The sequence below is a fragment of the Falco cherrug genome, chromosome 7, assembly GCF_023634085.1.
Source record: "Falco cherrug isolate bFalChe1 chromosome 7, bFalChe1.pri, whole genome shotgun sequence".
Taxonomy (NCBI): Eukaryota; Metazoa; Chordata; class Aves; order Falconiformes; family Falconidae; genus Falco; species Falco cherrug.
Window position 1 is genome coordinate 72990535 of NC_073703.1, and position 142450 is coordinate 73132984.

At 50.4% G+C, this 142450-nt stretch overlaps 2 long non-coding RNA genes and 1 pseudogene across 2 annotated transcripts; all 3 read left to right on the forward strand.

Moving 5' to 3' along the window:
* The first annotated feature begins 256 nt into the window (after positions 1 to 256).
* Positions 257 to 49502, forward strand: LOC129736542 (hydrocephalus-inducing protein homolog; annotated as a pseudogene).
* A 16913-nt stretch (positions 49503 to 66415) lies between these two features.
* On the forward strand, positions 66416 to 70313 carry LOC129736582 (uncharacterized). The gene is made up of 4 exons (XR_008733381.1): positions 66416 to 66547; positions 67805 to 67849; positions 70019 to 70107; positions 70216 to 70313. It is a non-coding gene; the product is annotated as an uncharacterized LOC129736582 (long non-coding RNA).
* Positions 70314 to 78060: 7747 nt separating this feature from the next.
* Positions 78061 to 82365, forward strand: LOC129736507 (uncharacterized). Its single transcript, XR_008733218.1, has 3 exons — positions 78061 to 78287; positions 80771 to 80872; positions 82206 to 82365. It is a non-coding gene; the product is annotated as an uncharacterized LOC129736507 (long non-coding RNA).
* Positions 82366 to 142450: the final 60085 nt, after the last annotated feature.

Genomic DNA, 142450 nt, shown 5'->3' on the forward strand with positions numbered 1-142450 from the left:
TTTGATGTGTGTTTGTGGCTTGTGGGACTGAGCCCACAGCAAAAGGCTGTTTTGGAGTGTTTGTTCTGGGCTTTTACTTCTATCAGTCTTAACTCTGCCACTGAAATATGGTCTAATTATGAAACAGGGTGGGGATGCCGGCTGCTCCCCAGTTATGAAGGATGCCACAGCCCGGAGACACAGCTGTCTCCTTTGGGTCTGCCATGGAAGGGGATGCTGGATTTTCCAAGTCCCGTTGCTGTTCCTTGCAGGTCAACTGAGGCATGGCCACTGGAAAGCCCCGCTGGTTCACGGGGTCCTCCAGGATGGCTGGTAGATTCCCGAGCCAAGTGGTAGTGCCTCGTAATCTGAAGCTAGCCAGAGGGACAGAGAAGCCTGCAACTGTAAGTACCTGCTGCGGCCAGGTAGGAGCTGTGTAAGGCTGGAAACTGCCCCCGCGTCCTTCCTCTACCTGCCCCTCCTGTTGTCTGGCAGCACTGTGAAGCTGGACACCACCTCCCCGTCTCTCTGCTGCCATGCTTCTGTCGGAGGTGGTGACCATGGTGCAGTAGGGGATGGACTGTGTGCTGCTTCAGGGAAAGTCCAGCGTTGTGTCTGGATGTGCCACTGGAGCCAGTTTAAATGAACGTACCGGGCATTGCACCGGAATAGCTGAAGCGTGAGCGTGTGCTTCTTTCCGTCCCCTTTGTGTGGGCAGTAACGTTTTGTCACGTCGGGATGCTTGCCAGCGCTGCTCTGACCATACCTGCCCTCCAGGCAGCTGCGCATGTGGTGGGCTGCTCAAACTCTGCCTGAAGGTTTCGAGAGGTATGGCTGGTCCTAGATGGAACAGGTTCCAAAACAGTTGTTCTGTCCCGTATCCCATGTGGAGCACAGATCCAGCGCTGCAGACAGCAGCGGAGTCAGGGCAATTCCTCCTCCCCATCCTCAGATGGCCCTTTTGCTGACCAGAGCTCACTTGGCTGAAGATGACCTGGTGCTGAACCTCTGTTGAGGAGATACCTTTGCATACTGCTGTGGAGGAGTCTCGGAGGCCCAAACAGAGAAAACAAGTGCTAATTCAAAAGAGATAACTAAAACTTGGAGCCATTCCTCTCCACCTCAGTCTTGGCACAACACTTATTTTCTGCTTTCCTGACTCACCCAGCAGACATCTCCACATGTGTGGTGGTTGTGAGCGTTGTACAAGGATGGAGTTAAGGGATTTCTGGTAACTCCTCCCAACCTTTTCCAAAGGTCACTGGCTCACTCCGGCCAAACTGGAAAGGAAACAAATGCCCGAAGAGCAAAATCCCCCAACATGTCACATCAAATCACGAAGGAGAAGCTAACGGGACAAAGCTACTTGTTTGGAGCATGTGTATTGCGCTCTCTATCATTAATTTACTAATGGTAAATATTTCAACAGGTAATTATGGAACTTCCAGGACTATCCTAGCGGCTATGATCACAAATTATTCATCGGTGGCTCTTGAAGAAGAAAAGCCTTTCTGAATAAAGGCAGTTCTGTAGCTCTTGCTGGTGTTTTGCATTTCAGCTGACTCCCTCTGCCTTCCTGAAGGAGATGTCTCTTACCACCAAGCAGAGGCTGGCCAGCACTCAGGAGATGCGGCGACCCCAGATTATCCAGATTCTAGACATGAGCGAAGCCTCCCATCATAAGGTAGCCTTTTCTTGCCCTTTTCCTTGCTGTTTGATGTGACATTTGAAGAGAGCGCGTGCTTGTGACAGGCTTGCCTCCAGCTTATCTAAATGCCTTGGTGACTAAGTCCTGTTGTTGTTTCAAACTGCTGCCGGTGTGGAGTTCCTTCTGCTGGGGGAAAGGTGAAACATTTTTCCCCAGTGAGATGTTGAAGTCCTGACCTGCGCTAAGCCCATATAAACAACCTCTGTTGAAGTTGGTGGCTTTTGCTGGAGATGAGCTACTGTGGCTAAAGCACGATACTGGGGGAAGGCTGGGGCGGGCCACAAGGATGCAAGCTTGCAATTTCCCACCTTCCTGCTGAAATAGCCAGCGTTTGGTTTGGTGTAGTCTCTATCAAACGCTTGGGGTCATAGGATGCCCTCAGTGGTGGCTGCGTTGGTCTTTGAGGGCTGAGGGCCTACGGTAACTACTCAAGGTGTAGCTAAAGCAATTGCATGAATGCTTTGGGTTGGAACATCGAGTGGGACCCGTACAGGGTGTTAGATTTTTCAGGCTGCCAGGTACACAGGGGAATGGCCCTGGGCAGAGGGGAGTGGGTGTGCTTTATCTGGATCAATGTTTATTTACACGTGTGTTTAAAGCTGCTTTTCTTACAGATCTGCTTAGTATAACACACGTTCCAAAGGGGTAGATGACTGAGGTAGGCTGTTGAGTGGAAAACTGCCAGCAAGAGACCTGTAGCAAATTGGTTAAGGATTGCCCTAGACAGCGTGTGAGGTTGGGAACGCCTCGGATGAGCACACACAGAACTGGCCGTGTGCTGTGGCTGCTGGCTTCAGCACGACCCTGACTCCTGTGGAGAAGCAGGAGACGTGCCTGTGTCTTGTGAGTGTGAAGAGTTCAGCTGGAAGGGGGGAGGCAGAGCAGGGAGGAGTTTTCTCAAAGTAACGCCTCGGCGCTGTAAGCATTTGCTGTTTCTGTATGTTTTCACACCTGCTTCTGTAGTGGTATTAAATAAAATGGCAATAATAGAATATAACGAAGCATCCATTTAAAGCTTGTGGGAAAAGGAGATGCCAAGTCCAGCCTTACTCAAATTGCCCAGTGATGCTGGGAAAGTACCTGGAACTTACCACCTCATCTGTCGCTTTCTTAACAGCGGTGTTCCTTTTTGGCCTGTCTTCTCTTCTTCCTGGTTTCTGGGCTGTGTGTCAAAAAAGAGATTTGAGGATGTGTAGGGCTCCGTCTCTGTGTCTCAAAGTAAAGATGATCCCCAAATTGTTTCCCATGGGGTCTCCTGTAAATTCTTGGCTTTCCCTTGCTCCACGAGTGCTTACAGATCTTGCAGTGAGTGCTCTGGAGCTGTGTGACTGTGTTAGCCCAGGGCTCTGCCGGAGGTAAGTGCTGCCTTGCCTGTTGGAGAAGGAGACCTGGAGAAACACCTGCTAAAAGAGCTGCTCGCTTGAGCCTGCTCAGTGTGGCCCAGAAACTTTTGATCTGCTCAGAACACAGGTGGGTGAGCTTCTGTTCCCCTAGCGTGAGCTGGGCAGGCGTACTCACCAAGGGACTGTCCTTCACTGGAGGCCAGTGTTGTATTCTCTCACTGATGAGTCTTTCTCCCCGCGGCTGAAACTCTCTGCTCTCTTTTGCATCTCCAGTTCTCGGCAGTTGCCCCGGAACAGAGCTTGTTCCAGCCTTTCCCATCAGAGGTGGTATTTCAGAACTACGTCCCCGATGAGGTCTATGAAGTGCCACTGATTCTGAGGAACGTGGACAAGGTAAGTGCTGGGATGTGGAAGTTTAACTCTGTGCTGGAACTGGAGAGCAGTGTCATCCGCGCGGTGCACAGCATAGCCAGTCACCTGCTGCAGCACAGCGCATCCAGAATAAAAGGTCTCACTGCCTTTATTTTGCAAGACGGTGGAAATCTTCCCATGCTGAGGTTTCTCCCCCTGGTTTTGGCTGTGTGTTGGTAGTACCTCACTGAAAGGAGCTTTTCTAGTCAGCACCTTTCCCCGTGGAAGCCCTGCACGGATGGGAATGTTGAGGGCTGTACAGTTCTTCCCTGCCCTCGTGCTTTCCCTCGAGTGTGCACCGCGTCCTGGTGGCTCCATGGTTAATCTCAGTTTCCACAGGGCACCTCTGCCTCTGGGTGAGCTGCACAGAGAGCTGAACGGGCTGTCAGAGCTCGGGGTGGGGTCTTCTCCACTTTATGCTGGAGTAAGTTATTATTAGTGGTAACAGCGCTTCAGGAAAGGTGTTTTGAAACAGCAGTGGAAGCAGGCTGATTTAGCAGCAGCACCGGGAGGCCTTTAGGTGCCCCTTCAGGCTCCTGCTAAGCTTAGTTGGGTTCTGCTCAGGTTTTCCTGAGACAACGTGATGCTCTGCTTCCCCTTTGGAGAGCCACAGCATGTTCAGAGTAAAGTGCCCTTCCTTCATTGCCCTGCTACCTCTGGCCTCGAGCTGTTTAGCCCAGGCAGAAGGGATTAATGTTCACTCTTATGTGTTATGTGCATGTACCTCCAGAGCTAAAAGTGCTTTGTGAAGGTGGTATCACCAGGTCTCTTCTCCTCCTGTTTCCACAAGCGGCAAGATCATACTTTCCTCTCTTTTCTGCAGGTTCCTTGGCTGGTGAAGGTCATCTTGGAGAGCTCACCTTATTTCAAGCTGATCAGCCACCATGCTGTGTGCCGCAAGGTACTGCCTGGCATGCTTGCGACTTTCCGCATCGTTTTCTCCCCTGATGAGAACAAGGTGAGACTGGAGGTCCCGAGAGATGTGTGCCTTCAGTGGGAGGTGATCCTGCGGGGCTGGGTTCAGAACAGGGCATCTGCTGTGGGTTTTGAGGCACTGTCCTGGTTTCAGTGGCATTGCACTGGATCTACAGCTGGGGGAAACTTTTCCTGTGGTGAAGATGATGCTGTCATAGGCTGGAGGCTCTTCTATGCTTCAGACTGTGATTATCCTTCAGTGCTGGAACATTTAATGCCATGTCTGTTGGCTTCAGGGATAAGAGTGCACTGTGTGGTGGGGTGGCCTCTCATGGTGTTGGTTTCTAGTATCTGACCATTGCTGCATAATTACGGGTTTGCTCTGATAATTATAAATACAAAAGCCTGTTTGCATAAATACAAACCTGTTGTTTGGAGGACCCAAAGCTGAGCCTGATCAGAGTGAGGACCACCACCTTTGAAAACTGGAGTCGCTTCTTGAATGCGTATCGTGTTGGACGCAGTAGTGAGACAGCGGAACGCTCTGTCTGAAGCCGGCACTTTTCTTGCACACCGGTTATAGCCCGTGCCGTGCTGCGAGGTTTGCTCTAGGCTGTGGTCAGGCAGCCTGCAGCTGGTCACATCCTGGCTGGCAGCACCATGCAATGCCACCGCAGCAGGGACTGACGAGCTGTGCGTTCCCTCCCTGTGCTTTCCTGAGCGTTTTCAGGGGAAGGTGCACGTGGGACAGTAGGAAAATGGCAGGGAGGGGTGCTGATAAGGTGTTTAGCCATCGCACCTCTCTACTCAATGTTAGGGGCTTAATTATGATGGAAAACGCTAGGGGAATGGCTAGATCCAGAGAGCTTTCCCCTTTTCCATCTGGCAACCAGTTCCCTGCCTCAGCCTGGGCTGGAGCGAAGGTGATGCTTTTTCATACCCTCTGTGTTCCAGCCTTGCCGCTGTGCTGCCCCTGAGGATACTTGCCCACCTGTGCTCCAGCTGTGATTCTAGGGGAGAAGATGCGCTGTGCTCGTGGCAGGGAGCCAGCCTGGCACAGACACGCTGAGCTCCAGATGTCTTTAACCAGCAGGAGGCTGGTGTGCTGCAGAGGACTGAGGCATCTGGAGCGCACACAGGAATGAAGGGGCAGGTAGAATCTGCAGGCAGAGTGTTAGCCTGGAGCCTTTGGGCAGTCACGCTGGTGTGGCTGTGCCTGCGTGCATGGGGCTGTGGTTGCTGTGTCAGCTGGCACCTATTCCCTGCCCCGTGTGCCATGCTTTTGCTTGGAGGTTGGAACATCGGTGCTGTGGCCCTGGCAAGTCTGGCACTGTGCTGTGATGTGAAGGGGCGACGGTGTTATCTGGAGGCTTGTTAACGCAAAAGGGTTTAGTACCTGGCATGGAAGGGAGGAAGCCCTGCAGGGGAACACAGACAGACAGGCTGACTCTTTGCATCAGCACTCTGCTGCCTCTTGGCACAGTTCTTTGCGTGACTTTGTGGGTGATGCAAGGTGAGGGGGTTGCTCTGAGCCAGCTGGTGTTTCTGCACCAGGCCAGAGGTGCAGGCTCCCTTTGGGCACAGCTAGTCTCTCATCTTCTGTTTGCTGCTTAGATGTAGTTTAACACCCTGTCCTATCCTCAAACAGCATGGCTGTAGCAAACTAGAGAGGAAATGCCCTGTGGTGCCTGGCTCCCCATGCTTGTGAAATGATCTGTTGCTTTGGGGAGGGACTGAGAAATTATTTTACGTCATTCGTATGGAAGGTTAAAATGATGTTGGCCTAGGGCAGTTCTCCATACTGCCCAAGTGACATAAGAGCTTAATCTCACCAAGGTAGGCTTTGCAGAGGACACTGCTTCCTTTAAAATGTGATTTATTAGTATTCATGAGCATTCATTTTTGGGATGGAAGTAAATTGGTTCCCATGAGGGGCAAAGAGCTGCTCTTCAACTACAGAGAAGCAGCAGAGCAACACATGAACATCACCCCAAACAGAAGTAGGGTGAGATAACTCCTAGGAGCACTCATGTCCAGTACTTTGTCCCTTGTCTTGCCCTTGAACTGGTGAGTGTGTGGCATTAGGGAGCTGTGCCAGCGAGGTCCTCCGCACAGCTTGAGCGACACCCTGGCGGTTTCTGCCGACCTGGGTTTTGTGCTCCTTGCAGGGCATTGGGAGAGGGATGTGGGCTGCTTGGTGAGGAGCACATGGGGACTCTACAGCAGAACCAGAATGTTGTACAAATCGGACTTTTTGTCTCATACTTGATGGAGTGTGAGTCAGCAAAGTGCTGGAGTGCTGTCACTCAGCTAGAAATGCATCAGTAGCATGGTCAGGATGTGCAGAGCACCTTGAAAAGCCCTTAGCCAAGAGGCAGGCTTTGGGAAATGGTTCTGTAAAGCCACCTGTGTTGGGCTTGCAGTTGCTTGCCTGCAGAATATCTATGTGTTAGTTGTGGAAGGCTCAGGAGTGCTACCTTTGAATAACCCCTACATCTCTGATACTGCATGATCCACAGGGACTGTGGATAACCCAGTGAACTGGGGTCTGGGTCTTCCTGATGAGGAGTTGGTTTATGTCATTCTCTTGCTTTGAATCTGTTCTTCCCTGGAGTAAGTCTGACTTCAGTGAAGTCAGTCCTGATTGAAAGGAGTAAAATTGTGCCTCAGCCCTAAGTAATAGGGCCATGTGAGTTGTTAGTGGCTGAAATGCCACATAGCCCTTTCTTGGAAAATGAGCAGTTTCCTACTGTCTCGCAGTCATTTGGGAATGTGCCACGTGCTTGGACTGTCAGAAAAGAAATAGCTGGTGTGCCTTTTGGTTTATTGGCACTTGTGTTATAAATGAACTGCTAATTTTTCTGCTGGGCAACATTTCCAGTTTGTTACTCTTGCTGCTTCTGATTTGCACGTTTCTGTTTTATGGCTCCAGTTGTACAGTGCGGATGTTCTCGTGCCAGCCCCTGTTCCCGTGCGTTCTTGCATTATGGTCTGACGGCCTCTGCTGAATTGGAAACCATTGTGGCACTGACTGGCAGATAAACAACAGACAGAAATACTTCCATTTGTGCGTCCTTCAGGCTTATTAATAGTTTATTGTAAAGGAAGAAGGAAGTAAGAAGCACATAAAAACATAGCACAGCTTATTCTGTGTTGTCCTCTTGCTCTTTTCACTGTAGCAGTGCACTGTTTTCAGGCAATGCAAGTTCAGTCTGTGAGGTTTGTGAAATTCATTGCTGATGCTCAGTGGAGACTGAATTAATGCACATTGATTACTCTGAAATAGGACAGTGAGTTATTGCGTTACTGAAATGAAGTCCTTTAAAATTCAGCCCAGCCCTGTTAGATGTTTTGCTGTGCACAGAAGCTATTCCAAGAATACTTTTAAGATGACTCTTGTGAGGAGGAAAGGGGCAGAGGACCAAGGCAAATGGCACGGCGCCACAGGAACCTGAAGCCAAGTGACTCATTTCAAAGACTCCTGCGAACCGGCGGCCGAGGGGGGCAGGCGCAGGGGCACCCCCTCTGCTGCGAACGGACCTTCATCCTCAGGTCTCTCCTCTGTTGTCACGGCCCTTATTTTCCAGCCTTTCTGATATCAGGGTTTCAGCGGGAGCTTTCCCTGCTTGGCTTGCCGTGTTACCTCATGCTACAAGGATCTTTTCTTTGCAAGTTGGCTGCTGCAAGGACTTCAGTGAAGCATTTGGGATAGGTTATGCAGGGAAACTGACATCTGAGTTTGGGGTTCTGGGCAGTTAGGGTTGATATTGCTGTGACAGTAATTACTGTTAGCCTGAGTTTACAAAGAGCCTGAAACAACACCCAAGACGAGCAGCTGCTTCAGTCTCAGTGGGTGCCAGTTCAGGTGCCAGTGGTGATACCTGGAAGGCCAGAGCTTGTAATTTACTGCTTGTCACAGGGGAGCACGAGAAGGGGAACCATCGTACAACTGTCTGTATCTTCCTTGAAATTGAGAGGGGAGTTGTATGCAGGATGAAGTCGTATTTTCATGAAAACCTATAGCCTGAAGCTGTGTCTAAACACAGCAAACTTTAATGCATAGATGGGATGCAACCCCTCTGTCATCCAGGCACGTTTATTTAGAAACCTCGTCTTAAACAGTCTGCTAAGGGTTTGCAGTTGCAAAGTAGAACAACATTTTGAACTGGTCTCAACTGTGCCCCTAGGCTGCAAGCAAGTGCGTAGCAGAGTTAGCGCCCTGGTAACACGAGGCAGTGCTGCAGTAGAGACTTTGCAACCTGTGGCCCCCAAGGGAGGGCAATTCAGCTTTCAAAAGCTTAAGGGACCATAGGTTCACAGTGGCACAAACAGCCAGCTTCTGCCTAGCACCCCTCTTGCCTTGGGTTTCCCCCTGTTTGGGCTGATGCTGCATTCAGCTTGGTGCAAGGTCCCACTTTGGTGGGGTGGTAGAGCGTGGCTGAAGGGTCAGCCCACTCTGAAGTGCTGAGTCAAGCCTTGCACGGGATGCCATGTCCCATGGTGTCCCTGGAGAGGGGGCTTGGAGCATAATGTGCATCTGCGTGAATGACGAGAGGCATCTGGAGTATAATGTGCATCTGCGTGAATGACGAGAGGCATCTTTCTCTCTCAAGGTCGTGGTTGTCTCTGTGAAACCAAATCCTTGTTGCTTTAGCCTTGCCCTCAGGTCCCTGGAGAAATCCCTTGTGCATTGCTGTGCAGGTGGTCCCAGCGCCCCTCACCAGCAACGGAGCTGGGAAGGCTGCCTGTGCTTGCTTTTGGGGGGGATTTATTTCTTGGGCTCTTAATTGCATTGCTGTTGATCCATTTGCTCCTTAGCAATGACAATTACTTCCTTTTACTTGCTCCAAGTAGCTCCAGTTGTTGAAGTTCCTTTTTTCTTTATCCTCCTGCTGATCTGAACTTGCATCCTCCTCTGCCTACCTGGCACCTGAAAGAGGGAGCTAAGTAAATATGGCATGACAAGACTTAATAAGGCAGGTAGCTTTCAACTGGCTTTGCAATGCCTTTGTTACAGTAGTGTGGCCAAAAGAACAACAACAAAAGCAAATAACATTCTTCATTTGCTAATGAGTTTCTGAGGATCGAAACAGTGCAGGACGTGAAGTACCCAGATAACAGGTGCTTTAAATTCATATGGGCTGCCCATAGCTTTTATTTTAGAGGGCTTAGGCTGCAAGATTGAGTACAAAATTGCCAATTCAGAACGACTTGCTGAAGATGTAACGCTTTCCTGAAATGCGGTATTAAATCATGCAGGTTGCTTGCTGCAGTTCCCTTCCTAGTATTTTACCTTCCAAATAGGAAAAGCAAAAGCCCTTCTGCAGTTTCTAGGGTGAATATTTGAGATGTCTAGAAAAAGAGATTATTCCTTTTTTTCTTGGATGGGGCAGCATCTGTATTGACAAGCTTAAACCCCAGCTGAGCAGGTGGTAGGCGAGGTGCTGGGTGAGGCGCTGGCTGTCAGCGCTTGTGTTAGAGCAATAGGTACGTGTCTGTGCCTGGGCTGGCTGCCTTAGGGCCCTTCCAGGAGGGGATGGGGACAGGAGCAGGAAATCCCAGCTGTGGGGGAGTCTGGATCGGTTCTGCTGAAGGGAGTTTGCTGCTGTATGCAATTCCTAAATCATTAAAATCCTAAAGCGCTTGCTGCTTCAACAATGATAAAAATATCAAATTAATTAAAAGCACTGAGGAAAAAATCAGGGCAGCCAGTGAGTGACGAGAAGCAGAGCTTTTATCAGCTCATCAATAAGAGCGCTGCTGGGGGTAATGGCTCCTGGCCCTATGGCAGCAGTTTTACCGCTGGTTTCAGTGGGGGCAAGGTGATAGTTCCAGCGCAGCGATGCCACGCCATACATCTGGAGACTGCTCTGCTCATCTCTACAGTAACATGATTTTGGTAATTTGATTTGCCTTCCTGCTGCTAAACGCCAGACAGCCGGGGCGCGGGGGGGATTGCCTGGCTCTGTTCTGCAGAAGGCAGTGGCTGGGACTGCACAGCCGGCTTTGCTCTGGTGGGGTGTCTGAGTGTCCCCCGTGTGCAGCTCCCAATGCTGCCTGCCTGGGGTGGGTGTGCTAACCAGGCACGCCGTCACTTACTCCTCTAGAACAGACCTTACAAAGGGGTGTGATTAAGGCATCAGCCAGAGCTGTCTCCTGTGTCCCCTGAGGCTGGGGTGAGATGTAAAGGGAAACGGAGTTCAGACACAGGAAGAACTAACACCCTTTAATTCTAGCGCAGAGGTGGCATAGGCTGCTGAGGGCAGCGCTTTTAGGTACTTGTGAAACCTCTCGCAAAAACAGTTTGGGTCTGGAGCTGAGCCAGCTCTGGTGTGGGGAGATGGATCAGGTGGCTTTTGAAGGGTGCGTGTCCCCAGCCTTGGCCCTGTAACGCTGTGAGAAGGGGCAGGAAATACAGCCGTACCCTACACTGCCCTGACACTGCCGCAATTACCGTGTCCAGCTTGTGAAGTATTTCACCAAAGACTGACCGTTGACTATGCATGTGGTGAAGTCCTTTTGAAAGTGTACCTGAGCATCCCCTGCCAAGCTTCAACAAGGTCGCCGCGTTGCTGGCACTGGAGTTAGTGCTGTGGCACAGCTGGGTTCTCAGTGGTGCTTCCAATAGTCTGCAGTGGTGATCGAAGCAGGTTGCGTTAGTGCTGTGATCCCTTGCATGAAGAGACTGTTCTGGTGTCTCAGAATCAAAGCATCAGATAATTGTGGTGCTGCCAGCTTGCTGCAAAAGCAGGTGAATCAATGGGGTTGTTTCTTCTTTGCAAGTTAACAACCCTGTGCAAGTCATGCTACTGGAATGAAAGCTCATGAAGGTAAAAAGTACTGTTGTGTTACTGAATGATACTGCTACAGTCATAGAAAACAGCAGTTTTCCTTCTGCCACGGGGAAAGTACTAAAAGCATTGTGCTGAGATTGTTTCTTTCCCTGCAGGATTATTTCCACGAGCTCATCTGCATCACAGAAAGGGAGAAGTTTGTTGTGCCTCTCCGAGCTACAGGTGCCCGAGCTATCCTGGACTTCCCCGACCAGGTGAATTTCTCAGCCTGTCCAGTCAAGTACAGCACCCAGAAAACACTGCTGGTTCGCAACATCGGTAACGGGGCGGCCCGCTACTGCATCAGCACTCAGAGGTAGGGAGCTCATCTCTTTTTGCGCAAAACACTGTTGTGTAATAATACAGTTGGTAAACAGCGACAAAAAGGAGCCAGAGCATGTGAGCTGCTGTACTGCTGCCGTGGCTGGAAATGGGCAAGGCACGTGGGTTTTGCTGTTGATTATAGTGTTTGAAGCATGGCACAACCTCTGCTAAAACTCTGCAAGCTGCAGAGTGGAGTTTTGTAGTGCAACAGTGTCTTCAGTGCACAGTCATGCATGACTGATTCTATTAGATTGAACGAGCAAATGTAGGAAGGCAGCTGGACTGCCCTTGGGCTGTATAAGATCCTGCGTGGCAGACAACAGCTCTAGGAGCTCAGCTCCTGAAGACCAAAGGCAGTGTTAAGAAATGGGCAAGCTCTGAGCTGGTGGAAGGGACATTTAAGAATTTATCGTCAGCTTTATCAGCAGTTTGTCTATAGTAGCAAGTGCAATCAGAGATGATAGATCAAAGCAATTGGTATTGAGACCCTGACAAAAACCCTGTGGGGTCCAGAACCTGGTTTTCCAGTAGGTTTGATCTGGTCCCTGGGATCCAATATTCTTCATTAGAATGAGCTCTTAAGTGGAGATGAGCTGGCAGTGGCTTCAAACCTGCACTTTAGCCCCAAAGCAGAATGCCAATGGGCGCACAGGCAAAAGGTGCAGCAAATACCTGGTGCGTGGGTTGGGAGCCTTTTCTAGAGCTTTGTCTCTCTCAGATCTCCTGGAAAGTGCTCAGCATGCTGTAGTAGCTACCAGCAACCTCCTTGATCTTCAGTACCTTCTGAAATGGTTATGTGGCCCTATTGGCCAAATATACCCATTCCCTGGGAGGCCACAAGCACGTGGCATTTCAGCAGTCTCCTGGTCAAGCGCCTGATGTGTGCTGTGTCGTGGACAGCCTGTACTGTTCCTCTTGGTCTGAGAAGACAGTCACTGGTTTTCCAGTTTGCTGAACTGGAGAGGGTAATGCGTTTTGGAAACTGCACTTGCAAGGAAACCAGTTCAGCTGGCTGGTAGTTAGCTCCGTGTTACTTGGTCCCAGAGGTTTTGGTGTAGGAGCTGAGGTCCAGAATGCAGCAAAGACCTGCTGCCTGCCTTAGTGCACCTGAGTTGCTTCGGTTTCTTCCCCAGGAAGACAGGGGTCAAGAGAAGGCTCTTTGCTCTTTCTCCTGGGAAATGCAAAGGTCCAAAAGGCTTCTACCAAAGCCTGGCAAGGCTGTTGAAGCAGGCTTCCAGGATGCTATTCAAGCAGGCTGCTTCTTTTCACTGTGGAAATACATAGGCAGGAACTTGTAAATCCCTGTACAGCTTCCCTCTGGGATTTCCAGATCTAGTCGTCACCACCAAAACAAGTACCCAGTCGTGTGTAGCATCTCTTGACAATGTCCTTGCCAACTGTTCTATTGAGTGATCCAGCGTATGTTGAATCCTGCTTGATACGGATTTTATGCTGAACTTCATCAATTGAATGTTTCAGTCCTGATTTGCAACAAAGGGATGGGAAGCGTTACGAAAGCTTTATTTCAAACTACACAAGAAAGTACAATTCTGAATAACTGGATTGCGTGTGCGCAGAGATCAAAAGCTGGTAAGATTTCCCATGTCAGCCAAAGGCATCAGTCATCTCTTCCATTTCGTTATGAACTTTTGAAAGCCAGTTTGAAATTTCAGGCTGATGATCTTTGAATATAAGCAGTGTTTTATTCTAATTAGGTCGCCCCCACTTTCATTCAGATTTCTTTTTAAATACTCTGAGGTTCCTGTCTTTTTGCTCTTTTATTTTTTTTTTTGCTTTAAGTGTTCAGCAATATGTCATAATGAATTCCTCATTGGGAACGTTCTTAAAGGTTGAGTTCCTCTAATGCCTGTCTTTCTACCATCTGCCTATATATATGCACAGATGTATAGGAAATAATATGAGAAATTTGGGGAACATGTGAAATGGAATTGGGCTGCTGGAGAAGATAAAATCCTAGAATAACTTTGGAAGAGACCTCTGGAGATCATCTGAGCAAACACAGTGCTCAAAGCAAGACCAGTGTCAAAGTTTGATCAGGTGTGCACTCAACACGAAAAGTAAGACCAAGTGATACCAGCCTTCGTCTTTCCTTCTCAAGGCTGTGCAAAGCCATTTATCCCAGCATCTCCCTGTATGTACTGTGCTCCAGCCCCTAAGCTCCTCTTCTGTAGAAAGGCTTTCGTGCCCACCAGCCTGCACTGCCAGGGATTCTTTCATCCCAAATACAGGTTTTTGCATTTTCCATCCCTCGGCTGCATGCAGTTCTGCTGTGTCCCCTGAATAGCAGCCCAGCCCTCCAGCATCTCGACTGTACTCCCCCAAGCTTGTATCCTCCACTCAAAATCCGAGTGCTCCCCACTCCTGACCAGGTCACCACGTCCCCTTGCAGCCTGGGAGCAGAACAACCACGTTCTCCCTGTGCGATGAGGCCATAGTGTGCCAGGAGTGGTTTTTCCAGCCAGTGCTGGGGACTGCACCAGGTGACAGTGGGTTCCCTGCTGCTTGTGCTGTGAGAAGTTGCTCAGGTGCCTGCCCCGAGGTCCCAGGTGAGCTCAGTGGCTCCAGCAACCCCAGCAGAAAAGAACTGGCCTCCCGGCTGGCGTGACAAGTTGGCTGGAGAGTCACACCAATACACTGCTCCACAGGCGATTAGGTCATTAGCTGTTAATTGTCTTTGAACAACTCTACTTACAGAGGCTTTTGCGGGAGAGACCGCTTTCCTCCTCATGTCAGGGGATTAATTTCCCTGCGTTAGAGGCTGTAACCAAGGCTGCATCATTATTAACGACAGGGGAAGTTTTTAGTTTAATGTCATGCATTCTTTTGAATGACTCCCATAATGATTGTTCAGCATCACAAACACTTAAACCTGTGCTTTGGACACTAACGAGTGATGTTTCCTGTCCTGGAGAGCTTAATGTGTAGATACGAGACGCAGTATTTAAGAGTTATGGCATAGGTGGTAGGAGTGCCAGCCTTACAGACTTAAATTCAGGACTGTTTTAGCTTCTTCCTATTTAGTGGAGAACTGAAGCAGCTTTAGTGTGTGCTTAACTTCTGCTGAGTACAGATGTAGTGTTGTGTTAAAGCCAATATTAATATCACATAATAGTTTTGTGTGCCGCTATGTGTAAGCATGTGTGCACGTGAGAGGGGGAGGAGGCTTAGTGGAGTAGAAGGGAATGAGAGATCAAAGTCTGTAGACCATCAGCTGGCCTCAGTGTCCTTTATTCTCTCTCTGCACAACTGAGACTTCTTAGTTGCTGCAACTTCTGTCGTCTGGCCTGGGCGAATTCAGGCTCTTGCCCCTTTGCAAGGCAGCTGCAGGTGCCACAGTTTCCTAGTCCAATGCGCTGCTCCTGTCACTTCTCTCTGCCTCCTTTCTCAAGATTCCCTTCTCTATGGCATCAAGTGTAACCTACCAGCTTTCACCTTCAGTGCATTTTTCAGCCCATCTCCAATGCTAACCTTTCCTCTCGGTCAGTACTGCGAGCTCTGCTCTTGCAGCGGGTCACTTCATAAGGACATTCCTTGCCTCTTACAACTTTATCTAAGGACTTGTGTAGTGTATTTCACTCCACGGCAGAGCTCTCAAATGAATCCATGGGGCCAATTCAGCATCCTTCTGCTGTTGCTTGTTCAGAACTCTGCCTTGCCATGGTATCTACCAGAAAACATGGCCACATTTTGACTCCTCTTTAATAAGGGTGGGGGGGCACAGGGACCCTAACACCGAAGCACTCCCCATTACGCAGCTTGGCTTTGTGCCTGTCCTCCCCCTGCATGTCCATACCCAGCTCTTCACTGCATAGCGTAGTAATAACAAAATAATAATAGTATAAATATAAAAAAATCTCTTCCTGCTGTTCTCATTGTTAAGGCTGGATAGTGAGTTTCTTCTCCACGGCATTCATGGAGATAAATGTCATTCCAGTACATTTCAGTTGAAAATGGTGCCTGGAAGCAGATCTCAGTGCAGCACTGCCTTTTGCTGACATTACATTGTGCTATGCTGTGCTATGGGTTAGAGAGGATCTGTCTGAGAAGGTCCATTTAGGAATGTCCCATCAAGCTCTGGAAGCTCAGGAAATGATCCTACATGGCACAGTGCTAGGAGCCGCCTTGCATCCCTCCCTGCAGTACCCATTATACTACATGGAGGTGTGGGACTGGAGAGTTACCATGGGATGTACAGGGATGTGACAACAGAGCCTATGTGCAGGGAAAGAGGGAAAGAGAGAGCTTGTGAGATGCTGGCTCTGTGCAGGATTTTTTCAGTATGGAGATGGAGTCTTGGATGCTTTGACCTAACAGACTGTCTTTACCGGAGTGGTTACAGTGCTTGACTTTGGCTTTTATACCATTACCAAAACATTATATATGCCAAGATTAGATGATCTTTGGGTTTTTCTCCTGCAATAGGTCTTAGTTGACAGATGAGGCAATTCAATCACCAGTAATTTTACTGTCGGTCTTGCGGTTGGAGGCAGCTTTTAATGAAATCAATTCTCACAAACTCAGATGATTTTATAATGCAAATTAAGGCACCAGTGGAGTAAAGGGGTTTTGGTTGTAGAAGAGAAACATACCATGGGACGAAGTATGTTGCAGCCTCGTTGCACACTGCACTGACTAAACGTACGGTTGCAGGAGAAAAGGCAGCGCGGTAGTCGGGAAAGCCTGAGCCACAGAATTGTCAGCGTTGTTCACTTGTCAGTTGGTTGCTAAATTGCCAGGAGTATTTTGCCCGTGGTATCCTCATGGGATTTAACTTTTGCCCAGCTTTGTCAAGATGGGGAGCTGATGCCTGGTGAAAGCAAGCAAGATGTAAACACCAAGACAGATCACAATGAAATTGCTTACTAATCTGGTGTTGTTCCCTTTCTGAAGGGCAATTACGGGCAAGATCTCAGCAGGTTCTGCTGGGAAGGTCTCCCTCAGATTGGTGCGGCTAGATGAGTTTATACAAGCTGGGGACTGCAAGGCACCGCTGGGAGATCTGGACCTGTGAAAGTTCAGATGTACAGCAAAGCAAACGTACAAATGGACATAGTTAAAAAGCATGTCAGAAGAAGAGCTATTAATAAACCTCCAAACCTTATCTTTCCTGTTTTGTCAGGAGCAGTAGTTACTCATTACAAGGGTAGATCTAACAGGACAAGAATTATCTTAAAGAACAGCTCACAATTAATGGCTAAAAGGCCAAAGTTTAGCCTGCCAGCTTTGTCTGTTGGCAGTGGTTTTCATGTGGCTATTAGTGTGTCAGGGACGTTTCCTTAGCATCTCTTATCTGTAGGCTGCAGGGAACAGCTTAGTGATGTGGACTGAAGTTCAGAGTTCAGGTTAAGCATGGACCTTACATCCCTCTGGGTCTTGGAGAACCAGGTCTACGTGAGGGATACCAAGCTCCTGCTACAGCAGGAACCAAGTTGTCCTGTGGGTACAGCGTGGGGTGGGAGGCAGGAGGTGCAGTGTCTGACTTGTGCTCTGTTTCTCAGTCCTGAGAATGAGTCCTGACCTCGGTGGGATCCTCTTCTCTGGTAATTTGAAGATATGAAGGTTTCTACTTTCTCAGGCATCCCCTGAAGTCATCCTCAGGAGTGTCATTCCCATCCCAGCTATCTGAGGGCAGGGGTATGCAGACATGGGGACGGAGTAGGAAGGGGATGGGATGGGAGGTAGGGCTGAAGTGTGGCCTTTAACCAGCAGCTTTTCGGTTCCGGCAATGTTTCTGGTAAAAATAATAAAATAAAAGGGGGGGGGGGGGGGGGGGGGGGGGATTTCTCTGTGCCTTTCCCACAGCAGGCAGTGATCCCAGCCAAGCACCAGTAGAGCCCTGCCCAGTATAACCAGGCACAACCCCCAGTGCAGGTGCAGGGCCATGTAGAGCAGTCCGGTTCTGAGGCTGGCGGCGCCTTGGCTTTCCTCCTCCCTCCCAAAAGTCTCAGGTCCAGCACGTGAACATTGCAGGCCCAATGCTTCCCCATTAGTCACTGGCGATGTTCTTGCTAGTCGTGATGGGAGCAGGTCAGGCCCCCAATTGCATCAGTGTCTCCTTAATGAGCAGGAAGTCCAGCAATTTCATCAGCTGTCACTGCTTACATGAACGAAGCTCAGCTTGCGCATGGCTCCGATTTTTCTCATTATTTTTGTGGGCTGCATTCCCCAATCCCTGTAAAACTCTGCAGAACATATTTTTAAGGTGACAAATTGACCAGCAGCAAAGCACTAAATCAAATAACTTTTGCTTTCTAAGTGAGGCTGTACAAGAGCCGCAAAGCCCAGCTGCTGTTGTGCAGAAACATGTTGCATCTGACTTTTCCCTGAGCATTAAAGGACTGAATTATGTTTGTCAGCTGAGAGCTGTTTATCTGGTGAGAAATCATAATTGCTCTTGTTAAATCTAAAGTACACTGACACTTTTTCATAATATTTCCCACACATTGCAAAGAATTTCTCTAGTAGGCCAAGCAAACAGTTACCAAGCCTGGATTACAACCCAGAGCCCCAGACTGCATTGCTTGTGAATATGCAGAAAACCTCCTGTTAAAGGTGCCTTGAAATGCTCCTGGTAATGGTGCTTCATTTAGCTAGAGATTTAATTGTTCAGGCTGTAAATGGGATACTCCTTTTGTGTCTTGTTTTCTTGTTTCTGTATCACTCTAATCTGCCTTTGCACTCATACAGATTTTTCTTTGCTTAGAACAGCTTTCATTGAAATGCTGATAAAATGTGCCCTTTCTGAGGCAAAACCAGGATGCTTTCAAGGTAAAAAAAAATAAATAAAAAAATAGATAGATTAATTCTGCCAATTAAACTCTTAATTATTCTCTGGTCATTCAAGAATAAACTTCTGTTCTCCCTGTCTGATTTCCAGGGTGTAATCTCACTGGGACAGGTATCGCCTTGACATTTGCATCTCTTGAGGTTTATAGGTGGCAGGAAAAGACGAATTCAACTCAGTGTCAAGTTGTGCATGCAAATAACTCTTGCCATCTCCGTGCCCTTCAAAAACCCTCCTCCGATCGTATCGCTAGCAGTCAGACTCTTGAGCCTTGCTGCAGAAAACTGGATGCAGGGTATGGGGGAGACGAGGTCATTTTATAGCTTAGGATCTTCTGAGGGCTGGAGCTCTTCAGGAGTTGGGTCGGTGGCTCAGTTCCTGGCCCTGTATGTTCTCTTTTTCTGCTGCTGACTGTGGTTTCTTGGCCCCTTGCTAATACAGGTGAGCTGGAGTGAGCTAGACGGCAGAAGGAACGTAGTCCCCAAATGTCCCACAATAATCCTGATGTGCCTCTCTGTGTTGCAGCCCTTTCTCTGTTGATCCCTCTGTTGGGACTCTTGGGATTGGCAATGCCATGCAAGTAACGTGGACTTCCACCCAGAGAAGACTGGTGATTATTCTAGACCCCTGACAGTTCACTATGACACAGGTAAGGTCTGGGCACTGCATGGTGCCCAGTCTCTGTGTCCTTCAAAACAGAGACCTTTCAAAGCAGAAAAATGTTAAGCTTGCTTTGCAGACTACTTCTAAAACCTTTTATTTCAAAACCTCTGTATGTTTCGGTGCTTAAGTGAGCAGGTAAGGGGCAAAGACTGCCTGTGCCCTTGTTCTGTGTGGCTGTGTGCCGGTCTCTCCCTGGGGGATGCTGGTGTCGGCTGGGTGCTCTCCACCCAGCACCGCCCATGACTGTCATCTGCCATCATTCCCTGTTGTCCCAGTCACCTTAATTCCCTCTCCAGGTGTATCTCCCCTGTCCCGGCTTTGCCTCAAAGAAAAGTGACAAATAGTTGGTGTTTAGGGGGCTTTTAAAGTGCATCCCCTCAAGCAGGAATGAGGTTTTTTGGAATCGGGTTTTGCTGGGAGTTGCTGATTCAGATGCGGGAGGAACCTTGATTCTCCGTTACGGTGTGCATATGCACGTGTGAAGCTTCATTCCTTGACGGTGCTATGTTTGAAGCACAACGTGGGAATGCGTGCCTCTGTCAGACTCGCTCCAATGCCGCTGTCTCTTACACATCTGTCCCCTGCACTGCTTCTACGTTGTTTTGCCGCAGACCCTTGTTCTTTCTTTTTGCCCTCTACCCACCTGCGTCCCACAGCTCACGACATCAGGACTAATGCAGCCAGGACTTGAGGGCTCTTGGGATTTGGCAGGAAGAGCTCGCTGCCTCCCGAGATAGGTGTAAAATTTATGTTAGGCTAGGAGAAGCTGAGATCAGGCCACAGAAACACCATCAGCTTTAAGCTTCACTTAAGAGTAAGTGGGGAATATCTTTAGGAAAAGGCGTCATGTTAAAATGCTTCTGTCGGCCTTGGCTCAGCAGGGGTATGTTGTGGTGCCGAACGAGACGCTTCCTCAGTTGCATGAAGGCACTTGGCGTGTGTTTCCTCTCGCCTGAGAGGGAGGTTTGGTTTGTCCCTGTTCCTCAGCGTTGGTCCTTGGAAGTGTGGTGTCCTAACCGAGGTGATGCTGTGTGCTGCTTTAGCCCGGCAAAGAGCATTTTAGTTGTCTTGGGTTTGTGGAAGTTACAAATGCTCCTGTATCTTCCAAATGCTTATGTAGCCTTACGACTTATTTCAGCTTTGTCTAACGTTTTTCAGTTATTGACATATTCACGGAGAATGGTTTATGCTCACTCAGAGGAGCTTATTGTTTTGGGTAACAGTTTCTAGGAAGAGTGACTGAAATATCAGCTAGGGAAGCACAAAAAAGTGCCTTATTTGTATGCCTATACAGAATCTATAGGATAAAATTCAGAGGGCTAGAATTTCTCTGGGGCAGATGAGCAGTGACAGTGGAGATTAGGGCCGTAGGGTTTATACTTTGTGACGGAACAGAATGAGTGAATAATTAGGGCCAGGATCTTTGTGGCTTGCTTTGAAAAACCTGAGAGTCTTGTTCTTACTGAAACAGCTGGTTCCTCCATAGTCGATCTTTGCAAAAGTGATTTGTGTGGGTAGGCCATGGAGATAAACCCTCTGCTGGCTCTGAGATGGGTGTTTTCCCAGGAACACGTGCAGCTCCCTGGGAGATGAACCCAGGATTTCATTCCTGCCTGCCAGTACAATGTTGCAGTTATTTTGAAATAAACTACGAATTGCAAAGGAGAGCAAGGGGATAATGAAGGGATTATCTCTCTAGCTTTGAAGCATACAGGTAAGTGAAAGGCTGCTGAGATTAATTGCTAATGTGAAGCAGAAACGTTTAATCCATCAGTCTTAAAAGGTGTGGTGCAGAGCTTATTGCAGGAGTAGCACAGAGCACCAGACAGTGTTACCTGACCTCGCGCGGCGAGCCCTGGCTAATGTGTCCAGCACCACGGCAGGCTCCCTGTGACACGCGTACAGAAAGCAGCTGGGTTGCTCTTTCAGAGCCACCAACAGAGTGTTTATTAAGAAGCAGAAGTGCTAAGAGCAAAACAGCAGTTTAAGGTGTTGGGAGGCGTTTCCCTCGCTTGGCTGTGTATCAGTACTGACTTGCTCGCAGGCAGCAGTAGTTCTCAATGGATCACACCCTTCTTAGGGTGACTTACGCAGGATCAGGTGAACATTGCTTAAATTTCTGCTGAAGCAGGGTCAGATCTGTCCCTAGCATTGCTTAAGCAAGCATGGAGCTCTTCCATGTGAACAAGTCACAGTTTTTCCCTTAGCGTATGATTTGGTTGATTTAAATTGTGTGTCCTTTGGGCTGGTTAGGAGCACAGGTACTGTCCCCTGGATAGACTGTGTGTGTGGTGGCAGTTCTGTTGCTACACATTTATGGATGAGCGTGGAGAAAATGTTTGCTGCTATGAGCGTAATGATTTACAATGAAAACTTGTCCTTCAGTGCTTTACATGCCTAAACTCCTCCTTTTCACCTGTGTACATGTGTCTGGGTGTGAAAAATCCCAGCTCGTACTGAAATGAGGGTGACTTGGGATGTTCTGGGCTCCAGCATATCCCTGTCCAGCACCTTAACATCAGGTTATGGTACTTGAAAGGGTTTCTGAAACCTGTATGCGAAGCACTCGTACAGCTTTGGAAAAGGTTTCAATACCACTGAAAGTCCTGTCGGTCAGTTGGCCTTTCCCAGATGACGTTCAGCCCACCCTGCGTGGACCGTGTGGATGTGGGAAAATAAGTTTATGGAGGTAAGTCCTAGTCTCAGCCAAGCCAGTATTCATAAAGTTTAGATATTCTTTCAGCTGTCAAGTCCTGCTCAAGTGAGATGATGCCCAAGCTGCTTGCCCTGAGTGCTGCTGATTGTACACCAAACACAGTTTGCTGCAGTAACAACATTTATTGCAACCTGGCAGCATAGCACCAGCTTGGTGTGGGAAGGTGAGCTTTGCTCAGGGACACGTGGCTGAGGAGATGCATGACAGGTTCCCAGAGGTGTGCCAGAGGTGCAAAGCAAAACCACCAGTCCAATGCCATCCAGAAACAATAACGTCTACGGCAGGTGCTCCATGCAGGTGAAGAAGGCTGCCAGAGACAGGAGGTGCCGGAGAGATGCTTGGAGTTGTGGAAGGAGAATTGCTTCTCTACTCAGAGCTCCCTAAATGCTGACTCACATCAGGCTCCTGTCTCCAACGAGTACTAGTATAGTATGATGGGTGGTCTTCAAGGTGTAGGACCAGATCCTGTGCCTGTATGTGGGTGCCTCCAGTGCCCACTGGCCCTTGTGGCAAGGCGCTACAACACGCTTCTAGCCCAGGGGATCTGTGGTGCGGTATTGAAATTCCTCTGTGCAGTTTTTCCCCATCGGTTGCTGCATCCCTTGGCATCTCTTTGTCAGCACAGAAAACTTCAGTAATTAGCAAAGCACCACTGAGCTTGTGCATGGCTGACAGGCGCTATATATTGAGATGCTTTTATTGCTGTCAGTAATAAAAGTAACGATGCAGATGGCTCTCTTTCAGTAGCTCTGTGAGTCTAATGCAGAAACAAAAGCCTGGGGGCAGGATCTCACCCTCTTTGAGGGGGGGATCAGAACCCATACCCATAGGAGTATTTTAGGAGACAGCATACCCAAGAGGAGGCAGCCCTCAAGCAGAACTGCCTATTCCATTACTCTTCTGTCTCCCCTTGGTTCGGAGCCCCAAAAAGCAGTTTCCCCAGAAGAGAGGTAACGTGTGTGGCTCAGGAGTAGTTCTCGGTGGTTTTAGTCCTGCTGGAAGCCTCCAGCCTTGTGCTAGAAGCCTGCTGAGGAACCATCTAGGTGTTTGGCAGATGAATACCCTGTTTTCCCTCAGCTTCCCACACAGCTTGCAGGAGGGCTGACAGCTGCTGAGCAAGAGCTGTGCTAAAGCAAATCTTGGCTTTTCTGCTGTGGATGGCAGACCCAGGCTCAGAGCATCCTTTGTGGTTCTGCACGCCCAGGGCACAGTTGGGGGAGTTCAGCCTCGGCTCCTCAATTGCTTACTTCAAGGGCAGGTAGAAAGTGTGAGCAGGGTCTGATTCTGGCTCTGTGGTTGTTAATCAGAGTGAGTTTTCCTGCGCTGGCTCAGTTCCTGTCCCCATAGGAAGTGGGTGAAGTCATGTCTCCCCTCCTGAGCCCTGGGCAGCAAAACTTGCTCTGTGCCAGATTCAGGTTATTCCTGTATGGCAGGAGAGAGCAGCTAAACAGGCTTCTTGAGTGCAGCACGCTGGGAGCTGGAGATGATGTGGAGCAGAGCTTGCCTTGCCCTGGGTCAGGGAGGGGTCTGGCTGCCTTGTTCCCCAGCCGCTGAGCTTTGCTGCCTGGCCCTGAAAGCAGGGGGTCCCCAGCACCGTTTCCTCCCCATTGCTGCTTGCTAGGTGTGGGGCAAATGCCATCAGCCTCGTAGGATCATAGAATGATGGAGGTTGGAAAAGACCTTGAAGATGACCAAGTCCAACTTAACCCCGGATTGCCAAGCCCACCACTAAACCGTGTCCCGAAGCACCACATCTGTGTGTTTGTCAAACACATCAGGGGTGGTGATTCCAGCCTGCAGCGTGGAGAAGCAAGCCCTGCCGGAGCCGTCTCCTCCCTGGCAGGGTCCCGCCAGCCCCCCAGTCCCAAAGGCTGGCCAGCAGCTGCTGCTTAGGCTGCCCGCACTCGGCGGGCTGCTGCAGGGGGGTTTGGTACTGAGCACCGGAGAGCTACTGGGATGTGTGGTTTGGGTTGGTCAGTAAGCGTGATGAGCTGGCCTCAGATCTTCCCCTTCCTCTAAGCCAGCACCAACACTTGCACGATAGACAAGATCTCCTTAGGGCAACGTAAGCATAAAAAATAATAACAAAAGAATTTCTTGGGTAGATCTGGAAGAACTGGCTGGGGATCACTGTATTTAGTGCGGCAGCAATGCTCAGGGTGGCAGGGGATGTCAGAAGAAGATCTGGGTCTTTTGCCCTATGCAGGATGGCCTGAGCCACTGCCCTGAGGTGCCTCTGCCCTTCTCGGTCTAACCACAGGCAGCTTCTCTGTGCTGCAGCAGCCTCTGGAGCTGTAAGTGATAACCGCCAGCTTGAGAAAACACCGAGGTTTCATCACAAATGGGGGAAAATGAGGCATGAGATCACAGGAAAAATCAAGGCATATGAAACACGATTAATTAGGGAGCTGATGTGGAGCTCTTCAGCCACCTGTGGCACGACAGAGAGTTTGATGTGGTGTGTTAGAACCATTTGGGTTTGGTGAAGATGACGGTAACTACAGAACCAGGTGTGCTCGGCTGGCAGCAGGGCAAGCACAGCCTGTGCATCTCGGCCGCGGTGGGAAACTGTGGTAGGGGCTGCATCGCGTTGCATATGGGCCGAGGGGAATTGTCAGGGGCGTTACTGACTGCTCAGCTCCTGCACAGATCAGCATGGGGTTCCCAGCCGGGAATGTCGATGTGTTGGGATGCTGAATCCCTTTCTTCAGCTGAAATTGATGCTGGGCTTAGCTGAATCAGCTTACTTTGGTAAATGAGGCCACCTCTGCAAGGGCTTGGCGGTGTGTTAGTGGCCACTGTACACACGCAGGAAGCTCATTAAATCCCAGCCCTACGTGTTTATTGATGTTTGAGGCTGAACAAGTAACGGCAGCACGGATGTGCCATCACCTCTGGGCATCTCAGCTACTCGCAAGAGTAAAACATTACCTCGCTGTGATATTAGTCTGTGGTTTTGTGCAGACTTTGGAGAAGACAACCACCTCTGCATGCCTCTCTTCTCTGTCCTTTAAGAACCCCCTTTCTACCGAAGGTCCTGTCATCTTGCCAGGCTGGCACTGCCATCGGTAGCTTCCAGGAACTTGTTTGAAAACAAAATTAAAATCCTATTGACTTAGCCTCTAGATCAAGCCTTTTTCTTTGTCTTTTTTCTCTGCAAACCCACTGATGAATGTGGATAGGCAGCAGGGTTTAGCTGAGGTTCAGCCCTCGCTCTGTTGTGTTTCACATTCCTGAGATCACTCAGGTTGCTGAGCCCTCGCAGTTTGTACTGACTCTAGCCGGAGCGGAGGAGGCTCAGGACTTGCCTGAGCAAACCCTCTGCCTCACTGCATCTTGACCTGAGCTGTGCCTGTGTCGTGCAGGATACCAGGGTGGGAATGCCAAAACCATTTCTGGTTTTAACCATAGTCTGGTGTGAGCGTTCACGGGGGCTCTGATGTCGCAGTGTGTTCGGTTCCTATTGAGCTAAATTCACAGCAACAGCCCCATAGCTTCTGGTGGCCACCGCTGTGTGCCACTGCTGGTCAGGTCTGTAGCTCTTCATCGTCGCACAATTCTCCGATCCTTCAACAGCAGGCAGGCTTGTAGTGGCTTCTTACCAGTGCTGAGAGGTGAGGAAACCTTCTGCTTCCCTAAGCAGCAGCCTCTCTTGGCTCCAGAGCTTTACTGTAGTGTGTGAACTGATGTAATTATTTCTGTTTGTGTTTAGTGCTAGCAGATGCAGACAAACTTGTTTTGTTTGGTGAGTTTTTAAAGATCTTGTTTCCCATGTTATCCAAAGGTGTAAGCCAGGCTCTGATGCCGTGGTTATTACAAGAGGCTGCTCTAGCTTTTCCTTGGACTGCCAGGCATTTAAGAATTTTGCAAAGGGATTTTCCTTTCTGCTTGCCTCAGGTCGTGAGTGCATGTTGTGCTTTTCTTCCTTCACTTGTGAGAATTCCCAGCAGGATTGGCTAGTTTCTGTTGGACTTTTATGTTCTTGTACATCTGCTTCAAAGTGAGTGCAGGGTGGCATATACTGTAGGCAAAAAAGGTGTAAATAGGAGTTTGTGCGATTATATGACTTTGCATCTTAATTGTAGCAGCGCTGCAATGGACTGAGGATTGGTAACTAATACTTTATACAAATAATTGGTTATATAGGCTTTTATAGTTCGAATCAATTAGATTGATGGGTGAGTATAATTGGTCTCCAAAGTGTTCCTTTATGTCAGATCAGCTAACAGTTAACAACCGTTTCCTGTCTTTGTTCCCCTTTTCCACAACTGCTTGTAACAATGATTTTTCTTTATATATACTGTTTTAGATAAGGTTGTTAAATTTCTTGCAAACAGAGTATGGCCTTCGCCCCACTCTAGGGCCTTCTGTTTCAAAGCCAATGGTCTGTCGCTTTGAGGGTAGAAGAGAAATTAGGTTTTTGCTTCATTTGCTCGATCTTTTTTTGTTTGTTTGTTTTTCATGGCTTTATATCTCCCAAACTATGTAACACCCCTTCTGACAAAAATGCTGCTAAAGCAACCCGTGGAGTTGACTGCATGAGCACGGCTGTGGGGTGGGTGCTAGGAGGGTTATTTGGAGTTAAAAGTCTCCTTTTGGATGTTTTGTTCATCCCCAGAAGCAGACTTCCATGTGACGCTGCCTATCCTGTTCTTAGCCTGTGAAGGATTTCTGGAAGAATGTAGTTTTCAGCTCTTTGCGGGGCATCCTGGACTGCAGCTTGTCTCTTCTATCATCAGTGGAAATCACTAGTATGTTCTTAGGTGCCATGAACCCTGGATGCATTTCGGGGCAGAACTGACCATTCATTAGTCTCCTTTCCTCATGGATCAATCAATGTCTGCTGAGAAGCAGAAGAGTAGCTTGAAGGGTGATTGATTTATGAAGTGGCGTATTAAGCATGCCTTTGCCAGGCAATCAGAATGAAGGTTCCTGCCCTGTTTTTCCCCGTGGGCCAAAAGCAGTGTTTCAGCTGCTCAGGGACCGCAGCGTTGTGCAATCAAAACCTCATGTCCTTCAATGAAACAGAGCCCTGACTCTGAGTATTTGCATGGTCTGAGATGAAGAATGCCTGCTGCCTGAGCAATGCAAAATCCCTTCTCATCTTGTTGCAAACCCTAGAATAATCTGAGCCTCTTCTTTCTTTTATAGTAGGTGAAACTATTTATTTTTTTTTTAAGGAAGGGGATCTTGTTCTCTTCTTTGTTACTCCTATAGCCCGAATGAGGCTGAGAGCCCCCCATGTCAGCACAGCTGCAGTTTCACACCACTGCAGCTGAGAGCAGCATGATGGGACCAAGAGCCTGTGTCAGAGCAGCAGGGGTATTGCAGAGAGCGGGAGCCGATCGCCTGAGCTGTGCCAGCTGGTTTTGGAGCATGTCGCAGGGCTCCTGCTTCATTACAACTGGGCTAGGTCTCCATAACGAGCTTAACCTGCTCTTGGGCTCCTGAAGTGCATTAGGGTGAGGTCCAGCAGCCTGGCTGCCCGCCGAGTCCTGGTGCTCCGTGTAGCACTGTACGGACCCAGAGTGTAGCCTGGCCTCAAGTCTTGAGTGGAAACCTTTCCTAAAGGGCTGTGTTGATGTTACAGTTTGCTTAGGACTGGGTGTAAGTGCGGTACTACAGGAGTCGTTCCCCTCCTGTCCTGTTCAGCATTATCAGTCTTTAGATTTCCATTAAATCCATGATTTATGGAACAATGGGTTTCAAATTCATAGTTTTGCTGATGTTTGTCTTCCTCCCTGGCGTACGGGTGTTTTCACATCAAATGTTAGGGTTTTTTCCTATCAAATGTAAAATCTAAAAATCCACTGCTGCTGACTTCCACAACCTTCTCCCCGTGAGAGTCCCGTAACTTCTAGGCGTGGACAGAGACCCTTCTTGCAGCGCCGTGTAAATCTGCTGGAGGGGCCCCACCAGAGCTGAGACCTTGCTGCCTCAGACCTCCTGGCCAAAAGTGGTGGCTGCTCTTCCCACCTATCACCTGTGGTGCCTGGGAGCACCCTATAGAAAGAATCAAACCCTTGGAACAAGTGGCTGGAGGTTTCCAGAGGTTAGGAGGCCGCTGGAGGGATGATAGCCTTGGAAAGGCTCTCTGGGCAGGGTGGCTTTGCAGGGTTTGTGCAGCAGCTTTGCTGTGTAAGCGGGCTGTTAGCTGCCAGGTGTTGCTCTCAGTGGAAGCTGCAGCAGGCTATTTCAGCCTGTATAAGGTTAACTTGCTGATGAAAATAATAAGAAAAAAGAGGAGGAGCGGTTTTGCAGTCAGCCTGTGACCATGAACATTTTGAGCAGTCGTCCAAGCCTGTGGGAAACAAGCTGTTCTGTAACTCTGACTTTCTGAGTGCGTCTCAGATTTGATTTATTTTTGCAAAGACACATGGTATGTCAGCAGAAGCATCTGTGGTAGAAGCCCAGGTGGCTCTCAAAGGACAAAGTCCTTTGCTGCCCCTTCCCCACCACAGCTTAGCTGTAAGTCACAGTACAGACACATGGGAGCTGACTCCTTGGAAATGGAAACCAGAGGAAAGGGAGGAAAAGGATTTGTAATCATTGCTCTTACCTTGACAAGTCATCACTGTCTTGTCATTGCCTGGTAGCGACTCCTCAGTGCCACGTGTCAGCTCTGAGCCAATGGAGGTGGTCTTCAAGATGTGCAGGTTACGAAAGTGCTGCTGCTGTTGGTGCAGAGGTTGGGCCAGGAGATAACAGCGATATTTGTTCCTGCAAACCTCCACCTCAGCTGAGGTGCCCAGCTGGTCCCCATCCAAATGAGAGGGGACTGCGGAGCACTTTGGTTTCTGGCAGAGGGCGCCATCTCCAGTGGGAGCTATGGTCCATCCCCCCACTCGCTGCGGGTTCGGTTATTTATGGGAAGGGGCAGATATTGGTTTTGGCGTTGCCTTTTCCCTGAGTGCCCTGAACTAACAGGATGCACTTTGGGGAGTCACTTCAGTACTTGTGTTGCCAGCTCTGTCTTTGGGGGTTTTGTTGTGCTTTGAGCAGTGATTTCCTTTCCATGGATCACCTTCTCCCTCCACCAAACAAAGCAGGCCGACAGTTGGTGGTGCCCCGCTTTCCAAGACCAGCTTTTTCCTTTTCAGGCTGGTGGAGATGGAGGAGATTCTCATTATTTAGGGGCTGAGGGAGGGGAAATAGGATCTGCATCTATTTATGGTTGGTCTCCTTATTGAGATCACTTCTGTAGTGGTGAGTCATGGTGTGCCGTCCCCTCCTGTATCACGTTGCCGTATGCTGTAGCAAAGCCAAGCCGCAACAGCAGGAGTTTTTGTGCTGGATCATCATACATCCACAGGTATTTTATGCCACCTGCCAGCTGCAGCCTGCCTGAGGCTGACATTAAGCCAGAAGTGTTGCAATATCGTGTTCACAGCACTGCATAGTTGCATTTCTGTCCTGGCAAGCATCCATGGTAGTTTTCCATGATCTGACTCAACTGCCATCTTATGGAGAATATGCTAGCCGTGGCAGACCGCTGGCTCCTGCCGTGTTCTAGGGCTGGTACACGTATGTAGCAGTAGCCCGCAAGGGTGAGTAGTGAAGTGTATCCTTTTAACCAGCAATTCTTTCTTCCCCGTGGGGTAGCAGGAATGTGAGGAACCTTTCCAACAGCCTATTTTCATTTCCCAGGAGAAATAACTCACAATATTTTCCAGTTTTATGGTCTGACATACAGCAGTAATGAAGGGAGAAATGACAAAGGTTTCCCAAAACAGTCATGTCCTTAACAATTATTTTTTAGCCACAGAATAGTATAATAATGTGTAACTGATGATTTCTTCTTGCCCTCTCCCTTTGAGTCAGTCTGGTGTGTAGCTTCACTGACAATACAGGGAAGCTGATTGTGGATGTACTGACCGAAGTTTCTGTCCAAATACATTGAATCCTGGAGAACGGTGATTTCATGTCAGAGATTTGAGTCTATTAACTGCTGGTGCAGGTTTTCTTGGGAGTGAGGATATGAGTGCAAGGCTCCATCAATAATGCTGCATCAGGATTGTTGCAGAGAGCTGTGCGGATGCATGTGAATGGATGGGTTGTGTTGCTCGTCTGTAGGCTTGTTTCCTCTGATGCCTTAGAGCAGTCTCATCTGACTGTGCCTTGGGATCCAGCAGCACCCTGGATGTAGGGAGATATGTCCCTTACCAGGATCTTATTGCATCACTGACTGGCTTCCTGGAGCATGGCAGGACATCTGGTGAATTATACAGCGTACAGAGAGATCCCAGCAACAGTGCAGCAATCACCGTGGTCTTGGTGGTGTTGGGCAAATCATCCCGCTGGGGCCTTGGCTGCTGGGAATAACACCTGCAGGGACCCATCGCCACTCCCTCGCTGTTTGAAGATTTACACTTGCAGGGTTCTCCCAGGTTCTTGCTGAAGCTGGATTTTTTTTGTGCGGTGGAAGTTCACCATTTTGGTGTTCGGTTTGGGTTATTTTGAGCCAGGATCACATTCTAGTGTCAGAGAAATGCCACGTGGGCACTGACCCAGCTCCGGTTCTGCTTCCGACAGCAGCGGTGATGCAGGAACGGGAGGAGGCCAGGACAACTAGGGCTTTGTGTCATGGGCGATGTCTCATACCCCCTGTGGAGACCCGCAGGCAGCCGGAGCAGATTGCAAAGCCCTGATATTCCTCTTCTGCCAGTTGTTGCCTGCAAGCAGAGGGAGGCTTGGACAGTGGGCCCTGGCCGGGGTAGCCAGCTCTGATGGGACCTTGCCTTTGTTTGTGAGCTGGTTTACAGATCTCTTCTGCAATGATGAAGGCAGGCATGGTTTTCTTTCTTTCTTTCTTTGTAACTAAGAATGGAAAAATCCATTTGACTTGCTAAATCTCTTTTGGTCTGAGTAAACGTGTTCACATGGCTGTAGTGACACAGGGATATAAGGGAAGGTTTGGAGGGAAACCGTATCTTTTCTTTAGGTCAGCTGGCACTTCTGAAGAGATCCTTGATATGCTGAAGCCAGCCAGTTTAGGTCCTTTATTATAGCCCTAATTAAAAAAAAAACCAAAAACCAAGCCTTTACCAGGTGCTAGTAAAGGTAAGGGACTTACATTTTTTCACAGCTGCCTCCAAAGTCTTACAAATTTTGTAAGTGTTGTTTGCTCCTTGCTTGTCATTGATGCTCTAAATAAAGGCTTACAGGGCTGTGGTTGAAAACAAGAAATGTAATGTTTGAAGATAAATGGTTTGTTGTCTCCTGTCAGGAGAGAGATGTCTGGCCAGATTCTTCAGTTGAAATTTACGTGATCTTCAAACCCCGAGAAGCCAGAGTGTATCAACAAACAATCTACTGCGACATTTCAGGTACAGCTCCTTTTTCCTCCTTCTGCTACCCACAGCAAAGGTGAGGCACAAATACTCTTCCAGCCCAGTTGGTTCCCGTGGAATTTCTAGTCAGGGCCGGTGGTCAGCAGGGCAGTGCCAGCACCTTCCTGCTGTCCCTGTGGCTTCCAGCTGGTCTGTGCAGAGCCAGGGCTCCGACCGCTGATCCCAGAGCAGCCAAAGCAACGAGCTTTCATACCATGCATTTCGTTGTGCTGCAAGGTGTTTGTAAAGGCAGAGAGGTACACAGCAGAAGAGCTTTGGTGGACGAGCACTAAGCCCCTATAGACCTCCAGGATGAGCCTTTATTACGTGGATGCACCATCGGGCTCCTGAGGTGGTAGGAGCTGAGTGAATCGTGCTCCCTGCCCCTGGGTCACCTCCCGCTCTCCAGGCACTGCCAGACCGTAGGTGGCTGAGCCCCGCTGAGCGCAGGGTGTCTGTGAACGTGCCACACGTGTGCTGCTGTCCCTGCGTGGGAATCGTCACCTCGTGGCTCAAGTCTATGCTTCATCTGGGTCGCGTGTTACAGGGCTCGCTGTCCTCAGCAGGGTGAGTACCCTCCCCAGAAGTCAGAGTGTGAGCAGTCTGCTAGACAAGCTTTATGCTCCTCCCGACTTACAGAAGTGCTGTCACATCTTTTTCTGGGAGCGGTTATCACTGACCCACCGAGTTATGCCGCCTTTGCCCTTATAGAGGTGATGGCCTTGCTGTGCTGGCACGGGGCAGGGAATGCTTGCAGCAAGCTCCGTGGTTCAGGTTACCTTGTCCTTCCTCTCCGTCTGTGTGGTGCTGTTTGAGGTGTTTTTCAAGAGTGGGAGGTCCCTGTCAGATTTCCATCCAGGGAACACTCTGGTTTTCCCCATCTAAGAGGAAGGAGGTGCGAGGCCCGTGGTCCCCAGCAGCCAGGCTCCTGTTCTGGAGGGTGCTGAGATCACTAACCCAGCTGCTTCGAGCCATTCCTTACTGCTCCAAGCTGACAGATACAAAGGCCGTGAAACAGCTTTTTATTTATACGGTAATTGCGCAGGGTTTACTTGGCAAATGCCACCTACAGTAATTAACCAGGGCTCATGTTAACAAACCGCCTTCCTGGCCACCAGCTGCAGTTGTTAGAGCTGTGGAAGGAAAGGATTGATTTAAAAAGTTGCTCCCAAGGGAATCCTGGCTCAGCGCTGTGCTCCTGGCCCTGGGATTTTTGCTCCGGTGGTGGGGCTGTCCATCACTTTGCTGCAGGGATCTCCAGGGGTTGTGCCTGGAGAGCTTTTGTTGTTGTTGTTGTTGTGGCAGAGAAAAAGGAAAATTACTTACATGCAACCTGGGAGTTACAGGAAACAGAGCTGGGCAAGCGATCGGTGTTTAGAAAGAGGAGCCTGCTCTGGAAAAACCCTCATGGTCCCTCAGGAGGTCTGAACTCTTCCATGGGCCCCTTGGGAGAGGACCTCAAGGAGGTCACCTACCCCCCATCCCTCACAAAACAGAGCTGAGCCACTGTATCGTCAGGGTGGAAACTGTCCCAGGGTGCAAAAAGAGTTTAAAGAAGAAACCAGTGATATTTAACTAGGGAGTCAATAATTTTGCTTCTTGATGACTCTGAGCAGTGTGACTGCCTTCCTCGTGCATTTGCATGCCAGTCACAGATCCCTTTGGAGGACAATTTGCAGACAGTGTGTGCCCCTTGCAGGGAATATTTAGAAGCTTTGCCCTAGTGCAGCACTGTGAAATGTGCAGTTGGATCTCGAGCCCCATGGGGAAGTGGCTGGCCTCCACGTTTTTTTGCAGTTGCCTCCATAAATTGCTTAGCCGAACACTTCTGGGTCAGGTGATTTACAGAACTCATCAGCACTGTGCAACTTGCAAAGCCAGCAGTTAAGAAGTGGTTTGAAATTTGTTTTGTTTAAGCTCAAAATGAACTTTCTTAGTTATTCATGCAAATAAAGCCATGGCTCTTGAGTGCTGGAAGGAAGCACATGGTGGGGGGGCTCAATCACCTAAAATTCTTTTTTTTGTTGTTTTTTTCTGGATATGGAAATGTACTGGGTTACATCTGATTTCTTCCAAAACCCATTTCTAAGCCACTTTTGCAGGGAGAAGCAAAATCCTAAATGCTGATCACTTCTTCACCTTGCCGCGTCCTACATCGTGTAAAACTGGATCTCTGTGTTGATGTGGTTGGATGAGAATCACATTCAAAACCAATCTCAAAACCTGGGGACGTTCTGTGGGCAAAAAAATGAGTGCCAGAAAGCAGCAGAAGTTACGGACCTGGGAAACAGTTCTGTGCTGTTGGGCCACCCACACCCCTATTTCTTTGAATGCCGAGTTGTAATCCCTCCATGATGTGCCAAGGTGTTAACCCGACTGAGATCCGAATTCTCACTCCACACAACCAGGTGTGGCTTTGGGACTGAGGACAAGGAGGCTGTGGCCCCTCCATGCCCTGGTCCATGTGCTCTGGGACATGCTGTGGTGGGAGCATCACACAGTCCCAGCCTGGGGCACCCAGGCCTTGGCCAGCGGCTGGGTGCTCCTGGAAGCCCCAGCTGCTAGCGGGGAGCAGGATGTACTCTCTTTTTTCTTTCTTTTTCTCTCGGCTGTCCTGAATGGTCTGTATTTTACTCTGCTCCTCCTCCTTTCAGGAGAGCACTCTCTGAGGTTCACCTGGAAGGAGAGAGCGTAAAACTCCCAGGGTTTCCTAAAGTTCCAGCATCAATGTAGGGGTAGAAGAAAGGATAGCTTCCGCAGACCTTCCAGGAGAGGCTGAGGGCCTGCTGCAGAAGGGAAAGAATTGCCACTGATATTTTTTTGATGATTGTGGCCATGGACATGCCTCACCCATGATTATGGACAAAACTTGTCCCTTGGAAATCTTTGTCATTTCCTAAGAGCTCTGATGGTTTAGAACGTCAAGTTTTTAATGAAAATTAAGCCACATATGATGCAAGATGGAAAAATCTTCTGAACAGTGAGCACCCAGTACTGCCTCTTTTCAGGTGTCTGTGCAATAGAAGTACACAGCCCTCTGATGCATGCCTGAGCTGTGAAGTGTAACTCATCTCTGCTGTCAGCTGGGCTTCGGCTGGATCCACTTAAAAACCACTGAATTCAGCAAAAGAACCCTAGCTCTTCCTTTCTGGCTTTGGATGTGATCAAAAATCCCCATGCCACGGTTGCAAGCCCAGTCAGCGATCACTGAAAAGGCTGTTCCAGGAGGGTTTTTTCCGAGTTGTGATCTAGTCACACGTGGGCTGCTCTTTGCAATAAGAAGTTGGTTTGGACATTCTGGAATGACTAAGCAGCAGACTTTTATAAAAAAAGAAATCAACTTTCAGTCCCTAAGCTTTAGTTAATGCTGGGTGTCACACAAAAGGAGCTCAAAGGATAGAGGCATAGTTTTGCACAAAAGCCACAGTGACGGTTGTGTACAACTTCTGGGGCTTTCTTCTGCTCCTTGTGCTACTCGCTTTCCGTACAAGAGTAGAATGGGATGGCAGGGTGACCTAAGCCAAAATCTGAGCTAGAATTCAGGCACTTTAGGCTGCTCCAGTGGTTCTAGAAGGCCTTCAGACTGAAAGATCCTGCAGTATGCCATCTCAGACTTAAGGAAGAAAATCAGCATCTTGGAGTTCAGCTGTAAGCCTTGTGGTCTCAGTTGCCTTTGCAGCAAGGGATATGTGTGTTAGCAGTACACTTAGAGCTTATCTGGTTTCAGTAGCGAGGAGGCTGGTTTTCCGTAACTGCTCGGCATGCTTCAGGTGGGGCGTCTTTACAAAGCTGAGCTCTTGGTTTGATGGTGGGAACAGGTGAGTGCTGCTCTCTGGAGACCGTAAAGCCCTGTCTTAACAAGGCGCTGCTGCAGGCGGTGAGCCCTGGAGCACCCCGGTACGGAGCCCTGCGTTAGGCGCAGGTGGTGGCTGAGATGCTCTGCCTGCTTGAGGCAGCGCTCGGGTGCGCGCGTCGCTGTCAGCAGGCTGCTGGGGTATCGCTGTCAGCAGGCTGCTTTGCCTTGCTTGGGCTCATACTTCTCAGCTCCTGTGCAGTCATCTCCGATTGCAGCAATACAGACAGCAGATTTTTCTCTCTGGTTCTGTTTTGTGAGCTTTGTGCCTTCTCTGAATGGATTTCAAAGCTCGTTTAAGTGCATGGGAAGGAATTCAGAAATCATGTTTTATATGCAGCATCACTTTCTGAGGGTGCAAACTGATTGCTAAGTTACAAACCAGCCGAAGGGCTCCGTCAGAAGTTAGAAACCAGCCGCAAAGTTGATCTGCTGAGGGAAGAGAAGGGTCCCGTATCTTCTCGCGGAGCATCTAGTGCTGGTGCCACCCAGCCTGGAGTCAGGGACTGGCTCTGAGGCTGCCTGGAAAATCCAGGCGAACCAAAGGAATTCTGTACTGACATGGCAACCTCTCCCCAGGCCGTGAGACCAGGCTGCCCCTGTGCATCAAAGGGAGCGGCATAGGGCCCCAGCTCCGCTTCAGCTTTGACCAGCTGGACATCAGGAAGGTTTTTGTTGCATCAGCCCACAGCTATGAGGTGAGCAGTGGGGTTTGCTGGGGTTGGGGTGGATCCTGATGGCTCCTGGGGCAGCAGTGAGCTTTGTGGACCTGCTGGATTTCTGGCAACACAGGCAGTTATGTGCACGCATTATTTGATGTAAGTTAAATGTGGGAGTTTTTGCAGAATCTGGATAGTTTTGATGGGGTCTGAAAGGTGTGTATGTTGTCCACAAAGCCCCGATCCCTGCATTTTGGCAACCTCCCTTTGAGATCAGCTGGGAGGCTTCATGCAGAAAATCCAGCCCTTGACACATGAAAGCAACACCGGGTCAAAAAGGTCAGTATCCAGAGGCTTTTGTTTCAGCCCTAGATGCACTGCACCCTGGTATACCCTGGCGGTTAAAAAGCAGCTGGAACAAACGTGTTGTGTTCCGACTCGAGTCCGTTGCAAACACCTTTCAGTGAAGCACATCCTGCTGGCTCCTGGCGCCGGAGGGAAGCCGGCCAGTCTCCCCGCGCAGAGCTGCCCGCGCAGGCACCGGGAGCGCTGTCCCTGCTGACCAGCCTCCTGCCACCCTTCAGACCTGGTGCCCCTCTGGCTCTATGAACAGAGCAGAGCAGTTCTGGAAATGAAGCAAAGGAGCTTTCTGGGTATTTGCCTCCCCCCACCGATGGTGGCAAGTTTTCCCCCCCCAAAAAAAATAAAAAAAAATACAGTGACTGGAAGAGGTAGAAAATGAGGCAATACATCATGCCAGACACTTTCAAAAGCTTGACTGTTGCAGGGAAGGACATGTTAAGGTGTTTTCTTGCCAAAATATTGTGCACTGTATGCATTTTTAATGCTGATTCTTTATTGATTCTATATATATCAATGTATTGGTTTCATTACTGGAGAAAATGCGAATAAGTAGATGATACTGTAAGTGCTGTAATAAGTAGCCAGACTGGAGGTAAACCTCCGTGTAGGATCCCTAAGTGCATTTGTAATTAAGGTGTAAAACATATGAGTAGTTTCCAAGTTACCAGTGCAGAATTTGAATACATGAATGTTTTCAACAGCGGCTGCAAAATTAAAAAAATAAGGGCTGTACCTCTGCTTCTGTCTCAGTTTTTCTGACAGGTTTTGCGAGGACAAAACTTAGGGAAAATAACTGCCAAGCAGGTAGATAGGTCCACAGAAATGGCAGGATTTCACCTGCAGCCTTCGGAAACTGTAGAGCTTTGCTTTGGGTAGGTTTGGTGACCACCAGTGTGCTGATACTCACAGGCAGGTGTGGGCATTTCTTGCTGAGTCTCAGCAAATGCTGCAGGATTGTGTAGCTTGTTGGAACAGTAAATAATGGTAAATTAGTAGATGATGGCTGTGAATATTTATGAAAGAGATTCTTTAGAGCAGGTGGAGCTGCTATGCACCTCACTCTCATCCTTTCTTGACATGTCTGGTTGAGCAAAGACAAAGAGACTCTCAGATTAAAGAAAAGAATAAAATGCACCTCACTGACGTACCCTAGCAGAGTCGGGGAGTGCTGCTGAAGCTGGTTATGGGGCTGTCCCGAGGTATTTTCTACATCCAATAAACTTGCTGGCTGTAATGGGAGCTGAATGTGTTTTGCCCTTGGCAGGACTGGGCTCATCTGGAGCGGGAGCAGTTAGGTGATGATTCGCTAGTAATGCTGCGACCGCCCTTTGCTGCTCTTTGGGGCAGGTCTGCATCGCCTTGGTGATGCTGAGCACATCCTCAGCCCTGCAAGTCCAAGCGGACTGCTCTGTGTCAGTGGAATAAACCCAGAGTGACTCTGTTTATGTGAAGTTACCACTGGGTTTTTTTGCATGCAAAACCCCAAAGGCAGAAACTGTCCTGTTGTGTTTTCTTTGGCTTCAGCCAAGCAGCAGCACACAGCATCTTCTGCCTTTTGTAGATGTTTAATTAGAAAACAAATCAGCCTTCTGTAAGGAAAGAAGATTCCTCATGTATTTCCATTTTGCTTTCTTGCTGCTGCAGGTGATCCTGTTTAACAAAGGAGTCATCGATGCCCCCTTCAAGTTGGTCCCTCCAGCAACCGCTCTGGGCTCCTGCTTCTCCTTTCTCCCCCAGGAGGGCATCGTTTTACCAGATGTCCTCCAAGTCATCCAGATCTCCTTCAGTTCCACCGCCCTGGGGCAGTTCACAGAAGGATTCCGGTTCAGTGTGGATGGGTCCCCTGAGCCCCTGACCTTGACCATCAGGTGAGGAAGGTTACAGGAGCCTGGTGGGTGCCTCCACAGTAATTCCCACTGCAGACTCCTCTCCTCGAGATGGCATCTGCCTCCTTGCTTTCTGTCTTGCCTTTGTTTCAAGGATCCCTGTCCAGCCCTTATCTCTCATTCTCCAGCCCCACAACTCAAGCTGTTTGTTTCAAATGCTTTTGAGATGCCCACCCACCGGGGCAAGCCGAGCCTCCCTCTTCGGGGGGGTTGTGCACTGGATTTAGTTCTCCAGGGAGGGAAAAACTCCCGGTTCTTTTGAGTGGAGGTGAGCTGGCTGGTGGGACACGGGGCTGCAGAGGAAGGAACAGCGGTGGGAGTGCAGGTGGTTCCTCTCCTACCTTGCGCTCCTTCCTGTTCTGCGAGGACCCCGATCTCTCTTCAGAAGCACTATTGGAAGATGTGGCTGTTGCCATAAAGACTGCCCTCTTCCCCCGTTCTCTTGCAAGCTGTGCTGTTACCAGCTGTAGTGCACAGGGCTCTGGGCTGGCTCCTTGGCTGAGCCGTCTGGGCAGTCCTTCAGGTCTGACTTCCTTGAGCACAGCTCCTGTGTGCTCAGCAGAAACGGCAGTTATTTCCCCCCTCGCTGCAAGGCTCACCCTTGGCAGTTTCCCAGTGTGAGACCCAGTTGTGGCTGGTTTGGAGGCAGTTTTCTATCGTCTTTTGGCAAGTGCTATTACGGAAAGCGTGTCTGCTCCCTTTGTTCCATCCAGAGTAGGATGCTGGGGCTTGGGAGGTTAAGTCTGATTACGTGAGGTCCTTGGAGAGGGAACCTCATTGTCAGAAGGGATTTGCTACCTAACTTGTTCTCAGGAACTGATTCAGCTCCAGGAATCGAGAATTAGCATGGGATTGAAACTCCTGAAAGTCAGATTTTGAGTGCTTTTTGATTGTGCAGTCAGAAGATGCCCAAACCATAGGTGATCGCTCTTTACTTGGAAACAGACCTGATGAGGTCCTGAACGCTTGTTCTTTTGCTGTTTAGAAAGGGATGCTAGAACTGGGACACCACAGGTGAGTGCAGTTCCCTCCTGCGGGAGGCTGGGGTCTGTTCATGTGTACGAGAGACCCGGTGGCAGTCCTGTGAATAAAACTAGAAGGCACAGGTCACTGTGGTCCTTGATCTGTATTTGTTTTTTTCACCAAGAGGCAGAGCTGGCATTGATTGGCATCAACCATGAAATTAATGAATGTTGTGCAGCTTCAAGTGCTGATTTCAGTGGATGTTGGTGAGTTTTGGAGTTTGGAACCTCTCTGAATTTAGGGATGGGTGAGCTGGTGTGGTGGCTTCAGGACACTCATGTTCGGTGGTGCAAACAGTCTTGCTCTTGGATGTGTCAGCTGGTGCACTGGTGACAAGCTGATACTTTCCTCCAAGATTCAGCCATCCGCTGTGTAGAACTTGTGCTGCATTTCTCAGTAGATGTCTGGGGCTCCTGTGGATTCGTGCCTCAAAATCCTGCACGCATAATGGTAGTGTTGAATAAGATCTGAGGAAGATGTCCATATAGCCCATGGAAAGGCCAGTTCCAGCAAAGAGATACCAAAGCAGGGAACCTGTGGCTGAGAGGGCTAGTTACAATGAACCTGCTTCTGCATGGACAGCTCTGCCCGCCACACGACAGATGGGGAAACTGAGGCACAGAGCCATCACTTGTTCAGGGTCCTTCACTGGGCCAGCAGCAACCTGGGGGTGTACCCTGCCTGCCCTGGTGCCCTGAGCCACCTCAGCAGCTGCCACCTGCTGACCACGTTGCTTTGGCTGCCTCCTGTGCACAGGGATGCTGTGCCGAGCGCAAGGGTGACAGGTTGGTTTGAAACCCACTGTGCTGCTGAGCCCAGCTTCTGTCTGTCCCGGTGGTAACAAAAGCTGAACGCTTTGCAGTTCTTTTCAACCAAGCCAGTTCCTCCTCTGCCTTTGTCCTTACAGGGGCTGTGTCATCGGACCGACTTTCCCTTTCAATGTACCTTCCCTCCACTTCGGCGACATCTCCTTTGGTGAGTGTGCCCTGGGCTTGGACCGCTGGTGGGGAGGTCTGTGCCTTACTGAAATGAAGCGCTTTGGGAGCGTCTGTCGCTTGTGTTCCTCCACAGCAGCCTTCAGGGTGTTAAAACCAGGGCTGCCGCTTGCTCAGGTGGTATTTTGCTGCCGTGAGATCAAACAGGACCAAAGGAATAGAAAGTCAGTATTTTTTTGGTGCCCTCAGAGCCTGCTCAGCCCCAGCCTCCCAATCCTTGGCGGCAGAATGATGGTGAAAGCCCTTGTCCCAGAAGGGCCCAGGGGATGGGGCTGCAGGAGAAGGGAGTTGGAGCCACACGCTAGCCTGTGGCTGCTCAGGGTGAACGTTCCTGTTGCAAGGCGAGGACACCACTTACCCACTTGACCTTTAGTGTGAGCTGTTAATTTGTGCTGTGAGGGCTCCTTGTTATCACCTGCCTGGTAATAAGCCCGGGCAGTAGCTCGGCATTGGATTGGGCAGTGATGTCTCCAGAGATGTGGGCTCCTTCTCCTTCCCCAGCCGAAGCACTGTGGAGCTGGTGGCTGAGCACCCAGAGCATCTCCACTGAAATGCAGATTCTGATTCTCCATCTCGAGTCTCAGAGAAAAGGCTTTGTACTGAGATGATCTAAAGTTTAAATGTGAAATCAATTGTGGATTGATTGAAGGGCCATGACCATTCTGTGCCCAGGATGCCTCTGTGGTTTCATGCTGTTCGTGGACTTTCTAGGAAAACTCGATACTTTCCCTGAGCCACTTCCCCCTCTCCCTGCGTCACCACTCGGCCCCTTCTCTGCTTCCTTTTGAGTAAATAAACCCACAAGAAACGCACCAGCAGAAATGCGGTTGTGTAATAGGAGATTCATCCTACTTTAATCTGATTTCATTAACAAGGCCTTTTCAGCTGAAGGCAGCTATTGTATTTTTGCTTCTTGTCACTGTGCTTCTGGCTGTTGTCTGCATCTGGTGACTTCGGTCCCATTTGGGGCTGTGCAGTGGGTCAGTCAGTGCATGTCCTTTCTGTGCCCCACCCCCGCCTCCCTGCCGGAGTAATTGCTGGCGGTGGGCAATGGTCACTGCTGCTGGGCACAGAGAAACTATCTGCTGTGTCTGCAGGTGGTTTTCCTCCCTGTCTTTATTCAAATAGCACTTGGTAAGCAGGGCATGGGAGGTGTCTTCTTCTGGCAGAGCTGGTGTCTGCTCCAGACCAAGCTGCGGGCTGGTGTCCTGCCTCTGCAGAACAGCCACCCCCTCACCCAGTGTGGTTGTACCACTGGTTTTCCATTGTGGAAAGCAAGTGTCAGAGCTAAAGTGATGTCAGGCTTTGTAGCCAGTAATCAAAGGCAGTGTGGATGTGATGTCCCCGTTTGTTAGGTAAGGTGAGACACAGTTCCTGCTCATTCCTAAGGAAGCATCAGGTTTGCCTGCAGTGAGGTGGGCTGAGTTGTCATGTGCTCAGTCTGGTTGCCCCAAAAGAGGAGATGCCTTAAGGGTCCTGCCTAGAGAAACTGCATTAGAGTGCAATGCATCATGTTGTAGTGCCCAGTTTCATCCTTCCTTTTCCTTACATGACAATGCCCTACTTTCATATATTGAAAACTGGGGGAATGTTCATGGAGTTAATGGGGGATTTTACAGACTGAATTTTCAGAATAAATGCTCTGTCTGGATGCACACTGATCAGTGAGAAAGAGTTGGGGCTGGTTTGGGGGCAGGTGAGAGAGCTCCTCACAGGTAGAGACAGCTCTTCAGCACCAACGGCACTGCCCATTGCCAAGGAAGCAAGCTGTGCCATCCATGGAAAAAGAACTCCAGTCACAACTCACTCCTCCCTGAGCTTCTCCATTACCTCTCATTCACACTGAAAAGAGATAAACAACAAGCACCGGTCTATCCTAACAGGAGAGTCACACCAGGAATCACGGGATAACCGGGGACTTAACTGATATTTGTCTCACCTTTCCAGGCTTTCCTCGCACCCTGCCGTGTCGCCTCACTAACACCTCCTTGGTTCCCATGACTTTCAACCTTCGCATCCCTGGCGATGGCTCAGGACAGCGCAGCATCACCAGTTTTGCTCAGATATCAGACAACACTTGCCCGTCCTGGAGAAAGGGAGCCCAACATCACATCAAGCCAATTGAATTCACCATAATGCCCTGCAAGGGGACCATCTGCTCCCAAGGAACCCTGGGTATCCAGGTATGGCACGAGCCCGGCCATACATGCTTCAACAGGTGGAGCTGAAGCTTCACTGGTGCGCAGGAGGGCTGTAGTGCTGCTGGCTTTGGGCATAACGCAAGTAAGAGATCAGTGTTCGTGTTAGGTTTTTGTGAGCTGGGGTACTCTGGGGCGGAGCACCGTTTTGTTTCCAAAGTTGTAAGCCAAGGATCATGTACCGTACGGTCAAGCACAGAAGCCATGCGTGTGTGTCTGAGCTGCTTAGAGCAATTTGATTTAAAGTGGGCTGAGGAAGGATGAGGACAGAAGGTGACTGTTAAAAGGAAGATGTCATTACATAAAGCAGTTTGCTATTCTTCCCGGTCTTATCTTTCCTCTCGTGTTGAGCAGAATGGTTGCATCCACTGCAGCGAGGACTGGAAAAGCTCCAGCAGCCGTGAACTGCACAGCTGCTGCTGGGCCATGTTTTGCCCTCAGCTTCCCACTGTAAAGCTGGATTCATTCTGTGAAAGTCAACAGATTTCCTCTGGATTTATGCTATTGTAGTTGAGAGTAAAAATTGGTCCCGGTGGCAAGTAGAACATGAATTGTGCTTTAATTTAGCTTACATATGCCCTGGTATGCAAGGCGTACTTAATAAATTGGATATCGCCAGAAGAGTTCTGTTACTCGGAAAGACAGTGGTCTACACGTGGACCAGCAGAAGAACTAAGGCAAAATATCGCTCCCTTTCCTGACCATGGGTGAGAGCCAGAGGACACCACGCGTGGCTGATGGCTTCTGGCAGTGATTAAGTATTTGACGTTCTTCTCCTCTACCAGGTCACCCTGTGTTCCAACACGGTGAGGCGATACGAGCTGGCACTGGTGGTGGACGTGGATGGTGTTGGCCAGGAGGTGTTGGCGCTGCCTCTCACAGCCAGGTACCAGCGCTTTCCTTGCAGCTGGCCACCTTTCCCCGCATACCCATGCCCAGCACGCTGCCTGGCGTGGGGTGTCCTGGCTTCAGCTCCAAATGAGAAATGTTGCTTAGCGAGCTAGTTCTGCCCAGCTCGCTGTGAGCACAGCCGTGCTTTGAAAGCAGCCCATAATGAGAAGCACCTGTGCTCAGTGCTCGGGGCCATGTCTCTGTCTTATTTTTATTTTATATTTTTTTAAGGGAGCAGTGATTATATTCACTGTTGGCCTGTTGTCTGGGACTTGAGAAGTAACAAATCTCCAAAGGGCTGCCCCTGCTTCTCCCTGCAAGCGGTGGGCTTGTGCTGGGTTGGCCCAAAATGCAGCATTTGTTTAGAAGGCGGCGAGCAGCCTGCTGAAAGCTGGGGTCTGGCTCAGTTAGTGAAGGCATGTGCAAATGGGAAAGGGGCTTACAGCAGGACTGCTGAGGGGAAACTAGTCCTTGGTGTGGCAGGTGAGCTCAGGTTTCTCTGGTTCTCTTGAGCATGAACGTTCCCAGACTTAAGGCAAAAGCTCCAGCGTCGTTCAATGCCGTTGCGCCACAGCGGGTGCCAGTTTAATGACGAGAGGGATGCAGTTCGCTGGCGCTGTTCCCTCTCCCCGGCAGAGTCACCCACTGGGTGCCTGCGCTGCAATTTTATAAAACGAGTGGGAATGGGAAGAGTCAGTGTGTGGGCTGGTGGGTGGAGGACCCAGGCAGCTGCAGGAGCTGGGAGGGGCTGGTCACCCACTGCGAGAGGCAGGCGGTGCTGGTGCCCTCCATCGCGGGGGCAAGCGGCTGAGGTTTCAGGCAGGGCGAGAGCGGTATGGGAGAGGAGGGAGTTGCTTTTACTGAGATGCGGGAGTCTTGTTTTCCTTGAGCTTTGGGGAGCGCTGGTCCTCAGCGGGAAGGCTCCCGCAGAGCTCGTGCCTTGCTGGGACTGTGGGAGGGTCCTTGCCGGCCTCCTGGGGCAAGGGAGGGGCAAAGCTTGATGAGAGAGCACTGGGGCAGGGCACTGGGCAGCCTCTGCCACGGGAGTCTGGGGCTGCCCCTCCTTTACAAGAGGCTGTTGAGTAAAAAGAAGTTAGAGGTGATCGATTGCCGTAGAGGTAGGAAATGTCTATCTGGCAGAGACAAATGCATTGTGTCTGTTTCATGCTGTTTGGGGAGTAAACAACTTCTACATTCTCTCAGTGTCTCTAATTCCCTTTGGTCATCTCTTCACCTGGATGTGTCGTTCCTCCGCTGCACGTGCTCAGCCCTGTTCTGACATTTGGACGGTGCTGTCTGAAGTTCCCTTACGAGTGGATGCTGACCCTTGTGAATGACAGTGATCTTCCAGGCTGCTATGGAGTCCTTCCTCAGGCTTGGCGTCGTGTTCGCCTCCTGCCCTCAAACGTCGTTATTGAGGGGTTTATTAGGAAAAAAAATAGGGTTTGGATAAGACCTTGCTGTTTTATATTCAAACCTAAAGTTTTGGAGAGAACGGGAAGGTACCTGAATATGAACTTCAGGAGCGGTTTGAACTCTTCAGGAAGCAGTTTCGGTTCTAGTCTTTGGGGTGCTTTCATGCAGGAGAACTTTGAGGGTTGTGAAAAGCTGCTGCAAGGAGGCCACCAGCACCAGAGTGGGTGTTTGTGAGTGCAGCAGCTTTTAGACCCTGCGAGGATGCTAATTAGACCTATATAAATCTTGCACTTTGTGTTGCACCTTTCTGCTTTCTCCTAGGGATTTTTAAAAATGTGGGCGAATTGCCGTTGTGGTAGATGTTAAGGAGCTTGAAGTTTCCTCAGAGGTCACTCTGAAGTTGTCTTTGATTCTGTCCCTTATAGGAGCACAAGGAAGATGCTGCTGTGTGGTACTCCAGCCCTGTGCCGTGTGGGATTATCCAGCCTCACAGCTTGGTGGAGATCCCGTTTACGCTGGAAGCCCAGGCGATAGGAAGGCAGGACACTATGGCTAGTGTCTCAGTGTTTGGGAATGAAAGATCCCCGCTGGTGAGTGCTAGGCGAGATGCGTGCCTTTGTGTGACTCATCTTGGTGGGCATAAAGTGTACAGGGGTTCTGCCAGGGAAAAGGAGAAGGTCATAATATGTGGCTGGTGCGGACATGGAAAGAAGGGATTCATGGCATAAGTAGCAGCTAATGCCTAGAGAAGGGTAGTGTCCTCTTAGGTGGAAATCTAAGTGTCTGAGATGGTGTTTAATTACAGACGTGTGAGGCGGGATAACAAGCCCAGTCTGAAACCCAGAGCAATTCCTGGGTCTCTCTCTCTCGTGTATTATGAGATGAGCAACAACTGCTGCTTCATTAGAACTCTTGTTCAGGAGCTCACGGGGACATCGCTGAATGCCGCTAAAAGCAGGAGCGGTGTAAGAGACCGTGCTGAAATGATGATTTCTGTAAAGCTGGATTTAAGCTTTCCTGAAAGTCAAGTCCATCCCGCCTGAGAAATATCCATCGTATTTCTTTGCCAAAAGCCCCAGCCAAAGACGCATGAGACTCCACACTGCTGGCATCTGGAGCACAGGCTTTTTGCTCCTTTTTTTTTTTTTTTTTCCCTACCAAGCTTGGAAAGGGGTGAGGCAAAAAGCATTCCTGGACTAAAGGCTCCTACAAGACATTTGCATTCAGCCATATACAGCAGCAACAACAAAGTGTAGGCAAGAGAATGTTGTATGTGGTGTCCTGGCTTCCACTGGCTGAAATCGAGAACAAATATAGTTAATTAAACTTTAATTTAAAAGGATACTAACTTTTGAAGCAGCTGTTTTAAAATGTCTTGTCCTCTCTCTGAGCACGGAAGGGGATATCAGAGGATTCCCGAGAACCTGAAGCTTTCTGTAACAGAAAGGAAGGCTGACATTTTGAAAACAATTGCAGGGATATAAACTTTTTATAAACCGAATTGAAACGATGATGCCAAATCCCCTGGATGCCACTGATCATCTCAACCCTGGCTGCTGGGGATGTGCATGTAAACCAGTCAACAGCAAGGCCAGGCAATGCAGGCTTTGCAGGGAAGTGTCAGGTTTGACAAAACAGTTGCTTGCAAACAGAAGGCATGCTTCCCTGAAAGAGGAGGGTTTCTCCCCACTGGAATAACCAGTTGTTTAAATGTCAGCTGGTTTTTAAACTACAGGTTCCTTGAAAAGCTTTTACCCTTGGGCTAACAATTTATAAATTGAAAGTTGACCTTACCTTGATCTTTTCTATTTGGACGTGAACGTGTCAGTGTTTTGCCCAAAGGGTGAGCATTTCAGCTGGAGAAGCGTAGCTGTCTCTAAAGAAAGGACTAGCTGCGTTGCATTTTCTATAGGTCTGTCTTCAGGTTGCAGTGCAGTTCCAGTAGTTCCCTGGTAGCTGACGCACCCAAAGCTTTCTGGGCTGGCAGAAGAGCTGGCTGTCTTGTTACGTGTCCTGCGCTGGTGGCAGATCCTACCCGTACGGATGCAAGTCTGACCTTGGGAATTGCTGCGTGTTCCAATAGAACTTCAAAGCTCGTTCTTGCCTTAGGCTGCGGTGCCCAGTGTTGATGCCTGGTCTTTACCACCGTTTCAGGCGGAACATGGTACAGATCTTTCATCCAGGTTGTGCAGAGTCCCTCCACAGCTCTGTTGTCAGGTATTTGGTTTGCAGGTGACCACGTGCCCGCTCCAGTTTGGCGTGTGGCATCTGCATGAAGGAGCTGGTAAATCCCAGCGCTGGCGTTACTGGTGGCAAGGCAGCCTCGGGCGCCGCGGGCAGGGGGTTTGGCAGCTGGCTGCTGTCAGAATAAGCGGGCACTCGAGCACAGCTGTCCGCCAGGGTCAGATGCTCTTTGTTCCTAAGTGATCAAATGTGACATGACCTACCTATTGACAAAGCCAGCGGTGCTGGGGGGGGCGGCTGTGTCTGTAGCTGTGGCAATATTGCCGATGGCAGAGCTGCCATCGCTTCTTGCTGCCTTTCCCTGTGCCATGTTGCCTGTAACGCTGTTGAATGGCATTTTCCTTGTCCCTTTTAGAACCCTGTAGATGAAGGCGTTGGGGGTTTTGAAGCCCTCTCCTTGGTGGTGAGGATGCGTGGTGTTAGTACACAGGCTGACAGAAGGCAGCTCTCCTGGGCATCCTCCAGGTGTTGTTCTGCTCATCTCCAAAGGGCTCTGCCCTGCCTTTGCTGCTGCTGTCCCGCTGTCACCGGGAAGCTGAGCTGGCTGGCGAGGCACAGCTCTTCCCTGCAGCTCCTCCTTCCTGGGAGCTTTGGGCAGCATCACCCAGACATGCATCATCATGTGTGGCTTCAGTTCCTTATTTTTGAGGCCCCAGCCTTGGTAGGTGAGTTTTTTGGCTCTTAGTTGCACGCAGCAGTGCCCTGTCAAGGGGTGAGCATTTCTGGATGCTGCTGCTTCTGGCTGAGTTGGTCTGGTGATTCTGACAGCGGTCAATACCACTTCCTTGAGCCAGACATCATTAAAGGTTTTTCATCATGGAGGCTGGTTTCTTTTTCTGTTAAATCGTACTCTGTGCCCTCCAGTGAATCATACGGCGTCTGGTCAGTGTTGGGAGTTTTATGCATTCAGATCCTGTTGAAGTGTTGAGGTGTTTGGAACCAGTGAAATCCACCGCAAGACTGGACAAATACTTGTTGTTTTTAATGATGTGGGAAGGTGGTTTAGCAAAGGGATCTGTGTTCCTCCTCCAGTAGTCTGTGCCAGTTCTGCAAGGAGAAAGCTTTTGGGTCTGACTGTCAAGAGAAAAAATACCTCTTGAATGATGTAATTAATAATTAATGCCTGTTATTCGTGTCATACCAGGAATACACATAAGCACACATCAGAGGCCATAACTTGCACGATCTCTGCTCTGAAGAGCCTGCTTCGCTTCTGGCTTCTGCTGGTTTTCAGAGGTGCATTTTTGGGAATGTCAGAGAAGTAACTGTCCAAGTGTCACTGTGCAGCAGCAGCAGCGGTCAGGGTGGTTTGGGGCAAGGCTGAGCGGCAGAAGGAGTGGGAGCAGGCACAAGGCAGAGAAAGGAGAGGTAACTGTGGAGGAGGTCTGGAAAGGAAAGTGTGGGACCCAGGGTTTCTCTGTCCTCTGAGAACGGGAGCTTGAGGCTTTCAGATGGGGTCACTCCCGAGCCTGCACTTGCCCCAGGCCTTCTGTTTCAGCCTTGCAACACTGAAAACTTCCAACAGCCGTACTTATCGCCCCGTTGAGGAGGGCACTTAGAGCTGTCACATATTTTTTAACTTCCCCTGCTTTTCTTTTTTCTTTCCTACCTGCTTCCTGGAGCAGAATATCTGTTTAGCGAGCGTTGGAGAAGGACGGGTTGTCTACGTGCATCTGAATGAGATAAATTCCAGCAGTATTGAAGTTCTACAAGATGTGTCCAAAACTCTCCACCTCTCCAATCAGGCTGTCATCCCTGCATCCTTCTGTGTAGAGATGGTAAGTATCTGTGGGGCTATTTCCCAATGAAAATTGACTGGTCTGTAGCAGCCTGTGGCCTGATTTTTACATGCAACATTTCCATATTGCTGTCTCAGAGAGAAAGCAAGATATTCCGTCCCAACGCAGCGAGAGGAGCCTGGCTCTGGGGACAGTTTTAGCTGGGGCACCCCTCAGTAAAATAGACAGCTTGCATAGACGTTTGTGCAGAAATGAGTCTGGATCATCTTTACAGGTTTTCCCTTTGTTTTCGGGACGGTATCTAACGGAGAGTCGTGTCTTTGGAGCTCTGAGATCAAGAGGCCCCTGTGGCCCTTTGCTCCTGGAAGGGCATGGATTTCCCGACACTTTCCCCATTAGGTCTGCGTTTGCTTTGTGTCAGACTGCTGTTTGTGACAGAGTCTGGGGTGTGAAGTTTGTCCTCAGCCTGCTTGTGGTGAGGTAAATTTCACACCTGCTGGGGGCCCAACCAGCTGTGGTGTTGCACAAAAATATAACAGTAAGGGTTGTGTAGCTACAGAGTGTGTGGGCTCCGTCACGTTGCAGAGCATCTCCGGAGGCCAGCCGCAGGGAAAGGCCGTTGAACTGATGGAGGCTGCAGCTGACAAGCTGCGTGGCAGGAGGCGGTTGGGTCGCTGCCCTGGCAGGAGGGGCAGGGCTGGTGCAGCCAGGGAGGGCTCCTGTGCGGAGGCTGGGTGGGATGTGCCGCTCACTGGAGGTGGGATCTGTGAGGGGCTTAAAAACAGGGTTGGGGGGAGGTTTGTTCTGCTCCACGCTAGGTGGGTTGGATTTGTGGAGCTGGTTCACCCAGGCCTGGCTTTGTGGGCTTGGTTGGGTCTGCGGGTAAAGCATCAGGCAGCGTGCGAGAGGCCAGGCTCAGCCTCCTGGGCCAAGGAGGAGGGGGGTGAATTTCCTCCTTGCTGCTTTTCCAGCTGTTTGGGGGGCAAAGGTAACCTCCAAGTGGGGGAGGGATTCCCAGGGCAGCTTTCTTTGAATCCACCATGAAAACCCACTTTCCATCTGTGGTGAGAGCAAGCCACCAGGGATGGCTGGTACTGGTGTTGAAATGATGGGTTTGCATGCCTGTCGCAGGCAGTGACCCGCAGAGCTGTTCGGGTCCTGCTGCCCCGGTGCAATGCCTCCCTCCTCCCCGGGCAGCTCGCGGTGTAGCCGGGGGGCTTGCAGGGTACATCTGCCCCTCCGTTGCCTCAGGGCCCTAACCCATGGGACTGGGCAATAAAGCCTGTCGTGCTTCACCGCCATCTCTGCAAATCCTGGGGCTGATCGATCACTAGAGCAGTAATACGAGGCGGCTCAGGGACGGTTTCTTTCCCTGCATTAAAGAAACTTGAGCAGTGGCTTGGACCAGATGATCTCCAGAGGTCTCGCCAGCCCCAGCTGCTCTGTGACTCTGTGTGTGTGATGCTCCCCCCTGCTGACTCCACGGGGCTGAGTTCCCCCATGGTGAGCATCTCTGCTTTTCAGGGCAGCTGCTGCTCTCATGGAGACGTGCCAGGAGGCAGGTCCTGGGAACCTGCTCCATCAGCCGCTTCACCAAGGGCTCTTCAGACAGACTCCGGGCACGGTGCTGCTGAGGCTGCCTGATGGGAGCAGCGCGGGCATGGGCGAGATGTGCCCGAGCTGTGCCCTGGCCCTCAGCAGCTGCCTGCTCTGCTGCTCTTTTGCTGCCCCAGTTGAAGTTTTGCCCTTGGCTGCCTTACGCTGCCTGGCAGCTCCTTGACGGGAAGCAGAGGGGACTGAATAATTGTGGAGATAAAGCCTAAGATGCAGTCGGGTGTCAGGGTGACGTGCACGTGTCCATCTGAGAGCGGAGCAGGCTGCGCTGTGCCTTAACCCAGCTGATGGGTGACACAGGCATCCTTCATTCCCCCGTGTCCCTGAACCCAAGCCTTGTGTCCTGTAAAGCGCCAAAGCCGCTGCTCTGATTCCTGCTTGGAGGTTGCTGCAGGGTGGTGAGCCATCATTTCCCTGTCTCCCATTTGTTGGCCAATCTGCAAACGGTGGCTGTGAGGCTCAGAGATCATGGTCTCCACTTGAAAGAGCGAGTTATTGACTGAAATTTTCACAGGAGCGTTGCATCAGGAATGTTATGCGCACTGACCGGCAGCTTGACAAACTGAATGAGGTTAATTTAAGGGGCAGCAACAGGGCAAATGAAAGGCTGGTGTCTTGTTTGAAACAGAAAAGGAAAATGCTGTAATGCAGGTGGCCGTGCTGCCACCCCGATGGTACTCTTAACCCTCGAGTGATAATTGCTCTTCCTGTTAAGGCAAGCTTGCTGCTGGCTTTGTGGGAGACAAGATCATTACCTGAGCAAGCCAGCATGATTTGTGGTGAACTTCACTTTGGGATAGTGACTTCAGGAATTACTTGCAGTACCCCTCAGGCACCAGCTTCTCTGTACCCCTCTCCTCTCTGCTGGGTGAGTTGTGTCTGTTCTATTCTCAGTTGCAGGGAGCAGCAGGGAGGGAGTATCTCTGCCACCAGAAGAAAATAAGTAAAACCCCGCCAAATCTGTGTGTTGAGACGGGGCTTTTTGGGTTGGAAGAGGGGTGTAGGGACTGCATACCTGCGTCCTCAGTTGGCTTATCCCTGCTTGCCAGGGTGTCTGCAGATCTGCGACCCTTGGGACCAGTGTGTCGTCCTGTGCTCACACTGTCAAATCCTGTGTCTGTCGGACAGGAAAATCTGTGCTTTTCCCTGTCAGATTGCTTTCCCAGCTGCCAGGCAGCCCAGCCTGTTAGGGAATCCTCTGGATCCAGCAAGGGGAGGATTTGTGTCTGTCTTGTGTAAAAAAAGACTGGAGCAATGGGTCAACATGAAGGAGCTGTTGCAGCTTAGCTGGGGGCTGATGTAACCTGCTGACAAAAGTGGCTGTGTCTTCTCCTTGCTCCACTGTCATCTTCTTTTCCTGCCTCCCTAAGTGCCTGATTTTTGCCATATTGACAAGTGCCAAAGGCTTGTTATGGACTGATGGAAGTGTTTGCTCTCCCTGCAGAAAGGAAAAAGCATCATTCTTAGATCATTTCCTACTTGTTCTTTGTCATGCTGTCTTCTCAGGGATCTTTTGTGTGGCTGCTAAGGCTGACATCTCTTGGCATCACAGAAGGCAGCTGCATGTCACGTCTCTGTGATCAGGAAAGAAAAGATAGGCCTAGGGTGTAAGTTTTCTTAGTCAGTGGCAGCTTTTTTCTGCCTGCATAACCCCCGTGCTGGGTCTGTTATGTGCTGCCACAGGGCGCAAATGGTTTCCCAGTGCCTTGTAATGAGGGAGGAGGCAGAAGACCTTCCTTGGGATTTCCTCTTCTCATGACAGTCGTAATGCGGGGTCCTGTCTCCTTCAGCCTGGTCTCTGACCTCCCTGATCCAGAGCCCTGTGCTCCAGGTGAAGCTCGCTGCTGCCTGGTTTCCAGCAGCGGTCGTACAGCCAGCTGCGTCATCTTCAGGAGGGTGCCTGGTGGCTCAATGCAGATCCCCTTCGGTGATCCCAGGGATGTGCTGCTGTCACATTCAACTGGAGCTGACCTTGAAGAAGAGACCAGGTTTTGTATGTTTTTTAAAAAAAGAAAAAAAGCCGTAACTATTTGTCTTGTAACTGGGATTCACTGCAGATAACTGATTTTTCAGGCAATGTATAAAGGCTCTTGGTCAGGTGTGATGTAAGCAAGGGCAGAACACGCAGTTCCCATTCCCATACTGGCTTCTCCCCTCTAGCACACAATTTTTTTCATTTACTAATTTAATTGTTTATTACCTCAAGCTTTTGGCGACACTGCCTTTATTAACAAAACCGCCATATGGAGAGACAGCAAAACACGGAGGAAATAAAAACAGTTCTGATGAGGGGATGCTGCTTTAGTGATTCTGTTCCTTGTTCTGGCTGACATGCGATTCTGTTGCTCTCTGAGCAAACCGTGCAGTCTGCGGGCAGTGAAGGCTTTGAAGAGCATGTCAGCATTGACTGCAGTTCTCCCCAGCTGCTCTCACTGAAGTCGGAGCAGACATGAATTGGCAAGAGGGTGGTTTTTAAATCTACTGCAAATTACCACCACCACCACCACCACCACCACCCCGCACCCCCAAAGCAGCTGAATAATTAGCCAGCGGGTCAGTGTTTGCTCATAGTGAGACAGAGGGAGACAGTGCTGTGCCCTTCAAATGGTATCTGCAGTGCTATTTAGAAATCAGGGTTAAATTAACCTTCCAGGGTACGGGCAGCGCTAGCCCTGCATATGTGGCCTCTTCCAAGGCGAGCAGAACTTTTGAAGATGCGTAGGCTTAACTCTTTCCAGAGCTGTCCCACCAGAGCCTCATGGTGCTCCAAAAGCTGACCTTTAGAATAAAACCCATGGTTTGGGTTTAAAGGCTGTGCTGCTTATACAGCAGTACCAGTTTCTGATTTCCACCCAGTTTGGTTTTGCCAGAGCTGTAGGGAGCTGGTCATGTCATGGCTGTTCTGGAATGCGGTACAGTGAAAGGAGAGATAGAAATGGCAAATTTTCCCCCTCGGGGCGGTCAAATGCTGGCAGAGGTTGCCCAAGGAGGTTGTGGAGTCTCTGTCCTTGGAGATCTTCAAAGGCCAAGGGCACACAGTTCTCTGCGACCTGCTCGAGGTGAGCGTGCTGGAGCAGAGGGCTTGGCCCAGAGGACCTCCACGGGTCCCTTCCAACCCCACCCTCCCACGTGGCTCTGTGCTTTGCTTTTCCTCCTAAAGTCCCTCAGCTCAGCCCCGATGCCCGCTGGAAAGGGTGCTGGGGCAAGGGACGATCCCAATCTCCTCCCCGAGGGTCCTTCCCAGCACAAGCGCTCCCCACTCCACAAGACCCTATGGCAGACACAGTCAGGAGAGGGAAAAGATTCTTTTATTGTCAACAGCAGCTGCGGGGGCCCAGGAGTCACAGATGTTCAGCCGGTGAAAATCAGTCAGCACCTGCAAGGACAGAGTCAGAAAGCTCTGATAAGCCCCCAGAGGCAGGAAGAGGCAGGATTTGGTTCCCCCCTCTTTGGGGGATGCTGTTTCCGAGGAATTCCTCATGGCCCAGAAGGGACAGCTCTTGCTGGCCTCCACTCGAGGCCGGCTCCGGTGCCTTCTCCCCAGGGGTGATGTCCCTAGGGAGCTGTGCGTGCGCAGGGATGCTGACAGTGCCCCTGTGCTGCTCAGCAGGGCTCGGCGGGGAGCCCCTGGGGAGCTGCCGTGGGGCTCATCCCAAACCCTGCTCAGCACCAGCCCTCGCCGGCCCTTGCCAGCCAGCTGGGCTGACTTAGGGCTGTGTTCAGAGCTGGGACAGATGGGCAGCAGCGCGTGGTACGCACCTGGCCTTCCTGACGTGCTGCAGCTTCCTGCATTTTCTCAGGTTTGGGTCCACGAAGTCATTTCCTCTCTTCTCCTTTTTATTTGTGCTTGGCTGTCCCTCTCCTCTGCCCAGGCTTCTTTTCTCTTCCTTTTCCTTGGCTTTTTCTTCTCCTGGTGGGAGCCTGCAAACCTTTCCATCCCACAGCGTGATGAGATGGGGAAAGCCCCAAGCCCCTGCAGTGAGCTCTCAGGTCAGGCAAGGGGAGCTCTTCCTACCTGGTTTCCTGGGGCAGGCTGGTCAGTTGTGGCAGGCGTGCCAGGGACTCTGCCGTGCCCTCGGGGGTGCCTGGAGGCAAATCTGGAGGTGCCTAAACCAGAAATTTGGGAGGTAGCGGGTGGCAAGTGACAGCCTGGTGTAGTGAGGGCCTGACTGCCAAATTGCTGTATGAGCTCTACAGAGGAGATGCTGGTTTGCATCGTGCACATTTTGCACAGTCCAGCCAACGCAGCCTAGACTTGATGAAGCTGCGACGGAGTAGGATTTGAGCAAAAGCCCTCTCAAGGTGGCAGCTACTCCTTTCTGTCCTTTTGTGGGTATTTTGTAGGTATGTTTTGTTTGATGAAGCAGATCATACTTAATGAAGTGCATTCCAGAAACAGCCTTTCCAGTTTTCCTTAACACGCACCACTCTGGGGGGAGAGGAGGAACCCCAAAGGCACAAGAGAGCGGCTGCCAGGAGGAGGCCCAGCGGCTGCTCGGCCTCCTGGGAAATTACTGTTACCACTTGAGACATGTTGCCCCAGTGTCTGTGGAGCTGCCGTACCTCTGCCACTTTGGGCCCTGCCCCTGTGTCTCCCCCAGCTCCTCTGTCGATGTCCAGCAGAGAGGCGGCTGCATCCAGAAAGGCTTTTGCTGGACGCTGGGTCTCTGCTGTGCCTGCAGGGCCACTTTGCTCTTCGCACCGCAGCTCTGGAAAGCAAAAGCACGTGCAGCAGCGTGACTTCTTGGAAGTCAAGAACACCTAAGCAAAGCCCAGCCAAGCCCTACACCACTTGTCTCCTCAACGTTGAGGTTTCTGGCATCCCAAGCCCCAGTGTCTGTGACAATCCTCAGTCCCGCCTCCTACCTGTGCACCTGTCCATGGGTGCTGGCACCTCCTCGGCTGATGGAGGGGAGAGGCCGGCCACCTCCTCCCCAAAGATGTCCCCGCAGTTTTCAATGAGGAACTCCACCAGCACGTTCACCTGCAGACATCAAAGCCTTGGTCTCAAGCCAGGTGCCTGCAGACGTGTCAAGCAGCCTTTCCCACTGCTGACCCTTCGTCTGCGCAGGCGGCTGCGGCTGGGGGGTTGCTCTTCCAGGCACCCAGCCCACCAGCACTGGCCCAAGGGAGGAGGCAGCCAGGGACCTCTCAACAGCCAAGCTCCGATGGGCCGGGAAGGCAGCACTGGCTGCTGGGTAGGGCGTACCTTCTCGGTCACCGCCAGCATGGCCTGCAGCGAGAGCAGGTCCTCGTTGGGTGGGCTCAGCAGGTTGGGCCCGACGCAGATGGCCAGGTTGCTGCAGCTCATTCTGCTGGTGGCTGCGTTGTGGCCGATGTGCTGCAGGAGGGCCATCAGCCGCTTCAGGAGGAGGAGGTTGGCCGCAGGCAACTTGTTGGCCACCCTGAGGGAAGAGGAAGACAAGGCTGATGAAGCAGAGGGTGCCCACAGCCGTCCCCGCAGCTGGCCCCAGGCGGGTGGGAGCCAGCGGCCGTGTTGCACAGCTTTGCAGCTGCCCGGAAAGACAGCTTTCTGAGGAGCCCGTGCCTTTGCAGGCAGGTCCCAGAACTCTCCTGGTCCCTGCTCACCAGGCAGGCTGCTGCCCACACTTACGCTTTCAGCTCCTCCACCTTGGTCTGCTTGCTGGCCCTCTCCATGGCTGCCATCCAGTCCTCGTAGAGGTCGATGATGAGGAGCTTGGTGGGGATGCTTCGCAGGAAGTCCTGCAATGCCAAGGGCTGCAGGTCAGCCTTTGAACGCTGCAGGCCAGCCAGGAGCTCCTCCAGCTGCAGGTCTGAAGCGCTCACCTTCAAGATGACGGCCAGCAGCAGCGCAGGCTGACTTCCCATGTCAATGTCCTTGCCGCGGTCCAGGGCCTCGCGTAGCTGCCGAAGTTCTGTGCCGCCGGCAGCTCTGCGGAATACCCCTCCATCGTCGGTCCTCGCTGGCGCAGGACAGCCAGCAGCTCCTGCAGGAGAGGCAGGAGGCCACTTGCTTGGCTGAAGAACCAAGCGGTGGCAAGGACCAGAGCTCTGCCCCAGACGTGGTTGCCTAAGCGCCACAAAGGGTCTGGGACCAGAAGCAGGTTCTGGGGGGGCAGAGTCCAGTGCCCTGTCCCCGCAGCTGCTGGGGACACGCAGGCCCTCTCCAGAGCAGCCGGAGGGAGTCCAGGCTGGCTTACCTGGATGGGCCGGGGCAGCGTGTTGTCCTCCCCACAGAGGGCTGCCAGGGGCTGCCCAAAGAGCGCCCTGCTGCAGCTGGCGCCTGCCTGCCCTGGCGCCTGGGCAGCGGCCGGGGTGCGCCACAGGGCGAAGGGCCAGGGCAGCCCCATCCTCCTCCTGCTGGTGCTGCTCCCGCTGCTGCTCCCTCCTGCTGCAAAGGAAAACAGAGTAAGACACCACCAATGGAGACCCCAGGCCAGCGGTCCCAGCGCCTGCCCTGCCCTGCGCTGCCCCGCCTGTAGCACGGTGCTGTGTGGTGCGGCAGGATGGGCAGGGAGGCAGCAGCTGGAACCGCGGCTGTGGCTCGGAGGTGTTGACTTAGAGGCTCTTGAGAGCCATCGTGCCACGGGGTCAGCCTGTGCCAGCCTTCGCCCTGCCCTCCTGCAAGCTGCAGGCTGCAGCAGAGTCTCCGTGTCCCTGCAGAAGCATATCCAGCAGCCGCGGCCCAGCAATTGTCCTTGTCCGTCCAGGTGACATCCTTCTGTGGGCTGCCCAACCTGCATGGTGACACTCGGGACAAGTGAGCACAGCATTGCAGGAGGTTGCCTTGCTTTCCCAAACTCACCTGGTGCGGGGCAAAATCCCCCTGCGTTTGCAGATGGGGCCGTCGCAGGCCCTTGCTTGGGATGAGCCTGCAAGAACCAAGAATCAGGCTGTGCTTGCAGAGCAGCCCCGCAGCAGAAAGGGCCACCAGCAGCCTGAGCGCGGCAGAGCTGGGACCCTCTGCCCTCCTGGGCTTTCTTCCCCATGTGGCAGGGTTCCTCCCAGTGTCACCAGTCAGAACGTGCTGGCCTGCTGCTGGCTTCCCAAAACTCTCTGCTCCCTGAGTGGCACCATCAGACCCTCTGTCCCTCCCGCACAAGGTCACCCCAGTCCCTGCGCATCCCGGCGCAGCCAGAGGCAGGTGCAAGGCAGCCATTCTCACCTCTGCCTATGCCTCCATCAGCGTCTCCAGGCTCCTGGCGCGCAGTGTCCTCCACTGGGCAGGAGAGAAGGAGGGGAAGAAGGTGAGCAGCCATGGCTCTGCTGCTCGGCTGCAGGAGCAGTGCTCGGGGACAGGGCCCAGAGCAGAGAGACACTCACGGCGTGGCGGCGGCTCAGCTCCTTCTCCAGGAGCTTGATGGATGTCAGGTGGGTGACGCGGGCTCCCTTGCATCCTTCTGGTGTCCTGTGCACCGGGAAGGGAGAGGGAGAGAGCTGGGTGAGCCCCAAGCCATCTCTTGTCTCTTGTCAGGCAGCTGTGCCCAAGAGCTGCTCGCAGCCATGGGGGCACCTTCCCCAGCTGGGGGCTGTGTTCCCCCGTCCGTCCAGCTTCTCCTGGAGCATCCCCCCGTCTTACCCCAGCAGTGTGGCCACCCACAGCTCCTTCAGTGCCTGGGAGCTGCAGAAAGAGAGGAGAGAGAGCGTCAGGCCCTGCTGCCCCCAGCCCTGGGCAAAGGTGGGGGCCTGCACAGCCCTGTCCTGTGGGGCAGGATAGAGGCGCTGTCCAAGCCCTGGGTCGCTCTGTCCTGCCTGAGCGGCTGCATTTGCCCTTCCCTTCTGGGGACCAAAAGGTGGCCAGGGGATGCAGGATGAGGAAACATCCCCCGTCCCTCCCTCCCTGCCACCGAGCTGCCTGCTCCCTGCCCAGCTCTGCACGCAAGGCAGAGGCCTGTGTTCATGGGATGGCATGGGCACGGCTGGGAACCTCTGCTGCCCGAGCACGACTCACCCAAAAGTGGCGATGCAGGAGCCGGTGGGCCAGGCGAGGATGACAGAGGTGCTGTCCTCATTGGTGCTTTCCTCCTCCTCCTCCTCCTGTCCATCCTGCCCCGCAGCCTCCTTCCCACTGCTGAGCACTCACAGCTGGTCCAGCGCCAGGCGGAGCTGTGGGTGCAGGCTGGTGCCATGTCTGCAGAGAGCAGAGGCGGGAACTGAGCTGGAGGGGGGCTCCTTGGGCTGGGTCCCCACGCGCAGATCCCTGTCCCCCACCTGCCCTTGGGACGGACATGGTGCCTCCAGCACCGAGGGGCCGGGGCCTGGGGCTGGTGCCAGGGTGCCCCTGGGCCGGGGCTGGGGGCAAGGATCTGGGCTCTGAGGGTCTTACTGCAACTTGGCGACCACCAGTTCCTCGTGGAGGAGCAGAAGGCGCCTCTCGCTCCTCTTGCGGCCCCGGGTCAGCCACACATCCGTGCTCAGCACCGGCTCGGCGTCGCTGAGAGCCTCCCTGCAGAGCAGAGAGCGGCGGGCATGAGCAATGCCAGTGCTGCGTGGCCCAGCTGTGCCCGCGTGTCCCCAAGCCCGGGGGGAGCCCACCTGGAGCCGCAGCAGCAGCCGGCCTGGCCCATCCTGCCCGGGAGAGGAGGGCCCTGGCCATGCACCGGGAGGGGGCCCAGCCGGTGACGGTGAGGCTGGGAAGCGGGGTGCTGATGCTGTGGCAGCGCTGCTGGGCCAGAGGCTGCCTCCTGCCAGCGCCGCTGCGTGCCAGCACGGCTCTGCCCTGCTGCCTGTGGTGGCCGTGGGCTCCCCGTGACCAATGGAAAGTGGGCGGGGCCTGCGGGGCGGGGCTGGGGCCCTCTCCAGTATGGCCGGGCCTGCCTTGCCAGGGGGAGCCCCGCGCAGGACAGGGCAGGGGGCAAGGGCCACCTCCCTGCACCTGCGGCCAGCGCTTTCACCTGGGGTTTTGACAGGGTCCTGGTCAATAAAAGAAGCTGTTTTTCCTAGAGATGACCATTGTGGCCTGAGGCAGACTCCTATTGGTGGAGGCCAGCCTAGCGGTCGGAAGGCCTCTGGCACACAGGCCGTGCCAGGCCTCAGGCCCCAAGGCGCTGGAACTGGAGCAGGCCCAGCAGGAGGAAAAACTTCCATTTTTACCAAAAGACGGGGGGACTAGCAGCAGTCAAGAGCCGCTCATGTCCTGCCAGGCGCCACAGGTAAATGAAATGTGTGGTGAACTTCGGCAGGAATTGTGGTGCCCCTGGAGCACCACCCTTGCTTGTGAAGGCTTTATTCCACCTGGGTGCTAAGGCTTCACCCTTGGCAATCAGGGCTGGATGAGCGCCACAGGAGCCCCTGCCCTGTTAGCCATGACCTTCACCCAGCTGGTGGCCGACACGGCCGGGGCGAGTTTGTGGGGTAGGCCATGACCATGGCAAAGAAGGGGAAAAGTAGTCAGCTTTTGATGGCCCGTGTCTCGTTTCACTGTTGACCCTAAGCAATGCCTTGCTTCAAATAGAAGCGATTCAGAGAGTTACACACCCGCCCTTTCAGGAAAAATGCAGGAAATCAGAGGCATCTAGCGAATTCTCTTGTGGCTGTTGTACACTGCAGCAAGAAGCAGCGTGGGTCCAGTGGCTAATGCTGGAAGGGGAATTAGGACTTCTGGGAAAGGGATATAAAGGCACTCTTGTGGGCCAGGCTGGGATTGGAGAGCCTGGGTGGGTGTCTGGGGTCCCAGCTTTCCCGCAGTGCTGACTGTGGTGCCTGCTGCTTGTTCTTCCCTGCAACGCCGGTTGCATCCACCTGCTGGGGCTGTGCTTGGGAAGGGCACCGGGGGTGGGCAAGCCCATGGGAGCAGGCTGGGGGGAAGCTCTTCTCCAGAGATCTACCAGAAACTGTGCAGAGCATCCGAGAGGATGCACTGTGTGACAAGGGAAGGTGCCCGTTGGTCCAATGTATGGAGCCTGCAGGGCTCCCATCAGGGTCCTTTGACCTACCCATCCTCCAGCCAGCAATCCAGGTGCTGGGGGGTCCCATGTAGGTCTCCTGAGGTACCCTTTAGCCCCAGGCAAGGTGTCGTGGCTCAGTGTGTGCTTGCAGGGCATGTTTCCTTCCCGCTGACAAGGGTGGGATTGCAGTTAAATACCCCTGGGCGATCCCGAGCTAAGCAAAGTTTTTTTCTATGGGTCACACTGCTTTGCAGTCCATGTGTGTGGTTCAGCTCCTGTATAGGAGCTGAGGACACGAGGTGACCTAGCTTAGAAGCTGGCCACTCGTGCTCCAGGCAACTCCAGTTGCTTGCGTTTTCCTTCAGCTTCCCCAGCCTGATCATCTCCACTGTCACCTCCTCCCTGTCCTACAAGAAGTATCCCTATCCCAGCCATTAGGACAGTGGCACAGCACTCAGAATCCAGATCACTGGTAGAGAAGAAGGACAGAGGAAAAGAGAAGTTCTCCTTTGAAAGAAATCCTTCTTTGTCCTCCTTTAGCTACTAGTGGATGAAAAAAAGGGGGACAGAATTTCAGGCCAACCACAGCACTGGCTTTCAAGCCTGAGCTTGTCATGTCATGGCTGTTCTGGAATGTGGTACAGTGAAAGGAGAGATAGAAATGGCAAATTTTCCCCCTCGGGGCGGTCAAATGCTGGCAGAGGTTGCCCAAGGAGGTTGTGGAGTCTCTGTCCTTGGAGATCTTCAAAGGCCAAGGGCACACAGTTCTCTGCGACCTGCTCGAGGTGAGCGTGCTGGAGCAGAGGGCTGGGCCCAGAGGACCTCCACGGGTCCCTTCCAACCCCACCCTCCTGTGTGGCTCTGTGCTTTGCTTTTGCCCTGGCAGAGATCTCCAGGGACTTTGTGCTCCATTTTGTGTTGCCTTAGGGCTACAATGTGCTGTGGTTTGGGGGCAACAAGGTCAAGTATGCCAGAGGTCAAGCGAGTTAGTGTCAAAGTGTGTTACTGTTATGGTCAGAATCTGTGTTTGTTGGCCCTGCGTTCCTGGGGTTATGGAACCAGGGGTATTTTTATCTTATCTTGTGATCTGTGTGGTGGGTTTTTTGTGGAGAGTGCCTTTTTGAGCTTTTTTTTCCTTTATACAGTATGGATGGGTGCCTTTGGTTTGTGTACGAAGTTTCTTCTGGTTGTTTTTCTGCTGTGCTGGTGGATGGTGGTGTTTTTTCTGTCTTGAAACCATTGTTACTGGTCTAATATATCTCCTGCAGGTCAGGCAGTGTCACTTCTGGCGTGGTCTGACTCATTTCTGATGAGCTGGTGGTTAGGTATGGAGGACTTGTGGTCCCTCCATGGAGAATGACTGCTAGAGGACTAAGAGGCAGTTCTGTGGAGGGGTGAAAGCACCGCTGGCCCATAAGTAGTGACTGTCAGAGGACTAAGTGTACTTGAATTTACGTGGGCTTCCAAATACATGGTTCTTTCTCCTGCCTTGTGGAAGAGCTATGGGAAGTCACCAGCCACACGGGAGGACAAAGGGGTTCCCAAGGCTACGTGGCTTCTTGGGGTTTGCTTTTGAGTAAGAAAGTCTTATCTCTACATGAGTGCAACTGTGGACAGTCAGTTTTGCTAACTTTAGAAAGCAGGGAGTAGCACTTTTGTGCTGTGCCTCACATGGCTGCCAGGGCAGGGTGAGAAACAGCAAGAGAATTCCTTCCTGTCACCTTCCCCAGGGGAGCAGTGCTGCACTTTCACAAGGTGAGGGGTTTTTTGGCTCTATACGATTGAAAATGTGAGGGGTTAATTTTCAGATCAGAGAAATTAGGGAGCAGAACATTTGTGCTGTGCCTCACATGGCTGCCAGGGCAGGGTGAGAAGCAGCAAGAGAATTCCTTCCTGTCACCTTCTCCAGGGAAGCCGTGCTGCACTTTCCCCAAGACTTTCTTTTTTCTTTTAGCTCTGCATGAGTGCAAAAGGTTTGGATCAATGTTCTCAGCACAGAAAGCAGGGAGCAGCACTTTTGTGCTGTTCCTCACATGGCTGCCAGTGCAGGGTGAGAACAGCCAGAGAAATTTTTCTTGGTACCTTCTTTATGGGAGGAGTGTTGTACTTTCCCAAGGTGACTTTTTTGGGCTCTTAACGACTGCAACTCTGAAGGGTTAATTTTGCTCACCACAGGAAGCAGGGAGCAGCACTTTTCTGCTGTGCCTCACATGGCTGCCAGGGCAGGGATAGAAAGAGCAAGAGAATTCCTTCCTGGAACCTTCTCCAGGAGAGCAGTGCTGCACTTGTCAAGGTGAGGGGTTTTTTGGCTCTATAAGATTGCAAATGTGAGGGGTTAATTTTCAGATCACAGAAATTAGGGAGCAGAACATTTGTGCTGTGCCTCACGTGCCTGCAAGGACAGAGCGAGAAACAGCAAGAGAATTCCTTCCCGTCACCTTCTCCAGGGAGCAGTGCTGCACTTTCACAAGGTGAGCTCTGGTTCTGCATGAGTGCAGAAGGTTTTGGTCAACGTTCTCACCACAGAAAGCAGGGAGCAGAACTTTTCTGCTGTGCCTCACATGGCTGCCAGGGCAGGGTGAGAAGCAGCAAGAGAATTCCTGCCTGGAACTCTCTCCAGGGGAGCAGCACTACACTTTCCTAAGCCATGTTTTTTGCTTCTGTATGAGTTCAAAAGTGCTGTGTCAATATTCTCAACCCCGGAAGGCAGGGAGCAGAACTCTTGCGCTGTGCCTCACATGGCTACCATGCATAGTGGGAAGCAGCAAGAGAATTCCTTCCTGGTACCTTCTCCAGGGGAATTTCCCAGTTCCCGAGAGACTCCTGGCACCAGCTGCAAGGGGGCTCCCAGCTGAAGGGTGGGCCTGGGTGTTGTTGGGGTGGGAATTGGCGATGTCTCCTTTCCTTAGTCACGTTGTTAACACTTTGGAATAACAATTGGATGCTTCGCTCCTATTGCTCTTTTATCATATTGCTCACAGTAACTGCTACTGGTTCCTTTTATCATATTGCATGCTATTTTCTTTTATTGTAATATAAGAAACTGCATGTGATATATTCCATTATTTGATATATTTGATAGATTTGACTATATTTGATCTGGAGTTCAGCTTTGCTGTGAATCCAGTCAGTCAGCAAAACATAATTCGGCGTAGTCGGCATTGTACGAAGTAAAACTCTCTCTATTTAGGAAAACAAAAAAGTTCCTCGACTTGCTATTGGCAGGTGGGAACCATTGCCTTACGGTGTTTGGGCCAGAGTGGTCTGGTGGTGCTGGGCAGTTGGGCCATGCCAGGGACAGAGGGACGGGGGCAGAGGAGGGGGCGGGGGGAAGGGGTTTAGGGACGGACGGGTGGGAATGGATGAAGGTGTTTAGGGATGGAGCGGGGTGTGTGGGGGTGGGGCAAGGATGTGTGTTTGTGGGAGTGGGGTGTGGGAGGTGGGGGGTGGGGGGAGGTGGGGGTGTGTGTATTGATAAACCGGTGGGGGGGGGTGGGCGGGTGGGGGGGGTTGAGGGTGTGTGTGTTATTTAGAGAACAGATTGAGGAGCCTGGGGGAAGGGTTTTAGGGACGGACGGGGGGTTGATGGAGGCCTTTAGGGAAGGACCGGGTAGTTGGGGGAAGGCCTTTAGGGATGGACCAAGGGTGGGGGAGGGACTTGAGGGCTGGACCAAGGTCTGGGGGAAAGGTTTTAGGGACAGGGCGGGGAGGTGGAGGTGGGGGACGATTTCAGGAACAGCCAGAGTGGAGGAGGGGGTCAAGGGAAGTCCTTCAGGGTTGTTTGGGGGGAAGGATTTTAGGGACGGATGTGGTGTCTGGGGGGACCTTTGATGCCACCGTATAGATTCCACTGTATATACGTTTGTGTCCAGGGATTCTGTTAAGGGAAGGCTGCTGGCTCGGCAAAGGGACATGATGTCTGAGTTCCCCAGTTACCACGCTCTGATTTGGTGTTTAGCTCTACGGTAAACACACCTGTGCACAAAGGTTAGGCCAAGCTGACTCTCTAAAGCTGTTAGAAGTGACAAATCAAGGGACCTCTCATCCAGGGAGTCAGCCTCGGGAAGGATGGGGAATAAAGAATGGATGGGGAAAAGATCTTCGTTCTCTTCAGTGATGCAGAAAGCGCCTCCGGGTGAGGACGTTGTGGCCGCAGGAGGAGACAAGCCGATAGAGTGCTGCGATCGGCAGAATGTTGGTTGGAAGTCGGACAAAGGTAATTGTTGTGGGGGGAGATCGTGACCTCTGACTCAGATAGCCCCCCGAGAGAGGGCAAAGCCCCGCTTGGGGAGCTAGTAAAAAACCTCAGCAGTGCTGTCTGAGGGTGTGTGCTTGTTTACATTACAGCAAGAAACTTGTAACCCATCCTGTGCCTGACTGAAAATGCATGTGTAATGCGCTATGAGTGTGCAAGTGCTCTGCTGTCCATAGTGCGTGCCCTCGAGTAACTGGGTGAGCACGCTCAGAGGAAACATTCCCCCGTGCTCCCAGCACTGCCATAAAGAATGCCTGCCTTCTGAAACTTGCAAGCAAGGCTTAGAGGGGTTTTCTCCATGACCGACTTTATGGCATCATTCCCACCATACTGGAGAAAGCAAATCTTTTTCTGTTTGGTGGTGAAAGCAGCTTGGGAAGTGTCACTGATGTGCAGCACTTTTTTAACCTCAGGTCTAAAGTGCCACCGGTCCTACCGTGGGGTACATCCTTCCTCAGGCTTTCACCAAACGGAAAGGATGCATCAAACCCACCCCACAAAGACGTCCTGTGCTTTTTTTTTATCTTTCCTGGAACGTGGGGACATGACCCTGCTGGGCCATCTGTGCCACCTGCCTGCGAGCCAAGATGGGGCCTTTGCATTCCAGGCTAAGAACTTACCTTCTTTTTTTCCTTTTCAGCGACTTTAGAGCCATCCTTAGGGAGGCTGGTTAAGCTGGTTTACTGCACAGCTGGTCGCCAGTGGAGGGAAATGGTAAGCTCCGCTATTGCCTCTGGTGTTTACTTGTTACTGTGTGGCTCATTAGAGTGATCTTCTCATGCCCTGGCAAGCAGAAGCTATCACGCCACTTTAGGCCTTGGTCTAATAGTCATGCAAAGCAACATTGAAAGTCATTCTGAGATCTGGAACAGGCCCCAATATGCCTTTTATAAAAGTGCTTCTTGGCTGCTGTTTATCTTTGTATGGTTTTTTTTCCCGTTTCTGCAGACTGTAGAAGCTCTGAAAGGCGCCGTTGAGCTGCTCTCCCTCAGTTTGCTCCTTTGCCTTTGGGGACTGCGGTTCATGTTTTCTTCATGGCTCTGCAGAGGAGAAAATCCATGAGTACACCACCTTGATTTTTTCACCTAAGCTAATTTCAGAATCTGCCTCCTTTAACTTAAATGTGAAACTCTTCTTAACCTCTTTGTGCACTTGTAGAAAAGCAGGGTGGGGTGGGGGGTGGGGGTGTCTTCAGGAAGTGCCTGCAAAAGAGCCTTTAGGAGATCCTGTCCCTTGACTCACATGTGGGGTAGTGAAGACTCTGAGAAAGTCATGGGTGTTTTGGTGTTCACCAAAGCAGGTTTTCATTTTGGTTTTTTTCTTTTTTCTTTTTTATCTTATGTAGCTTATGTCACCATGTAGTGACAGCCTGGGGGGTGACAGGAGGGGACAGCAGGCAGTGGCAGCGTGGAGGGTGACAGGAGGGGACAGCAGGCAGTGACAGCCTGGAAGGTGACAGGAGGGGACAGCAGGCCGTGACAGCCTGGGGGGTGACAGGAGGGGACAGCAGGCCGTGACAGCCTGGGGGGTGACAGGGCACGGGGCGGTGATGTGCCCAGGGCTGTTGGGAGAGCCACCAGAGGCACAGGGGCTGACAGGTGACGCTGGGTGGTGAAGGCCCCAGGGGGTGACAGGAGGGACACCGCAGCCCTGGAGTGTGACAGGGCACGGGGCGGTGACAGGCTGGGGGACAGCAGGGACACCGGCGGCCCAGGCGGGGCTGATGAAGGCCCCTCCCCCAGGGGTGCTGAGTGGCCCCCTGAGCCCCTCTGTCACAATGCGGAGCCGCCTGGGTTGCCATAGCGAGCAGCTTGGCCTGGCATGTAGCGTGTTCAAGATGATCTTAAAGCAAGTTCTGGTAATCAAGACTTTTTTTCTTATTTTTTTAACACAGGCCTCCTCGATCACAGAAAATCCTAGGAACTGCTTTCAGGTGATGTTTCTTCTGCTATTTGTAGTCACTTTAGGCTAAGTATGGTATGTACCTGAACACAGTGCTTGGGCTTCCACAAAGAAACACTTTTCTACAGACAACTGTTGTTCTTGTTTTGTCAGAGGAGTGTAGAAACCAACGTGCTCTATCTGGTACCTATTTGTGATAGTGGGGCTCTACAGATTGCCTGAAGGTGCCTTCGTATTTGGATGGCTGACTGTTTAAGAACAGAAAAATGTAGCACAGTCTTCACAGTTTTGGTACTTAGAGAGCAGAAAGAAAATATCTGAGGACTTCTTCTTGCACTGCTGTATTCTGTATCTTAGAGTAATCGGGGACAAAGGAGGAATGGGATTTGGGGTTTTATTTCAGTTGCACTGAATGTACCAGGAGAGCACACTTTATGTATAGAAATAAATTTCCGTATTCATAAGACTACCAGAACACAATGTTTTGATGTTCAGGTTTTATAAACTGTTTTCACTGCTTTATGTTGGTTACAAGTGCTTTATTTTAAGTTCTGATCATCCTTCTTTCTTCTTCTAGAAGTCGAACTGAGCCAGCGAGTAGAACATCAAAAGAGGTATGTAAAAACACAAGCTGAAACTTTTTTCTACATGCTGCACCTAAGTCTAAGAAATGTAGCCTTGTACTAATTTTTGAATATATATAAAAATATATATAAAATATATATGTTTTATCTATGATATTTATAATATATATATAAAACATATTTTCCAGTGAAACATAGTGTATGCTGTAAATCCGGTGTATTTGATTCAGCATAGTGAAAACTGAGCAATGCCAACATTTGCGCGGTTCTAATGTGAATAATGGTATTTGTGCCTAGTAACGCATTGCATTTCGTACTGAATAGGCTAGACTATTTCTTGTTTGACTGTGTGTTGTACCGATAATGTATGCTCATTTGTAGGGCTTGTAGGTTCAAGGTTTGCACCACTGAACTTGGTGCCACTCTTCAGTACACCACCACTTTGAATTTACATTTGGAAAAGGGGCAGCATTTTTCTTCCGGTCAGAAAACACTGTTGTTCTGCTGCTAAAACATGAATAAGTAACTCGAGGAGATACTTGACTCGTAATGGCCTAGATCTCCATTTGGCCCTTGGGGGGAATGCTACGTGCAACGATGCATTTCAAAATAGCCCTCATAGTACAAACATTACTTTGTGGTGGTGTTTGGTTTTCATCTGTAAGTATAACTGCTTGTTCTTCACTAGAATGGAGTGAGGCATTACACGAGCTCTAGGTCACTGGATCTGATCACTTTGTAAGCTCTTAGGATAACTTAATCTAGAAATTCGTGAACTTGGGGTCTAATTAATGTAAATGAAAGACAGCGCAAAAACTATACTGCGTTCATGAATCACACCTGTGTGCATTTAGTAAATGATGAGCTATTAACTGATTGATTTATAAACTGTGCTGACAATGTTTCCTGTAGTGACACTTCCTTCTCAAATGCACGGAAATAATTTTTTTAGATCCTTTCGAGCTGCAAATGGACAGCTTCCTTAACCCTCCGTCTTTTAAGCAGTTGTGAGCATTTGACAAGCGTCCCCCTCTGAGGTATTCTGAGCAACAGTTTGATCTCAAGAGGGGTTGGTTACTTTAGTTTCTTCTCATTAACAACGTAGGCATACTTAAGCTGTTTAAGGTTTGGACTTTGTTTTGAACAAATACAAATTCCACTGGCTTGGAGATGGCTCTTCCAGTGACACTCAGAGGATATAGCGCAGGCTTTCATACAGCAGCAGGGGTGAACTATTGCTATGTTTTGATTGTAGAACTTGAATATGTGTTTAATTTTTCTGAATAGGTTAGCGACTCTTCCGCACCTCTTTCTCTGGCCCAGCTTATTAAGGTATGCTTAGATGTACTTTCTTGTGAGATAGTGTTTTTAAACCTTACACTGTGCTCTCTAGCTGGATAACTGCTGTAATATGAGCAAAACATTAATTGTAAATAATTCAGAGTGTTTCTCCTAACTTTAAAATGTGCGTATACTTTGATACTCTCCTGTAGAGAGTAGTTCCCAGCTTGGGAAGATGGAAGGGGAGCACCTTATTGGCCTCAGCGTAATGCTGCAGTGTTACTCATCTGCAAGACACAAAGAAACAGCACTTCAGAAGCTGTTTACCATTTTTCATATGTCCCGTTAATTCTTCATTGGAAACTAACACAATTTTTACAGCAGGATTTAATTGGCTGTAAGTTATGGACATTTCTGGGGCCTTTGCAACAGCCGGAAGAGACGTGTTTCTGGAACACGGACAATTGCATGGCTGTTTTTGAATTTCTAGTCATTACAGTTACAGATCCACTCTTTGAATGGTGCGGGACTGCTTGAAATGTGGCATAAGACAGAGGACAACGCAACCTAATTTGTTTACATGCAGACTGTGAAAACTGTGCAAGTGCACCTAATTGTTGATAGGACTGTGCCAGTGTTTATGCGAGGCACATCAGCAGATGTGACCGCCTGAAAGCATGTTTTGTAATGGAACTCCTTGTATTTTGTGCTCAGCAACGTGTAACGTTGTCTGGGGAAACACTAGTGATTGCACTTGGTGAAGAGGCGTAGTGCTAGCCACAGAAGTGATTAAAAACACAGTCTTTAAAGTTACAAAGACTAGAGAAGGCAGGGCCTAACGCAGAGGAGCTAGTTCTTTCCTCTGAAAATGAAGGCCAGAGCTCATTTCCAAGAGAAAGAAATCCTTCCCACTGGGAACGTCTTCCCTCGCTCACTGCATTTATTTAATTTATTTTTTTAATAAATTTAATTGTGTTAATTAACATTTTGCGGCAGGGTGGTGGTGGTGGTGGTGGCGGCGTGTGCAGAATTAGTTTGGGAAGCAGCCACCAAAAGACATTGGTCTCCCTCAGGGCTGTCCCTTGGTTCTCTAAAGTCATGTGAAATTTACTCTAAAATGTGGAAAACTGTCCAAGCTTTTGAGAAATTCAAATATTTCAGAAATACGGAGATAGGTAACAAAGCAGCTCCGAACTGTTACCCTAACCTCTTTAGTGCAGGCTGGCACTGGAGGCAATGTGTAGTAAGAACTTTTCTGCTTTGTTATGACTATGTATTGAATGCCATACTTGAATGTTGGTCTGTTCCTAGGAATGTGTTGTGGGTTTTGGATGTGTTTTGTAAACCATTTGGGTTCAAACAAATCAGTCAAGTGTCTATAAAAGTTCTCTGCAAATGTTACTGGAAATGATTTCATAGATGGCGATCTGGATTATGTTCCTGCGTATATGGAACAGCTAGATGAAATAACATGTGGAAACTAGTTGGTTGCTTTTGTGAGTGAATGCATGCGAAAAGAAAAACATGAGCAGTTGGTCTGTAGGATAGGTGCTTGAAGTTCCAAATAATTCACAGTCACCCCCTTCGACCCTGCTTGTATCTGGACTAGTGTGTAATAGAAACATTTGAAGAAGTACTGTGTAAAAAAAAACCATCTGGCTTCCATAGTTCGAAGATCTAGTTCTGCATAAGGTTTATATTACAATTTGCGTGTTAAAAGGACAGTGCCAACTGGAAAAAAATTGTAGTTCAGTCACTTCCTATGAAGAAGCGAGCGGCGGCGGGGGAGGGGGCGGAACCGTGCGGTTTGGACTGCCTACAGCACATGCTGGTCAGATGTCTGCTGAAAAGAATCTTTTCTCTTGCTGAGGGATTACAGAAAGCTTGATTCCTTTTAATGCTTCTGGGTCTGAAGCTGAATTTCAGCAAGCAAAACCAACTGCCACGACTCTGAGGTTGTGTGTCCTTTTGATGCTGCAGAATGTAAATAATGCTACTTGCACACATCTTTCTCAGTTAAATGTACTGTGGCTAGCTTCTTCAACTAGTCTGGAGCTTAAAGACCAGCTTCAAAATGCTGGCTGGTGGGCTTTTTTCTACACATAGCTTCAGTCCGCTTGGACAAAACTTGGATTGGCTTCACAAGTCTTTATGTAAGGTACAAAGAGAGCCTATTTGTAGCCTAATGTGTGTGTCAAATAACCATTACCTGTTAAACAGACTGCCAACCTGGCTGAAGCCAATGCTTCCGAAGAGGATAAGATAAAGGCGATGATGATACAGTCCTGCCATGAATACGATCCATCCAAGTAAGTATCAAATGTGGTCTTCAAAGGTTATGGAAAAAGTATGGAGATGTTTCTTTTAAGAAGACAGACACATGCATACCTTTTCCTTTTTTTCCCCAAACCTTCTAGTTACTTGAGGGAACCCTTGGATCTGCCTCCACCATCATCCAGTTGCTTTTGTTGTGGAAAACCTGGCCACTATGCCAAGAACTGCCCGGTAAATAGGGTAAGATTGGGGCAGGCTTCTGGCGTTACCGAGCTTTTAGGGTTTTTTACCTTGGCATTTATGTGACAAAGACATGAACACTCCCAGTAAGAACTGTTTCTCTCAGGGCGAAATGTTACATGGCAATGTTGCAAAGCCCTTCCAAATTCAAGGGAAACCTGGAATTCTAAATGTGAAACTTTTTTTTTTCTCTAGGTCACAGACATTAAAGATGTCCATAGATCTTTCTCAGTCAACTTTCATACATATTTGTATCTATTTCAATAGTACTGGAAATTTTCCTGGTTCTAACTCTTTCTAATGACAGTTCAAAGTTGTTGGTATTTCCTCTAAAAACAAGAGGTGTCTGTTGACCCCGTCTATTGAGCATCTGTCAGTTTTAACTACAGAAGCCTCTGGCTGAATATTCATGCCGTTTAACATCAGTCCCTGAATGTACATGCAGGAGGGATGAATTCAGCCTTCCTATAGAGATGTGAATGTAAGTTTCCATGGGGGCTGATTCGGAGCCCTGAATTAAGCTCTCACACGTTGCCCAAGGGCTTTGGAGGGGGAACAGGTTTGTGTCTCTGCTCTGAGCGGACGGTGAGCAAAGGGCTATTTCACCCTGAAGGGTCCTGAAGTTAAGCCAAAGAATGACGACTGGGTTCAAAACTCTGCTCAAACCTGTGGTACGTCCTGGATATGTTCGTTGGGGAAAGCAGGAATTTGAGTCGAGCAGCCATTATGTTAGGTAAAAGGAGGGGATTAAAGGCTTTCGCTGCTTAAAATTATCTCTGAAACGTCATTTTAAGTGTGCGTCTGAAGAGGAGAGATGTCTGCATTTCTGTTCTCAACAGGACAAAAAAGTGGAGCCTGTTCACAGAATTAAAAGGAGCACCGGAATTCCAAGGAGCTTCCTGATGGAGGTGAAGGATCCCAACACAAAAGGTGCCATGCTGACAAAGGCTGGGAAATACGCAATACCAACTATTAATGCGTAAGTATGGAATTAATTGGACCGACCAAAATGCGAATGAGAGCAACCATGCGTAAATGTCTGAGTGGCAATGCAGCCGAGGTGGCCAGCCTCTAATTACGAGGGAGGAAGCACTACTGTCGTATCTTAACCTTAAAATCTGCAATACTTTCCAATATTGAAATAGAGTAGTCCTACTGTTCATGCCCCGGGAAGCTGGCTGACCTTGGGGTATGCTAAGAACCTGTGTTTCTGCAAGGCATTTCAGTAGTGTTTCCAGCTGGCATCATTCTCTCTGAATGCTCGTTTTGCTTCTGGTTTACGTTTCAAAGGCTTCTTGCAAAATTTAAGAAATAGCCCTTGGACTGAGATTTCCTCCTCCTCTGACTTTTAGCAAATCTCATGTGTGAAACGGGCTGAAGTGTTCCTGTTGCTATAAACTAAGAAATTACTGCTGTGTGCTGACAAGAGTGGCTGTTGGAAAGTGCACTCGGTAGCACTTCTCTTTTTCTGTCATGGATCTCCTGTTGTAGAAGCTGTAGCACAGACTTCTTTCGTTTACAAAATGAAATTACTTGGGGACAAACTTTACCCTGATCCAGCAATGTGCATTTACCCTCTGGCAAAGGAGAGGTGGGGTTCCTTTCCCCTGCTCTCTAGCTGTCAAGCAATTGTTTTTCTAGTCTGAGCTAATTTCGTAGTTGATCCAACGGATGGGAGAGTTCTGCAGAAGGAAAAATGTTCCCCCCTCCTTCTTCTTCTGATAGTGTGGCCCTAGAGAAGTCATTTAGCATAAATGCCTATGTTGTAGAAAGCCAATGTGGAGTGAGAAGACTTCCATCTATTACCTTCGTTTGATAAAATCCAAAGCTTGTAAAAGTTTTCCTTTCCCATCTTTCACTTTTTTCTTTTTCCTTCCCCACCTGCCCTCCAGGGAAGCTTATGCTAGAGAGAAAAAGGAAAAGCCACCCTTTCTACCAGAGAAGCCCTCCTCCTCCTCCGCAGACAGGCCTGTTCCAAACGAGTTGTTATGTCCCATTTGTAAAGATCCAGTGACGGATGCAGCGCTTATTCCCTGCTGTGGAGCAAGTTATTGTGACGAATGTGAGTAATGTAATGTAAGGAGTAAACTCCCCTCCCGTGTTTTTTAATCCAAAACACCACATCGGATCTTCTGAAAGCAGGAATAGGAGATCACCTGTGCTACCAGGTCTATTTCATGCTTCAGTACGCCCGGAGTAGGAAAGGCCTCTTCTCTGTAATGGGGGGACAAAAAAAAAAAAAAAAAAAAAAAAAGCCAAAGAGCTTGTTTCCCTTTCTGTGTATCTAGTCAAATCTTCTTCACATGCGGAAGGTCGAGTACGAGAAGAGTGCATAATTGTGCAGATGATTACAGTATTAGATATGGAATGCACGTAGTTTGTCCACAGCTCTTTCTCTCATACACAGCTATAGAGCCAGCTCTGGTGACTGACTCTGGTCCGCCACACACAGGCAGTCAGGCATTTAATCTACATTCTTTGCCACAGGAGTTGGTTAAACCTTCAAAACTCCAACCGACTCATGGCTTTTTGAGATGTGCTTTCTTCATTAGCCTTGATGTTGGTGGCTTCTTGCTGTACTCGGTAGTGGAAAAAAGACGAGTCCAAACATCAGGACACAGCCCACTCTATGTCTTCAGCTGTTACAACAGGGGAATGTCAAAACTGTATAGCGATTTGCTGCATACTGGGCATTTTTTACACTACTGACCATTTATAGCTTCATGCTCTCCATTCAAGACCATATTCACCCATTAATCGTCTGTGTGTTCTTATAATTGATGAGAACCCCAAAGATTTCCCTACTTTGGCTGAAACCTATTTTGACGCTTCTAATTACACACAGGTATTAGAACAGCTTTACTGGAATCGGAGGAACATACTTGCCCGGCGTGTCATCAGACAGGTGTTTCTCCTGACGCTTTAGTTGCCAACAACTTCCTGCGCCAGGTAACGTGGTGACTTTCTCATCAACTGTTTGTAAGGAAAGGCTGTTTGTAAAAAGCTGAAAGGGAAGTAATTATTGACATCTCCTTAAAGAAGGATAAACTGAATAAGACTGCGTGTACTTTCAAATGCGTTATCTGTCGTTACAGAAGCTGACAACTCTTTAGAGATAATCAGGCAAACTCGGGTCAAACTTTTGTCTAAACATGCTTGCCTGCCTCTCAGATTCGCTGTTAACACTGAAGTCCTTTAACTACAGATACTCTGAGCTACCAGTCCTTAATAGCAGTGTTTCATGTGATGTGTTCCTATCTCTGTGTGCTGCTTTACTCTAGGCTTGATAGCATGTACAGGATTATACAAGTCATTTTATGCGGCGAATGAAGAGACGGGACGCAGCTTGATGCAAGCAAGTTGTCCATTTATTAGTGATTTTCTTACAATTATATATGTTTCTACCTTCTACATATTACACACTGATTGGTTAAATCTTAAGCGTAAAAAACACTAATTGGTTGATATTTAAGGCACACCATTAGAACAATAGATACTTACTAGTTTATCTTGACCTAGCAATAATTTTTATTCCAAGGTTAGGGAGTTTCTTTCTACACGGCTTTCTTAATTACATATCGGCGCCATCCGTTCCCTTATCTGGCTACTTGTTTCTCTGTCCGTCTGGTTGCCTCCTCAACTGTAAGGGCTCAGGGGTCTGCAGTTAGCTTGTTCCTTTGCTCCCAGGGCTTGTGCCCTACAAGTTCTAACAAGTCTCTATTCATCAGGCTATCAGTACTTGGACTCTTGTCCTTGAGGCCTTCTCCTACATCTCCCCCTTCCTGTTGCACAAAAAGAACCCCTGAAATCGAGCAAAAACAAGGCACAAGTAATAGAACAAATAAAAAACCAACTAAGACATATTATCAATGTCAAAATAACCCACTGTCTTTGTTCCATACAATTTTACAATTTCCCCTTTTTGTTTTTGAACAGCTAGTACCAGGTTTGCCATGTTCTGCAGGGCCCTTGCAAACATGACAGCAACCAAGGTAATAGCAAACAAACAATACTGCCAATTGAGTGAATGGATGCCAAAAAAGGCTGAAATTTTCTCAGATTTTGTTAACATGTTGCTGCAATGGGGTGCCTAAAATCCACGAAGCACGTACCATCAAAATCCTCACAGCCATGTCCCTGAACCAACAACAAAAAGCAGTGGCAATTTTGACTCACATTCTTAACTGCCTACCAAACAAGGTGATTTAACTCGTCAATGCTTTCCCTGCTGTTACTCTGGATAAGAGAAGAACCGCTGCAACACGTTCCCATCATAGCCTCCTACTACGTTAGTATCTACAGAAAGACAATTATTGACATTCAAAGTGTAAACAATATCAGCTTCTTTTGGATTAACATTATACATAGGTGGAAGGGCACACCAAACAAGAACTGGTTCAGTCAAAAAGTTCGAAACATAGCATGCCTTCTCTGAACATACCTCGGGGTCATTCCCTTCATTCCTTCTCTTTTTTATGTAAAGAGAAACACTTTTACCATAACAGAGAAGCCCCTATTTACACCTCTGAGCCCGGACACAAACCGCAGCTGTATGCTCCACCAGGCTCAGGGCAGGAATCATTCATGTAGTTACATAGCTATGTATCACTACAAGCATGCAGACACCTATTAGACACTAGATAACCATGTATATCTTTCCTAGTCTCCTTCACAATACCCAGCTGTTCTCTCATCTCTTGTTAGGTCAAATAATTCTCCAGTTTCCTCTCCTATCTCTCTTCAGACATTGTCTATCCTCCTCTTTTTTGCTTGTTAAATGCGAGGAGGCAAAGGTTGTGTGTAGCTGGGTGACCATGACCTGCTTTAAGTTACAATCAACTAAACACTGAATACAGAGAAAAAAAGCATGGGAGACATAAGGCAAACATCAATAAGGTGGTTAAAGATAATTATAATAAATCCTGTAATACTTTTGAGTCATGGCCCAAAGTTTCCCAGCCGTGAGAAGAGACCAAAGGCATCCCGCCCCTGGCTCTGTTGCAGATCTTTGTTTTAAGGCTTTTAAGTTTTGTATACTTTTGTAAATTAATTCACAGTGGTCACTCAGATTCACGTAACACATCCTATCAAAGTCTTCACACTTGTGTCCCTGTGCTAATAATAAAAATCAATAGCAACTCGGTTCTGTAGCAACATATGATGGACAGAATCAACATCTGTTAATAAGCCAGAAAAAAAAAAAAAAGTATTTGTAGTATTACTTTGTTTAGCAAGCTAGCAGCCTAATTTACTAAGCAAGTTAAAAGCGTGTACTATTCTTACAGAAGAGATTAGAGAAGCAAAAATCTGTTATGCTGCATTCCAGAACTCAGCCTGAGAATTACAATCTGCTGTGAGTTCTGCGTTACAATCATTTGACACATGTTGGGGTTGCGATTGTGAAAGTTGCCCGTTTACAATTTTCATTGACATTATCACAGCTAGTTGTTTTAAAAGCAACCCTTGAGCTTCCTGATGTTCGACTTGTTGCAAAATATTCTGAAGCCAATCAATCAAGTTAGTATTAAAGTTAGTGACTCTCTAGGACCCTGCAAGACTGTGGCAAGACTCCCGCATCCTGACTGCCTTAATAGCCATCTCATTCATTTGCAAACAGTTGTCCCTGGCATACCTTGCCTGAGTCACAGAATCGGCACAGTTAATTGCTCCAGCCAACTGCTCATAGTTAACAGCAATTCCCCGATTAAGGTTTTCAGTCAAGGCCACTACACATAGCTCACAAAAATCAAATAACCACACATATACTGTATCAGTTAGTACCATACAAAGCAATAACTTCCAATCATGCAGTGTGAGTGTATAAGGCTCTGCCATCACTTCAAGAAGGGACATAGCAAATGTATTATGAATCCTCCCTTCCCGCACTGCTTTGCTTAACCCTTTAACAGCCTCGTATTGCACAGGCTGCCACTCTGCAGGTTGATTTGTCTGACAAAATACTGAACATGCCCTAGCGACTCCCAAAACCCATCACTTAAGTGTTTCCCACTTGCATTCCTGTCACCAGTCCCTCAGACTCCCTTTCACCCTCCCCAAAAATACAATCAATGCATCAGGAGAGACAAGGGGGTGGGGGAAAGGTCTAGCTCCTTTTCCAGATCTATAGGACCTGGATCAAAAGGTTTATCAGTGTCAATAAAATCATTGTCTGAGTTGTCCTGTTCCCGTGCTTGCTCCTGTATTGTGAGGGTCGCTGCAATCAGTGACAGAAGCTTTGGGGGCAGAGGAGGTGTGGACAGAATCGCCATCGCTGGCGGTGTCTTGAGAAGAGTCGCGCTGTCGTTGGAATTTACAGCTTCCTCTGGTTTAGCACCATTAGTAGAATTAGTCCACACTTGGCAAAGAGTAGTCAGAATTTGCCACCAAGATGCTAAATGCATTCCCGACACGGAGTTCCCCTCCGCGGCAGCATCATACAGTTGGCTGCTGTATGTACACACTTTCATTCTTTCAAAGTCTCTAAAGTTTCTTGGCTGCTCACCTGTCTCGATGAACACAGGTGTTATCCTCGGGGTTTAGGTTGTCCGCCTGGTCCAGACAGCCAGACGATCGTTCAGCCAAGCCGTCTCCTCCGGAACGCAGCCCTCTTCCACAAGCTGTCTTTTTTCCGTCCTTATTCTTCCAAGGCTTCGGAACACCACCATAGGGGTCACCATTTGAGGAGATTGAGGCACGGACTCCCTGATCTGACTAGAAGACCCTTTATGCGTCCATATACGTCTCTTTCTGGGGACAAAGCCTGATTCCCCGTCACAGATTTCCCACAGCTCACCTCTCAACTCCAGAGGGATTTATGGCCGGCCGGCTCCTGCTTCCTTTCAGCAGATCATTCAAAGTTCTGTGGGATTCGCTGCATGTCGCTCACATAGGCGATTCGAGAGCCCTCCACATCAGATCCTTAAACGGATCACGTCAGGGTCACCAATTTGCGGCGAATGAAGAGACGGGACGCAGCTTGATGCAAGCAAGTTGTCCATTTATTAGTGATTTTCTTACAATTATATATGTTTCTACCTTCTACATATTACACACTGATTGGTTAAATCTTAAGCGTAAAAAACACTAATTGGTTGATTTTTAAGGCACACCGTTAGAACAATAGATACTTACTAGTTTATCTTGACCTAGCAATAATTTTTATTCCAAGGTTAGGGAGCTTCTTTCTACGCGGCTTTCTTAATTACATATCGGCGCCATCCGTTCCCTTATCTGGCTACTTGTTTCTCTGTCCGTCTGGTTGCCTCCTCAACTGTAAGGGCTCAGGGGTCTGCAGTTAGCTTGTTCCTTTGCTCCCAGGGCTTGTGCCCTACAAGTTCTAACAAGTCTCTATTTATCAGGCTATCAGTACTTGGACTCTTGTCCTTGAGGCTTTGTCCTACAATTTTACCCTGTGGAGGCTTTTCTTCATCTATTGTCATCATAATCTGACACTTTGATCTTTTTGTCAATGTTCTTCTGCCTCTAGGCTTTGAACAACTTCCACAATGGAACCGGCTACACAACAGGGCTCCATAAGGAGACTCAGCAGCAGCAGCGACAGCCGCCGTCACCGCCTGCACGACCACTTGTGACTGTGACACCTGCTGCTCAGGTGACTGCCACCAGACTTTCTAAATCTTCCTCTCTGTCAGTCAGCGGTCTGTTAAGTTTTATTTCAACATATGCTTTTGAAATACAGTATTTATTAGAGCTTATTTTCCAACTGTTTGCATTTATTCACAAGGGCTTTCCGGTTCCTGTAGCAAGACAACCGGCAGTACCATGTCTTCTGGGCCCCCAAGAGCAAAAAATACCCACACCTGTTGAGTGACCGTAACTTTAGAATTTCTTTTAAAAAAATTATCTTCAGATGAACTGAATGGGATTTATTTCTTTTTCCTCTCCCCACTCCAAAAGGTCATCCGATGAGAGCCAGTGCAGTTCGCTCAGCAGGTGGCAGACCAGGCTGGGGACTGTAAGTATTTCACAGAAATTCAGTCTCTGACGACTTGTAACCTGTTAAACCAGGCTGTAACACCTACATTACTTCTACAGTAGCTGATTTATAATGAAATGCGTATGCACAGATAGCTGTGGAGAATACAAGTGGCAATTCATTTTTAAGTGGCTCAGCTTGAGTTGCCTTTAACAAAGGGGATCTGTGCTTGCAGTAAAACGATTGCAAATAAAACTCCAGTATGTGACCGAAAAGTAGACTCTGAAAAACAAACACTTTTGGAGGAAACCGTAAGTATATATCAAAATTAAACATAATGACAGGATGAGGTGCAAAGCCACCCTTTCGAATTACTGGCTGGATAGGGCTGAAGAAATTGATTTCCCAACTGAAGTCAGCCTCCAACATTTGATTTTTAATGATTTAGTGATGGAGCAAATTGTTGGAAGAGTCAGTGCTGGTTTTTTATGACCATTTTGAATTTCTTTAGTCTAGTCATCTCAAATAGCCAAGCTGCTTTCTCTCCGTTGGAGAGAGAGGAATCTGTTTTTGCTGTTATTGCCATACCAGTTAGTTCTTCCTTTTGGTATGTATTTGTTATGGATAGATTATAAGTGTGCATCGTGTTTATAAAATCTTAAAGATAAATCAAAAGAAAACGCAGCATCCGTCCCAGAGATACCTAAAATTCTCAGGTTCAGTAAGCAAGGAAAGAACAGTTCAGGGACAAGACCAGGCCAAACAGATCATCACAAGGCAACCTAGGAAGTTTGTGGGGAAGAACTGAAAGGAAGTTGGAGAGAAGCTTGGTTAATATCTGTGCAGTACTTTGAAGCTCGGAAGTGTGAAGTAGGAAGTGTATCGAGGAGTGGCAGAGAGCCGTGGGCACCTGGCACCTGGGAGATGGGAGTCTCCTTTAAGCATGGGCAGCCTCTGCCCACAGTCACAAAGCTGAATGTAGGGGGAGAAGCCTGAGGCAACTGCTTGGGGTGAGGATGTGGAAGGCAAGTGTGAGGATCCAGAAATGAGGGTAGGCTCAAATGGACAGGAAGCTGCCAGAAAAATGCTCAGGTTGAGAACAAGAAGTGCTCGCCACCGTGCTCCCGCTTCATTCACATTCCTCTTTAAAATCAGGGCAGAGTGTGACAGTGACACGCGGGTTTGGGTTTCTCTGGAAGTTCAAATGGAGGACATCCACGTAGCACACGTACCCAGAGGACTCAGGCCCCGACACTGCCATCATCAACAGCAGCCTTTGTACCTGTGCCTCCACCTCCCCCACCCCAGGCACTTCCTTTCCCGCTGGCGGTACCACCACCACCACTACCTCCTCAGTTTCCACCTGGTCAGCCTCCATCTGCTGGGTATACCCCTGCCCCGCTCCAGAATATCCCCCAGCTCCTGCAAACATGTCATCAGCCAACAGCACGGCCAGCGACTCATTCAGATACCCTCCCAGCGACACCAGCACTTTCTTTACAGAATCACGGAGTCATTTAGGTTTGGTTGGAAAAGAACTTTAAGATCATTGAGTCCAGCAGTTAACCTAAACCTACAAAGTCCGCCATTACAGCAGGTCCCTAAGCGCCACCTCTACATTTCTTTTAATACACCCAGGGATGGTCACCCAACCGCTTCCTTGGGCAGCCTGTTCCAACGCTTGACAAACCTTTTGGTGAAGGAATTTTCCCGAATATCCCATCTCAAGCTCCTGTGGCGCAACTTGAGGCCATTTCCTTTCCTCCTATCAATTGTTACCTGGGAAAAAAAGAGACCGACCCCCACCTCACTACAGCTGCCTCTCAGGTCGTTGCAGGGAGCAGTGAGGTCTCCCCTCAGCCTCCTTTTCCCCAGGTTAACCAACCCCAGTTCCCTCAGCTGCTCCTCACGGGACTTGTGCTCCAGAGCCTTCAGCAGCTTTGTTGCTCTTCTCTGGACACGCTGCAGCACCTCAGTGTCTTTCTTGTAGTGAGGGGCCCAAAACTGAACCCAGTGTTAGAGGTGCAGCCTCACCAGGGCTGAGTACAGAGGGACAATCCCTTCCCTGGTCCTGCTGGCCACCGTATTTCAGGCAGAAGCCAGGATGCTGTTGGCCTCCCTTGTCTAGGGAGGAGTTTTACGGGAACAATGGAGACTTCAAAAGGAGTAAGTGTTTGGCTCCAGGAAGTTGCACGGGTTTGCGCTTTGGTATTTCGTTAGCACCTTGGACTGCAGTTACACTAAAGTGCATCTGGCAGAAGCAAAAATGGCATCGTGTTTTATCCAACAGACCTTTTCATTGCAGATGGTAAATGTGCAAAACTCAAGCAAGACAAATGGAATTGTAGAACTTTCCCTAAATCCTGGGGGAATTCTAAACTCGTTTTGCTTGACTAGGATGTTCATGTTTGGCATTACATGCAGTAGACATTTTCTCATCTTGGCCGTGTTTTGTATTTTGGTGTCTGTTTGGAATAAATACCCAACTATAATTGTAATAATGGTCAAACTGATTTTAACAGGGAAAAGAAAAAGTCCAGACCCGAAGTGTTCACAAACACTTCTTCTATGGAATTGGTGGCACGTGAGGAGTTTCAGGAGGAGCGCAGGCATTCATTTCCCAGGTAATTGCGTTGCATGTCCCTAACGGAGAAGCAGATTGTCTAGAAGAATCAGGAGGAGTTCCAGTCCACCTCTCTATCCTGAGGTGGGTTGGATGGTTCAAGGGACGAGCAGTGATGGGAGCTCCACATGTAGGTCACTAGCTCAAAGATGGCAGGGATTACAGGCGACTGATAGTTATAACTGGGCAGCAGTTGAGAAGGAACGGGTGTCTCTTTTGCCAAAGCTTCTCTGCAGTGACATCCTTCGCCTCCTGACAGCCCTGAGGAGGCTAGAAACTGGACAGGTGTGGATTCCTGCGCCTCCGTGCTCTGACTGTAACTGTTACCTCAAAGCACTTTGGAGGAGATACGTGAGAGGAATTGCCTTTGTTGCCTCTGTCATCTAATCTCGCACAGACGGATTGCAACCTGGACTGCAAACTGGTGCCTTTTGCTCAGATTCTGCTGACATCCTTAAATTTTTCTTACAAATTAAAAGATCAGACTTGCGTAAGGAAATCTTAAGTTGGAGGAGGAATGAACATATGTGGAATAACTTGTGAAGAAAAATCTAAAGATAGCTGCTGTCTTCTGTCCTTAAAAAGCCCTTGGGCAGGAATCTGAAGAGCTGTCTTTGTAGTAATGCTGTCAGTATCTTTCCCAGAGTAGTGGCATTCCGTCAGCTTACTAGAGACTGAGTTTAGAAGCTTTTAGCTAGGATTTTTCTTGAAATGCAGTCACTGGCCTTGGTTGGAGCTAGAGGTATGTGCAGAATTTGGCTACCACTGGCTAGAAGTGGGGCATTTTGCATCCTGTACAAATTGCCAAATACGTAGTGAAGTTAAATAGACTAAGCTGGCATTTTCAAAGGGAGCTTTACTGCCTCCAGGCTAAACCCTGCTTTCCTGACAGTTGATACTGCACTGTAGCCATTAAGACTCACATGTTTTGCATCTTACAAAGCACAAGAGTGATTTGCACTGCAGGTGGATGCTGGATAGTGAGACATCTGCATGTCCATGTACCAGCAGAGACCAGTAGACACCCCTGAAATCCATCCATAGCTAGGGTAGTCCATGCGATAGAAGTGAGTGGGAACAGACTTACCCTTCCTGCATGTTTTTACACTACCACAGCAGCAGCTGTTCTGGCTCGTAAGCAGAAACCTTTACATGCCGTCATGCTCTTCGGTTTGCAGGAGCAGTATACCAGCAGCTGAAAGAAGCTTTGACATAAGCGTATGGAGAGGAAAAAAACCCAAACCCAAACAAATTTGGGAGAAAAAAAAATGGTGTGAGTGACTGTTTTGAATTAACTTCATTAATTTCCTTTGTGTTGCGTTTTGTTTTTTAAGGTCCATGTCTCCCTATGCCACTTCCTCTCACTCTAGAAGTTCGCATACCTACTCCAAGTCAAGATCAGGTCCTTCCCACCCTCGCTGCTGCTCTCAATCATCTAGTCGTGCCCCCTCTCATTCCTACCCACAATCACCACCATATCCAAGAAGAGGCAGAGAGAAGAGTCGGGGCTCTCATTCTAGCTCAAGGTCACGTGGTTATCCCCGCTCAAGGTCAAGGTCGCACATCTCTCCCCGCTCATGCTAGTGGACTTACCCTTTCTCTCATCTTCCCTTAACTGAACATTTTTGGAATAAATACTGAGGATACAGAATTTAAATAAAAGCTATTTTATGAAGCATTACAAAAGATGACAGTGTGCACCTCGCCCGTTACGACTGGACTGCTCCCTTTTTTCCTCTTGGCACTGGTTCTACCAGAGGAAGCCCCGTCAGACAGAGTGAATAAAAGCCAGTTACAAAAGGAACCATCATTAATACCATGGAGGAGTACAACAAGGACAACACTGCGACACCCTGAGATGTCCCCTCCCTGCGCTGTCCCTGCGGTACGGGCAGCCAAGTGCCACTCGGCAGAGCCCCAGCATCTCCCCCAGGCTGCCTTGGGACAGGAGGGGACAGCAGGTGGGGACAGCCCAGGGGTGACAAGAGGGGACAGCTGGTAGTAACAGGCCTGGGGGGTGACAGGAGAGACAGCTGGTGGGGACAGCCTGGTGGGTGACAGGAGGGGACAACTGTTGGGGACAGCCTGGGGTTGACGGGAAGGGTCAGCGGCTGGGGAAAGCCTGGGGGTGACAGGAGGGGACAGCAGGCCGTGACAGCCAGGGGGTAAGAGGAGGGGACAGCAGGCAGTGGCAGCCTGGGGGGTGACAGGAGGGGACAGCAGGCAGGTACAGCCTGGAAGGTGACAGGAGGGAACAGCAGGCAGGTACAGCCTGGAAGGTGACAGGAGGGAACAGCAGGCAGGTACAGCCTGGGTGGTGACAGGAGGGGACAGCAAGCCGTGACAGCCTGGGGGGTGACAGGAGGGGACAGCAGGCCGTGACAGCCTGGGGGGTGACAGGGCACGGGGCGGTGATGTGCCCAGGGCTGTTGGGAGAGCCCCCACAGGCGCAGGGGCTGACAGGTGATGCTGGGTGGTGAAGGCCCCAGGGGGTGACAGGAGGGACACCGCAGCCCTGGAGTGTGACAGGGCACGGGGCGGTGACAGGCTGGGGGACAGCAGGGACACCGGCGGCCCAGGCGGGGCTGATGAAGGCCCCTCTCCCAGGGGCGCTGAGTGGCCCCCTGAGCCCCTCTGTCACAATGCGGAGCCGCCTGGGTTGCCATAGCGAGCAGCTTGGCCTGGCAGCGCTGGTGCGAGGAGGGAGCGGAGGCCGAGCCAGGGCCTGTCCCCATCGTCCTCCCACCGGGGCTGCGAGGAGGAGCCAGCGGGCTCAGCCCGCGCTGCTGGCCCCAGCCCCTCGGTGGGCCCTGACCTGCTGTGGGGGCTGCGAGGCCAGCTGCTGCGTGAGGTGCCATCGCGGAGCAGGCACCGCCTGGCCCCGGCCATGTCGTGTGTCCACTACAAGTTCTCCTCCAGGCTGAACTCCAATGTGGTCACCTTTCACGGCCCCCACATCTCCCTGCACGACCTCAGGCGCCAGATCATGGGCCGCGAGAGGCTGAAGGCGACCCACTGCAACCTGCAGGTCACCAACGCCCAGACCATGGAAGGTGCGTGGGGGCGGCGGGCACGGGGACCGGGGGACCGGCCGGCTGGCGGCGGCGCAGGCGGCCAGTGAGGCGGTTGGGCCACGGCCGGCAGCGGTGACTTGTGCTGGGGCCTCAGAGCTGCTCTTCTGTGGTTGTGCACTGGCAGCTGCCGTCAGGGCTGTGTGCGCAGCCAGGCACAGCAGCGTACGGGGTCCATGTGCGACACCGCACGTGGAAGAGGTTTGGTTTCTGGGAACCCTTCTAGGTAAAACGATAAGGGAATGTGGGACAATGCCTTGTCATCACAGACCTGCCAGATTTCTTTGAAAGCCGGCAGAGAAGGCTGAACGTGATAGAAAAGGAGTGGGTGGCTAAATTGAAGGGAAAAAAAGTGGGTTTGGTGACTGAAATTTGTCTTCAGCTACTTTTACTCCACCGCATTGGAAAAGTGGTGCTTGGCTGCTGCAGAAACTGCTCAGTAGCAACGTTTTGGATCAAGAGTGTATCTGTGAGTGAGAATCTATGCAGACCCTGGAAAGCCATCTTGTACACGAGTGTTCTGTCTAAAGTATACTTGGCATTTCTTGCTAATACAGCTTCTTTGCTACACCAAAGACATTTTCATTCAGATGCTATTGAGCATCATTTCTTCATTTCTTTCAAACGGTGCGTTTTTGTCCTGGTACTGCGTGTTAAACGGTGTCAGGGCAGTACTGAAGTTTTACGGCAGATCAGTTATGGTGAATATACCTAAAAATGTTCTTAGAGAAGCCCTAAGTTCTTTTGAATCTGAGAAATGGTGCTTGATTCTCAGAGACGGTAATGGTTTTGTATTACTTAGCGTGCTGTTTCAGTTTGGTAATCTACCGTCTGGCAAAGCTTGCATGTGATTAAAGACTTTGGAATATGACTTGTCAGAAATACACAGACTTGGAAACCGTCTCCATTCCTTAAACATTCAAATTTTATCATTTTTTTTTTTCTTTTTTCCTGTGGTTCTGTGACATTCCCACAACAGTCTTTTCTTGACAATGTGTACTCACAGGACTTTTTCCTCTCCCTGTTTGATGTATTAAAACTTGAACAGAATAACATGCCTGCTGCAGTAACTGCAACTTTGGCCCCAGCCTTTCGAGTGGTTGGACCTAAACACGCTGTTTACCTACAGATAGGTAAAGTATGTTCAGGAGAGTATCTGTGTGCAGGAGCGGTCTGGAAACTAGGACCATGCATGGCAATCAGTTAGCTGAGGGGAATGTGCTCGAGCTTGTCTAGACAACAATTAACGTGATGAGGCATGTTTGCAGAGCACAGGGGAGTGGGAGACGGATGGCGCCAAGGATGGCGCCAAGGAAAGGTAACACCTTGCTGTTAATTGCTGGTAGTTAACCACCAATCAGGGATTGCCTAGTATGCAATGCTTAGCTTCAAGAACCAATCTGTTTAAAACGCGCAGCTTCTGAAAGTGTATAAAAAGGCGTGCTTCTGTACAATAAATTGAAATTTGCTTGCATCAAGCTGTGTCCCGTCTCTTCATTCGCCGCAAATTGGTGACCCCGACGTGAACCGTTTAAGGATCTGATGTGGAGGGCTCTCGAATCGCCTATGTGAGCGACATGCAGCGAATCCCACAGAACTTTGAATGATCTGCTGAAAGGAAGCAGGAGCCGGCCGGCCATAAATCCCTCTGGAGTTGAGAGGTGAGCTGTGGGAAATCTGTGACGGGGAATCAGGCTTCGTCCCCAGAAAGAGATGTATATGGACTCATAAAGGGTCTTCTAGTCAGATCAGAGAGTCCGTGCCTCAGTCTCCTCAAATGGTGACCCCTATGGTGGTGTTCCGAAGCCTTGGAAGAATAAGGACGGAAAAAAGACAGCTCGTGGAAGAGGGCTGCGTTCCGGAGGAGACGGCTTGGCTGAACGATCGTCTGGCTGGCTGGACCAGGCGGACAACCTAAACCCCGAGGATAACACCTATATTCATCGAGACAGGTGAGCAGCCAAGAAACTTTAGAGACTTTGAAAGAATGAAAGTGTGTACATACAGCAGCCAACTGTATGATGCTGCCGCGGAGGGGAACTCCGTGTCGGGAATGCATTTAGCATCTTGGTGGCAAATTCTGACTACTCTTTGCCAAGTGTGGACTAATTCTACTAATGGTGCTAAACCAGAAGAAGCTGTAAATTCCACCAACAGCGCGACTCTTCTCAAGACACCGCCAGCGATGGCGATTCTGTCCACACCTCCTCTGCCCCCAAAGCTTCTGTCACTGATTGCAGCGACCCTCACAACACAGGATCAAGCACGGGAACAGGACAACTCGGACAATGATTTTATTGACACTGATAAACCTTTTGATCCAGGTCCTATAGATCTGGAAAAGGAGCTAGACCTTTTCCCCACCCCCTCGTCTCTCCTGATGCATTGATTGTATTTTTGGGGAGGGTGAAAGGGGGTCTGAGGGATTGGTGGCAGGAATGCAAGTGGGAAACACTTAAGTGATGGGTTTTGGGAGTTGCTAGGGCATGTTCAGTATTTTGTCAGACAAATCAACCTGCAGAGTGGCAGCCTGTGCAATACGAGGCTGTTAAAGGGTTAAGCAAAGCAGTGCGGGAAGGGAGGATTCATAATACATTTGCTATGTCCCTTCTTGAAGTGATGGCAGAGCCTTATACACTCACACTGCATGATTGGAAGTTACTGCTTTGTATGGTACTAACTGATACAGTATATGATGTGGTTATCTGATTTTTGTGAGCTATGTGTAGTGGCCTTGACTGAAAACCTTAATCGGGGAATTGCTGTTAACTATGAGCAGTTGGCTGGAGCAATTAACTGTGCCGATTCTGTGACTCAGGCAAGGTATGCCAGGGACAACTGTTTGCAAATGAATGAGATGGCTATTAAGGCAGTCAGGATGCGGGAGTCTTGCCACAGTCTTGCAGGGTCCTAGAGAGTCACTAACTTTAATACTAACTTGATTGATTGGCTTCAGAATATTTTGCAACAAGTCGAACATCAGGAAGCTCAAGGGTTGCTTTTAAAACAACTAGCTGTGATAATGTCAATGAAAATTGTAAACGGGCAACTTTCACAATCGCAACCCCAACATGTGTCAAATGATTGTAACGCAGAACTCACAGCAGACTGTAATTCTCAGGCTGAGTTCTGGAATGCAGCATAACAGATTTTTGCTTCTCTAATCTCTTCTGTAAGAATAGTACACGCTTTTAACTTGCTTAGTAAATTAGGCTGCTAGCTTGCTAAACAAAGTAATACTACAAATACTATTTTTTTTTTTTCTGGCTTATTAACAGATGTTGATTCTGTCCATCATATGTTGCTACAGAACCGAGTTGCTATTGATTTTTATTATTAGCACAGGGACACAAGTGTGAAGACTTTGATAGGATGTGTTACGTGAATCTGAGTGACCACTGTGAATTAATTTACAAAAGTATACAAAACTTAAAAGCCTTAAAACAAAGATCTGCAACAGAGCCAGGGGCGGGATGCCTTTGGTCTCTTCTCACGGCTGGGAAACTTTGGGCCATGACTCAAAAGTATTACAGGATTTATTATAATTATCTTTAACCACCTTATTGATGTTTGCCTTATGTCTCCCATACCTTTTTTTCCTGTATTCAGTGTTTAGTTGATTGTAACATAAATCAGGTCATGGTCACCCAGCTACACACAACCTTTGCCTCCTCGCAATTAACAAGCAAAAAAGAGGAGGATAGAGAATGTCTGAAGAGAGATATAGGAGAGGAAGCTGGAGAATATTTGACCTAACGAGATGAGAGAACAGCTGGGTATTGTGAAGGAGACTAGGAAAGATAAACATGGTTACCTAGTGTTTAATAGGTGTCTGCATACTTGTAGTGATACATAGCTATGTAACTACATGAACGATTTCTGCCCTGAGCCTGGTGGAGCATACAGCTGCGGTTTGTGTCCGGGCTCAGATGTAAATAGGGGCTTCTCTGTTATGGTAAAAGTGTTTCTCTTTGCATAAAAAAGAGAGGGAATGAAGGGAATGACCCCAGAGGTATGTTCAGAGAAGGCATGCGATGTTTCGAACTTTTTGACTGAACCAGTTCTTGGTTGGTGTGCCCTTCCACCTACGTATAATGTTAATCCAAAAGAAGCTGATATTGTTTACACTTTGAATGTCGGTAATTGTCTTGCTGTAGATGCTAATGTAGTAGGAGGCTATGATGGGAACGTGTCGCAGCGGTTCTTCTCTTATCCAGAGTAACAGCAGGGAAAGCATTGAAGAGTTAAATCACCTTGTTTGATAAGCAATTAAGAATGTGAGTCAAAATTGCCACTGCTTTTTGTTGTTGGTTCAAGGACATGGATGTGAGGATTTTGATGGTATGTGCTGCGTGGATTTTAGGCACCCCATTGCAGCAACATGTTGACAAAATCTGAGAAAATTTCAGCCTTTTTGGCATCCATTCACTCAATTGGCAGTATTGTTTGTTTGCTATTACCTTGGTTGCAGTCATGTTTGCAAGGGCCCTGCAGAACATGGCAAACCTGGTACTAGCTGTTCAAAAACAAAAAGGGGAAATTGTAAAACTGTACGGAACAAAGACAGTGGGTTATTTTGACATTGATAATATGTCTTAGTTGGTTTTTTATTTGTTCTATTACTTGTGCCTTGTTTTTGCTCGGTTTCAGGGGTTCTTTTGTGCAACAGGAAGGGGGAGATGCAGGAGCGGTCTGGAAACTAGGACCATGCGTGGCAATCAGTTAGCTGAGGGGAATGTGCTCAGGCTTGTCTGGACAACAATTAACGTGATGAGGCACGTTTGCAGAGCACAGGGGAGTGGGAGACTGCGACGAGCGAGGGGAAGCAAGCAGCCGACTCAATATGAGTGATAGAGCAAGCTTCGATTTATTACGGCGCGATTATGTCTTATATACAGTTCCAGTTAATTATGCCTACAAATCATCTGCTGATTGGCTAAGCTCTAAAGGATTACACTTTCATACGTCCTCCTATTTGCAGTTTCTGCGGATAGCTAACTACATATATTTTTTTCTTCTCTTGTCTACGCGAATTCCTCAAAGTTATTTACAACATTAGGCACAAGGTCAGCATGACCTTATCTCTCTTCCCTTATTAGCAAGCCTGGTAATTTTCCATTTTTAGCAAGCCTGGTAATTTTCCATTTCTAGCAAGTCTGGTAATTTCCCGCTGCGGCCTAGCTTGGTTCACTCCAGACTTATGTCAAAAGCTGTATCACACAGTCCTTCTATGGAACCGTGGCCGTTCTCTTTCATCCATTCTGCAACAGGAGACGGATGGCACCAAGGAAAGGCAACACCTTGCTGTTAATTACTGGTAGTTAACCACCAATCAGGGATTGCCTAGTATGCAAGGCTTAGCTTCAAGAACCAATCTGTTTAAAACGCGCAGCTTCTGAAAGTGTATAAAACCTCGTGCTTCTGTACAATAAATTGACATTTGCTTTCATCAAGCTGTGTCCCGTCTCTTCATTCGCCGCATCTGTGAGGAGACTTAACAGCACGGTGTTAGGGGTCCTGGGGGTGTTACGGGATCGCATGTCATATACAGCAGTAGAGACAGACATGCAGGTAGAGGCAGACGTACAGGTTGTGACACAGATGCTTACTGGAACTTTTGTAAGGGTGTTTTCCCAGTGAAAATGCAAAAATCCCCCAGTGGTTGTCAGAGCAAAGCTAAGGAATACATTTTGGTGTCATACACATGTATGCCAGATTTTGGGGTTTTATACATAACCGTGAATTTCCGTTTTTATTGAACAGCATCTACGTGCTTAAAGTCACCTTCAGAAGATGAAGGAAAGAACTAGGCCAGGATGCTCTGCCTAAAGGGGGTTCTTGGAGATCTTCCCTGTGGAGATATGGTAGTGGGTTTTATAACTTTGTGCAGGAGTCCTGACTAAATGTTGGCATGATCTTGGAAAGACCCTTCAGTGAACCTTGAGTGAAGATGGCCAACTTGCTCAGATTTTTCCGAGCCGCGTGATCACGGAAATCTCGTAATAGAAGCAATGCTAATAGAAGCTAAAAGTAAACAGGATTTTACACATCACTGGGGGAAAAAAAAAAGAGATGGTGGACTCTTTTTGAAGATGTTGGGAAGGCAAAATGGATGTTTGGGATGTGTTTTAAAAGGTGGGAGGCGGGGTGGGGGTGTCCTCTTCTGTGCTCGCTATTATAGAGACATGTTCTAGGGTTTTGTAAGCTAACAGGAGCAAAAGCAATGAAAGTTAGATCAGGAAAGAGCCTCATGTTGTAGCAGACTCTGCTTTAGTGACTTTGGAGACCATTTTGCTGTTGGCATTGAAACGATTCAAAACAAATGGAAAAGATTTTGCTGCTTGTGTTTGACTCTCAGACCTGAAGATTTCTGGAAAGGTGCCGTGAGTGTGTGGAGATGATAAAAGCTTGATGCTGTGTGTAAAATGTTGCTTTTCTATCTGTAAAGGGATTCCCTGAAGTGCTATGTCATGACATATTAATATCACTCTTACAAACTGACTGATGCTTTCTCTGTATTGATGTTGTTTTCAGAATACACAGATGACAATGCCCTGATTCCAAGGCACTCATCGGTAACTGTTAGGAGAGTCCCTGTTAGAGGAGTTAAAGCTACCGGCAAAACAGACCTTGGGTAAGTAGCCATAACGCGTTGTGTCCTGTGGGAGGGGTTTCAGTGTGTTCACCTTCTTTGTAGCTGTCGGTTTACGGAGGCATTCCGGCTGTATCTTTCTTGTTAAAGCTGCTGTTAAATTGTGTTGTGACAGGGCAGATTTCAATGTATCTGTCCCAAAGCAGACTTAGATTTTTCAGCCCGCTGGGACGTGGCATTCAAAGCCCAACAGTGGTAGCTGTTCAGACGTTTGAATTGGGTTTGTTCTTGGGGTTGGTTTTTCTGAGAGTCAAGTTCTCCATCCTGTTTCCTCTAAGCAGAGAGATTCCTTATTTTATGCTTTTGCTTGTAGTGCTTTTAAAGTAAACGGAGAGACACATTGCAGTGTGAACTGGTAATTTGTTCCCATCTGCCAGCAGTCCGAGTCTCAGTGTTTGACTGCTTCCTTTGTTTGGGGGCGGTGGGGCAGGGTATTCTTACACCCCAAAGGGGTGGGGGTGGCGGGGCTGCATGCTGTCTCCAGAGGAAAGACTGAGAGTGGCCAGCTGGCAAACCGTGCAAACAAGAAGTTTCATTCTTAAGTGATTCCTATTAGTTTCCTAAAGACAATGCCTGTGTTGGGCAAGAGAAAAAGAGCAACGTCCTAAAGCGTATTGCCTTTTGTGCCAGGACGGTGAAGGAACAGTTGATCTTTTCCAAACCTGAAGCTCAGAAAGCAGTTGAGCACATTCCCAAATGTTAGTAGTTACCTTTCTAAGTTTGATTTCAGCCTAAGCTGCTCTCTGTGCTCCAGGTATTACTGCTGTATTCCTCAGATTTATGGAGGACAGAGAATCTGATTACAATAGCAGATATTCAAATGTAAGCCTGACTACAGCATTGTTGCTGTCATCGATGTATTCGTCCAGTCCAGTTCTGTATCAGCTGCATCAGCATGGTTTGAATGGTCATGTTTTCCAGCCTTCTTCAAGGTAGACCTCTCCTCCACCATTAGTAGATATTATTGACTTGTGGTTTTGTCGTGTCTGTCTAATGTTAGTTCTCAATAAATAAAGTATACTGGTGAGTTTCAGCGTGTCTCTAAGTCTTATCTCTAAGACTTAACCTTGAGACATAACCATAAGTCTTAACCTAAAGACCTATCCTTAAGACTTAACCCTAAGACCTAAAGGGTAGAAGCTCCTGATCTGGCTTCGGTCAATCTGGGATCATCACTGGGATCCACAGAACTTGGCCAGCACAAGGTCTATTAGGTAGCAGGTTAAATGAGGCAGAGGAGAAGCCCACCACTCTGCTGCGCTGGGTTCTTGGCACCAAGGTACCTCTGTGACATTTTCACTGTGCTGCAGTGTAAAGACGGCCTGTGATTTTCAAAACCTGAAGATCAGTCTTTAAAATGCAACTCCTTGGACAGTAATAATATTGTGTCAAGTAAATACATACACCCCTCACCAATGGAGTTTTGGTTTTTTTCTTTGTACCTTTGCTGCTTCTGCAGAAGCCAGTAGTGCAGAGGACTGAGGGTACAGCCACACAGAGTGGCTTCTGTTTTGTGAGCTCTAACTAAACGTGCAATGGACAGCCATTAAGGTTGGGAAAGCTCGCAAAAAGCTTAAAAACAAATAAACCACAACATTTCTTTCTTTTTTATAGAACTCCTTAGATTGCTCCTTTTTTTTATAAAAATGAGAAATCAGGGGTTAGTCATGCTTTGTATGCTATCTAAAGGCTTTAATCAGCAGTGCCTCCCCTGTCCATTCAGAGGGGGTCATATCCATCTTTTTTCAGATTTTCTGTAGCTGGAAGAAGTGTTTTTGCCAGCCACCACAGACAAGTTTTCCTAAAAGGCTCAATCTGTCCATTTAAGTGTTCCTTCAGCCTGATAATGATTTAAAAACTGTGCCTGCTGGTCTGAACCTGGATTTCATGTTCTAGTTCCCTCCTAACAAAATAAATAGAATGTTCTTTGCTGTAGATGCCCCATTGCAATGGGGTCTCCAGGAAGGGATTCTGCATCCAGCCCATCATAAATAATCACGCAGAATTCAAGAGAATATTTTAAGACCAACACGCTCTGCACTGATTAACGTCTTCACCACTGTCATCTACAGTGGTGAAGATGACAATGAGGAGTACAATGAAGAGAACTGTAAACAGGTTTTTTCTTTTTTTTTGCAAGGAAGAAGAATGAGGGGCTTTTCAACTCTTGCAATGCACTGCGCGAATGATTTCTTAGAAAGAGCATTACAATTCTAGGAAAGAGTTGTCAACAAATTTTTGAAATAGTTTCCTAATCTTCAAAATATTGGAGCTGGTAGTCACCAGCTGTGGCTGACGCACCATTTTCTGACTCCTGTGAAATGCCTAACTGTCTGTTTCCATAGTGGTATCATTCCCATACCTCCCTTTCCTTAAATAGAGTTTAAAATGGGGTCCACAAATCAGATGATGCGGTCCACAATTCAGATGGCCATCAAAGAGTCTTCAAAATTTCTCAAAATTCAGGTACTTCTTTTCTGGGAAACATACTCTTTGCTACTTTAACAGAACGTGTTTGTGTATGTATGTGTAGGTATTTACAAAGAGGCATTTAGTAAAACATTCGTTAAAACGTTGACTGTCTCTCACTTAGAGGTGAGAGATTCTGAGGGAAGGAATGGATTGCACATTCCCAGTGAGTGAAAGCGAGAGAACACCCTGCTCCCACGCGTTCCCTCCGTAAATGCCTGTGCTAGTTCTCAGGCGGCCCCAAGCTGATTTTCACATCCCCCCTGCCCTTCAGGCTGGCTGGCAGGGCTGCCTGTTAGCGCTCCCTCACTGCCTTTCAGGCTGAGCATGCCTGTCAACAAGACAAACAGGAGGGCTTTGCTAACCTTAGTGTCCTCAGCGGAGACGGGGAAGGAGCACTCGCGTCACCAGCTCTGCTGGCAGGCATCACAGGACAGCAGGTCTGGGCAGAGGTTTTGTGTCGAGCCCTCCCTGGGGACACGTTGATCCCAAAGGTTTCCTTTTGGGTGTCAAAGGGCGATTGTTTTGAAAAGGAGTGCTGAGGATGGTTTTCGAATCATTTAAGATCAACAAAGAGCAGCTTCTGAGTACGTGTTGGACCTGCAGTTCCACTGCACTTGGCAATAGCTGCTGTTAAAGAGTCCTTTTCCTGGCCAGAAGCAGAGCTTGTGGGCAGACAAAAACCAACAGAAAATCCAGTACCAACAGAAAATTCTTAAATCCCTTGCTAAGGGATTATCAAAAGCTTGATTCCTTTTAGTGCTTCTGGGTCTGAAGCTGAATTTCAGCAAGCAAAAGCATCTTCAACAGCTCTTAAGTTGTGTGTCCTTTTAATGCTGCAAGACATAAATAATGCTACTTGCATGCATCTCAGTTAAATGTACCGTGGCTAGCTTCTTCAACCAGTCTGGAGCTTAAAGGCCAGCTTCAAAATGCTGGCGGTGTACTTTTTTCTACACATAGCTTCAGTCCACTTGGAAGAAAATTGGATTGGTTAAACAAGTCTTTATGTAAGGTACAAAGAGAGCCTATTTGTAGCCTAACATGAGTGTCAAATAATCAGTACCTGTTAAACAGACTGACAACCTGGCTGAAGACAATGCTACCAAAGAGGATAAGGTACAGGCTATGATGGTACAGTCTTGCTGTGAATACAACCCAGTCAAGGAAGTGTCAGGTATGTTCTTTGAAGGTTATGGGAACATTGTAGAGATGTTTGTTTTAAGAAGAAAGATACATGCATACGTTTTCCTTTTTTTTTTTCTTTTTCAAAAAACTTCTAGTTACATGAAAGACCCCTGGGATCCACCTCCACCATCGAACATTTGCTTTCGTTGTGGAAAACCTGGCCACGATAGAAAGAACTGCCCAACAAAATGGGTAAGGTTGTGGGGCGCTTCTGGTGTTACTGAACCTTTTAGGGTTTTTACCTTGGCATTTATGTGACAAAGACATGAACGCTCCTAGTAAGAATTGTTTCTCTTGGGGTGAAATACAGAGGTTACATGGCAATGTTGCAAAGCCCTTCCATATTCAAGGGAAGCCTGGAATTCTGAATGTGAAATTTTCTTTTCTCTAGCTCACAGTCATTAAAGATGTCCATAGATCTTTCTCAGTGAACTTTCACACCTATTTTTGTCTGTTTCAGTAGGACTGGAAATTTTTCTTGCTTCTAACTCTGTTCAATGACCATTCAAAGTTTTTAGTATTTCCTATAAAAACAAGATGTTTCTGTTGACCCCATCTATTGAATATCTGTGAGTTTTAACTACCAGAAGCCTCTGGCTGAGTATTCATGCTGTTTAACATCAGTCACTGAATGTATATGCAAAAGGGACAAATTCAGCTTTCATAGATGGATTATTAAAGAATTTCCACAAGCCGAATGGGTTCCTCTAGGTTTGCTTTTAATCACAGTACAGAGTTGGGCATCACCTCAGTGAGTGGCAACTTGCAATTTTTCATTTTGCATCTTAGATAGATTTCTTAAAGCAATTACATAATCCCTAAAGTCCAGTCATAAGAGTCCACTTAAAGTTTCATCATCTTTCCAATTCTTCTGTTCTTCTTGGTCAGCCGGAAAGTACTTTGAATTCTCATCCGTCAGCTGATCCTCATCATTCAATCCAATTGTTGACCGTGTAGGTCACGCTGTTCTCCTCTTGACTCAAAATCATAAAAGTCATTTATATCTAATCATAATCATCTGACAGGCTTATTTGATTATTGCTTACTGTTTAACATACACATTTATTTTTAACTACCGATTAACTCAGTTGAAGGCTAAATCAATCATGGAAAGAATTGTACAATGGACGTGGTTATATTGTTATTGCTGCACCTGTGTTTTCACTGCTGCTAACAACTAATCTTACTACTTTAACCTAGACAATACTGCTATTAATCTATGATTAACCTTGAACATAGATGGTGAATATAAGTTTCCCCAGGGACTTGTGGATATTTCTCGAGCTAGCTCGACAGCATCAGTGAGCAAAAACTGACCTTGGGAGAGAGACACAGTTATGCTTGTTGGGAGGAAGTCATGGGAGCAAGAAGAGAAACTTCAAGATACGGAGTTGTCTGCAGAGCTTGTGGCCTTGTAGGTAAAGGCCGTTGCTAAGTTGCTGTGTCTGCAATAGAAAAAAGAGCTACAGTGGAAAATTACTGAGCACAATCACAGGCTGATACGTCAGCCCGCTGCAAAGGCAAAAAGGCTTGCTTGATTTTAGTAAAGTGTCTTTGAGGTGTCTTTGATTGTCTTCGAGTCTTCAATCTGCTCTCAGTGTCCGTGCATCAATAAGCCACAGGGACTGACTCAGAACCCTGAAAGAAGCTCTCACTCTGCAAAGCATTTTGGAGGGGCAGCGGGTTTGTGTCTCTGCTCCGAACAGATGGTGAGCAAAGGGCTATTTCACCCTGAAGGGTCCTGAAGTTAAGCCAAAGAATGACTGAGTCCAAAACACTGCTCAAACCTCTGGTACATCCTGGCTATATTCACTGAGGAAAGTAGATATTTCAGTCGAGCAACCCTTATGCTAGGTAAAAGGGGAGGATTAAAGGCTTTCACTGCTTAAAATAATCACTGCAATGTCATATTAAGTGTGGGTCTTAAGATGAGAGATGTCTGCATTTCCATTCTTAACAGGACAAAAATGTTGAGTCTCTTCCCAGGATTAAAAGAAGCACAGGAATTCCAACAAGTTTCATGATGGAGGTGAAAGATCCCAATACAAAGGGTGCCATGCTGACAAAGGCTAGGAAAAATGCAATACCAACTATTAATGTGTAAGTGTGGAATTCACTGGATTGACCAAAAAGTGAATGAGATAAACCATGTAAAAATGTCTTGAGTGTCAATGTAGCCGAGGTGGCCAGCCTCTGCCATTACGAGGGAGGAAACATTATCATCGTATCTTAACATTAAGATCTGCAATACTTTACAATATTAAAATAGGGTGGTCTTAATGTTCATGCCCCTGGAAGCTGGCTGACCTTGGGATATGCTAAGAACCTGTATTTATGCAAGGCATTTCAGTAGCATTTACAGTTGGCATCTTTCTCTTTGAAAACTTGTTTTGCTTCTGGTTTATGTTTCAAAGGCTTCTTGCAAAATTTAATAAATAGCCCTTGGACTGAGATTTCCTCCCCCTCCAACTTTTAGTGAAGTTTTCCTGTAGCTATAAACTAAGAAATTCCTACTGTGTGCTCTCAAGAGTGGCTGTTGGAAAGTGCACTCGGTAGCACTTCCCTTTTTCTGTCGTGGATCTCCTGTTGTAGAAGCTGTAACACAGGCTTCTTTAATTTACAAAATGAAATTACTTGGGGACAAACTTTACCCTGATCCAGCAATTTACATTTACCCTCTGGCAAAGAAGAGGTGGGATTCCTTTCCCCTGCTCTCTAGCTGCCAAGCAATCATTTTTCCAGTCTGAGCTAATTTTGGAGTTGATCCAATGGAAAGGAGAGTTCTGCAGAAGGAAAACTGTTCCTCCCTCCTTCTTCTTCTGATAGCGTGGCTCTAGAGAAGTCATTTAGCATAAATGCCTACGTTGTAGAAAGCCAATGTGGAGTGAGAAGGCTTCCATCTATTACCTTCGTTGGATAAAATCCAAAGCTTGTAAAAGTTTTCCTTTAGCCATCTTTCGATTTTTAATTTTTCCTCCTCTCACCCCCCTCTCCTCCAGAGAAGCTTATGCTAGAGGGAAGAAGGAAAAGCCTCCCTTTTTACCAGAGGAGCCTTCCTCCTCCTCCTCCTCCTCAGATGATCACATTCCAGAGGAGTCGTTATGTCCCATTTGTAAAGATGCGATGACGGATGCAGCAGTTATTCCCTGCTGTTTCTGTAATGGTATGCAGCCCATGGCTCAGCACCTCCACGTCACCTACAAAAAGGCAACACCCTGACACCAGGAGGGCCAGATTTCTTTGCGGAGGGCGAGGAGTGGGGTGTCGTGCACCGAGAGCAGGGGCAGCTCCGGAGCACAGCTCGGCAGAGCCAGGAACTGGCTGCCTGTGCTCGCCCCCAGGGCCGCGGAGCTGCCTGTCCTGTTGAGAATGTTATGCAGAGGCTTCTGTGATTGTATATTTACAAAAAAAACCCCAACCCCAAAAAAGTTTTTCTTTTTCTGGCTGTGTCCTTGGGTGTGACTGCAGAGTGGTCTGTGCATCCCTCTGCTCTGGCAGTGGTTAGAGAGGGGCTTTGTGGTGCCTGTTCATTAGTAGGCATTGGGTTGCAATCCAAGCTCCCGGACCCTTCTCTGCCACCTGAATAATGCTGCAAGAAGCAGCAGGGTCAGGAATGGATTTGCGTGGCAGGGACATACCCTGAAAACTGCAGCTCCTGCCTAATAAAACTCGGCTCAAATGTTCAGAGGGAGCATCTACATCTTGCTGTGGGACTGGGAGACCTGTCACAGGACCCAGTTCTAATGGTGCCGTCCAGCTGACTTGAGAGGACTTGAGGCAGTCCTGAAAGTCAGGACCAGACCTTGCCTAGCTTCAGTGCAGAACAACATGAGAGTTTGGGTGAGAACTGCAAGCCAAAAGATAGAAGAGAAACTGCCCACGGTGGGATTGATCTCGGCAGCTCTTTTTTTCTAGCATGGGAGTGATGATGCAGCCTCTGACCTTTGTGAAATGTGTCCTGGAGTCCCTCACCAGTGAGGGAGGCAAAGGTCTAGCACTGCCTCTGGCCCACGGCAGAGGTGGGAGAGAGTTCTGGACGTGTCTCTCCCATCAGTTGTCTCCAAAGGCTTTCTGTGGTGGGTGTGTGGCTCTAGGGAAGGCCTGGGCCGTGATATTTCTTTCTCACAAACTTTCTGATGCCGACCATCTGGACAACACATCTCTCTGGTGAGAAGGGGCTGAGAGAGATGGGACTCTTCAGCCTGCAGAAGAGAAGGCCCAGGGCACCTTCTCCATATAGATCACTATCTGAAGGCAGGGTGTGAAGAACCTGGAGCCTGGCTCTTTCCAGTGGTGCCCAGCATCCATGCGGCTCAGGGTGACCCTCCTTCAACAGGGGCTGTCACCAGGTGGCCCCCGGAGGGCTCTGCCAGCCCCAACCGCTGCACCAGCGTGTGATGCTGGCACAACTACCAGCAGCAGCAGGGACCACCTGAAAGGGGCTTGAGCAGACACGGAGGTGTGGAACAACGCTGCCGGAGGGGCTTTGCATCGCAGGGTCTGTCTCTGAGGCTGGGTGAGCGCCTGGGTGCACCTGCAGGTGCACCCCTGAGAGCACTGTGATGTCACCAGAGGGTCACAGTCACCCCTCGACTTCACTTGGGCTGCACAGCAACACTGCCAGCATCGCGTACTGCCAGCGTCACGCGAGACGTGGAGTCCTGTGGGCAGCACCCAAGCCATCGAGTCCTGCCACAGCACGCCAGATGTTGAGAGCTGCCAGCGCCTGAGGAGCCAGAGAGTCCTGCCTGTGGAATCCGAGCCTTCCAAGTCCCACCAGCAGCACCTGAGCCTTCGAGTCCTGCCGGCGGCACCCATCCAGCCCTGCCAGTGGCAGGTGATATAGCAAGTGCCGCCAGCAGCTGACAGGGCACCAACTTCCAGCACCAGCGATGGAGGCGTCCAGGCATGAGCCAGCAGCACTGGGAGCCGCCAGGATCTCCCGGCGGGAGGACACCTGCCCCATCTGCTTGGGTCCCCTTGAGGGCCCCGCTGCTGTGGATCCGTGCTGGCATGCATTCTGCCACGCTTGCATCCAGCACTGGGCTGACACCACCGTCACTGCCACCTGCCCCATATGCCGGGGGTGCATTGTGGCCATCCACCGCCTGCAGGGACAGGTGGACCACAATGGGGCAGCTCGCCATCATCACGGCCGTCTCCATCCTCAGGTAGAGCTGTGGCGGTGTCAGGGGCGGTGGCAGCAGCAGCAGCAGCGGGGCCCCGGAGGTCCCCGGCGCCAGAGGCTCTCTGACAATGCTGAGGAGGGCAGACTCCCCATGCCCCGCTAGCGCATCCGCAGCATGTCCAGCCCGCAGGACAGAGACCGCAGCCCCCTCTGCCGCTTGCCGGACGTCAGCGAAGGTCTGCAGTGGCTGCACAGGTTCTTGGAGGATGAGCCGGGCTCAGGGGACCATGCGCGCCGCCGCCCCTTGCCCCGCTACCGAGTGAGGCGTCCGGGCCCCCCAGGGGCCCCCTGAAATAAAAACACTGGGGATGCTGAGAGGGGCCACACCTGGTTTCTTCTGTGTCTGGTTGCTCATTGCTGCACAAGTCGGGGAGTGAGAGGGGTATGGCCCTGGGAACTGGGGAAGAGGCTGGCATATGGCTCAAGAACTGGGAGGGAGGGAGGAATGTGGGTGTCGGAATGGGGGAGAGGGGCCACTTCTGGCTTCTTCTCTGCTGCTTTGCTCATCGCTGCGGGGATGGGATGCATCCCCAGAAGGGGAAGGGGGAGTGCCCTGGGACTCTTGCCAGCAGATCCCCAAAGGGGCCAGTGCCTGCTGTCCTGAAGGCCAGGGCGAGGCAAGCAGCTGAGATGGGGGTTTCAGGGAGACCCTCCTCTCCTCTCCTGCCCCCACACCCCTGTGCTGCTGAGGGCTGGGGGAGGCTCTCCGGGCTGGGGGAGGCAGCCCTGGCACAGCTGCCTGCCCAAGGGCAGCTGCCTGCGGGAGAAGCAGCCCCAGCTGGGATGTGCCTCACATTTTGGGGTCACTTCTTCAGGGAAACCCGCAGCCCTTCCCTGCTGCAGGGCAGCCCCACCAGCTGTGCTGCAGGGTATAGCCTGTGGCCCTGCTGGGGGGGGGGCTGTGGCGGTTTTAACCCGCACTTGCAGCCTCTCCCCCCGGCAGGCTTTGGTGGGACACAGGTTCCCTAGGAGAGACCCGCCCGGGCTGCGGCACTGCCAAGACCCTCACTTGCTTTTCCGGGCATTCACAGGTCGTTCTGTCTGGGCTTCCTCCCATCCATGGCTGCCTGGCAGGGCTGGCGCTTGCTGTCAGCTCCACCCGCGGCTGACTGCATCATGGCGTTTGACTTTTTTGTGTAGCGGCACTTTGCTGTTGGCACAGCTGCACGGGCTACAGCCAGCTGCCAGTAAGACGGCACTGCTGGAGCTGGTGCGGCGTGCAGAGGTCACCGCTGGAATCCCAGCTGTCACACACAGATGCAGTCGTCTTGGCTGACCAGCAGCTGAGAAAGACAGCAGTGCTGAACAAGCTCTTACAGGGAGTGGGTACCAGCATGTTCTTGCACCTGTTTGGTATTCTCTGATAACATGTGAACCAAGTGACCGGCTGCAAGGTTTGAAGGGGGACAAGTGAGGTGTGGCTCTCGGGAGAGAAGACACTACTTGGATTCCTGCAAATACAGTGCTGCCTCGTTCTGGACTCCAAGGCTCAATTTTGCAAACTAGTTTCTACACGCCATAAAAGCAACCCATAGATAACGGAGAGCACGAGTTTGTGCACATGCAGCCAGTGTCATAACCCTACTCCCTACACTCACTGATGCGCCAAAAGGTGTATGTGCCTACGCGAACAATGCTGAACTCCATAAAGGCAGTCCTAACTGCCCTGCCTTCCCCTGCCTGTTTTAAGCTGTCGGCTTTCTCCTTTCCCAGGACCAGCTGTATCGCCTCCTTTCTGTAGCAAAAGTAATAAAGCCACTAAGTACCTTCTCCAGGGGAGCAGTGCTGCACTTGCCCAAGATGTACTTTTTTGGCTCTTCATGAGTGCAGAAGTGTTGGGTCAATTTTCTGACCACTGAAAGCGGGGAGCAGAACTTTTGTGCTGTGCCTCACATGGCTGCCAGGGCAGGGTGAGAAGCAGCAAGAGAATTCCTGCCTGGCACCTTCTCCAGGAGAGCACTGCTGCACTTTGCCAACGTGTTTTGGGATTCTGCATGAGTGCAAAGGTGAGTGGCCAGTCTTCTCAGTACAGAGAGCTGGTAGCAGAACTTTTGTGGTGTGCCTTTTGATGGCTAGGAGGGCAGGGTAAGAAACAGCAAGATAATTCTTCCGTGGCACCTTATATGGCGGAGCTGTGGCTGGATATTTCAGTGGAGCATTTGGGCTCTGTACGAGTGCGAAAATGAGCTCTTAAATTTTTCAACACAGAAAACAAGTAGCCAAACTTTTGTGGTGTCCTGCACATAGGCACCAGGGCAAGGTGAGATCCAGCAAGAGAAAACCTTCTTGACACCTTCTCTGGGGGAGCTGTGGCTGGAGGTTTTCACAGAGCATTTGGGCTCTGTACGAATGCAAAAGGGAGCACTTAAATTTCTCAACACAGAAAGCAGGTAGCAAAACTTTTATGATGTCTTTTACATGGCTACCAGGGCAGGGTGAAAACCAGGGTAAACAGGTCCAGCTCCCAGCCTTTACTCCTAAGAGAGATGCTCCAGGTCCCCTCATGTTTGGATCCATACACTGGACCTGCTCCAGTAGTTCCCCATCTCTCTTGAACTAGGAATTCCAGAACTGGATAGAGCACTCCAGACGCAGCCTCACCAGGACAGGGTAGAGGGCACCCCAGACAGTGCTGTAGACAGATTTTGTGCCTTTGTGCAAGGCACAGTTTGCAGCACCTGCAGTGCGTAAGGTCTGTCCCTTACTGGGAAACGATCAGCAGCAGCAGACGAGGCCGAGGGGACGGCACCTGAAAGCTGAAACTGGATGCCAAGGACGTGAGCAAACGCTGCTGTCCTCAACAGCAGAGAGAAACACGACTGGGAAGCACAGCCCTGACAAGAAAAGAAGTTGCTGACAGTGGTGTCTCTGCTGCCCATGAGGGCCTTTGGTGGAGGTGAAGGTGATTGCCAGGAACGATAAGGTGCTGCTGACAGGCTCACTGTGAAAATGGTTGGTGTGTTCATTGACTGTGTCATCAATGGGGAGAGTACTGGCCAGTGGTGAGAAAAACCAGCAGTTTGAGGACGTAGTCACACGAGCGGAGACACTGGTGTGATGTGCATTGTGGATATATCAAGATGAAGTCCCTGGCGGTCTTGCAAAACGTCGTGGGTCACCTGAAGAAGACAAAGGCCAGCCCCATCGCTGTCCAGCTGATGGAGAAGCTCCTGCCCCTCTTTGCTGCGGTAAGGCTGATGGGGGAGCCCAAGCCTCGTGGGCAGGCAGGTGCTGGTCGGGGACAGCTACCTACAAGGATGCAAGTCCTACTCTGCTTCTCTCTACCAGGGCTTCAGCGAGCTGAGAGAGCTCTCCATCAGCCTCTTCAGAGACCTAATGAAGACTGTGGTGAGGAAAAACAAGAGGCAGGTGAAGACAAAAGTGGAAATGGGCTTGTTCCCTCTCATCTTTCACATGAGCGACCAAATCCACAGCGTGGCCAAGGCACAGATTCCAAAGCTAAGCAGTGATGTAGGGATGAAAACCTGAGATGTTTGGGCCAGGGTACCTCCCAGCTTCCTAAGGGCAGGATGACCCCAGGAAGAAAGGAAAAGGCAGGGAGATGCCAGGTCTCCTTCCCCAGGCCGTGGTGTCATCTCCCAGTTTCTGCTGTTCTGCAGGCCTCCAGGGAAGCCCTCCTCGCTGCAGCAGAGCTCCTCAAGTGGAAAACACTCAAAAACCTGCTGCAGAGCCATCAGGCATGGAGGATTGCAGAGTGCTTGGTGAGGACAACCCCTGGAGGAGGGCTGCCGCACGGGTCTGCCCTGTGCGCTCTGCAGCTGTGCCTCACCTGCCCTGCTGCAGCCCGCAGCCCACAGCCTGGAGCTGCATCCTTGTTCCCTGTCCTCGAGAAGAGAGCCCCAAGGGCTCTTCTCCACACCCCTCTCCCCGCACCCAGCGGGAGGGAGGGCTCTGGGCAGCGGCGGGTGCTGGCAGGCGGGACTGCTCTGGCCAGCTGGGGAGGCTGTGGGACATGCCCATACCCTTGTGCTCTCTCCAGCTACGGTGGGACAGGTGCAGGACCGCAGAGTACTTGAATCAGAGCCTGCCATACCTGGAGGATGCTCAGGCCACCTTGCGAACAACAGCTGTCAGGTTCATTGGTGAGTCACAGCCCCCAGGGTCCCGCTTTTGGCAGCCCAGCCCCAGTCCCACCGCTGCACCGGCAGCAAGGAGCAGCACTGTGGCTGCCAGAGCCTCGGCTGCCCCGTGCAGGGCCTTGGCCTCTCTCTCCCACCCTTGACCATGCAGGTGGGCTTGATGGCTGCCTTGCTCAGTCCCACCGGCCTCAGCTACTGCTCTTCCCTGGGGTCAGCCTGGTGAGGGGGAGGAGGGCGTGCAGCCCAGCCAGCTGAGCTGGGGGCTGTGCTGCTGGGAGCACGCTGGGGAGTGGGGGGTCTGATGAAGCTCTGTCCCTAGGGCTTGCTGGGCAGCTCCTGAGGGACCAAAGGGAGGAAAAGCTGGCTGAGATCTGCAGCAGTGAGTAGCGAGCATGGGCTGGAGGGGATGCCTGGTGGTTTTCGCAGACACGGCAGTTCATCTCTGCTCCGTTTCTTTCCATCACAGCCCTTCAGGCCTTGGAGGAAGACAGTGGAGCCTCCACCTGTTCCCTGGCAGTTCAGACCACCTCCATCCTGAGCACTCCAAGGGTGTGGCAAAAGTCACGATGCACCCTGCAATCACTGTGCTGCTGGTGCTGCTAAGCCAGGCAGAGGTGCAGCTCTTCTCCAGAGAATGGCTGCAATTCAATAAAGCTGGAACAAGAAGCCTGAACCCAGGATGTCATTCCCAAGTAGAACTGACGGGCAGTGAGGAGAGGGCATGGGATGGGTGGTCCCAGCCCTGACCTCCCTGTAGTCCTCCGGGCATCCCAGCGACACCACAGTATCTGCTTTTACTGCACTGCCACGTCCCTCCACCATGATGCACTCAGGTCCCCGAGCCTACAGCTCCCAGCATGCCCTGGGAACAACCTGGCCATGGGGCGGCCCCGGGCCTACAGCTCCCAGCATGCCCTAGGAACAACCGGGCCATGGGGCAGCCCCGGGCCTACAGCTCCCAGCATGCCCCGGGGCCCGCCTTCTCCCAGCAGGCCATGGGACATCCCTGCCCAGCAGTCAGGCCCTGGGGGGACACCAGCCCCCAGCCCGGGCCCTGTAGGCCCCATGGCCCCTTCCCGGGACTGCCCGAGCACAGGCCCCGGCCCCGGAGCCCCCGTGGGCAGAGACGAGGGGAAGGGAGGCACTGAGCGGCAAGGAGAGGTGGGTCAAGACGGAGGGGTGGCCGGAGAGGGACAGGAGGCGGCCAGAGGGGCAGGGGGAGGGGAGGGGCTGGGCAGGGATGGAGAAAGGACAGGGGCTGACGAGGAGCGGGCAGAGGGATGGAGCGGGACAGAGACAGAGGGGCAGGGGGTGCCGCAAGGAATGCAGGATCAGCAGCAGGAGAGAGGGCTAGGGAGAGGAGCGGAGGGGCGGGAAGGGGGACGGAGGCACAGACCAGCACAGGCAGGGTGAGGGGACAGGATCCGTGAGCGGCTTGTGACTTTGGCAGTGGGCAGCAAAGCTGCTTCTGTGGGTCTTTCCTTTCCCCCTCTGCCCTTATCCCCTCCCCACCCTTCCTCTCGGTGAGGCTGTGTCTGTGGTGTGCCTGCTCTGGTGAAAGGAGCTCCTGCACCAGCCTGAGGGCAGAAGAAGAGGGGCAAGGAGCGAGCTGTCGCAGTCCTTAGTTTGCAGGTTTAATGTATCGGCCCTCTTCAGAAAACACAGCGTGTCTGTGTGTCAGTGGTGCCGGCAGATTTTTATTCTTTATAGCAATTTCTTTAAATACCGGGCTTCATGCAGAAGGTTCACACGGTGCTGTGCTTGTAGTAAATGGAATTGCTTTTATGCATGCTGCATTCTGGAGGTGGCAAGTGCCAGGTTAGAGATGAAGATGGAAATGAAAGCAAGTGACGCACACGCAGTGGTGATCCTGCCACAAGCATGCTGTGTATTGACCCGGGAGAACGCTGCAGGGACTCTCAGAAGTCAAGGTTTTCAGTGCTGTTTCTGTGTTTGATACCCAAGGGATGGTTTCCCTCTGCATGCGTTTCTGGGCAGGCATGTGCATGGAACATAGGTGTGTCTGTGTGCCGTAAGTGGGACTGATGGCAGCTTTTCATTTCATTCCAACTCAAAAGTAAAGAAAGATTGTACCTGCAAAAGAATTCAAACAGCCGTCTTTGTTTCCCAGAGCAAGCATACAAGCATGGGGGAGCGGTTTACAGGTTCAGAACTTCAGCCAGCTCTGGATGGTAAACCCTCAGGAGAGGAAAGAGAAGCCCCACTTTTTTAAGTACAGCTCTGCTTCCCTTAATGTGTCTTCTTGTTAGATTGTGTTGGTAGTCAGATTAAAAGCACATGATTAAACTGTGCTTGTTTATGAAGATATTTGAGGGTTATTTACTGCCTTAAATCCTCTTACGAGTGGGGCACTCTGTTGCCCTGTGGGCAGTACAATGTCGTGACTGGTAATTTTCCTTTTCTTGCCTAGTGTACGGATGCATTTATGAAGGCAAGTGTTGGGTCTTATTGGCGCCGCACAAGAAACCAACGTGTGAAACCCAGGCATTCACTGTTAGAAACAGGAAGAAGCTATGGGCCCTTGCTTCAGATTCTGCAAAAGATGTACCAAGGCTGAGGAAAGTGGCAAAAAGGGAAGAAATGCCGTAGCATAACTTTGGGATGGCAGGTGAGGTTTCCATCAGTGTTCCTCAAACGTAGCAGCCTCATTTGGTTTGCGGATGTGGTGTTGAACTCAAACTGCGAGACTAGTTTCCTTTATTGCGGGTGGTACTGTAGCGCACGTACCTTTCATGTCCCAAGTGAAGTTGCCAAGGCTCTAGTTAAACTTCCGCAGAACCACCTCAAATTTTCCGTAGTGTGTGATTTCCTTCAACAGTCAAGTCCAGGTCTGTGGCATACAATAACCCCTACCCCATTTGGGATCTGGATGTGGTTGATTTTTAATTCAGACTTATCTGCTGTTAGAGATGTTCGGGTTTTGGTCCAAATAGGGAAATGCTGATTGTGTGCATTCTTTTGCTTTTTTCATAGTGTTGTTCCATGTTTAGCCATTTGTTCCTTACAAAAATAATGTATGGGTGTCTATGAAGCTGGAGGTGTTTACGTTCTTGTGGCTGAATGTAGCAGTGGAGCTATCTTGCTGTATTTAAATCAAGAGCAGCATAACGTAACTTCACTTAAAATCTGGTCTTGGTAGGCAGATCCTACCCTGATAAGCATTTAAAACAAACCAAAAAAAATTCAAATCTGTGACAAGGTATAGGTGGAGCACCTGAACTGGTGTAAGGCAGCAATTCTCTCGCTGATATCCACACATTGCAGAGCTGTTGCCATCACGACCTTGAAATAGTGAGCCATTAATGTTAACTACTAGCAGCTTGTGAACCTCACAGTCAAGGTAGAAAATAATTTCCCACTGCCACCTTTTTTTAATTTTCTTTTATGTTTTAAAGTTTCTGATTTGATACTTTCTGATGTATTTGAAACCTGTGTCATATCCTATGTAGTTTGTGACAAATGTGTGGCAGATGGGACTTTTCTGCTTGGAGAGGTAGTGAGATGGAGAGTGGAGAATGGTTTTATGGCACAAGTGTAGAAGTATAAAAAGGGATTAAGAGGCTTGTGTACCTTGCTGCCAGTTCAGTGGCATGAGAATTCCTGTAATGACAAATTCCTTCTGGCTCTGAAGGAATGAACGTGCCAGCCTGCTGAGTTTCCAACCAGAGCAACACTAGCAACGGATGTTGTTCCCAAATGGTGAGGTGGTTGTAAGCTTCATCAGTAGTAGAAGCTGTGGAGAAAGTCACAAATCATCTGCTGTTCTGCAAGTCAAGTGCTTGGCTCTTTTGTCACTAGTGTTGATTTAAGGGTGCATTGCTTATAAATAGCACTTGACCTTTGTAATTCTTCATACTGCTAAGTTCTGGGTGCCATCAGAGAACCACTGTGCTGTGAAGGCCCTGTAAACATACGGCGATGTTTGTGTTTATCCATTTTGCCTTCCCTTAGATGACGTTACTTTGTCATTTGAATCCTTAGTGGCAGGATTTGGGGCTTTATCCTGATCAGGCATCTAAGGGCCAGCTCTCGGCTGCAGCTGCAGCATAAGTATTCAGGTGGTTTGAGCACCAAATGAAACTTCCACTTGGCTGTCATTTTGGCTTTTCCCTTCCTCTTAATTTTTATATTTTAATTAAGAGTTTTAAGTATTTGGCTTCCTTACAGGAAAATACCCCAGTGCTATCCTTGTCCTTTTATGATAAGGCCCTAATCTGGAGGGCAGAAAGCTGAGACCACCAGGAAGATGTTGAGAGGAAGGGGAAGAATGTTAGAGCCATGAGTTGGGTGTTCTGAGATCTGAGGAGATGGAAAAGGTGCCTCCCAGGTAGCTAAAGGGAAGCACAGGAGAGCAGCTGGGAGCCAGAAGTGTGGTGTGGGCATATGGAAGTGCTACGCTGTGGTGTGTTAGGCAAATTATTTCTAGGAACTTTCACATTTGTTGTCATTTCCCAGGCTCCTGAGGTGCAGGAATGCTGGAGGCAAGAAGCTGCCAGCATCAACTATGTGGAAAACGAACACTTCTATCTCCATTTCACTTTCCTCACTTCTGTGTTGTGGTGGCAGGGCAGTACAGACCCGGACCCGGACCCTGACCCTGACCCTGCAAGTACGCAGGCAGCTTGTGTGGCCAGTGCCGGTGTGGTTCTGGCACAGAGGATCAAGCTCTTCATGCTTCAGAGCTGTCAGGCTGACACTCTTCAGCACTCAATGAAGCTCTAAATTGCAGCTAAAGGAAGACAGAAGTTTTGCTTCAGAGCTTGATAATGTCGTTCTGATCCATCCTTTTGCTTGTTCAGTGGCTACAGAAGGGAACCACTGCCTTGGTAGGAGCATCCATTGAGTTCTTCATGTGTGATATTAGAGGATCATTGTGTCTGTTTACGCATGAGATCATTACAGTAGGTGTTTTGAAGATGTTCACGTGTGGTACATAAAACCTTTGCCAGTAAAACAGTAAATCCACACAGTGGGGTCTAAAGCGCACAGATCCAGTGCGATCCTCCAAAGAGCTTTGAAAGTGTCTCCCCAAGGGTACAGACCTGGCTGTTGGTGATTCTGTTGAACTGCCTTTTATAGCAGGTTGCTTGGAGAAGTTGCTATGTCAGAAGTCATCTTCTGGGGGCTGAATGCTGCAAATGGTAGAATGTTTAAGGAAGCAAATGAGTAACCTTCAGACTTGATTTTACTCTTTTAACAGATTGTACACAAATGGGAGGCCTGAGCAGGCTGCTTTTAGCGGGGGAACATGACCTGACTGCACAGGAGGCAAGGAACTCTCTTCTCTCGCTGACCATGAGCCCTCAGTTTCAAATGTGAAGAGGAATATTTGACCCGTGGGAAATGCAACTTCAGATACGTAACCCAGGTGGGACTGCCATGTGAGCCCTGTGATAGGAGCCGTGTATCCCAACCGTGAACGTAGAGGTTGGGCCCAGTTTTTAGCTTGGTTCAATATGAACTCTGCTGACTGATTCTGTGATCGAGAGCAGGCAAGTCTGCCCCCTGAGAGGATGTTGTCGTGGGTGGAAGGGTTGAAATGCAGTGACTGCGTCAACAAACAGGTGGTTTGAAAAGTCTTTTGGGCAAGGATCTGGTACGCTGGTGTAATGCCTTTTCCCTTTACAAAGGTGTCCAGTAAACACAAGTGTTCCTGCATGTGTCCAGTAGCGCAGAGACCTCTGTACTTTCTTTGGACTGATTGTTGTGTAAGATCTGGGGGTTTTGGGACAGTTCTGAAAATTGTTCAAAAGGTGTCTTGGATGTTGGGTGAAATGGGTCATCACTTCCATAAACCTCTAGCCTGTAAAGAAGAGCCATGGATGTAAGGAGATTTTCTTTTTTTCTCTTTTTATTGTTACTGGGAGGAAAAGCAGTGATTAACTATTGACCTGTGATACCCCCAGGTGCAGACTGTGCAGTGCATTTGAGGTGGATCACTCCTGTACTGCCAAGACTGAGCCCAGGCTCCTCAATGCTTTGCACACTGGCACTGGAAGTCCTTGTGCAGCTGTGGGTACTGGCTTTCTGTGCTGCAGTGTGAAAAACACAAAACACTGGGGTTAAGGTTTGCAGAGAAGTGGGAAAAAGTTGATTATTTTGTGCTAGGAAGAGAATGTCCTGTAGTTTTCAAACTTTGAATGTCTCCACTTGGAATTTAAAAGCTGCTTTTAACTCTGCTGCTATGTTTCAGTGGGCGGGAAGGTGTCCGGTTGTCACAGATGATGCGTCCCATCAAGAAGGATCTTTCCCTTCTGAGTTGAGCTTTCTTTGCTTGATGTGGAAAGTGCCTTAAGCTGTACAATTTCAGATGGCAATGAAGGAGTTACATCTACATGGGGATTTAGAGACTAATCCAAAAGTATGTTGCCCTATCGTTTCAGTATATGATTTTTTAAAATCAGGATTTGCTGGGTTTTGAGCAGCAGACCCATTTTGCATGTGCCTACATAAACCCCATTTTCTCAGACAGACACATGCATTATGGTTTGTGATGCAATATTTACTTGATTCGTAAGCCATACTGTGCAATGCTCTTCTGGGCTTGTCGTAGTCCTTTGAAACACAGCCCTGTGCATCAAGGGGGCAAGCTGTGTCATCTGCTTTCCCCCACAACATAGAGCAATGTAACTGTCGTAAGTGCAGGCTGAACAAAACTAGTTGAGGGCTGCTGTTCAAATCATGGCGGGCCAGGAATCAGCCCATGCTTACTAATAAGTTTAATTGTCCTACGCCACCTGAGGGGCAGGACAGTGTCAGGCCATTTTCCCAGGGACTAAAACAGGGGACATGTCTGCTTCTCTCAGAGGGTCCCCTGTGTACAAAGCATCCTTCAGCACAATGTGGGTGCTTGGTGTTCTCAAAAGGACCCAAAGAGATGAAGTTCACTCCTCCTGCCTGCGTGACAGCAGGAATTATGTCTGCAGCTGTGCTTCTGTGCACTTCGAAACTGCCTCCGTTTCTTTGCTTAGCCAACCAGAGAAAAAAGCCAAAAACCCCTAAGCTGAGTTGGCAACAGTGTCTTGCTGTCCTCTCTGAAGGAAGTAATTTACCATCATCTCGCAGCTTGTCAAACGTGCACCAAGTGTGAAGAAGAACATGACGTGCACTGTCCTAAGCTCTCAGCAGGTCAGATTTTGCTGTCCTCTGGAAACTGTCTAGCTCTTCAGTTTTTCTCCACAAAGGACACATTGTTTGGAGTAGTGATGAGGTGGCCCCCCAGATGTCCCAGCTTTGTTTCTAAGTGCTATTGAAGTATTTTGCCTCCTGAAGAGACTGTGTTCCTCATGAGGAACAGTTACTTCGAAATAAAGTGACCCCCTTTCCGTCTAAAGGGATGGAGCTTGAGACTGTGGAGGTGGAGGTGCTTGGTGAGGGAGGCAGTCAGGCAGGGCCAGTCTGGGGTGTGCAGCTGCGCAGGGCAGTGACGGCACCCGTGTGCCTGGCAAATGCTTCTCTCGCAGTGTCGCAGGGAGAAGGTGTGAGGGTGCTGGGAGAGAGCCGGCGCCCCTGGGAATGACAGCAGCTAAAGGTGAGGGCTGGCTGCGTGGGCAGCAAAGGGTGAGCCAGCCACTCCCTTTGCAAATGCAGTGGAGAGGGAGGGAGCCCCTCCATCAGCGCAGCAACGTTTGCTGGGGCAGGGCCGGAGGCACCGGCGCCCAGGGCAGGGCTGGCAGGGGGTCTGAGAGAGCCACTCCGCCACCCCCTTGCTTACTGACCCTGTGGGGAAATCACTTTGGGGGCAGCGATTAAAAAGTGCGTGCAAAGTTTTTAGGTCCAATTGGAACACTGAGAAGGGGTTCGGGGCCTTTCTCAGAGCGCCACACGTTGCATAGTCATGTGTCATACACAGGTTTGGTGACTGGTTTCTCGCTTCTAATGCAAACGCGTATGCATCCTCAGTAGCACTGCTGAAGTGTTTTACAGACTACACATGCTCCCCAAGTGGGATTTTGGCCTCCTTGGGGCAGAACTATTTCAGTTAGAGGTCACCATCTCCCACTGCCACAATTATCTTTGTCCTATTTTAAACTCATTTTCTGTTGATGTCAGTGGATCCCAAGACCTGATCAGCTTGTGTTCTCTTGCAGCCAGAACTTTCCTCATTGGAAGTCTTCTTTTTGCACAACTTAGATAACGGTGCTCTTTTCACTACCTGCTCTTTGTTTCTCACCCCTGCCAAGGCTGCCTCCCTTGATGAGAAGTCCCTTCATTTGTAAATACTTTAGAGAGTGGGTCAGCTCTGTGGAGGTGTCACCTCGACAGAGGGGAAGGTGGAGCGTCAGATCTTTGCATGTGGCAGGGGCTGCATTAACCCTCATCTCCCGCTGCGTGAATGACCGCAGGCAGAGGCACTGTGCAAGGAACATCAAACCTTTAATGAATTAAGAAAGACAGATCTGGTAGAGGGCCGGGGCTGCAGTGGGCAGGTGCAGGTCACACGTCAGAGGGATCTGTGCTCCACACCTTCTCTATCAATATATCAACGGCAACTGGGGCAGCGTGGAGCACCTTGTCTCCTGGTGTTCCTCAGGGTTCTGGCTCGCTTGGTGGGCACATAGTCGCTATTGGATGCCCTCTGCTTGCTGCTGCCCCCCTGCTCCTCACTACAGCCCACTGCTGTGGCATCCCTGTGTGGCTTCCCCTCCCAGAGGGTTCTGGAGCTTTTTGCCACCGGGCACACCACCATCTTCTTCCTCTTCTTGGGTGGCATGCTGCCCCATGGGGACATCTCTGGCATCCCGAGGGTGTCAGCCAATGTGGGGCGCTTGGCCTGTTTACCAGCAGCCTTGCCTGATCTGGGCACCACCTGGCAGGAGGAGATGCCCGGTGGTGGTGGCAAGCGGGTCAAAATGACCCCGGGCTGCCTCTGCAGCACCTCCTCCACCAGCTGGGCCATGCGGGGCGGATGGTGCTGGGGTGCAGTCAGGGGGCTGGCCCGGGGACTGTTCAGCAGGATCTGCTGAGGACTCTCTGGGAGACCCTTGTGGGGACCCTCTGAGCATCCCTTCAAGGGGCTCTCCTCTGAAGTGTCCATAGGACCCTCCTGAGAGGGCTCCATGGGGCTCTCTGGCAGCCGGGTGGGGAAGACCGCTGCCAGACCACCCTGCTTGCCTTTGGCGTCCAGCAGGGGGGATGTTGCCACCCTCTGCCAGGAGGGGTTGGTGTCCTCCTGCATTGCGGCCACCACTTGGTCCTTGGGACAGTTGCCCTCCATCATGCACTCCAAGAAGTCAGGGATCCTGTTGAGGGTGGTGGTCAAGACAGGGACATCAGGGACACCATGGTCGGTGTCCTCGCTGTCCCCCAGCCCTGCCACCAGCGATTGCTCCTTGGAGCAGCCACCCTTTGCCACGTGCTCTGAGAACTCCGGGAACTTGTTGAGGAGGATGGTCAAGCAGGAGCCGCTGAGAACTTCAGGATGCTGTCGAGCCAGGCGAGCGGGTCACTGCTGTCCATGGTGGACGAATGCTCATCCTGAAACTGCAGATTGTCCTCTGCCAGCTCAGGAAAGGCCTCGTTGAAGGCATCTGGCCCCAGCTCGGGCAGGTCAAGGAGATTCTCTGGGCTTGGCGGGGTGGTCACCACTTCTGAAAAAGCAAACGAAGCCAAGCCACCCCCAGGGTGATGCAAGCCTTCCTTGGTGCAGGTCACCCCCTATGGGCTCTGCCACCCTGCAGACCTCACCTTGGTGCTTGGTCCTGCTTCTGCAGAGAGCATATCCAGGGCAGGCTGGCAGGGGGTGGCAGCAGGGACGCCATCCTCACTGGCCACCATGTCGTTGTTAAAGGCCTCCAGCAGCTTCTGGGCGCTGCCAGGATGGGTGCAGAGCACAGGGGAGACCTGCACGCGATGCTGAGCCGCAGGGTGTTGCGGTGGCAGGGGCCCAGCATGGTCAGGGACGTTCAGCACAGTGCAGCCTGTAGGGTAGAGGGGCTGCCCCTGGCCCATGTCCCATGGGCCCAGCCCCACTGGCTGGTGGGGCACAAGTGTCCCCATCACCACTTGCTGTCCCCGGCCATAGGCAGGGGGACAAGGAGCAGGCAGAGGGGGCAGCTGCACACTGCTGGGGAGCTGCAGCACGTGTGGCAGCTGCATGACCTGCCCTGAGTGCCCCAGGGGCCCCTGCACCCCCTGCCAGGTTGCCAGGGCGGGCTGGTGGGTGACAGTGTGGAGCTGGAAAGGCCGAACGGTGATCAGCAGCCCCGGGACAGAGGGCAGCACACCAGCAGTGACCGGTGGCGGCATGGTCAGGGTGCTGAAGCTCATGCCGGGCACCTCTGGTCCTGTCGGCAGCTGGAGGGGGAACCTCTCTGTGGGCAGAAGCGAAGGGGGGTGATGGGGTGAGATGCTGGCCGGCACAGCTGGTTGGGGGTTACCCGAAGGGCAGGAGCACCACGAGGAGCGTGCTGCTCTGTGCCGCGGCAGTTGGCCAGTGTGGCATTTGTTGGGGCAAACAGTGTTCTGGGGTTCCATCTCCATGGTGATCATTATGCCAGCACCTGCGTCAGCCGGCATTGTGACAGTTTGACTTTTAATGACAGAACAACTTCCCAACTCAATGGTTTCCCATCCTGCTGATGCTTTCCTGCCCTCAGTGCTGATTTCCCACCCCCACCATAGTTTCCCATCACAACTGTTTTTTGGTTTGGGAGTTGAGTTTCATGTCAAAGGGGAGTTTTCACCTAAATTTCTGTTGATGTCAGTGTATCCCAAGACCTGGTCAGCTTGTATTCTCTTGCAGCCAGAACTTTCCTCATTTGAAGGCTTCTTTCTGCCTTCTTTCAGCCAGGGCAGGGCTGGGAGGGAGTCTGAGAGAGCCACTCCTCTACTGCCTTGCTTAGGGACCCTGTGGGGAAATTGCTTTGGGGTGGGGGCAATTCGAGAAAAGTGGGACCTCAGAGAAGCATAGTATTACAGGAAACTTTTTAGGGTAAGAGACAGCTATCGCTTTCAGGATGGCTGGCATTCACCATCCTAAATGTGTGTTGCCACGGCTCCCTAAGCAGCGCAGCCTGCAACCTCAGCACGTGCTGACAGGAGTAACGGGGGCTGGAGCGGAGTGGAGAGCCGGCGGCCAGGCTCTGTTATGCTCCTTCAGGAAGAGGAACTTGACGGTACCGCAGAGCTGATGAGATGTCCACTGCCATGATTTTCCCTTTTATAACAAATTCTACCAGGGACGAGCAATGACAGAAAAGGCAGGAATATGGTTACGCCAGTACTTCACAGTCCCTTGAACTTGTAGTTCCAGCGTACTGGATGGGTTGTGCCCAGATTCTTTCTTTTCCAGTGTGTCTGGTGGAAGAGAGGCAGCTCCTGCAACCCTCCAGACTCCCTGGAATTTAACTTCTCATGCTGGCCCTTGGCACTTTGACTCTGGGACTTCCAGTCCCAACTTGATTAGTGTTGCCCAAATGGTTTTCATTGCATCTGTAATGCTTTCTGGCCCTTCTACCCCGCTGAGGATGCCATCAATGTATCGATAGACTGTGAGGCCAGGTGGAATGGTGCTAAGGCTGTGGCCAGAGCATTGTGAGCGATAGTGGGGCAGTGTTTGTATCCTTGCGAAAAACTGTTTGAAAACATACTGAGTCCCGCTCCAGGCAAAGGCAAGCTGGGCTTTTTCTTGTGCGTGGAGCAGAATCACGAGGAATACATCTCTAACATGTAAAGCATCTAAAGCTAACCTAACATCTATGCTAACCCTAATGTCCCACAAAAATCACTGGGTTACTGACAATGAAAGGAGAGAAAACAGCACGGTGAGAACGAAAATATCCCACTAAGTCAATTTTTTTGTCTACCTATACAGCAGAAGTGTTCTTTCGTGTTAAAGTCAGAGTATGTTCTGATTTGCACTGCCCCACTAAATGGTTTTATGCTGGAAAGGTTTACTAAGAAATAATTGTTAGTGTTCTTCCTGGTTATGCACCCACATCTTATAATGAAAAAATTAGATGATAACGTCTTTGCTGTGCTACACTGTTCTATAACTGAGAGTTAGGTTGTGTTTCATTTTAAGCATTCTTAAAAAAATACAGATAGTTACAGCTTTTACTAACAGCACTGCGGCAAATGTGAATTCACAGGTGGGCTTTTAAGCCTCACCTCAGCATGTTTGGTGTAGGAACAAACATTACAAGTACTCTAGTATTTTTGCCAATGCTTTCCTGCACAAATTGTATTAAAAGCATAGATTCTTCTGGTCTTCCATGCAGAAAGTATGGTGAGAATGAATCTGATATTAAAATGACTTCTTCAGATGTCAGAGGTTTATTTAGAAATGTCCACTACCTGTATTTTTTCTTATTTCCTTGCAGCGGGTCGTAACAACCTGCAGAGAAGATATGCAAAGTATGTTATCTCTATTATTGCCATTCCTGGGTTATGATAGAATTTGGCACAGAATTTTAGATCAGTTGCAAAAAGTAGTGCTGGGCCACGCATATTCAGATTGATCCATGATCCCAGGTAGCTGTATGGGATTTGGTAATTTTCTTTAATAAGTAAAGGAAAACTGCGTGTATTATAGAAATGAGAATTTAGTGAGACAAAGGGCAGGTCCAGTTCCTTTTCGACTACTACACAGAGATATTCTAACACATCAAATGAAAAGAATTTCTAAAGAAGTAGACCTTTCTGAGCTGGAGAAGGGGTAGATGAAATAGAAAAGATAGAACTAAAATCTGCAGCAAAATATTGCCTCTAAAGGAAGATGTGTTGGGGTTTTTTTCTTTCACGGAAACAAACGAACAATTACTCTGCGATTCTCCAGACTGGAAATTTGCAAAAAGCTGTGTAGTGTGGTTTTCAGCAGTATAAAAAGCAAAAGCTCTTCAGGGTTTCAAGTACATCTTTGCAACAGCTGTTAAAAAAATGCAAGCATGCAGATTGTTCCATTGTATGAAAACACCTTCATTTACTACTTATTTGTCATACAGGGAATAAACTAGCAGTGACGACTGTTGGAAAGTTTTAGGTGAATAAAAAAATCCTCCAAACCAGGAAAAATACTGTGCTATCAGGTAGCTGCAGCTTTGTTGTGTGAGCTTAATATTCACGTAGAGACTTTTTCTAAATGTGTCACTTAAGGCAGGGATGGCTTCTCATTCTAAAAAGCCATTTGCCTAGAGCAGTCGCTCATGTGCCACATACAGGATTTTTATGCTAACACTATTAAAAAATTTCCCTAGAAAATTTTCCACCTCCTTTGAGTAAATACAACCGATGTCCCTAACTGTCTCAGTTTCATATTCCACCATAGGTTGCTGTATTTCAAAGACAAAGTTAACCAACGGCTGGTTACTAACCGAGGGCTCAAACCAATTTTTGCAGCAGTCAGGTAGAGAGTGGCCATTTAGTCTGGACCCACTGAAGTGCCAATGTAAATATAAACAAAATAAGGTCTATCAAACTTTAGATTCTCTAGCAAAACAACGGAAAGAATGTGAAGAACTACGTCTTGTCTACTGTCTGTTTCCCATATGTGTTGTGATCGGCTCCCTGGAAAACAAGAGGCTGGACTGGTCCTGGCTGTGCCCATGAACTTGCCAGCTGAGTGCTAGGTGGTAGCAAGGAGAGCACTAGAGAAAAGCACAGACCCATTGACCCAGCACCACCGTTCTCATGTTCTTCATGCATGTGAGGCCTGTTAGCCATTGTACTTGTATTTATTCTAACACGGGACATCAGTCAACAGTCACAACACCGGTGGATTACCAGCACTTCCGTCATATGCTTCACATATAGTGTTAAAGGAGAAATTTACACAGACGTGGGTACCACTAGGTTTGCTTTAATCGCCCCTCAGAGCTGGGCCACCGCCCCAGCGAGTGGCAGAGAGCAAAGGGATACAGCACGGCTTATATACACTTATCAAATCATTAGTCAACGTCCGAAGTTTTTAGAAGTTTCCTTTGGTCTTGTCCATTCTGCAAATCCATCACCTGACCCTGTCCCTGTTGATTCATCTATTTGCTTCCAGTCTCTGCCTCGGTTCCAAGCTCCTCCTCGGATCGTGATCTTCTTTCTGCCTGCTTTAACTCACACACTCCTTCAAGCACACTTACAATTCCTATTCACATATACTGATTTTTGTTTCTTGAAACACCTGCGTTTCTGCGAGCACCTGTGTGCACAAGTTGATCATCTGTTGTTTCTCTGTTCTCCCAGTGATTAACTGGACTGGGTGTTAAACCAGCCTTGGATTAGGGCTACACTAGGGACAAGGCCTGGTTCTGCCACTTAGCTGCTTTAGCACTTTAAATTTCTGAATTCAAATTTTCTTTAACAAGCAATACCAGAACAATGGAGAACAATTAACAATGGTTTGGTCACTGCTGTGACAAAATAATGACAATTATTATTTCTGGTGTAGGTTGCTGTATGTCATATTTATGAAACTAGGATTTTCTGGAAGAAAAATGTTCTATTTCACACCCACAGATGAGCTCACTGAGATGAGCATCCACGTTTTAACAAGCCTTTACATCAAAGGCTGTAAACGAGTGTCAGTCTGCACAACCAGCTGGGAATCTTGTGTTGTTCCAGGCACATATTTTTGTCCCGTTCAATACCTTGTCTGTGTTTGCCTTTTGTCTGTCCTGTGCTTTCCTGCTAAAGATTTATAGGCTTCAGTCTTCTGATACTGCTCCAGCTCCCGCATCTAATGCTCCTTATCTCTATCTGCTCCATCAAGGTGTTGCTGAAACAAAGAAGTCCAAGAGTACCAGGGAGTTGCCTCCCCTTCAGGAGGAAAGGAAGCAAAACAACTTGCCAGATGAAGTGCTGGTCCATTTCACCTATGCAAACAGGAAAGGAGTGAAGAAACAATGAGAATGTATGTGAGATGCAAAGACGCAGGATTTCTGGATAATATTACTGTATTCTGGTGTGTGTCGTGTCCGTGTCTCCCCACCCCCCCTCCTTTCCCTTTTTTTTTTTTAATTCAAATCACTATTCTGTTAACTCTTTTTTTTTTAGGTCAAGCTTTAACGTTCAGATCTGTAACAGCAGGGTTCCAATACACCCTTGTTTTTTTGCCCCACAGAAAAAAATGCACTACCATTCTACAACCACACACTTTTCCCATCTGAGAGGCGAACAAAACATCATGGCTATTGGAAAAGAGTAGCATAAAGATAAAAGAGCCTAGGTGATATCAATTTAAGCTATCTACGTTTAGGTTAAAAGAAAACTTCAGGCGAGGAAGAAAAAAAATATTTCACACGTGCATAATAGAATGAGCTTAACTGGAGAACTCTTTAGGGGGACCAATGAACTGAAAACCATTTAAGGAGTGGTCACAACACTTGCTAAAGGGATCTTTTCCAGAAAAAAAAAAAAAAGTTGTTGAGCAAGTTTTTCATCCAATGAGTTTAAAATTCAATGGAAATAAGTATTCAATCTGAGCGAACATTAGTCACTGGGCATGCCTTTTTATTTTCATTACGTCATCACAAGAATACATGCAATAGTTATAAATTTCGTGCATTTGCAAACCTGTTTTGATGCTGCTGAGGACACAGTTAACATTCTAGATTGGGGTGCAAATTTAGTGATGCTGGGTTTGCATTTCTTTTGGACACTGTATTCTGCCAGAAGACATTAGTTCTTCTCTTCTGTCTCCAGCAATGTGCTGCTGACAGAGTACAGTAACCGACTCAAAAACAGCAGAAGTTTTTCCTCAGCTTGTGTCTTGGATGGATTGTTTTGAATCAGTAAGGAGGAGTTCTACTCTACTACCTGTAAGTAGATGTCCTAGGTTTTCTAGCACAGATCTATACAGTTCTTTAAATATTTCTTTATATATATATATTTCTTATAAAACTTAAACAAGAAGAATGATTTTTAGGGTGTTTGCTGTATAACTATAGTAATGGTCTTTTTCTAGGGGAGACTCGCTATTTGGTCAGCTCAACCAGTCCTTATTTCAGTCAATTCCGGTCAGCTCAGCGGTCCTTATGCTCACCAAACACAACAAGAAGTAGCAGGACTGCAAGGCTGGAACAGGGGAAGCGCGAGACTTTCCCTTCAACTGTTGTATCGGACAACTAGTTTGCTGTTGCTGCAGCTCAGACACTTTTCCGCTGGGTTGTGGGACACTCACCCACACACAGTAGTATACTATGACTCCACCACTTGCTTCGAGAACGACTTCATAGTCGTTAGCTAACCAAAACCAGGCTTACGCAGCATTTTGGCTGCCGACAAGTGCAAAAGGCAGCAGTTCCGCATCTCGCCCCAGAAAGTGGGCAGCACAGCTCTTGTGGTGCGCTCCACATGGCTACCAGGGCAAAGTGAGAAGCACCACCACGAGAAGAAGCACCAGCTGCCCGTTCAGAGCTGCGGCGGGCGGGGGCTGGGCTGCCGTTCCACGCCGGGCCAGGGCTCGGTGCCGCCGCAGGCTCCCCTCAGCCTGCCGGCCCCGGGGCTCTGCGGGGGCTGCCCGCGGGGTGCGGGCTGTGCCCACAGCGGCTGCCTGGGGGGGGCTCGGTCCCGAGGCGAAGCTGCTGGCCGAGAGCAGCTGCCGCTCGGTGTCACAGCCCCCCGGCCCGCCGCTGGCTCTGCCCTGCAAAGCACTGCACTTGCTTACAGACGCCCTGCCGAGAGCAACCGAGCTGCCCCTCCGACCGGCTGGCCCAGCGGAAAGCAAATCCTCGCCGGAGGGTACCCACTGCCGGGGGGCGGGGGGCGGGGGGGGGGGAGGAAGGGAGGCAGGCGGAAGAAAGACCCCACTCCCTTGTCCCACCTTTCAGCTCTGCCGCGTACCCTGCACCCCTTCACTCTGGTAACGGCTCACTTTCCCGTCACAGGGAGTGGCTATGAACTCAAGAGCTCGTAATGGCTTAGTGGTGCAAGGGGAAACCTAGCGTGAGCTTCTCCTAAGCCACATATTTACACCGCTCGTTTTTCCCTACTCAAAAAGGGCAGTCTTGCAAAGTCTCTTCTCTTTTGTAAAAAAATAATTTAAAGGTGCTGTTACTAACAGCTGCTTCCAAATGCAAACAGAGCAAAAGCACCCCTATTTCCCACAGCAAAACGGAATGCATCATACGCAAAGGATTTAACAATTTGAGCCACGTGGGTGCTTTTGCATACAGAGGCAATAAGTATGAGTGCCCGGGCTGCGAGTGGGCAAAGGGCAGAGCGCAGGGAACCCCGCAGCCGCAGCGAGCACTCCCGGGGCCCGGTGGTGTAAACTGGGCTGAGACCCCGCCCAGTGCTCGCCCGGCCAGTGCTCAGCACAGGGCTGGTGGGGACCTCCTGCCACCTGGCGACCAAACGTGGGTACTGCACCCGCCCGGGACCTAGACCCCTGGGACCAGGACCCCCAGCGGCTCGGGACCGCGACCGGGACCCCCGTGGTTCGGAACCGGGACCGGGACCCCGGGGATTGGAACCCCCGAGGCTCTGGACCGCGAACGGGACCCCGGGGACCGGGACACCCTGCGGCTCAGGACCGGGACCCCCGCGGCTGGGGACCGGGACCTCCGCGGCTCGCGACCGGGACCGGGACCCCGAGGACTGGAACTCCCGAGGCTCCGGACCGCGAACGTGACCCCGGGGACCGTGACAGCCTGCGGCTCGGGACGGGGCCGGGACCCCCACGGCTCGGGATGGGGAACCCCGCGGCTCGGGACCGGGACCGGGATTCTTGCAGCTCAGGACTGGGACCTGGACCGCTGGGACCCGTGACCCCCGTGGCTTGGGACCGAACCGGGACCCTGGGGACTGGGACCCCCGTGGCTCGAACCCGGACCGGGACCCCGGGGACCGGGACCCCCGCGGATCGGAACCGGGATCCCAGGACCAGGACCCCCCGCGGCTCAGAACCGGGACCTCCACGGCTTGGGACCGCGAACGGGACCCCGTGCACTGGGACACCCTGCGGCTCGGAACCGGGACCAGGACCCCCGCGGCTCGGGACCGGGAACCCCGCGGCTGGGACCGGGACTGGGACCACCGCGGCTCGGACTGGGTCTGGGGCCAAGAACCCGGGACCGTACCCCTGCACCTCAGACCAGGAACCGGGACCGGGATCCCCGCGGCTGGGGACCGAGACCGGGACCGGGATTCTCGCAGCTCAGGACTGGGACCTGGACCGCTGGGACCCGTGAACCCCCCAGCTCTGGATCGGGACCCGCGCGGCTCGGGACTGCGACCGGGGCCCCGAGGACCCCATGACCGGGATCCTCGGAACTGAGACCCCTGCAGCTCGGACCAGGGACCGGGACCGGGACTCCCAAGACCGGGACCCCTGCGGCTCGATACCGGGACTGGAACCCCCACGGTTCAGACCGAGACCGGGACCGGGACCGGGATTCTCGCAGCTCAGGACTGGGACCTGGACCACCGGGACCCATGAACCCTTTGGCTCGGGACCACGACCGGGACCCCTGTGACCGGGACCCCCGCAGCTCGGACACGGACCGGGACGTCGGGGACCGGGACCCCAGCGGCTCGTGACCGCAACCGGGACCCCTGTGACCAGGACCCGGGTGGCTCGGGACCGCGACCAGGATCCTCGTTACAGAGACTCCCGCGGCTCGGAGCAGGAACTGGGACCCGGACCCCCGGGACTGGGACCCCCATGGCTCAGGACCGAAGCGGGACCCTGGGGACCGGGACCCCCGCGGCTCGGGACCTGGACCCCCTCGGCTCGGGTCTGGGACCTCCGCACCGCGGGGACCAGGACCCCCGCGGCTCGGGACCGCAACCGGGATCCTCGGAACCGAGACCTCTGCGGCTCATACCAGGGACCTCCGGACCCGGACCCCCGGGACCCGGACCCCCGCGGGTCGGACTGAGACCGGGACTGGGACCGGGATTCTCGCAGCTCAGGACTAGGACTCGGACAACTGTAGCCTGGGACCCCCGCGGCTCGGGACCGGGAACCGGGACCCCCGTGGCTTGGACCGCGTCTAGGGCCATAACCCCGTGACCGGACCCCTGTGCCTTGGACCAGGAATCGGGACCGGGACAACCCGCGGCTCGGGTCCGGGACCTGGACCCCTGCGGCTCGGGACCGCGACCGGGATCCTCGGAACCGAGACCCCTGCGGCTCGACCCAGGGACCGGGACCCAGACCCCCGGTTCTGGGACCCTCGAGGCTCAGACTGGGACCGGGACTGGGACCGGGATTCTCGCAGCTCAGGACTGGGACCTGGACCACCGGGACCCGTGACACCTGCGGCTCGGGACCGGGACCCCGCCGGCTCGGGACCGAGACCGGGCCTGGGACCAGGATTCTCGCAACGCAGGACTGGGACCCGGACAACTGTGGCCCGTGACCCCTGCGGCTCGGGACCGGGAACTGGGACCCCAGCGGCTCAGACCAGGTCTGGGGCCAAGACCACGGGACCGGACCCCTGCGCCTTGGACCAGGAACCGGGACCGGGACCCCCGCGGATCGGGACCGAGACCGGGACCCGGACCCCCGGGACTGGGACCCCGCGGCTTGGACCGAGACCGGGCCTGGGACCGGGATTCTCGCAGCTCAGGACTGGGACCTGGACCACCGGGACCCGTGACCCCCGGGGCTCGAGACCGAACCGGGACCCCCGCAGCTCGGACCGCCCTGCGGCTTGGACCCGGACGGGGATCCCAGGGATCGGGACCCCCGTGGCACGGGACGGGGACCTCCGCACCCCGGGGACCGGGACCCCCGCGACTCGGAACCGGGATCCCGGGACCAGGACACCCTGAGGTTCGGGACAGGGACCCACGTGGCTCAGGACCGGGACGCCGGGGACCGGGATCCCCGCAGCTCGTGACTGGGACCAGGACCCCGAGGACTGGAACCCCCGAGGCTCCGGACCGCGAACGGGACCCCTGTGACCGGGACCCCCACGTCTCAGGACCGAGACCTCCGGTCCCCGGCGACAGGGACCACGTGGCTTGGGACCGGGACCTGCGCGGCTCAGGACCGCGACCGGGATCATCGGAACCGAGACCCCCTGCGGCTCGTACCAGGGACCTCCGGACCCGGACGCCCGGGACCTGGACCCCTGCGGCTCGGACCGAGACCGAGACCGCGACCAGGATCCTCGGAACCGAGACCCCTGCGGCTCGTACCAGGGACCCGGACCGGGACCCCCGGGACTGGGACCCCCGCGGCTCGGACCGGGACCGGGATTCTCGCAGCTCAGGACTGGGACCCGGACAACTGTAGCCCGGGACCCCTGCAGCTCGGTACCGGGAACCGGGACCCCTGCGGCTCGGACCACGTCTAAGGCCATAACCCCGGGACCGGACCCCTGCGCCTTGGACCAGGAACCAGGACCGGGACCCCCGCAACTGGGGACCGAGACCGGGACCCGGACCCCCGGGACTTGGATCCCCGTGGCTCGGACCGAGACCGGGACCAGGACTGGGATTCTCGCAGCTCAGGACTGGGACCTGGACCACCGCGAGCCGGGACCCCCGCGGCTCCAGACCGAACTGGGACCCCGGGGACAGGGACCCCCGCTGCTCGGGACCTGGACCAGGACCCCCGCGACTGGGACCCCCCGCAGCGCGGGACCGTGAACGAGACCCCTGTGACCATTACGCCCGCGTCTCGGGACCGGGACCTCCGGACCCCGGCGACAGGGACCCTGCGACTCGGGACCGGGACCTGCACGGCTCGGGACCGGGACCGGGACCCCAAGGACTGGAACCCCCAAGGCTCTGGACCGCGAATGGGACCCCAGGGACTGGGACACCCTGTGGCTGTGGACGGAGCCGGGAGCCCCGCGGCTCGGGACGGGGTACCCCGTGGCTCGGGACCAAGACTGGGACCCCCGCGGCTCGGGACGGGACTGGGGCCAAGACCACGGGACCGGACCCCCGCGGCTCGGACTAGGGACCGGGACCGGGACCCCCGCGGCTGGGGACCGAGACCAGGACCTGGACCGCCGGCACCGGGACCCCCGCAGCTCGGGACCGAAGCGGGACCCCGGGGACCGGGACAACCCGCGGCTCGGGTCCGGGACCTGGACCCCCGCTGCTCGGGACTGGGACCCCTGCGGCTCAGGACCGCGACCGGGATCCTCGGAACCGAGACCCCTGCGGCTCGAACCAGGGACAGGGACACAGACCCCCGGGACCAGGATCCCCGCCGCTCGGACCGGGACCGGGACTGGGATTCTCGCAGCTCAGGACTGGGACCTGGACCACCGGGACCGTGACCCCCGGGGCTCGAGACTGAACCGGGACCCTGGGGACTGGGACCCCTGTGGCTCAGACCTGGACGGGGACCCCAGGGACCGGGACCCCCGCGGCGCGGGACGGGGACCTCCGCACCCTGGGGACCGGGACCCCCGCGACTCGGAACCGGGATCCCGGGACCAGGACACCCTGTGGTTCGGGACAGGGACCCACGTGGCTCGGGACCGGGACGCCGGGGACCGGGACCCCCGCGGCTCATGACCAGGACCGGGACCCCGAGGACTGGAACCCCCAAGGCTCCGTACCGCGAACGGGACCCCGGGGACCGGGACACCCTGCGGCTGGGGACGGGACCTGGACCCCCGCTGACCGGGAACTGGGACCTCCGCGGCTCGGGACCGGGACCCCAGGGTCGGGGACCCCCGCGGCTCGGGATTTGGACCCCCGCGGCTCGGACCAGGTCTGGGGCCAAGACCACGGGACCGGACCCCTGCGCCTTGGAGCAGGACCCGGGGCCGGGACCCCCGCGGCTCGGGACCGCGACCGGGACCTGGACCCCCGGGACTGGGACCCCGCGGCTTGGGACTGAACCGGGACCCCGGGGCGGGGACACCCCTCGGCTCGGGATCAGGACCGGGGCCCCCGCGGCTCAGGACCAGGACTCTCGTGGCTCGGGACCCGGACCCCCACGGCTTGGGACCGAAGCGGGACCCCGGGGACCGGGACACCCCTCGGCTCAGGACCGGGACCGGGACCCCCGCGGCTCGGACCGAGACCGGGACTGGGACCGGGATTTTCGCAACTCAGGACTGGGACCTGGACCACTGGGACCCGTTTCACCCGCGGCTCGGGAACGGGACCCCGGGGGCTCAGGACTGAACCGGGAGCCCAGGGACCGGGACACCTGTGGCTCGGACCGGACCGGGCCTGGGACCGGGATTCTCGCAGTTCAGGACTGGGACCTGGACCACTGGGACCCGTGACCCCCACGGCTCGGGACCGGGAACTGGGACCTCCGCGGCTTGGAACCAGGACCCCCGCGGCTCAGGACCGAACCGGGACCTTGGGGACTGGGACCCCCGCGGTTCGGGACCGGGACCCCGGTGACCGGGACCCCCGCGGCTCGGGACCGGGACCCCCGCAGCTCGGGATGGGACCGGGACCGGGACCCCCGCGGCTCGGGACCGCGACCGGGATCCTTGGCACCGAGACCCCCGTGGCTCGGGACGGGACTGGGGACAAGACCCCGGGACTGGGACCCCCCGCGGCTGGGGATCGAGACCGGGACCCAGACCACCGGGACCGGGACCCCTGCGGCTCGGGACCGAAGCGGGACCCCGGGGACCGGGACAACCCGTGGCTCGGGTCCAGGACCTGGACCCCCGCTGCTCGGGACCTGGACCCCTGCGGCTCGGGACCGCGACCGGGATCCTCGGAACCGAGACCGCCGCGGCTCGAACCAGGGACCGGGACCCAGACCCCCGGGACCGGGATCCCCGCCGCTCGGACCGGGACTGGGATCAGGATTCTCACAGCTCAGGACTGGGACCTGGACCACCGGGACCCGTGACCCCCGGGGCTCGAGACCGAACCGGGACCCTGGGGACTGGGACCCCTGCGGCTCGGACCCGGACGGGGACCCCAGGGACTGGGACCCCCGCAGCGTGGGACGGGGACCTCCGCACCCCGGGGACCGGGACCCCCACGACTCGGAACCGGGATCCCGGGACCAGGACCCCCTGCGGTTCGGGACAGGGACCCACGTGGCTCAGGACCGGGACGCCGGGGACCGGGACCCCCGCAGCTCGGGACCGCGATGAGGACCCCGAGGATTGGAACCCCCGCGGCTCCGGACCGCGAACGGGACCCCTGTGACAGGGACCCCCGCGTCTCAGGACCGGGACCTCTGGACCCCGGCGACAGGGACCACGTGGCTCGGGACCGGGACCTGCGCGGCTCGGGACCGGGACCGGGATCCTCGGAACCGAGACCCCTGCAGCTCGTACCAGGGACCTCCGGACCCGGACGCCTGGGACTTGGACCCCCGCGGCCCGGACCAAGACCGGGACTGCGACCAGGATCCTCGGAACCGAGACCCCTGCGGCTCGTACCAGGGACCTGGACCGGGACCCCCGGGACTGGGACCCCCGCGGCTCGGACCGGGACCAGGATTCTCGCAGCTCAGGACTGGGACCCGGACAACTGTAGACTGGGACCCCCGCGGCTCGGGACCAGGAACTGGGACCTCCGCGGCTCAGGACCGGGACCCCGGGGACCGGGACCCCTGCAGCTCAGGACTTGGACCCCCGCGTCTCGGACCGGGACTGGGGCCAAGACCACAGGACCGGACCCCTGCGCCTTGGCCTGGGAACCGGGACCGGGACCCCCGCGGCTGGGGTCCAAGACCGGGACCTGGACCCCCGGGACTGGGACCCCCGCGGCTCGGACAGAGACCGGGACTGGGACCGGGATTCTCGCAGCTCAGGACTGGGACCTGGACCACTGGGACCCGTGACCCCCGCGGCTCGGGAGTGAACCGGGCCCCAGACCCCCACAGCTCGGACCGGGACCCTGGGGACACGGACCCTTGTGGTTCGAGACTGGGACCGGCACCCCCGGGACCGGGACCCCCGCGGCTAGAGACCGGCACCGGGACCCTTGGCATCGGGACCCCCGCAGCTCGGGCCGGGACCAGGTCTAAGACCTCCGGGGCCGGGACCCCCGCAGCTTGGGACCGGGACCGGGATCCCTGGGCCGGGACCCCCGTGGCTTGGATCAGGGACCGAGACTGGGACCCCCGTGGCTCGAACGGGGACCAGGACTGGGACGGCCGGATCCGGGACCCCCGCGGCTTGGATCAGAGACCAGGACTGGGACCCCCTGTGGCTCAGGACTCTCTGCGTCTCGCAGCGAGACCAAGAGCTGGAGCCCTGGGACCGTGACCCCTGCGGCTGACGGCTCGAATCGGGACCGAAACCCCTGTGGCCGGGACCCCTGCGGCTTGTGACCTGGACCGGGACCCCCGGAACCATGACCCACGCGGCTCGGGACTGGATCCGGGACCAGCACCCCCATGGCTCAGGCTGGTTCTGAAACCAGGACCACCGGGACCACCGCGGCTTGGGACAGGGACTGGGACCCCCGCGGCTCGGATCGGGATGGGGACCGGGACAGCCGGGTCTGGCGCCCCCGCGGCTCGGGACCTGGACTGAGATGTCTGGGCCCGGGACCCCTGCGGCTCGGACCGGGACAGGGACCGGGACAGCCGGAACAGGCGCCCCTGTAGCTCAGGCCGGGCCTGAAACCAGGACCACCGGGACTGGGATGACTGGGACCAGGACCCCCGCGGCTGGGGACCGGGACCCCCGCAGCTCGGACCAGGACAGGGACCGGGACCCCCAGGACCAGCGCCCCCACAGCTCGGGACCGCAACCGGGACGAGGATCTCTGAGGTCGGGACCAGGACCGGGACCCCCGCAGCTCGGGACTGGAACTGGGACCGGGACACCCATGGCTCGGGATTTGGACGACCGGGACCGGGACCCCCGCGGCTCGGACCAGGAACCGGGACCGGGACCCCCGTGGCTGGGGACCGAGACCGGGACCCGGACCCCCGGGACTTGGACCCCTGTGCTCGGACCGGGACTAGGGCTCGAGACCTAGACTGGGACCGGGGACCGGGAACCCCGGGATAGTGACCCTTGCGGCTCGGACCGGGCCGGGCCCGGGAACCACGGGGCTCGGACCGGGACCGGGACCCCGGGACTGGGACCCCCGCGGCTTTGATAAATGAATTGTAAAGGCAAACCAGCTCATTTTGGCATGACTTGTGGAAATGCATCCATATCCTGTGCTGACGTGCTATTTTGTTTTGCTGCAAACCACACAAGTCTGCATCTAGAGAGGACAACGTATTAGTCATCACCAGTGTCCTTACACAGCCTCTTTACAGCCTCACTGCCTGGCCTGCAGGCGTGCTCTTGCCTTTTCCAGGCATCTGAGTGATGAGTTTTGCCTCAATATTGCCTCCACAATATTTTATTTTTCCTCAGTATTTTCAGATGACTCCTAATACAGTTTCACATATGAAGCACTTTACTCACTTGCGTAGATCATTCAAAACAAAAAAACCCACCCACCCACCATGAATAGTGTATCTACGTATTTTGCCACAATGCAGGTATGTTTTTAATTATAATTTCCAATTCAGTACCAGGGTTAGTTTAAATATAGTTTAAATAATTTAATTCTTCTTCTAAATGCTTTACCAAAACACGTAACAAATTCTCCCTCTATGAATGCTCTGCCAGCGCATGCTATAAGCTTGGCAACTTGATCGCTTGCTCAAAGTGATGATATATTGAGCTGCTTTTGCTTCACAAAAGTATTTTGCTGAGTTGTCAACCCATGTTTCAGTCTTAATATTTTAACTTTTCTCACTTGTCCGACCAAAGAATCATATTTATCTTTATGTTGAGTTTTGTAGTGTTGACGCAAATTGTATTCCTTGAACACAGACACTGAATTCTGGCATATCAGACAAACAGCTCTTTCTTTGTACTCCGTGAAAAAATAATCAGAAGTCCGCTTTTCTTGGAATACCCCGCACTCAGAGTCAATTTTTCTTTTTTTTGACATGATTGACATGGTGGTGTGCGCGCTTCCCACTGGTGCTGGCTTGCTTGTCCTGCCCGGGAGCTGGAGGGAGGGAGGGAGGGAGAGACGGGGGAGCCGCCCCCCTCGTCAGCCCGGCCGCGCAGTCCGGACAGGGTGGCCAGAAGGGACTGAAGGCACTTTGCCGCGCCAGGGCTCTGGCGACTCGCCCGAGTTGGCTGGACCTCGCAGTGCAGAGGCTGCCGGCTGAGCTTGCCCGGCAGAGGAGATGCCCGTGCCTCTCGCCCACCGCGCACCGCAGAGGAGGAGGAGGAGGAAGGGGAGGAGGGGGGGAAAGGAAAAAGCTCCTTTCTTGAAAGTGGAATGGCAGAAGGTGCCATCGTGTTTTAACATATGTGGACGAAATTATTCTTTAGAGAGCCTTGTTACTTTTAACGACTCAAGAACCCAAAGCCAGAGTATGCGGTGCATTTGTAGTTTATCAGTTGAGTTTTTACTCCCAGATTTGTTTGGAGCACAAGGCTAAAGTGCATCTGATACCATCAGTACATGCCATTTAGCCCATAGCAATCATCCAGAAAGCATCAAGTAACCTCTCTGTTATTTTCTGGCCGTAAAAGTGCTCATCCACAATGCAAAGCCAAACAGCTTAGCTTAAAACAAGAAAAAGCCGAGAGAGGGTTTACACAGCTGTCACCTAAAGGTTCCCAGCTGAGAGGCACGTCTACAAGTGCTTTCATTTCTCAAGTCTCAACTAAACTCCTGGCTCACTCTGGCGTGATCTGAAGAGCCCGAGACTGAGCGCTCAGCCATGGTGCTGGAGCAACGCCCACTGGTTTCCCGCTGCTGCCCCGACAGCCACTGCAGCATGAGCAAGGCAAGGTGATGCTGAGTGTCTGTGAGGAGCTCTCTCTCTAACATAGTCCCAAGGTCTTCTCAAGGTGGCTGTGCAGACAGAGAGTAATAACTCTCGGCTGGCATACAATGCCCGTCTGCCTCTGCAGTCAGCTAAATAGTTAATTGCATCCTTGGCGTTGTTTTACACAATTCACTATTGTGCCTGGAGGCTCCTGCATCTCTGCTGTACATCTCCACTGAGGACCCAGAGATGGAGACCTGAACTTCTGCTTTGCCTAACAGCTAAATTATACTTTGTATAGAAAACTGATCACGTGGTACCTTTGGTGTCAAGTTGTATAGATCTGTGACCCAATGAATTCAGAGTTGCTCTCCAAAAGCTCTGAAGTCTACCAGTCTTACGGTTACGGAGTCCCTACAGGGATGCACACGCTCCAGCTGGGTTCTCCGCTCTCTCCTGAACTATGAGCAAGGAGGAGGAGGAACTGAGCGTAGGGCTTTTCATTTCTTCCCCTTTCATGCAGCACAAGGCACTCCAGAAGCAGCCAGGGCCTCACGGAGCCTCCTGGCCAAAAGACTTCGATCTTGAGGGCAAAGGCTGAAGAGTGCATGAAAGTGAGAGAGACACAGGGGCAAGCACTTGTCCCAGCTTGCAACATCACTTGTTGGCATCTTCTCAGCTGATCCCAGGCTGCAAAGGGTTGCAGCTCCACTTGTAAATTACTGGGTACCCTTACAGCAGTATTATCAAGTAAGGAACAACGTTAGAGTAGCAAAAAGGCATGGCCCTGCCCTCGGCTGGGGAGGCACACTGGGACAGCCTCCAGCGCCAGACCATTTTTAGCAAAAGCAATCACAAATACAATTAACTTCTTAGCTGACTTGTCTACAAAGAGGGAAAGGCTCCATACGATAAGCAGCACTCATTATTACTCTGCTGCAGAATTTAGTTCTTCCAGAAGTAATACACTCTGTTTCGCCAGCACCTAACAGCAAACCATATAACGTGAAGATGCAGAGTTAAGGTACCTGTAAATGCACTGGTTTTGTTTCCCGGCTTCTGTGCTTCCCAGGGCTGTCCTTTGCTGTGCAGCTCTGATATTTTCCATTTTTTTTATATTTGGATATAGTAATTGCTAACACAGAGTCTAAGGCTAGCAATCATAACATCTGTTTACAACACGCACACTGGCTGTGTGCACCTATTCCACCAGCCTCCCGTTTGCTTCAAACATGTCAGTCTCCCTGAGGACACGTTCAATGAGAAACCACCCCCCTGCCCTGCAAAGCCCTGCTTTACTTGCTGCCAAGCCTCCTGCATCCCCCTGGACAGATTACTTTTGGAAGGCTGACCAGGGAATATTTACCAGCTATTGAATCAACAAAGTTCAGCCACATGCCAACATTTCATGCTGTTACCTAAACGGTGTCAGAACTCTCAGAACTCCATCAAAACAGAACTGGTTTGCACTTTGGTATTAAAAGTTATGTCCAGGCCTGAACACCTCGTTGAGAGCTGGGCCACGCAGCAGGCTCCTCTGGGCAAAGATTTCTTTCCTAAGCAGCCATTATGCAAGTACCAATCTGTGAAAAAAATCTGAAACTCAAAGAGAGAGAACCTTGATTTGACATAGTGCTCTTGCTGCATGTTCTGTAGAAGGGAAGTCACCCACATCTTTAGATCTAACGGAAAGTAGGAAAGAAGCACCAAGTGCAAGGTTCTGCATGTGGGCTGGGGCAATACCAAGCACAAGCACAGGCTGGGCAGAGAATGGATGGAGAGCAGCCCTGAGGAGAAGGACTGTGGGGTGTTGGTGGATGAGAAGCTCAACTTGGCCCAGCAACGTGTGCTTGCAGCCCGGGAAGCCCAGGGCCGGGGCGGGTGGAAACTGGGCTGTAAATCCTGGGCCAAAGTTATTTCCTGCAGCTTAAGAAAACTGCGTGGGTCTGGTGATGTCTGGTTGCTGTCTTTAACTCCCCCCCTCCCCCCCCCCCAGTGGGCATTTCTAATAACAAAGGGTTAAAAGCCAGCAGGCAGTCCCTGCGGCGTGCAGGCAGCAGGCAGGCAGGTGCGAGCGGAGCCCAGAGCCCCCAGCAGCATCAAGGGCAGCACCGCCGCAGGCAGCGCGGCGGAGCCGAGCAGAGCGAAGTGTCTGCAGCAGCGCGAGCCCCGCGCACCGCCCCCCCGCGGGGCGCCCCCCCTCGCTGCCGCGGGCGCAAACCCCGCAAAGCCTCCGCAGCTGCGCAGAAAGCGCGCACGGGCCGGCGCAGCGCTGGGAGCCGCCGCCGCGGCTCCCAGAGAAGGGCCAGGGGCCGGGGCGGCTCGTTGCCGCGCAGCCAGGCTCGCCCCTGCAGCCGCCCCGCAGGAACTGGGACATGGCACAAAGGAAGAGCGGGCCGCCGGCTTGGGAACTGCTCCGCCGGGCAGCGGCCGCTGGGTGATACACGTGTCAGCGAGAACCGCTGGAACAGGAAGCAGCTGTTTCTTCCAGCTGTGACACGCTCACCCTTGGTCATCGAGAACACGGAGAGAACACCGATGCGACACCCGTTGCTGTGCCAAAGCTCCATTTATTGCAACACCGCTACACGTCTGAAAAGGGAAGCCAGCTGGCAGCTGCTGCACATCTGTCACTGCCAGAAAGCACCCCTGCTTCCAAGGCGTGTCCACCACCAGCAGACGGAGATCTAGGAAGAAAAGGCAACACTGAGTACACAGGAGGGCTCGGGTATGTTTCCCTCGGCAGCATACAGAGCAACTGCATTTCTATCGGGCACTACAAAATACGCTTCCAACGGCAGACTAGAACCTGATCACCTGAGGCCGACCCTGCCTGGGCAGGGGTACAACAGGGCACACATGGGAAACCACATCCCACCCTGCTCCCGGTAACAAGACTATCGGTAAAAACATCTTTATTACAGAAGGTGCTACTTATTTAAAATACCTTATTACAAAACATCTTTATTACAAAAGTTACTACTTTTTTAAAAATATCTTGTTACAAACCACCGTATTACAGAAGTTACTACTGGTTAAGAAAGATCTTATTACAGAAGCTGTAAGGAAAGGTTTCGCCTCAGTTCATCTTACTGCCCGGTGCTCCCTTAGCACATCCCGGCCACAGCTGGGAGCTACACAAGCCGAGGCGGTCCTGACAGCTTCTCTGCTCCCTTCTCGTGCGTTTTGCTCAGGGCTGGCTCGTATGAACACGCATGAAGCCATTACATGGATGGTTTAGGTGCTCTTCCACATGGATCTCCTGACCACCACAAGTAGAGGATGTGCCCCCTTTATCCTTCAAACAGTATTTTAACATGAACACGAATGTATAGCTATTAAAAACTTAAGATCTGCTATCAACATAAGTACAATCTTCCTCTAAAAGTTTAAAAAATATTTTCAAGACATAATTAGAACAGAGTACTAGAATAATAAATAACTTATCATTACAGATACCATTAGCATCAAAAGGAAATTATTAAACCAGAAGAATTCCCCAGGAACGTAAAAGATCAGCAGCTGTGACATACATACACTACATACACTTGCTGGTGAAACAGAGAGCTGGTTCAGGAAGGAAGAAGGTTTCCTGGTTAATCACTTAGAAAATTAGCTCATCTTTCCTTTAGCTGCTCTCCTGAAATCTCTGACCCATTCAGACCCAGAATCTGGCGACTTTCCAATGCTTTTGTTTCATGCACGATCCCCAGTAAAGGGCCACGGTATGACTGCAAACAAAGGCAGCAAGAGCACCAACCACCACCTATGCTGAGCATACTGTAGCTCCCAACAACGTTAAATAGATAAATAAATAAGTGAAACAGATTCCTAACAGAGCACTAAAACCCATTTGCTTTCCAGTAAGGATGTCTCCAGAAAGTGTTTAAGGGTTCCTGTAAAGTTCAGGCTTTCCAAATCTAAAGAATACAAACAGCTAAGGAATTACTTCATATTAATTACTCTGACCACTAGGTGCTTTATAACTTGACAGGTAGAAAATGTAATGAAAGAGGCCTACTAAACAATACCCTACCAAGTTAAAAAGAAAGCAAAAAATAAGAGTGGTGTGGGGCTGGTTTTTTTGTTGGGTTTTTGCTGTTTTGTTTTGGGCTTTTTTGTGTGTGGTCTTTGGTGTTTTGTTGGGGGTTTTTTGGTTTGATTTTTTTTTTTTTTTTTTTTTTTTTTGAACACAGCTGAAATGATCCAAAGTGGCTGTTGTGGGCAAAGCTCCACTGCTGCTGGAGTCTGACAGGGGAATCCAGCTGGCAGCTGCTGCACATTCGTCACCCACTTCTCACTCTCTTATTTTGTCCTCCAGAAAGCACCCCCGCTTCGGAGGTACATCCACCGGCAGACGGAGATCTAGGAAGAAAAGGGAATACTGAGTACGTATCAGTGCTTGGATATGTTTCCCTTGGCAGCATACAGAGCAATTGCATTTCTATCAGGTACTATAAAATATGCTTTCAATGTCAGACTATAACCTGATCACCTGAGGCCTACTGTTTAAAGAAATAGGAATTCTTCCAATTTTTCAAAAATTTAAATATAAAAACCCAAAGCAGATTATAAGAAAAGTGCTCCCATTCTTCAGTATGTATTATTTAGAAATGCCTTTGCCACCATGGATACCAAAAGCCAAACATTAATTACTATAAGCCCCTGGCAGTATCTACAGAAAGGCCTGACCCGCTTGTGCCATATCCCTTTGTTTACCCAGAAAAGGCACAATTGCCTCAAAGCACACCACAGCCAGCGCCAGGATCCCAGAAAAAATCTGTGGCGTCACAGAGAGGACAGACAAGAGGCTCCTTTTTTGACAGTTACCTCGATCCACAGCAAAACAGAGATACTTCCCACGTATGGCCAGATCTTGCAGGTCAAGAAAGCGAACAAGTACCCCAATAAAGTCACAACAGCGCTACCACTGCAAACATCACCCACAAGAAATTTAACCTCTAAACAAACACATTCACACCTTCCAGCCTCTGTTCGTTCTCTGTACTGCCCAATAGGCACCACTTTTGCACTTTCTGACATCTGCCTCCTGCCAAAGCAGACTCTGTTGGGAACACATCTTGAAAACGCATAGGGATGGAGAAATGAGGGGGCTTGTAACAATGCACCTCTAAATTATGGCAAGTTAAGACACAGGGTATGACACCCACTCATCCCAAAGAGCAGACTGCCAGGACAGGCAATTTGAAATGCCTTCAATGAATATATAATGACGTCAAGGTAATGGCAACTGAGCTGGAGCAAGCAGCTGCCGCTCGGACTCCCGAGAGCAACTTCGCTTCGGGCTTCACACAGATGTTCGAGAGTTCAGGGCCAGGCCTGTCCGCACATTAACTCTTAACCCCTTTGTAGGAAGAGATCTCACTGTGACCGGATAGGAAAACTAAATGAACATTAACAATATGTTTGGCTGGAAGGTGCAGGAAACAGTTCAAGGGAACAGATGATAGCATGGGAGACCTTGCCTGAGCGAAGATTTGCCCTTAGCAATTGCACCTAGAAATCTATTTACCTTGGAGGGAATGAGAGAGAACACACAGTGACACAACTGCAGTGGCATGGGAGTGGGTGGCAAATGTCTAGGGCACCTTGCAGCATAAAAAAGAAAAAAAGTCAGAGACAGTCATCAGATTATTTGCAGGACTAGACGACTCACAGAAAAGATATGGTCAGCCATCGAGAAAGAAAGTTTTTTTCCTTAATGTCTCAGCATCAGCTTAAATGCTTCAATCCAGAAGTAACAAATTCCCCCTGCTCCATTCTGAGATGCCTATTTCCAGAAAGACGGGCTGCAAACAAAAATTCCTCCCATCAGAATGTGGTCCTTCTCCCGTGCTCTTTTAGAAGAGGAAGCACAAGCCACAGATATTAGGTCCAGTACAGCTGTGCTCACTAGCTGAGTGTACCTGTGGAGCACAATGCAGAGGAGATGGGGAAGGAGACTCAAAGTATTTACAGAGTTCCTCTCAATCCTTTGTGAAGTCCAAAAGGACTCCTGTTGCAAGTGTGTGTGCTGCCAACAAAAGCGGACAGATTTATTTCAAAACTCCCATTTTAACAGACAAGCTGAGCTAGAAAGTAGTGGGAAAAGCAGATGCATCATCAGCACCTTCAAATCTATGTCCTAAGAGCGAGCTTGGGGCTGAAAAAGAGCAGTCCCTGAAAGGTGAACTATTCCTTGCACCTCTGTGTGATAAACACGGCAGGAGCTAGAGCACCATACCCATCGCCTCTCAAGAAAAAGAGTGGGAAGTGAACAGACGACACAGCCCGTAATCATTTGCAATGATGTATCTTAGCGCCGAGTTAAGTTCTGCACCCTTTGTAGCAGACTCTGGCTCCCGGGAGGACTCAGAAGTAGTTGAAGAGGAGGCTTCTTCACCCACTGTGTAGTTAATCTGCATTAATGACGTTAACTTACAAAAACCACAGTGGATGCTAAATGTTTGCACAGCTTCAAAAAGGGACTCTAAAAATCAATTGAAGGTTACTGAGGCCTTTTCTGCTTAATGGTACAGAAATGCCGAAGACACTGTTGGAGACAGGACAATGAACTAGAGACACCTTTCATCTTGATTCTGCTGGGCAGAATCTTCTTAAAACTGGTAAACTAGAATTTAGCTGAGAAGGCTGGTTAAATACATTGGTTTTCCATTTGAAGGCAGCAGATAACCTATCTCAGTGATTTACGGTGCTGCAGAGATGGGCTGGCAGCTATGGAGGGAAACCCTGGGGACGGTGTTTTAGTGAAAGGACGCTCGTCTTTTCTTGCTACAGAACAGCTGTGAAATGCAAAGAAGTCCAGTCCAGCTCTTTGGAGGGAAGCAATGCCTTCTCCACAAAGGCGGGGGTTTGATTCTTGGTGCGTTTTTACAGATTAACACCTTGGGTTGGGCTCAGAGCTGCTCCCAGTCACTGAAATGTACCACATTATATTGGCTCTCGCTGTGTGGTATCTAGAACTTGGTGTCACCGCGTAACAAAGAAAAGTGATGTTAAAGAAAAGTGACAGTAACAAAGAAAGTTAACATAGAAAAAAACAGCCTACTGAAATAGATGGAAGAAGAGCCTTTTTCACAGCAGGGTGTATGTATCAAAGTGCAGGCTCAGAAAACTTGCAAAGGAGTGCCCAAAGGAAAACAGAGAGGACTCCATCACACTCGGAGGGTAAGTTGCCAAGAAACACCTGGAAATCATCGTGATGCATTTCAGCACAGAGAGATTAAAAAAGAAGTTGTTTCCAAAGTCTCACAGAGGACAGGAGGTACTGACAGACAAAGGTGTAGTCAGAGCAGCAGAAGTCAGCTTGCACTTGAGCCTGCCTGCTTCAGGCTTACAGCTGACGTGCAGCTGACAGGCTATGCCAGCTTTGAGGCTTCTATCATGCACCCAACTGACTTTGGGCTAGCTTGAGCCTGATCACGTTTGGCTCAGGTGTGCTGTCTATCTCTACCCTTAACACGCACACCAAGCCTCAAAGGTACAACAGTGGAAATGCAGACCTGGATGACCGTCACATTTCCCAGAGAGTAGACTATGCCAATTGTTGCTAATTAGCGTTAGCATAACAGTGTTTCATCCCTGTGGAACAATCCCATGGGAATGCTTTCCAACATGTTCCTGTACATAACTTTACAACTGGCACGTTAAGCAGATGTTTTGCTTCAGATATGAAAGATGAGAAGTTTGCTAGTTATCTGTGATACCAGGAAGTAATTGAACAAGAACTCTCGATCATGTGTTTTAAACAAAAGCTTGTCTTTTTTCAAGGTGGCTTCCCACCTTTTTTCTCAGCTTCCTGACAGAAAGACTTTATTCCTTACTTAAATGTTTGAAACTGATGGGCATTATGAGCTGAACTATTAACTAGCATCATGATCTGGAATCTAGAAACTACCCTTTGAAGTGAGCAACAGCTCTTCAAGCTCTACCATCGGCTCTTTGATGAACAGCTGTGAGGGAAACAGCTTCTTAGAGACTTGCAGGCTGAACCAAATTCCCCTCTAGAATGGATCCCAAGTACTTTTTGTGTCCTCTTATGTCTCTCTAATCTGTGGACATTTAGGTTTTCCCTTCAGTTACTAGATTTGTGAAGTTTTTAGCCTCAGATACTCTGCGGCTTGTTTTTCTCATGTGCTTCAGGACACTATCAGACTGGTACAATGTATTCAGTGATCTGAGACAAAGAGTTCAGACTTCTACAGTAGCTTCATCAGTTTGGTGGTTTTTGCCCCTGGAACTTCCATAGTTACCTCATTACTCAGTGTTTCCTTCACAGCACTGTCGCTCTCCAGCGAACACATCTATGGACTTAATCTCAATATTGTGACATCCAGGTTTCTGGCACAACTCCCAGAACTTCAAGTTTTATTTACTTACATAATTTATACCCTTGCCCACATCAGAGTAATTAGCATAAGTGTCTCTGTTGAAGCGTGTTGGTAAGTACACTAAGAGGTTGTACAAGTTTAATATTTTAACGAAGGAACAATGAGGTACTTACACGGCAGACAACAAGTAAATTCTTCTACTCTCCCCTTTCTGTAATAGTTAGTTTCAGAGTAGCTGTCACCGTAATCTCTGAGAAAACGTAGAATCTTTCTTACCGAGAGAGTTGCCTGTGTCTGAACTGCGTCTTTTCCGGGAGAAAGATTTTACAGATTAATCTGTCTGTTCTACAGATTCGTTCACAGGCTCAGCTCCTGAAGTGAATTGTCTCTCTTCTGTCTCCGATGTCCTGGATTCACTTTTAACACTAGTATTCTCCTTAAAAAAACACAACACAACAACAAAAGAAATAAAACCAAAGATCACTCAATGTTATCTTATAATAAAACTAATATAAAACCAATAAAACAAAATAAAAGCTATTCTTCTCCACTCCAAAAGGGCATCTAACAGGTGGTGAACACTGCCTAGACAGTTGACTTAGTAAGTGTTTTTAACTCAGAATTAAGGTTGCTAAATTGAAACAACCTCTTACAAAACATCATATCAAGCAAAATATGAGATCAGAAAACTAGAATACACAAAGATAGGGTACATGTCCCCACAGTCTGAACTTTTCCCTCAGTTATTAAACTAGCTAGAAGAAATAAGCCAGAAGAAATACAGGTGCACTCATTCTTACCAGCACGTGTAATAATAACGACAGATCTAGCTCAAACAACTTGACAGAGCTGTGTGATGCAGAACCACACGTGAACCACACATTTCTGGTTGGGAATCTCACCCCACCCCATCCAGTCGTTAAGACATTAAGTTATAATGTGTTGCTTGCTTTTTAGAGCCCTCTGCTGCTGCTCTACATGTATTTTGCTCTACATGTATTTTGCAGGCAACCATTTGGCAAACTGGTACATTTCCATGATCATGTGGCAAAAACCTGTAGCTTAAAAAAAAAAAAAAAAAAAAAGGCCCGAACAACCAAGTTCTGTTTCTATTTCACTGAGGCAGTACAGGCCCAAAGTTAAGCACCTGGAACTACCTTTAGACAGAAAAATTTTCACAGTATCACCTGTTCTAGAATAGTCATCTCTTCTGCAAATATCTTATCCATCAATAACCTAAAGATGAATGACTGCTCAGACCCTGCAATGTTTCCTTCTATTAAAGGGAAAAAAAGCTTTAGAAAAGCATTAGGTGTGAGTTTACAGAAGACAAGAGGTCACACTTGGTAATAAGATAGCCTTTCCAAAAATCACGTTCACCACCTTGAGTCTGTCATTACTCCATGTTGAGTATATAACAGGCTATGTGTATACGTATCAATAGAAACACACATACATTGCTTGACAAAGTTGTATAATAACATTCAAAAAGGCCTGTGCAAATACAGTAATGGAGTACTCCAGGGAGAACTAGCTCCCTCCCACACACCTCCTGCACTTGCTGGATACCCATTTGACTCGTTTTTTCCTCTTTGAAATGTGCTGTCTGGATGTATTGCTTTAGTACTGTTAACAAGGCCACGTGAAAAACACGTGGCTAGCAGTGCCTTTTGTCTAATGTCTGAACCACAACTCCTTCCCAGGCACAAAAACAAAGAAGGAAGGCAGGCTGTAGGTCACTACCTTCACCAGCTAGAATCCAAGTCTCACGAGTGATGATGACTTCTCTATTCCTGGTGGCATCTACATAATAGCAAGTTCTAGAAAAATTAGTGATCAGCCTTCATCAAGTAGTGAGAGAAGGGAAGATTTCTCAGGTAAGCATTCTAAACTGGGTATTCCACCGGACAACTGCTCTAGAAACTTCATTATTTAAAAAGAAGAGAATAATGAAAAGCAATACCAGGCAGGGGATGTAGAAACCAAATTGCAGTGTTTGATAAAGAAAAAACAAATAACATGCATATTGGGATCACCATTATTAAGAAACTGTTACTAGCCTACATGGTGAAAGTAGTCTAGATACTCTAACTAGCAGTTCTGCAAAGGACGTGGGGATGCTGCAGTGCCCAGTAAGGCTAACGACACCTTGGGCTACACCGGTGACGTGCAGAATTAGACTCTCTAACTCGAAAGTTATAAAGTAGGTATGGTTATTGCGCGCAGATGCACGGGGGATCGCTCCTCCATAAGCGTGTGTGCCCGAAGTGACGAACCATCTCACATTTATACAATGAAACAAATGAATAGTCAATTAACGCCTATACATATTCGTTACCTAAACCCCGCTTTGTATGTTAATTAGCTTACCAGTCCGTTTTCTGGAATGTGGTGGTCTTGCAGGTTTGTAGGTGATTCATGTTCTTGTGACCATCCAGTCTTCTTCAGGTGATTCATGTCCTTGTGACCATCCAATCTTCTCCAGCAAGGAGACTTAGCACTCCCTCCCTCTAGATAGCATTTGAATGTCTCTCATCCTTTTCTCATTCTCTTTTAAATAGCCCCTTTGTTAGAGAAAGAAGGGCAGGCGTCTCCCCGTCTCCCCTTTGTTAGAGGAAGAGGGGCAGGCATCTCCTCAAAACTGTAGTTGTCTCCTCAGAGCTGTGTGCCTATGTGACCAGACACCGCACCCATGACTAGTCACCATACCCACATTCCTCGAGCAGACACATACAATCACAATCGATGTCCATTGTCCCCATTTCACACTATTTCTCCATATCAATCCCCCCTTTTCTATTAAATTAAGTAAATTCTTTTACTTAAGCAGTCTTCCCGAATGTTATAAAGCATCATACATAAGTGTTACCCTTTTAAACATTCTCCAAACCCACAAATATAACATAATGGTTAATATTAAGGAAATTCCTAAACTGATCAATAAGATCACAATGGGGTGTACCAGAGTGTTAAGAATTCCTGTTGCAGAAGGTGACCAGCCAAAGAGAGTCTTCCACCAATTATGGTTTCCATCCTGTTCTACCTTTTTAAAACTTTCTTGATCCCCTCTACATCATGATGGGTCATAAGAAGAGTTTCGTGTCCCTTTTCTTTGGTTTCTTCCAGTATACGTTGTAAATCTGCATGTTTTAATAGTTCTTTTATACTATTTATATTTAGTCCTATGGGGGTAGGAATCATCATCTGTGATAGGGTAAAGTTGGATTTTAAGAATTGATGAGACACTACTGGGGCTGAGTAACTAAAATCGCATCCTGTGATAGTAGTAAAATTACAAATACAGTAATTTGAATATTGTGCAGTCTCTTTTACCTCCCCATCTATGGTTATTGTGTTACACTTAGTTCTCAAACACGCACATCCCTTCCCTGCATATATAATTACTGTTTTCAAGTTTGCATTTGGTCGGGCCTCGAAATGACATATTTTCTGATCTGTATCTAAACAAGTATCCTGAGCCATTGTAGTATTGCTTTCACAGAGGAAGGCCTGCTGTTCTCGTATAATACAAGATTCTAAATCTACTGTTTGCCACTTGTCGCCTATCTTTCTGGCCCATGTTCTATGTTCAAAAGGATATAGGAGCACCCCATTATGGTTAATTCCAAGGGCTACAATGGGGTGTATGGTAATTATTACTGCATTATGTATGGTCAACACAAAAGCTGTGATGGTGTGTGTGTTGGGGTCGTAGGTAAAGTTCACCATATTCCACCATGACTGGAGTTTTCTTTCTACCTCCGTAGCATTGTCCCAAACCATCTTTCGAATTTCCGTAGGAAATATGCCTTCCTCTCCTTCTCTTATTATGGATGCAGCTATTGATTGCATCCACGTTTGGGCTTGGATACAACTTAGAGCCAGGGCGACGTCGTCCTGTAAACCACCTAAT